Source organism: Dipodomys spectabilis, unplaced genomic scaffold (assembly GCF_019054845.1).
Source record: "Dipodomys spectabilis isolate Male_0828 unplaced genomic scaffold, ASM1905484v1 ptg000363l, whole genome shotgun sequence".
Taxonomy (NCBI): domain Eukaryota; kingdom Metazoa; phylum Chordata; class Mammalia; order Rodentia; family Heteromyidae; genus Dipodomys; species Dipodomys spectabilis.
Window position 1 is genome coordinate 5417466 of NW_024871040.1, and position 138473 is coordinate 5555938.

Genomic DNA, 138473 nt, shown 5'->3' on the forward strand with positions numbered 1-138473 from the left:
ATCGCTCATGTGAGGCCCTGAAGTGAGGGTCCTAACTGGGGAAATGGAACAAGGGTACAGCTGTGCCCAGGAGCTATGCAGTCAACTTGGTAGCAGACCCAGGGCACCCCAGGGCTCAGTGTCTTCATCTGTGAAATGAGCGAGTTGGACTAGAATAGGTAGAGACCTGGGCCTCTGTTTGCTCTCTGTGGTGCAGGTTCTGAGAGTAAAAATAGGGCAGAAAGGAAAAGTCTTGCCTTGAGTCCCATGAAGCCAGGTTGGGGCCATGTAGGGCAGAGCAGGGTTCTGAGCTTGGAAATGGGGACTTGGACAAAGCTGTCTCAGACTTGAGAGGGTGGGGCTTTAGGAGAGCTGAAAGGATGTGGCAAAGGCCAAGGCTGAGGAAGGACAGCCTGCTCCACAGCAGGCGCTCAGATCCAATGTGGTCCCAGCCCCCATCCGTGCTGAAATGAGTGGGACTTCAGCTGCAGCAAGTGCCAAGCACAGAGACAGAATAGGGTTATTTGCCCTTTTATTTCTGAGGACAGAGCCTGAGAGTTGCTGGAGAGACTTAGTGGGGCTGTGGTAAGCTAAGGAGTGTCTTGTTTGGTGGAACCTTTATGGAAGGAATCTACCACACAGCAGCAAGAGACCTTATCCTTCCAGATTCCCTTGAGCTTTGATTCTCCTTCCTGTTCCTAAACATCACCCCCTTCCATCCTCACTGCTCTTCTAGTCCAAGACTGAGCTGGGTTGAGGGGGAGATGTCTTGGGAGCTGAGCAGCAACAGATTTATAAACTATCAAGGGAGGGCACCAATGCAAGATGGAAAGGAAGAAAAGGGAAGGGAAGGTATGGAACCACATGGGAAAAATTCCTGTGGGCACTGGGCTGGGTGGTTCTGAAGTTGCCCATGACTTGTCATACTTGGTCTAGATACCTAAAATGTCCTGTCAGGTGTTCACCAGTGCCAGATAAGTAATCTGCAAAGTCACCAGGCATAGTTTAGGTTTTTGGCACTCGTTCCCAGGAAGGAGCCTATGTTGCCTACTCAGGGCCCTAAGCCTTTCCGGCAGCTTCTCTGTACCCACGAGGCATCCCTGTAACTACTCGATGACTCAAGAAAAGGTCTGTTTCTCACTTCCAGTCAGAATTAAAAGAGGTTTCTGGGCCCATGCAGCACCCGTCCTGCACTTCTTCCAAAGGGTCAATATTAAGGCTTTGACTTACTTAGTGAGGGCAAATTCTGACCAAAGGCAGCAGCCAGGCCCCTGTAATGTAGGTACTGAAGAAGCCCAGTAGTCCCTACCAGTCCCATACTCCCTAAAAAAGGAGCCTGAGTTTGAGGGATCCCTACTACACTGGACCTAGACAGTGATTTTGTTGACAATTCATTTTCCTAGCAGGGTGAACCAGACACCTGAAAAATTTTCAGAGCCACTTAACTATAAAATGTAACTACTATCTATGGCCCCTCAGCCTGGTGTACTGTCAGGGAACTGTTATGATGAGGATTTAGCCCTCTGAAAACAGAATGGACAAAGTATGACATAAATATAAATGGAGTATTATCCAGCCATAAAGAATCAAATTGTAGCTGGGCACTGGTGGCTCACGCCTGTAATCCTAGCTATGCAGGAGGCTGAGATCTGAGGATTGTGGTTCAGAGCCAGCCTGGGCAGGAAAGTCTGTGAGACTATCTCCAATAAACCACCAGAAAACAGGAAGTGGTGCTGTGGCTCAAGTGGTACAGCGCTAGCCTTGAGCTGAAGAGCTACTAAAAAAAAAAAAAAAAAATCAAATTGTGTCATATGCAGGAGAATGGATGGAAGAATATGTTAAGTAAAATAATCAAGACATAGGAAGACAAATATATTTCTCTCATATTTAAAAATAAACATGAAAGTAGGAAGCACAGTGAAAAATAAAATAGGATAAATATGACAAGTACGTAGTACACAGGCATGAAAATATCATAGTGAACCTCATTTTATGCACTCATTTTTTTAAATGTTAAAGAAACTGAAACATACTTCAGAACTTATATGGGTGCTGGGAACTGAACCCAGGGCCTTGACTATTCCAGGCAAACATGATCTGTACCTTTTTTTTTTTTTTTTTTTGGTTGTAGGGCTTAAATTTGGGAGACCTGGGTGCTGTCCCTGAGTTCTTTTTGCTAAAGGACAGAACTTTACTACTTTGAGCCACAACACCACTTCCGGTTTTCTGGAGATGAGTCTCAGACTTTCTTGCCCAGGCTGGCTTTGAACTACAATCTTCAGATCAGTCCCCTGAGTAGCTAGGATTACAGACATTAGTCACCAGTACCAGCTTTCTCGGTTGGTTTTTACTTACAGCGTGAGCCACCAATGATTGGCCTTTTTTGTGTGCATCTGTATCTGGGGCTTGAATTCAAGTCTTGGTCACTGTCCCTGAGCTTTTGTGTTCAAGGATTGTGGTGGACCTCTTGAACCACAGCTCCACTTCTGGCTTTTTGTGGCTAATTAGACATAAGCGTATCATAGACTTTCTGTCCAGGCTGTGTAGGCCACAATCCTCAGATCTCAGCCTCCTGAGGAGCTAAGATTACAGACATTAGTCAGTAGCACCCAGCTTTTCCCTTGCATTTTTTCTAGACAAAAAATGTTTGATATCAGGCTGGCTTCAAACTCCCGTGTCTTCCTTACAATTTCTTTTTTAAACTGTGAGAATACCATACAGAGGAGTTACAATTACATAGACAAGATAATGAACGAGTACATTTCTTTTTTTGGGTCCAGTCATGAGGCCTGAACTCTGGGCCTGGGCGCTGTCCCTCAGCTCTTCAGCTCAAGGCTAGCGCTCTACCAGTTGAGCCACAGGGCAACTTCTGGCTTTTTTCTTTTTGTTTATGTGGTGCTGAGGAATCGAACCCAGGGCCTCAGGCATGCAAGGTAAGCGCTCTACCACTGGGCCACCTTCCCAGCCCCCGAACAAGTACACTTCTTATCAAGCATTGTTGCCTCCTCTTTGTTTCTCCTTCCCATATTCCCCTCTCCCCCCACCTGATCCTCCCCCTTCCTTACAAATTTTTTTTCCTGCCTATCAAGGGGCCTGAACTTGGCCTGGGCGCTGTCCCTCAGCTCTTCAGCTCAAGGCTAGCGCCACTTCTGGCTTTTCTGCATATGTGGTACTGAGGAATCGAACCCAGGGCCTCATGCATGCAAGGCAAGCACTCTACCACTGAGCCACCCTCCTAGCCCCTTTCTTACAATTTTTTAAAGTTTTCTTGATTTGTGTGCAGTCTTGTGGCTCACACTCAGGGCCTGGGAGCTGTCACTGAGCTGCTTTTGCTCAAGGTTAACATTTTACCATTTGAACGACAGCTCCACTGCTGGTACTTTCTGGTGGTTTATTGTTAAAAGTCTAACAGACTTTCCTGTCCCGGATAACAAAACAGTGATCCCCAGATCTCGGCCTGAATAGGTAGGATTTCAAGCAAAGACCACTGGTGCCAGCCTTAAACTGTTCTTTTGGAATCAAAAGTTTCTTACTTTATCTGGATTGCTATTTTGGTTATTTTTTTTCTCATGTCGTTGCTATGTAGTCCAACAGTATTTGCTTACTGTTACATACAAAAAAGTGATAAATTACTATTTTCATATTGATCTATCAATGAAAGAAACTGAAGCATTGCCCTAAAAAAGATTCAGGAAAACGATCTCTCTCTCTCTCTTTATGCTATCCTTAGCCCATCTGAAACATGGAGAAAAAGTGAGTTCACGACTGGCTAATGGATCTACTCTCTAAGCCAAACAGTTTGATCCCAGTTCTTTCTTCTACCCACCTCAGAGCAATGAAGGGAACTGCCCTACAACAGACAACACGACTCTGGATACCCGCCAAGAGCACTGAACCTGTCCCTGAGGGCAGAGCCAAAAACGGGGTGGCTCAGATTCGTGTGATTCCAGGGTCTGTGGCTCCAGGCAGTAGACCAACCTCTCCAGGCCCAACACTGGGCGTCACCCAACCCTACCAGACCTGACACCCCTTCCAGGCCCGAGCTCCGCGGGGGTGGGGGTGGGGGTGGGTGTCAATGTCGCCGGCAGGCACCAATTCCTCCGCAAACCAAGGAAGCCAATACAGTTGTGGTCTCTAAACCATTTATTTCTCCTCACCCGGAAGGAGGAGGGTGAGCACTTAACACTGAGAGCTGCAGGGGCAGGGGTGAGGCTGTGCTAGCGAAATCAAGCTGGTGCTTCTCAGGCAAAGGTGGCACCATTCCAGCCCACGTTGGCCGCGTTCATGTCGTAGTAGTTGATGTAGATCCTAAGAGAGATGGGAGATGGGGCTCAGTCAACAACCTCACCATCTCGGAGAAGCGGCTCGCGGGCCGGTCCGCGTTCCCACCCGCGCCGCCTCCCCAACGCACCTGTCCGGGCTGATGCGCAGACGCTCGCCCAGCAGTCCGCAAAGCAGCTTGCTGTACGTGCGGTTCTGCGCGCCGCCGATCTTGCCGATGCTGTGCAAACTGCAGAGCGCGCAGGGCTCGCTGGAGCCGCCGAAGGCCATGAGCTGGTCCGGTACCACGTGCACGGCGATGTACTGCGGGGTGGGGGCAGGGGAGGAGGGTCTGAGCAGCCGGCCGGAGGGGCTCGGCTGCGCCCCAGGCATCCGCTTTCCGCCCTTGAGCCACCATCCTGCGCCCCCCGCCCCCACCCTCAGCCCAGCAGCCCCGGCTGACCATCTCTACGCGAACACACCCCGGCCAAGCACCCTCCCCGCAAACCTGCGCCGGCTTGCCCGTGGCCTGCGCCAGCTGCTGGGTGAGCTCGGAGAGGAGCCCGTCCGGCACCGAGGCGCGGGGCACGTTGGTGCTCACGATGAACATCGGCATGATGGCGGGAAGGGCAGCGGAACGGCGGTGAGAGCACTAGAAGACGCTCGCCACGCCGAAACCCGGGGACAGGAGCTACGTGACCCAGGCCCCGCACCGCCCCGAAAGCGACGCCGCCTCCCGTGACGCTGCCGCCGGCGGAGGCCCCGCCCCTCGCGCGCCGTCACCGCCGGCCGAAGCTCCTCCCCCCGTGCGCCTTCCTTGGCCGGCGTCTACGCGCTGCGTGCGTCTTTCAGGTCTGTGCTCCACGTGGCGCCCGCAAACGTACGGGTCCCCTCCTTGTCTTTGTTGGCCCTTTTTCTTGGGCGCGGATGGTTGACTCTTCTCTTTCTGTGCCTGGAATGAGGATGGCGGTTAATGGGGCAGATGGACCTTGCCCTCTGGGAGCTCGGCCTTTCAGCCACACTCACTGAGACCTTTTGTGTTCCTAGTCTTCAAGGGCTAAAGTTCTCCGCTTGCAGGCTCGTGTGAGGGGGAGCAGGGGGGGGGCACCCAAGAAGAGGGGCAGGGAACAGGGTGTGAAGCAGAGATACTGAGCCTTGCTCCTCCAACCCTCAGTATATTTGGGGTTTGTTATCCCACGCCCCTGCACCTCTGGGCAGCAAACTCAAGAAGGAAGTCAGATCCAGCAGGGATGCCCTCTCAGAGAGCCCTTGCCTTCCATATCCTTCCTCCACTAATGGTAAGCTCTAGCCTCCAGTAAACTGAGTACCAGCAGAATGGCTGGCTGGCTGCTGTTAGAACCAGGTTAAATTGGACAAGTAGAGTATTAATTAGACCCAGGAAAAATGAGATTTAACTGGGTAATCTGAGAAGCCCCAGTTTACCTGAGAAACATAAGTGCAGACCCTAGGAATAGAACAAACTAAGGCCTGGCCTTTACTGAAATTTGCAAAGTAAGTAAGAATAAAAGGGCCAAACTTGAAAGGCAGGATCTCCCTGTAGAGAAAAACTCCAGGATAGTCATTAAATGGAAAAATCCCAAAAGCCGGGTGCCGTGGCTCATGCTTGTAATCCTAGTTACTCAGGAGGCTGAGATCTGAGGATCACGGTTCAAAGCCAGCCCAGGCAGGAAAGGCCAGGAGACTCTTTATCTCCAATAAACCATTAGAAAACCGGAAGTGGTGCTGTGGGTCATGCTTCTTTGATGGGAAGATTTAGGATAAGGACAGTGATGTATGGCCTTGGTTATTGGAATGACTGGAATTATAATTGCCATTTTGTAATCACTAACTGCTAGCTCTGCTTCTGCAACTTGCTTCTTCTTTGCCGATGGGAAAACTACCACTGGCCACCTGTGAGTGCCCCCCCCCCCACCCAATCTTGCCTTTAAATACATAAACTAATTGACTTTATTGTTGTTCTTCACTGTCTTGGTATAGTGAGAGGAAGCCTCTGTGGCAGCAAAGACTCCTAGCCTAATTGACCTAATGTTGGGATGTCTTGTTGGGCAACTGAAGTACTGCCATGAAGACAGTGATGACATAGCAGGAAGAGAACCAAGTGGCAACCAGATTAGGATTCTGGCTATTCAGGGTAGAGTTAGAAGGAATCTTCAATGTCTGTCATCATAGGACAGGGGGGCAGGGCTATGTGGCACCTCTAATCTGAGTGGAATCAGGATTCTGCATATGCTGGAGATCTGTCTCTCAAGACCATGGATGGAGCATGCTGCATTTGGTCAAGTGTTTGGAATTTTCCAGGAAGGTCCTATCTTTGGGTCTCTGACAAGCACAGTTCAATTTTGATGGCATAGCCAACACTGGCCTTGGTGATAGCCTTGTGGTATAGCAAAGATACATGACTGAGACTCAGATGCCACCAGATCACCAGCCAGTCTCCAATCAGAAGACCCGTTTATGCAAAGAGAGTGTAAGTGTTGATTTCCTTCATCTGGGCCCTGGCATCCAAGACCTCTTAACTGCAGGTGTTCTGATGATGTTCCATATGATGTCTACAGCTGGAGTTGCTCCTTTGAGCTTCAGCAGCTCGCAGTGGCCACATCAGTGTCATCTGCTCCCTATGTCAAACCTAAGTGCATGACTTTCCTCCTAAGGCTGATTGCCTGCCAGTGGAATGTACTTCCCTCCACTTTCCCTTTGTCTTCTCTTTTTCCCTCCTTCCATTCTCTGCCACTCGGTCGAAATGCTCTGATAATCAGCTGTCCTTTCTCCCGTACAGTTGTGATTCCCCTGTGATGGGACACTCCTTCTGGAAGGGGTCTCTTTCTTGACCCCTGAACAACTGATTTGTCTCTGACCTGCTTTGCCCATTGTAATGTGAGCAGTGAGCTTGAGTAATTCCAGGCAGATGATTGCAGAGCCAGCAGCTGGTTGGCCTATTCTCTGTAATAGTTGGTACAAGTGACAAAATGGAGCTTCACCAGCAGGTATCATGCTGCCCCTATAAAGGAGCCCCTTAAAATTTCAGGTGGTTACCAGAGCATAGAGTGTCTTTCCCTAGCTACTTGTCATTTTCCCTTGCCCTCCTCAGCTCTTTCCAGTAGCAGTCACCTTCAACTTTCCAGAAGGGCATCTGAGCAGATGCTCCAATTCCTCAGACTTAGCTAACCACTCTGAGCCTGTTTACGCACCTGTAATTTGGACATGACAATAGTGTCATGGAGTTGGTTTGAGGACCAAGTGGCTAAGTGGTCCCCTGGATACTAGAGGCAATACTATCACATGTGCTGACCTAGTCCTTGCTAGCTTCCCCTTACCTTCCATGCCTGGGCTCCTGCATCTGGCTCTGTGGGTTGGTCCTGAGATGCAGTTGGCTCATACTTTCCCTCATCAGACTGACTCATCCTACAGACCTTGGTACCTTAGGAAAGTCCCAGTTCCATGTGAACCCAGCACCTGCCCTGTTCTCCAAGTCTGTTCCCCAAGTCTGTTCCCATACTTCTGTTTGTGAGTTAAAGCTTCATGTTCAGGTGGTAAGTGAAGACAGATCCATGAAATGTTGCTGTATGCCTATGCCCTGACCCAGTTACCTCCATAGTAGGTAGACGACCACCAAAGATGTCTACATCCTAATTCTGGAACCTGTGAATATGTTGCCTTACATGGCAAAAGGCATTTCACACATGTAATTTGGGATATCGACCTTAATATAGAGATTATCATGGAATATCTGGGTGGGTCTGAGCTAATCACTTGAGCTCTTAAAAGCAGAGAACATTCTCCAGCTAGAGTCAGGAAGGTATGGTAAAAGAAGCCAGAGAGATTCAAAATAGGACTAAATGAGCTTTTATTTGCTTTGAAGATGGAGATGGGGACATGTAAGGAACCAAGGGGACAGTGGAAGGAGGTATATTTCAATGGCAGGCAAGTGAGAGAGAGGAAAAACCATGTTTAGACACAGGGGGCAGGAGACACTAACTTGGCAGCTACTGAGATGGAGCCAGAGACCTCAGTCATACAACTGTAAGGAGCTGAAATCTATAGACAATGTGAACTTGGAAGCCAAGATTCCTCCATAGCTGACTTTCAGACACCTTGACTTCAGCCTTGTGAAACCTTAAGCAGAAGACCCATCCATATTGTACTGGACTCTTTAACACATGCAAATGGTGAGATAATAAATGTGTGTTGTTATGAGCAGCTAAAACTATGGTGAGTGGTTATGACTTGAAGAAAACATTTTTAGAACTCAACAATTATGTGCCTGTAATGGTCAAATGTATCAGGATGCCCTTTCATACTCACTGACAGCAGCATCCATGTTCTGTTTGATTGAAACCTTGACTTTTTCCTAAGTCTCTATGGCCATAGAGTTTGGCTGTGGTGAGTCCAGTGTCCTGGGTTTATGGACAAGTGTCTGTTTTGTCAATAGAAACATCATCATGCTCCCTTCTTCCTATTCCCTGCTTAGAATTAGACACAACCCTTGAATGTATAGTAGGTGTCAGGCCAGCAGGAGCTTCAAAAATGCAGGCCAAGGAAGGAGGAATAGAAACCTAAAGGGCCCCAGAGCTTGACCCAGGCCTTTCAGTTGCCTTTTAGTTATATGAGAATAGCAAGCCCTTCTCTTCGCATGGTACAGTCTTCTGGGACTTCTGTCAGGTGCAGACTCATTGCAACTCCTGGCTGGTAGAGAGGGCCTGCCCATGATCCACAGGTAAGGGATGATGGGCAGAGAAAATTAAAGAGGAACAAAACATAAACTGGATAAGGAGGAATTGCCCATGAGTGCCTTGGCAGATCCTGTGGGTGGATAGCTGGCCCTTTGGTTGACCATCTCCATGGGCTGTCAACACAATAGGGAGTCAAGGAGGAATAGATACAGCTGGGCCTGCCCAGCTTCCCTCCGAGAAGCCACCTGCTCTTCCCCTTACCATCTCTCCTAGAAGCTAGCTGGAGACCTATCTGGCTTCTCTGAAGTGCTCCCACCTTTCCAAAGGCATTCAAGACCTCCCAGCCGCCCCCCCCCCGCCCCCCCCCGCCCCCCCCCCCCCCCCCCCCCCCGTGTTCCTTGACAGGACTCTACCAGGTACTCCACAGGGAAAATCAGCTGCCCGATTTACTCGTCTTGTGCCCATTCTCAAGACATCATATATAAGAAAAGTCACAGAAAAGCTATTTTAAAAAACATCCCCATCACTCTTTAGTCATAGTGGAACAAGGCTTGCTATCCTCTGTGTCCCCTCCTGCCCTACACCATCTAGCTGAATTTGAAGATACAGGACTTTAAAAATGTCTGCCAGGAGACACACTGCAAAGGAAGGGCCTAGGCTGGGTGATAAGGAATGCCATCATTTGGATAAGTGTCTACTCAAGTTTGGTTGACAGAGCATGACACTGTTGAGAGGCAGTGCAACCTTTAGGAAAAAAAGCCCCGCAGAAGGAAGTTAAGTCATTAAGGGGAGGAGGGGCGTGTCCTTGAAAGGCTCTGGCCCCTCCTTTTCCCTCTTTCTTTGCCTCTTTGCCTCCCTGTAGTTTCCCAGTCATGCTTTTACGGGTTATTCTGCCTTTCCACAGGCCCCAAATGAACAGATCCACCTAAACAACCATGGACTGAAGCCTCTGAAATGTGACCAAAAATAAACCTGTCTTATAAGTTGTCTATCTTAGGTATTTTGCCACAGTAGTGGGAAGCTGATTATCACAGGGAGCCAGTATTCACTGCCAGCTTATCCCAGAAGGCACTGGGACATTGGCCAGAACAAAGTAATTGGGCTTAGTTGCTCAAACCTTAGAGCCTCAGTTTCTTCATCTAAAAAAGACACGGTGAGTCCTTTCCCATCTATGTGTCTGGAGATTAAATGACAGGATGACAAATACCAGTTCCTGGTATCAGTAGGTATCCAGAAAATGTTGAAATTGTTGTGTGGTAGCCAAGTATTCCAGATCAGATCATAAACTCACAGGATAGAAACTCTATGGGCATTGGGGTAGAATTGGAGACTGTGCATTCCTTCCTTTTCCCCATTTACACTCTCATCCCAGCAGCAGAGCCAAGACCTGTGTGTGTGTGTGTGTGTGTGTGTGTGTGTGTGTGTGTGTGTGTGTGTGTGTGTGTGTGTGTGTGTGTGTGTGTGTGTGTGTGTACTGGTATTGGGGCTTGAACTTAGGACCTTGTGAGATCCTTTAGCTTTTTTGGTCAAGGCTTGAGTTCTACCACATGAGTCACACCACTCTTCTGGCTTTTTGCTGTCTAATTCAAGATAACAGTCTCTCAGATTTGTATGCCTGGTCTGGCTTTGAAACTGGATTTTCAGATTTCAGACTCCTGAGTTGTTAGAATTATAGGCATGAACTCCCAGCTCCCAGCATAATTATCTATTGAAAATGAAAATGAGAGACTTTAATACTTATGTCACATTGTACACAAAAGTTTTAAGCCTGGCACTAGTGGCTCATGCCTATAATCCTAGCTACTCAAGAGGCTGAGATCTAAGGATTATGGTTCAAAGCCAGCCCAGGCAGGAAAGGCTGTGAGACTCTTAACTCCAATAAAGCACTCAGAAAACTGGAAGTGGTGCTGTGGCTCAAGTGGTAGAGCTGAAGGACAGCACCCAGGCCCAGAGCTCAGGCCCCATGACCGACAAAAAAAAAGTTTTGAAATTAATCATTAACATAAATGTAAAATTGAAAAGTCTCAAATATTTAGAAGTAAATCTTTAGACTATTAGAATAAAAAATGTCTTGGAGCATAAAAACGTGAACCATAAAACACAAAATTGACAAATTGAATTTTATAAAATTAAAATTTTCTTTTCATAAGCACTTAAGAAAATTTTAAAAGGCAAACTAAAACTGAAGGAACATACTTGTAATACCTGTACCAATAAAGTACTGGGACCCAAAATATAATTAAAATACTACTACAATTTTAAAATAGTAAGACAAGCCAATGAAAATAGAAGCAATGTATATATAAATGGACTTATTGAGTACATCAAAATATGTTCAACTCTATTAGTTCTCAAGAAAATACCGTTATAAAGGAATTTGATCATGAGATACAAGAAGCCACATTTTGAGAAGCTGATTTGGGAATCTTTATTAGAAAGCCAGTGAGTGTGGGTAGGCTCATATCCCAAAGACTTGCAGCCCCGAGTGCAGTTAATACTGTTAGGAAACTGAGCCATAAAGGTTTTAAAGAAAATGATTTCAACAGACCAGATCAACTCTAAGGGAGAGTTGAAGAGAGACGCCCAAGGTGTCCTGAGGATAGTCAGGAGATATGAGGCATGGTGTAATGGCAGCAGGGGTGGAAAAGCTTGCATAGGGTCATGGTTAGGGAGCAGGGTCCCAGGGAAAGAGTTTTGTGAGTTTCTGGTATGGGTCTGGCAGGTCTGGGAACCTATTAAGTCCCCTGCCCCACCTAGGAATTCAGGTGCCTATCACCTGTGGGTTTAGGAAAGTGCAATTTCACCCCTAGAGTTTTCAGAAAGTCCTGTTCATCTATTAAAATGCCAAGATGGCAGTGAGGACAAGATGGCATTACTTAGACCCAGTATCTATATTTCAAGACCACAATTAAGGCACAATAAAAAAAAAAAATCACACTCACTAGAATGGCTAAATTGAAAGGACCTAGTGTTGATAAGTATTTGGAATATCCAAAACTTTTTTCAAATATCCCAAACTGGGTGCTCCTGCTTTACCCAGATAAGAAGAACGGGAATACAAGATATCATTCTGGTTATTCCTCCAGTTATTCTTGGCCCTTGGTGGATGTTTACAGGAGCTGCAGTGAATTTCAGTAAGCAGAAAAAATTGGTCTTGAACTTTTGACAGCAAGAACAGTGGCCTAGGGTTCTGGGCCTTGGAGGTTAACTGGAGATAACTCTTACAGACTTGTCTGCTCAGCCTAGCTTCAGAACTTAATCCTCACATCTCAGCATCCTAAAGTACTAGGATTATATACATAAGGTACTGGCACTCAGCGCTTTTTTTTTCTTTTTTCCAACACATTGAGAGATAATTGCTAAGTTAGGTAATTTCTAGTGCCCAAACTGGTTAAAATTTTTTGATTTATTGTGCTTATCTCAGTGTCTTTTTCAAATTTACTGGCTTTTGAAACTAGAAAATATTGGTTCATTTTCATGTTCTAGTGTTTTATGCTGGTACTGGGTTTCTCACCACTTGGATAATAGTCTGGTTATCCAGGGAATGATACCATAGATCTAGTTGATTGTGGTTGACCAGATGTTGTTGATGTTACAGGTTTGTGCTACCATGGTTGGGGGATCCACTGCATCTCTACTACTGCCAAAGGTATCGCCAACCATTCCTGAAGCCTCTCTGTTGGTACTTCTTCTCTTCTTCATGTTAACAGCTCATCCACTTTGCTAATTGAAAGAAGCCAAGGCCATTCAAAGATAGTCTTAATTGAGATTTAATGTTGAAACTCCAGGAGGCAGCACAGGAAAGGCCTCCTACCTGTTCACAAAATGAGTTGAAAAGCCTGAATACAGAGCCAGAAAAGGATTGGACAAAAGTATCTGCACCAATCATAGCAGTCCCCTTATGCAAATGAAGGTTTGCGTTTGCACCAATTATTGCGCAATGTCACCTATAGGTCTTTTGCTAGGTCATCAGGTAAAGAAGTAGATGCTGTAGTGACAAAAATACAGTGCAAGCTATTGGCTGGGGCTAGTGCCTTCAGGAACTAGAGTCATGCTTTGACTGCTGATATGAAAGCAGTCTGGCTGCTTGGCTGGCAGACCTTCACTCAAGGCACCCTTGGCCCCACAAAAGAGTCTAACAGCTGTCAATCAGGGAGTTAAATTTCCCCTGTCCCCAACACATTTTAGCACAAAGGAAAATAAACTTTGAAAGAAGTGCTTACAAAGGCTTTCTGTACTATAATAGTGCTCTAAAAAGTTTCCAGTGTCCCAAGAGGCATGTTTTACTACCATCTGTTTCACTAGTGTGAATGCAAAATGCTACTGTATTTTAACTTATACAGGTAAATGTGTGTTTATTATTAAGCCCAATGATATTATTTACCTGAAAAGCTAGAGATTGAATGTTTTATCTGTCCCCCTCCCAATCCATATGTTGAAATCTAATTCCCATTAATGATACCATGATAAAAGCATTCTTTATCAGACTCAGATAAACATAGAGCCTGGAAGTCATGAGGTGGGGAGTACTTATGCTTATCTGAGCTGGGAAGGTGGCTCAGTGGCAGAGCGCTTGCCTTGCATGCCAGAGGCCCTGGGTTCGATTCCTCAGCACCACATAAGCAAAAAGAAAAAGCCGGAAGTGGTGCTATGGCTCAAGTGGTAGAGCGCTAGCCTTGAGCTGAAGAGCTGAGGGACAGCGCCCAGGCCCAGAGTTCAGGCTCCACGACTGGACCCCCCCCCCAAAAAAAACAAACAACAACAACAAAAAAAGAAATGTACTTGTTATCTTGCCCATGAAATTTTAACTCCTCTGTACAGTATTCTCACAATAAAAAAAAATTTTTAACAATTGAAAAAAAAAGTCTCACAGACTTTCCTGCCCAGGCTGGCTTTGAACAGAGATTCTCAGCTCTCAGCCTCCTAAGTAGCTAGGATTACAGGCATGAGCCACTGGCACCTGGCTATGATTATTTCTATTGGTTTTCTGTCAATTATTTATAAATGGGGACACCACGCAGTCCTACATCATGTCTCTCTATCTCCCACCAATTGCCAAGCACCCAGTACCACATCTGGACACAGTGAGTGCCCAATAAACACTTGCTAAAGGCGGGAGAAAATGAATGCAGGTAACAAAGGAAAAGGCAACCGGTTTGGGCTCCTGGCCACAGCTTCGCAGTTAGACCTTCGTGGACTGGATGACCTCTGGACCAGTCCACCTGGGGCTTCCAGTCTGGCGGGGCAAGTTAAGCCTTTGCAATTCCTTGGAGATCTCTAGGAAGGTTTTGCCTTTGGTCTCAGGGAGGAACAAGCCTGTGTAGATGGCCCCACAGATACAGACACAGACGAAAGGAACATAGACTAAGTGGGACAAGCCTTCCTGTGGGTTAAAAGAGAAACCAAGAGCTGGTGTGACCCACCTAGAGTCCTTGGTGTCAGGCCCAAGACAGGTTGATTGTGAGAAGGGACTTGTCCCCTTGGTTACCTAAGGTTCCCTCCCTCCCAACCTCCCTGGAGGGAAGCCTCCCTTGAGACCTCACACTGACCATATATGAAGCAGGGCCCCCATTTCAGGAAGAGGAGGACCTACCATGATGAATGGGAAAACTAGCCCAATCAGGAAGAGCATGGTCCACATAAGCGCCCCACAGATCGTATAGGCAGCAGGTCTGGCCTTCTGGTCAAACAGCTCTGTGGCCAGGATTCCTGTCACTCCAGCTATAAGGAGTAGGGACAAGGATTGCCAATTAGGGCTCTTGGCCTTACTTCTTCACCTGGCCCAAGTTAGGTCACCTGGGGCCCTTGAGTACCCTCCTCCAACTTCTGCTTCCCAGAAGGCTCAGGTGGGCTCCAGGGTCCCCAGATAACCTCATATTCACATCCACCCAGCATTCATCCAGATATCCATTATTCCTGCAGCCAGGCCCAGAGTGCCCTGGGTTTTACTCACCAGGACCAATGCCAAAACTGAGGATGAAGGCAAAGATGCAGGACATAGCCAGGTAGGGCATCCAGGCGAAGAAACGCTACACAGATGGGATAGGATTGAGGTTGAAACAGGCCTGGCTCAGCTATTCCCTCCCCTGACCCCCAGGTACCTGCAGGCACAGGGCAGCTGTGAAGATACTCCCCCAGCAGGTCATCAGGCAGTAGCCCGTCATCAGCAGCACCCGCCGTCCCACCCTCTCGATCACCACACACTGCAAGAGAAAGAAGCCACTCAGGAATGACCCACACACCAGGCCATGGATTGGGGTCAGTCAATGGAGAAGGGGCCTCCATGAGGAAGCTGGGGACCTAGGGATAGTTTGTTGCTTCAAGAGGTAACAATTTGGTTAACTTCTCAAATGACCTTGGTCAATCAGTTACTCAATTTCATGTAGTTATCACACTTCAAAATGGTAATGTGAGTATCCCCACCCCACAAAGAACAACTCCGTGGGTGCTTAATAGACGTTCAACAAATGACTCATATATATAGTTGGTGGTGGCGGTCATAGGGCTTGAACTTTGGGCCAGGGTGCTGTCCCTCAGCTCTTCAGCTCAAGGCTAGAGCTCTACCACAGTGCCACTTCCGGCTATTTCTGTTAATGTGGTGCTGAGGAATGGAACCCAGGGCCTCATGCATGTGAGGTAAGCACTCTACCACTGAGCCACCTTCCAAGCCCCAACTCATATTTCTTTTTCTTTTCTTTCTTTTTTTTTTTGTCGGTTGTGGGGCTTGAACTCTGGGCGTGTCCCTCAGCTCTTCAGCTCAAGGTGAGCGCCCTACTGCTTGAGCTACAACGCCACTTCCAGTTTTCTAGTGGTTTATTGGAGATAAGAGTCTCACAGACTTTCCTGCCTGGGCTGGCTTTGAACCGTGATCCTCAGATCTCAGCCTCCTGATTAGCTAGGATGACAGGCGTGAGCCACCAGTGTCCGGCCTGACTCATATTTTTAACAGCATGCACAGGGGTGGAAAATGGCCTACTGCAAAGGACTGCAATCCTAGGGGTATCCCCAACCTGAAGGTCCCTTTCCAGCAGGGCTGGCAGAGTGGGGCCCAGATTCATACTCACACTAATAAAAGCTGTGAGCAGCTCGCAGCTCCCAGTCCCGATGATGGTGTACTGGATCTTCTCCTCTGGTACTCCTGCCTCCCGGAACACAGAGGAGGCGTACGCATATACCTGATATTGGACCCAATGATGTACCAGTTCTGAGACACTGGTCTCTTCAATCATCCATGGCTCCCAGCTACTTCAGCCCAACAAGCCCAGGGTGTAAGGCAGGGCAAGGGTCTCACCGAATCGTTCCCACAAAGCTCCATAGCACTGCCCAGCACCACGAGGCTGGTCACCTGCCTCCGAAGGGTGGGATCCTGTAAAAGTTCCCATGGGCTCTGTGCATGATGGCCCTGGCAAGCGGCACGCTCCTTCTCCAGCTCCTCCAGCTCCCCTGTCACATCTCCTGTGCCCCGCAGCCGTTTCAGGGCTGAGATGGAGGAAAGGGGTGCTCCTCTTTAATTCTTCAAATAAATCCCTCACTCCCACTCTCCCCCTCTCTCCACATAGAAAATTCACATTTTTTTGTGTGTGTGTGCCAGTCCTGGGGCTTGAATTCAGGGCCCGGGCACTATCCCTGAGCTGCTTTTGCTCAAGGCTAGCACTCTACCACTGGAGCCACAGTGCCACTAATACCCTTTTCTGTTTATGTGGTACTGAGGAATGGAACCCAGGGCTTCATGTATGCTAGGCAAGCACTCTACCACTAAGCCACATTCTTAGCCCACATCATTTTTTTAGATAGTTCTATTAAAGCTAAATTTTTTTTGTATTCTGTGTCCCCAACTTTCTACAGACAGGAAGCAGGCTGTGAAATTTGCTTGATCACCAAAAGCATTTTCTAATACTCTTTTCAATAGGTGTTAAGGAAGATCTTAGAAAACCAAGCACAGAGGCACCCCCCACCCCCAGGGGGCAAAGCCCAGGCTTGCTTGGAACACTCTTTAGTTTCAAGTCAAGGGGATCTGGTAATGTGTTCCTAGGGACAGTATAGAATTGTTATAGATCAATGACTTGTCTCTATCTTTTCCTTTTTTGAAATCACACCATTAATTCTCATTACATTATCTCACTTTCATTATTCTATGCTAAGTTCAGGAAGGGGAAAGACCTGGATCTAGTATGGATCTAGTATGTACAGACTTGATGTGATATCAGGATTTCAAGACTGATGCCATGTCTGGAAACACAGTTTTCACAGGTAGAGACATCCATAACATAATGGTGAAGAAGACATTCTTTAACATAACATAATAGTGAAGAAGACACTCCTCAGCTCTGGCCCTCAACCCTTCCTCAGTCTACACCTCCTGCCATGGGAGATGTACCATAAATATTTTCCAACCTCTTGGCTTTGGATTTGTCAGCACGGTTCCCTTTGGTCAGTTGGACATGAGGTTTAGAAAAAGGTTTAGAAAATCCTTGTGTCTCTGAGTTTGCTTTCTTAGGTGTCTCTCGTCACTACACTAACTAACATTCCTAAGTTAATCCATTGGAACTATGAGCAAGAGGATTCATGGGTAGAACTGAACTGTTATACAGTCCAGACCAGTCTTGATTAGCCATAATTCCTGACACATGAGCCAGCTCAGCTGAGAGCAGAATTGTGCAAGCAGACCAATCAATGAGTGAAATATGTGGTAAATGATTGCGATTTTAAGCCAAAGACTTTTTTTCTAATTGTTCTTTGGTTATCCTCATTGTAGCCATGTTAACTGGTAAGACAATCATCATCCACTTGGTACTGAGCACGAGAGGCTTCCAGTGGTCTTTCACCCTGAGTATACTTGTGGCTCCTTCTCTGTTACCATCCTGGGTTCCCTGGATGAAAGTGGTTAGGCCCATTCATCCTACTACACTAAAATTCAGGACATCTCCTTGATAAAGAGTTTTGAAAGCCAGGGTGCCGTTGGCTCAGGCCTGTAATCCTAGCTACTCAAGAGGCTGAGATCTGAGGATTGTGGTTCGAAGCCAGCCTGGGCAGGAAAGTCTGTGAGACTCTTATCTTCAATTAACCACCAGAAACCACAAGTGGCACTGTGACTCAAGTGGTAGAGAGCTCACCTTGAGCTGAAGAGCTGAGGGACAGCGCTCAGGCTCAGAGCTCAAACCCCACAACTGACCAGAAAAAAAAGTTTTTATTTTTATTATTTATTTCCATTTTTTGATTGAAAAGGTGATGAGCTGGGTGGTTATTGTTTCCTAGGTAAGACAATAAGTACATTTGTTTTTAATCATTACCCCATCCTTCTTTATCTCCCACTTATCCCTCCCTATCCCCTAAAAAAGGGTTTTGAAGGTATGTTATGCACTGATGGTGAAGCTGAAGCATAAAGAGAAAGACAGCTTTTCTCTAATAAAACCCAAGAAATGAACCTATTCTAGTGAGATGCTTCCCTGGATCAAGGGTGGTCTGGGATCCAGCAAGACTTACCTGCCAGACAGGCATCAGTGTCTCCACAGTCAATGAGGAGGTACCGTGGGCTCTCAGGGAGCAGGGGTAGAGTGGTGAGCTGCAATACCCCAGGTACCAGGCAACTGGCTAGCAGCCAAGGCCAGACCTCTAGGCTGCCCAGGAACTCCCTGGGGAGTCAGAAAACAACATGGAGATTATCTGTGACAGATAATCTCTGTCACAGCTCTGCTCACCTTCTCCCTTCTCCCTCACTTGTCCGCTAACCTGCTTGCAGGGTATTGCCTTGCCCGTTGCCTCTGCCTACTAGCTGTGAATGTGGACATCTTCTAATGTCTCTTCCACCCAACTTAGGAACGAGTGGAGGGCAATGCCCTTGCCTCACCGCAAACCTAGCAACTCTTCTCCCAAGAGTCTAGGTTCTGCCCTCTTCCCTCCCCCTGTCCCACCCCACCTGGGATAACTATTACATACTCCCCTTTCAAAGTCAAAATCTTCTCTGTCAAGACCCACTCTCTAGTCCCTGCTCTAGAGAGGATGAAGTGTGGTTGACCAACGTCCTTTTCTTATGTGTGTGTATCAGAAACGTGGATATGTTCAGATCTTCACTGCCTTTTGTGCAAAGAAGCACAAGGATTCACCAAGTCTTGGTAGGTAGGGGAGAAATTTGAGTGAAGAATGGTTGTTATTGGTTTCCCTGAAACCACTCACTGCAAAGAAGAAGAGCTTACCTGAGTCCAACCACCTGCCCCATCACGATGCCCAGGGCTGTGAAGATGGCTGAGGTCATGGCCACTGCTCCTCGAAGCTCCTTGGGTGCACTTTCCCCCAGGTACATGGGCTGAATATTCATGCTCACACCTGAACACATGCATAGCAAGGATTTCTCAGCTACCAGGAGGGAGGCACACATGCTCACTGTCTTTCCAGACTCACTCAGCATTGCCCAGAGCTTTACAACACTTGGTGTTAAGGCCATTCATTAGGCCTTCTAGGATCGAAGTCTATCCCCAGATCAGCTTCTACCCTGCTCCCTTATCCCAGCCCCACAGGCTCATGGGATCTTCCTAGGTGTGAAAGTTTCTACAATACTTTTAACATTGAATATCCCCAGAAGTCCATGTGCTATTGAGAGATACTGTGGATTTTTTTTTTTTTTTTGCCAGTCCTAGAGTTTAAGCCCTGAACCTGGGCACTGGTCTCTGAGTTTCTTTTGCTCAGAGATAAGCACCCACCACTTTTGGTTCTTTCTGAATAGTTTATTGAAGATCAAAGTCTCATGGACTTTCCGTGAGACAGGCTGGCTTCAAACCACAGTCCTCAGATCTCAGCCTCTTTAGTAACTAGGACTACAGGAGTGAGCCACCAGTGCCTCGCTAGTGGGCTGTTCTTGATGACTCATTTCCAATGGATAGAAGGTAGACAAGCTACTGGTGTACAAAGCCTACAAACTAAGGGTATAAAAAGACAGACCTCCTCCTTCCTCTGTTTCTTTCCCTCACCTTCTCCTTCTCTATTTTAGAGAAAGCTAGCTGCCATAAAGCCCCATGGAAACCCAACTGAGAAACCTGAGGCTTAATAGTATGCTAGGAGCTCTTGGAAGAAATTCTCTCTCAGATGATGGCAGCCATACCTGCATAGTGTGAGCACACCCTCATGATAGACCTCAAGCCAGAGCCACCTGATTAACATATTCTTGGGCCTTTGTGAAATGTAGGTTGTTTTAAGGCTCCGAATGGGAGGGTTGTATTAAGCTAGGCAATTAATATAGACTGTGGAAACGGCAAAGACTCAAGACATTACTTGATAATTTATAAAAATATTCACCTAAAAGCAAGTGAATGTATTCAAAAATTCTCTTCCCTCACAAAATGAACCTCAGAAACAGGGAGCCCCTAACATATTCCTTTATACATTGGCTGCCAGGAAATTCATGCTTAGAGTGTTGCTCAAACATATGACTTGCTGTTAGTCTGGGGACTTTTCCCTTCATTTGTGTGTGTACACACTGGGGCTTGAACTCAGGACGATAGCACTGTGCCTTTAACTTATTTACTCAAGGCTGGCACTTTAACCACTTGAGCTACAGCTTTACTTCCAGCTTTTTGGTGGTTAGTTGAAAACAAGAATCTCACACTTTCCTCCCTGCCTGGTTTCAAACAATCCTCAGATCTCAGTATCCTTAGTAGCTAGGGGGATTACAAGCATAAGTCTCTGGTACCTGGCTTCCCTCATTCTTGCATTTTTTTCATCTTTCTGTATCTTCTGTAAATGTCTATAGTTATATGAATCTTTTAAGATATGCCATATTTAATTGCTTTATAAAACAGATGGGCATGAGTGAATGTGTTAATGAATAAAGAGTGGGGGGGGGAGGAAGCAAGGGAAAAAAGGGATGTAACAATGAAATTAGAACAGAGAGGCATGATGTACCTGCATTGACTCCCATGAGCAGTCTTCCCAGCATGATCATCTCACAGGAGCGTGCTTTGCGGCTGAAGCCGAACATGATGGCTGCAGCCACCACAAAGCTGTTATTCACTAAGAGGGACTTCTTCCTTAGGGGAAGTGAACACAGATAAGAAAGGATGAGGGGCCATATCCTCCAGGCATAGTGGGCTGTGTGTGTGTGTGTGTGTGTGTGTGTGTGTGTGTGTGTGTGTGTGCACGTGCACGCGTGCTTGCGCGCACGCACATGCAGGAGTGTACATGCGGGGCACCCATGCAGGAGAGCTCATGTGTGCTTCAACTGTTTTAAGGGAAGCAAGCTAATGAATCAAAGTGACCACTGGGTGGTATACCCACACTCACTTGTATATCTTGGGTATATACTCCCATTCTTCTCCCCAGAATACCCACAAATTACTTTCTGCCTGCATACTAGCATGAAATTAAAGGATTTTTTTTCTTGCTTGCTTTTATCCTTCAAATGAACCATTGTTCATATACCAAACTTCTCTGGAAAACGAAACTAACATATAATTTCTCAAACTCAAAACCTACAGAATGTAGACACATGGGAAGCCAAGTGCAGTTCCCTCATTATATACAGACACTTGTCAGAACCTTCAAGAAGGCTAAGTGCGCCAGTGTCTTAGCCAATGGACAAGGAGGGGACATGAGATATGTTGCCTGCACTACCATGGTGAAATACCAGCTCCTGATAGTTCAGAAGTGCTCTAATCTGGTCACCAAAAAGAGCTTTTTGTATTGAGAGAAAAACAAACTGTTCTGCCCAAAGTCATCACGACACCAGCAAAGGGATACAAGCAAAACTTAGGTCTCCCAGAGGCAGGCACCCATGGCTTATGCTTGTAATCCTAGCTTCTCAGGAGGCCAAGATCTGAGGATTGTGGCTCAAAGTCAGCCTGGGCAGGAAAGTTCATGAAACCCTTATCTCTGATTAATCACCAAAAAGCCAGAAGTAGAATTTTGGCTCAAGAGGTAGAGTGTTAGTCTTGAACAAAAAAGCTCAGGGACAACATCTAGGCCCTGAGTTCAACCCCCAGAACCAGCACACCACACACACACACACACACACACACACACACACACACACGCGTGTGCGCGCGCACACACACACACACACACACACACACACACAGAATCCAGTCTCGGGTATTTTCTTTTTATTTTTTTATTTTTTTTTTGGGTCCGGACATGGGGCCTGAACTCTGGGCCTGGGCGCTGTCCCTCAGCTCTTCAGCTCAAGGCTAGCGCTCTACCACTTGAGCCACAGCGCCACTCCGGCTTTTTTCTTTTTGCTTATGTGGTGCTGAGGAATCGAACCCAGGGCCTCAGGCATGCAAGGCAAGCACTCTACCACTGAGCCATCTTCCCAGCCCCTCGGGTATTTTCTTATAGCAGCATAAAAACTGAAAAATATAAGTATATACTATACTGGGCATAGTAACCTGGCACATTTATCAGGAAATTTGAAAAAATGGTTGCTCTGAATGGAATGCAAGAGATATTCACTAATAGTTTCAAGCCAAGTTCAAAGAAGTAGGCCTCTTGACTCAGATCTAAGAGATTGTTATGATTTGAATGTGAACTGTCTCCTGCAAGCCTATGTGTTAAGTCCTTGATATCCAACTAGAAGCACAAATTTGGAAAGTTGTAGGAACTTTAGGAGTGGAGCCTAGCTTGAGAAAGTGGGAGCATGCATTTGGGGGCTATATCCTGAGAACATTTTCTCTCTTTCTCTCTCCTTCTCTCCTTTTCTGGCCCTGGCCACTAAGATGTGAGTTCTCTCTGTTCTACCACATTCTTCTCACCATGATGGACTAAAACCTTGGAAATCATGAGCCAAATAAATCCTTAAGTTGCTTGTGTCAGGTGTTTTGCCACTGTGGGGAATAAACAGCAGATCATGGACATTTAGGTGGCTTTGTTCTTGTAATGAGCTGGGTATGACTTGACACTCCTCTGCTGGGATTGAGTGTGCCTGGCTGAACACCAGCCCTGAATAGAAACTGAAGTTTCCCATGAGTAGATTACTTAATCAGTAAGGTTCAAAAAGAGATTGAATACAGATTTTTTTTTGTCAGTTGTGAGGCCTGAACTCTGGGCCTGGGCACTGTTCCTCAGCTCTTCAGCTCAAAGCTAGTGCTCTACCATTTGAGCCACAGCATCACTTCCAGCTTTTTCTGCTTATGTGATGCGGAGGAATTGTACCCAGGGCCTCATGCATGCAAGGCAAGCACTCTACAACTGAGCCATCTTCCCAGCCCCTGAATACAGAGTTTTATACATATGTACGTGTGTATGTGTGCATGCATGCGTGCATTTGCATGTGTGTGTGTGTGTGTGTTTTCACATGCCAGTACTGGGGCTTGAACTCAAGTCCTCATGCTCTCACTTAACTTTTTTGCTCAAGACTGGAAATCCACCACTTGAGCCACAACTCCAATTCTGGCTTTTTGTAGGTTAATTGGAGACAAGAGTTTCTCATCTGCCTTGGCTGGCTTCAAACTTCAGTCCTCAGATCTCAGCCTCCTGAATAGCTAGAATTACAGGTATGAGTCACTAGCACCTGGCTAAAGACAGAATTTTGCGCATGGAATTTTGTCCATTTTCAAAGGGTTTAGTTAGACCAAATCTTAGACAAAGTAAGATTTGAAGACTAGTTCCAAAGAAGTTGATGGGGCTGGGAAGTTGGCTCAGTGGTAGAGTGCTTGTCTTGCATGCATGAGGCCCTGGGTTTGATTTCTCAGCACCACATAAGCAGAAAACAGCTGGACATGGTGCTGTGGCTCAAGTGATAGGGTGCTAGCCTTGAGCTGAAGAGCTGAGGGACAGGGCCCAGGCCCAGAGTTCAGGCACCATGACGGACAAAAAACAAAAACAAAAACAAAAACAAAAACCAAAGAAGTTGATGGATCACTTAGAATTGGCCCAGAACCTGAAAATAGATATATCTATGTTTCTGCTTACTGGAGCCCCTTGATCACTGCAGAAAATCCTCCTCATTGACAAGATGATCTTCTCTGTGGACAGGTCATGGTATTCAGCTATCTTTCTTAGCCAAGCAAGTTTGCTCAGTTGGTTTATAAAGAAGCCAAAATAAGCCAGGAGCCAGTGGCTCACTCCTATAATCGTAACTACTCATGAATCTGAGATCTGAGGATTTCCATTTGAAGCCAGCTCAGGTAGAAAAATCTGTGAGATTCTTCTCTCCAATTAATCAGTTGCTAGGATACAGACATGATATTGTAGACAGAAAAGATATTGGAGACTGAATGTAGCTAAAGCCGAGTATGCTGAAGTCATCTTCCTCCCTAGGAACCCTGTCTACAGAAAACTCAGAGCTGGGCTGGGAAGGTGGCTCAGTGGTAGAGCGCTTGCATCTTGCATGCATGAGGCCCTGGGTTCGATTCCTCAGCCCCACATAAGCAAAAAGAACAAAGCCGGAAGTGGCGCTGTGGCTCAAGTGGTAGAGCGCTAGCCTTGAGCTGAAGAGCTGAGGGACAGTGCCCAGGCCCAGAGTTCAGGCCCTATGACCCGACTATAAAAAAAAAAAGAAAAGAAAAGAAAACTCAGAGCTTTCTTGGTTCATGTCCTTCTCAGGGCTTTAAGAACTTCCCTGGGTACATTATCCAAAAGGAAATGTTCTCTTTGCCTGACTTATGTAACTGTAACCCATCTGTTTTTATCATTTTCAAATAAAAATAAAAATACAAGCCGGGTGCCAGTGGCTCACGGCTGTAATCCTAGCTACTCAGGAGGCTGAGATCTGAGGATCATGGTTCAAAGCCAGCCCAGGCAGGAAAGTCCATGAGATTCATATCTCCAATAAACCATTAGGAAACCATAAGTGGTGCTGTGGCTCAAGGGGTAGAGCACTCACCTTGAGCTGAAGAGCACAGGGATAGTACCCAAGCCCAGAGTTCAAGCCCTAGGACCAAAAAAAAAAAAAAAAAGAACTTCTTTAAATTGTGTGCCTAATATCCTTTCCATTATTATGATTTTTTTTTTTTTTTGTCAGTCATGGGGCTTGAATTCAGGGGCCAGGGCACTGTCCCTGAGCTCTTCTGTTCAAGGGTAGTGCTCTACCACTTTGACTCACAGCGCCATTTCCAGTTTTCTGGTGGTTAATTGGAGATAAGAATCTCACAGACTGTCCTGCCCAGGCTGGCTCTGAATGGCAAACCTCAGATCTCAACCTCCTGAGTAGCTAGGATTACAGGCATGAGCCAATAGTGTCGGGCATCGTTATGATTTTTTTTTTTTTTTTTTTGTCGGTCGTGGGGCTTGAACTCTGGGCCTGGGCGCTGTCCCTCAGCTCTTCAGCTCAAAGCGAGCGCTCTACCACTTGAGCTACAGTGCCACTTCCGGTTTTCTGGTGGTTTATTGGAGATAGGAGTCTCACGGTCTCTCCTGCCCAGGCTGGCTTTGAACCGCGATCCTCAGATCTCAGCCTCCTGAGTAGCTAGGATTACAGGCGTGAGCCACCAGCGCCCGGCCATCGTTATGATTTTTATGTTAGTAAGAGTTTCTCTTGTTTTCAACCCAAGATCCACATCAGATTCATGGAGAAAAAGTGAGACCCAGAAAGAGAAAACTTGCTTAAGGTCAAATATCACTGGTGGGCAGACATAGACCTAAAAAGCAGAAGTTCTATATCATTACAGACCTCTTTCTTCTACCAAATGTTCTTGAAAATATGACTCTTGGTAGATGAGTGGATCCCCAAAATAGGGGTGAGTCAATAGGACATATTCCCTTTACAAAATAGAATTTTACACAGCCATTAGAAAGAATAAAATAATGTCATTTACAGGGAAATGATTGGAATTAACCAAATCAAGTGAGGTAAGCCAAGATCAGAGAGACAAATGGCGCATGTTCTTTCTGACATGCAGAAGTTAGATCTAAAATGCACTGGGGATATGACAAATCATACAGTATTCCACATGTTCACATATAGCAAGACCAAAAGAGATTACTCTTAGGAAAGAATCACAGGGCTGGGAAGGTGGCTTAGTGGTAGAGCGCTTGCCTTGCATGCATGAGGCCCTGGGTTCGATTCCTCAGCACCACATAAGCAAAAAAGAAAAAAGCCGGAAGTGGTGCTGTGGCTCAAGTGGTAGAACGCTAGCCTTGAGCTGAAGAGCTGAGGGACAGCGCTCAGGCCCAGATTCAGGCCCCACGACTGGACCCAAAAAAAAAAAAAGAATCACAAAAGTGAAATGCCTAAGCACCTCTTCATATTTATATGAAATAATATATATATATATATATTTAAATGAGCTACAAGATATGGAAAAAAGACTAGTTTTTAGTTTTTGATGTATCTGTCTTCTTTACCTTATATATGGTGTATTAACATGTATATCTTCAGGGTGGAGGGCACAGAACTCAAGGGAAAAAAGGGTGAAAACATGCACCCTGGAGCTCACTGGACATTGATGAAAATGAACTATGCAACTCATAGTGGAGACAGGAGGGAGACTGGGAGAGAGCAAGGGAAAAGATGGCACTGTACAAAAGGAAATTTACTCATTACTTGACTCATATAATTGTAATCCTTCTGTACATCACCACTATAATAAAAAGTGAATTTTAAAAAATTAAAATAGGACTAGGGGTGAGTCAATAGGACAGTTGAGGAATTGATATGGACCTGAAGTTTGCTGGGTACCTCCTTCTCCTATATTCCTTAGCTTGCCGACTGAAGGCCCACATCAAAGGGCATTCAGGGGGCACACAGGCAGTGCTTACCTTCCTAGTCTGATGGCCATGAGTCCTGCAAGCAGTGCTCCGAAGAGGCCCCCCAGAGGGTATAGAGACACGATCAGAGACCATACAAGTAGAATCAGGTGGTCAGGCTGTGGTTTGCCACTTCTTGCTTGCCAGGTTTCATTGATGAATTCCTGAATGTACTATGGATAGAGAGGCCAGTTAACTCTCCTGGGGATGGGAAAGGGGAATAGTGTTGTGTAAGAGGAATGGTACTGGACAAGATAGGCCTTCTTCTCACAGATGGGGAAGTGTGGTAAGACTGCGACACCCCCAAATCTGTACTGCTATTATGGACTGAAGTTCTTAGAAGTAAAGAGCTGTAGTAAAGATCCTTCAGACTAGCCGGGCGCTGGAGGCTCACGCCTGTAATCCTAGCTACTCAGGAGGCTGAGATCTGAGGATTGCGGTTCAAAGCCAGCCCGGGCAGGAGAGACCGTGAGACTCCTATCTCCAATAAACCACCAGAAAACCGAAAGTGGCGCTATAGCTCAAGTGGTAGAGCGCTTGCCTTGAGCTGAAGAGTTGAGGGACAACGCCCAGGCCCAGAGTTCAAGCCCCACGACCGACTAAAAAAAAAAAAAAAAAAGATCCTTCAGACTACTTAACATTGGCTAACTGCAACATCCTTATTATGGAGGGATGGAATTTTCTAGGCCAATTGCCCAAATTATCTTAGGCTATCCTTAGCCTCTTTGAAGGGCCATTTATTGTCGTCTCTACATCTGATCTAACGTCCTTTTGGTTGCCATAAAACAATTGGGATGCATCAGTAATCCTGATATATCTCAAGCCTCCACTAATTTGAAAGGTAAGAATGCCATAAAGATAACATCTACATCCAATAGGTTTTCTTGATTTGCCATAGCTCGCCTATCTGATGACCCCCATCATATTCTTTTCTGTGACTATAAAAATTTGTGTAACTTTTTTTTGTAAAACACGTCATTAGGTACTCATTATTATGCTCATTGTGAAAGACTGGGGATTAGGCTCTGACAGGTAAATGACTTGCCCATGGCCTTAGGGACAGGGCCAGGCTCCATGGAGTTCCACCTTTCAGAGCTACTATTTCAGTTCCATGAATGAAAATAGTTTGGAAAGACTTTGCACAGGAAAGCCCTTAAAGAAGAATTGCCAGTTTTGGGCCTTCCAAAAGGATGTGGCTAGTGGGCAGTGGAGAGTTCAATGTTGGACTAGCTCTCTTCTGTCTTAACCAGCTCAGGGTGAATCTGGTGATGATTGCCCTTTTGCCCAATGAGTGGAGAAAAGGCTGGATTAGAAGCAAAAGAGCCATAGCTCTGTTCTGGGGCCTGATTCCTATAGTTCTTCCCACTTATACTGTATGGAGCCCCTCATGGTTCCTAGCAATGTGGTCAAACAGCCTTCTAATGTAAGCAATTTAGAGGTGAACTTCTTTCACTGGGAGGGACTGAAAGATTCATCTTTCCCACAGAAACTAGGTAAACATGGAATGGGCCAGCCCAGTGTCAGGTACCAAGAACTCAAAAAAACGATTCAGACACAAAGCAGGAAAAATGACATAGGAACAAAATGGCCAATACTTCCTCTCACTGGAAAAAGGATTGGAAAAACAACTGTGTTTCTCTGTGTTTTGGGGGATGAAATCTAAGTTGTTTTGTTTTTTAGGATAAAAAGATGAAGGCAGGGAGGTGGGGGTGAGGGAAGATGGGAAGGGATGGAAGGGGAAACAAAGGAGGAGGCAACAATGCTTGATAAGAAATGTACTCATTATCTTGCCCATGTAATTGTAACCCCTCTGTATGGTATTTTCACAAGAAAAAAAAGAAAGAAAAAAAAAAGATGAAGGCTGAGACAGAGGGAGAATCTGGTCCCAAAAAAGTCTTAGACTTCAGGTGGATGAGTCTGTTTTTATTCCTTTGGGCATCAAGGAGAAACACAGAATGTTTCTGGGCAAGAGAATGCCTTAGCAAAACTGAAGTATCAAAAAAGAAAAAAGGCTGGCTGAGTGTTGGTGTCTTATGCCTGTAAATCAAGACACAGATTTGAGGATCTTGGTTCCAAGCCCCAGCCCAGGAAGACAAATCTTGAAATTCTTATCTCCAATTAACCAGGGCAGCGGGCAGCTGTGAATGGAGGTGTGGCTCAAGTAGTAGAGTGCCAGGCTTGATTGTGTAGATTACATAGAAATCTCCCTTGAGTGGAAAAAAATTAAGTATAAGAACACAAGGCCCTGAGTTCAAGCCCTAGTACCAACGCACATGTGCATGAGCACTCATGCCTACACCCCATTCTCAAAGGATCAAGCGTGCCACTCTATGACTTAGTAGAAGGTGGAGTCATATAAGATCAGGGATGCAGCAAGACACAGGATGCAGAGCTCTGTGGAAGCATCCAGAGTCTTGTAGAGCATGCCAGTGGGAGCACTACTAAGTATATACTGAGCTGAAGCCCCACAGTGGGAAGCTACCAACTCCCCTCCAGGACCCACTCAGATAGTGAGAGTGGGCACAGAAGGTACATACCAAGGTTGGGGCATTGATGATGGAGAGATTGTAGCCAAACTGAAAAGTTCCACCGATGCCAGCTGCACAGATGGTCAGGAGCAGCACCCTGCTCTGAATCTGAGGAGACAGATGAGGACTCAAGGTGACCAATAACACCCTCCACCTCCCTCTCTGGGCAAGATCTACCAATCACAGTATCACAACAGTGTCTGTACCAGGCAACAGTGTCTCCACTTTATACACAAGTCACCAAGGTCCCATAGCAGACAGACAGCAAGGGAATGAAAATCTTCTGCTCTGAATCAGGACGGTCTCTATCCTAGCTTCCCCCTTCCCCTGCCACCATTTTCCTGAAACAGAGAAATTCCTGACCCTCTTCACTGGGCTGCACATGGGTGTGTCTGTTGTAGTTCAGGAGAACAATCTTCTGAGCTGGAAATCCAGTGGAGTAAAGTTCTGATTCTGGTAGCACAGGAGCCCCCAAGTCCCAGCGACTTTTGCCAGGGAAACATTCTTGGCCAACATTTCTGAGCTGAGCTTCCTCTCACCTCTCCTCCCACCAGCCTCCCACCAGCCTGGTCTGCAATGAGGCTAAGGAAAGGGACTACAAGTTCCTGGGTGCCAGAGGCTCACGCCTGTAATCTTAGATACTCAGGAAGCTGAGAAATGAGCATTGTACTTTGAAGCCACCCTAGGCAGGCGAGTCTGTGAGACTCTTATGACCAATAAACTACAAAAAGCTAGATGTGGAGAGGTGAGTCAAGTGGTAGTGGCAGGCTTAAGCAAAAAAGCTAGGAAAGAGTAAGAGACCCTTCGTTCAAGTTCCAGTACTAGCAAAGAAAGAAAGAGGACAGAAAGAAAGGAAGGAAAGAAAGATAGGCAGGCGAGTCTGTGAGACTCTTATGACCAATAAACTACAAAAAGCTAGATGTGGAGAGGTGAGTCAAGTGGTAGTGGCAGGCTTAAGCAAAAAAGCTAGGAAAGAGTAAGAGACCCTTCGTTCAAGTTCCAGTACTAGCAAAGAAAGAAAGAGGACAGAAAGAAAGGAAGGAAAGAAAGATAGAAAAAAAGGAGAGGAAAGGAAAGGTGTTAGTGAATAAGCTTCCTTTCCATTGCTAGTACACCCCTTCCCTCTCCACAGCTTAGCATGCTCCCTTCCTAGGCAACACTAGGCTCATGTAGTAAAGGCAGTAAATAATCAGCCTCCAACTCCCTTTACCTTGGGATGGCACTTCTCTGGGGCAGCTACCACCATATAAGGCAACAAGAGCCCCTTTGAGTGACCTTCAGGTCTGGGCAGCTACAGGACCCCTTCTCTACTATTTGGACAGCAGCCATAAATCCTAGTCTGCCATGATGAAGCCCCTGGGCCTCATGTCCACGCCTGGGTCTCTACCTCTTAGCCCCTCCTAAACCTCCTAGGTTAAATAGGTCACCTCAGACAATAGCCTGTGCTTCTTTCACTTCTCCCTTGTGAGAAGGGGTCTTGCCGGCCCCTTCCCTGGCAATAAACCTTTCTTTGTTCTCTGTAACTAGCGCTCTGTGTGGTCTTCTGGCAAAATCTAATAATCTATCAAAAGGGGAAAGGAAAGGAAAGGAAAAAGAAAGGAAAGAAAGGAGAAATGAAAGGAAAGGAAAGGAAGGAAAGGAGAAAGGAAAGGAAAAGGAAAAGAAAGGGAAAGCAATGGAAAGGGAAAAGAAAGGAAGGAAAGGAGAAAAGAAAGGAAAGGAAAAAGGAAAGGGAAGAGAGGGGCATCTCTTACTTCCCCATGTGCAGATACTTGGAGGGCATGTTGAGCAGTGAACAGGCAGCCACAGATGGTGGGGGTACCTGGCACCCTGGGGCAGTTCTGCTCTAACTCCCCCATACTCTCAGAATCACATCCTTGCCTGGACTTGGAGACAATAATGCCTATCTCTGGGCAGACTATGAAGGATATTTGCTACAACAAAAGACAGCTTTGCATGTTAGGGCAAATCCCCTTAGAGATAGGGAGAAGAATTCCCAAGGCACTCAATCAAGAATACTCATAGATCTGACATTCTATCCCATTTAGTTGTTTCTTTTTAATGTTTTTATTGTTATTGTAAAGGTGATGCACAGAGGGGTTACAGTTACATAAGTCAGGTAAAGAGTAGTTTCTTTTTTTGACAATGTCACACCTTCTCTTGCTCTCTCTCAGTTTTTCCCTCTCATCCCTATAGTTTTTTTCAAGGATTCACAATATTAAATTACAATATGACATGTTCAGAGCTGGAGGTAGAGCTCAGTAGTGAAGCTCTTACCTAATGTACATTAGGAGTTCTTGCTTTAATGTGTGTTTGTGCGCAAGTGTGCACACACACACACAGAGCTATGCTCATCATGGTGGGTTTCTGTTTTATTGTATAGGTGGTGTGATAGGCCATATTACAGCTCCAACAGTGCCCCATGGAGATGAGAGTTCCCCTAAGACAGCAGAAGTATGGAAAGCCCACATGGCAGGAGATACCAATAGGTCTCCAAGGCTGCAGGAAATTATTTAGTTCAATGAGAGTTTGCATGCAGATCACCTAGAACTACACCCAATGAAGGTAAGTATTCATGCCAGCCCTGAGTTCAAGCCCCAGTATGACACAAAAACTAATAAGTAGGTAGATAGCTAAGCAGTCAAATATTTCCTATGATGGTGATAATTCAGTGTACAAATATTACTGCCCCCTATGATAGGCAATACATCTACTGCTCTCGGTGCTTTGGCTTTCACAGTGAGCAAGGGACAAAACCTGTGACCTTAGGGTACTTTCTTTTTTCTTACTATTGACAGAACACAGGCTATGGCAAAATGAGCAAGCTGATGTTAGGAAGACATAAAATGGGACAGGGGGAGAGGGAGTTTGGACTGAGTAATGTTTTAAATTGGGTGACCAGGAAATAGGAAGATGATATTTGCATAAAGACTTGAAGGAGGTTTAAGAATGTGCCATACATCTATCTGATGGAAGCTAGTCTGATTGGAGAGAACCCACAGATGTGGGCAGCATGAGTATTCTGTTTGCTCCCATTACTTGAGTGAGACAGGATCCAAGTCTGAGCTGGAAAAGGAGCAGTGCGGGTAAGATGCTGTCACAAGAAGGAGTGAGCAGTAAGGAACAGAGTGCTCAGACAGCTGCTGTTTGGGACTTGTGTATCCTCCTAGAGGACCTAAGGGGCCTGTGAGAAACACGGGGTGATGCTGGACTGGGATGTCCCTGGCTGGGCAACCTTATTGGCCCACAGGCCATTGCTGGGCAGGAATATTTGCTTACAATTTTCTGAGCCATTGTACATACAAACACAGATAGTTGTGTAGCTAGGTGCAGGTGGCTCTCAGGAGACTGAGATCTGAGGACCATGGTTTGAAACCAGCTTTGGCAGGAGAGTCTGTGAGATTCATCTCCAATTTATCAGCAAAATGCCCGAAGTGGAGCTGTGAGTCAGGTGGTAGAGCGCCAGCCTTCAGTGAAAAGCTAAGGTAAGGGATAGAACCCAGGCCTGGAGTTCAAGCCTACAGTACCCTCTTCCCCCCTACACGATAGTTTTGCACACTGGACACCATTGTTAAGGCTTCAAGCATGGCTGCAACCCGTATAGTTTACGCGGGCCCACAATTTGTCATCGGAAGGCCTGGGCCGTATAAACTTTGAATTCTAGAACTTTCCAACTGGCAGGAGGGCCTCTTTCCTGGAAGAGAGACCTGCAGGGCCGCACCGACTCTTAGCTTCCTCTGGCCAACAACAGACAAGGTGAAGGAAAGCAACCCAAGTGGGTGAGGGCACCTAGTAACGTGCAGCACAGGCAGAGCCGGCATTGGGGAGGTGCACACAGTAGAAGCAGTGGCCGGCACGCAAGCGCAGTGGTTACGGAGGCGGTCTGGAAGCGCTGAGGGCTAGCGCGACGCTTAGCGGTGGCCTTGGCGACCCAGGCGCAAGCGCATAAGAAAAGCTAGACAGCCGGGCTAGCCCGAGGCGCGTGCGCAATCGCAACGCGAGCCATTTCCCCTGGGTCACCTGAGTCCTTGGCCTTACTGGTAACTCATCTTCCATGCCGCCGCCGTGTCCGCAGAGCTGAGGCTGAAAAGCCCCCTCACTCCTTACTCCTGCCGGCTGAGCTCAGAGCACATCTCTGCAGACCGGAGGGAGCTCCCGGGTGAGCGAGGTTAACCCCACTGAGAGGCCCCGCACGCCACGCGTGGGCGCGCCCCTGAGGCCCAGCCGGACCTTCCGACCCCTGGGATCCCAGAAGGGGTCCCCGCGGGCTCCTGCCCTGCGCCAGCCCGGACCCCACCGGGCGCCCCTGCCCCTCGTGCCCGCAGAGGGCCGAGCCCTGGGTCCCGCGTCCCCATCCTTCCCCCAAAGAGGGGCAGCATTTGGAGGGACTGCAGACTAACTCACCAGGCTCTGGAGCGTTCTCATCAGTAGGCCCGGTGACTAGACGGACTGTAATAGAACCCAGTGGCCGCCGGGCCGCCAGGCAGGCGCGCCCACCAGGGCCGAACCACGCAGCGTCATGGGCGGGGTTACTGTTGTGGTTTTTTTTTTTTTTTAATCCTTCAGGACTTCTCAGGCCCCGCGTGAAACCTGGAGGGAGACTGAACAAAGGTTACCGTGCCTTTGTGACAGAAGAAACCGAATTGATGGCGACCTTTCAAGTCACCTGATCAAAGAACGATACAGCAGAATAGGCCTGCAAGTCTTTATTGCCTCAGATTTGGTTTCTGTTCGATTTTTTTTGCTGTTCAGAACTTTTAATACTTAATACCAATACCATACTTATTAGCTAATTAATGAATTTTGTGCCGGTCCTGGGGGCGTAAACCCAGGGCCTGGTCACTCTCCCTGAGCTATTTGTTCTCAAGGCTGGCACCCTACCATTTTTACTACAGCTCCACTTTTTTGTTTTTTGGCGATTAATTGGAGATGAGAGTCTCATGGACTTTCCTGTGCATGCTGGCTTTGAACCTCCATTCTCAGAGCTCAGCCTCGAGTAGCTAGGATTACAGGAGTGAGCCACCAGTGCCTAGCATAATTTATTTTTAATTAATTTGTTTTCTTATTTTGGCAGTAGGGAGTGCTAGGTAAATAAATGCTCTCTCACTCGACTACAGACATAATCCTTCCTTCCCCCCCAAAAAACACCATGCATTTTAAAGAAAAACAAACAGCAAACAGAACAATAGCACTTGTCATTTGTCATAAATGGATATTTTATTACATGCCTTTTCTGCATCTTTTTCTTTTTTCCAGTACTGGGACTTGAACTCATAACCTAGCTTTTTGCTGAAGGCTTTCTGCTACCCACTTGATCTACAGCTTTTTGATAGTTAATCAGAAATGAGTCTCCTGGGAAGTGGCGCTGTAGCTCAAGTGGTAGAGCACTCGCTTTGAGCTGCAGAGCTGAGGGACAGCGCCCAGGCCCAGAGTTCAAGCCCCACGACCAACAAAAAAAAAAAAAAGAAATGAGTCTCCTGTACTTTCCTGCCTAAGCTATTTTCACATCCGATCTCAGCCTCCTAAGAAGTTAGAGTTACAGGTGTGAGCCACTGATCTACAGCTTTCTTCTGCATTTCTTTTTTTTTTTTTTTTGTCGGTCGTGGGGCATGAACTTTGGGCCTGAATGCTGTCCCTCAGCTCTTCAGCTCAAGGCTAGCGCTCTACCATTTGAGCTACAGTGCTACTTCCGGCTTCTTCTGTTTTTGTGGTGCTGAGGAATCGAACCCAGTGCCTCATGCATGCAAGGCAAGCACTCTACCACTGAGCCACCTTCCCATCCCTTTTCTGCATATCTTAAGATGACTTATGAGTGTTTTAATTAGATTTTGAGATCAATTGTATTAGTAGACTTTCTCACTGTAAATATCCTTAAATTCTTGGGACACATACAGCTTGTCCATGATATTGCTATTGTGGCTATCAATACATTCTTGGGTTTGGCTGTGTATATTTCATTTAGAAAGTTTGTTTGTTTGTTTTTCTTTCAAGACAGCCATTGCCATTTCTTCCCTTAATAAGGGGGCATGATGGACTAATAAATTGTACTAGGACAACTGATGTGGGCAACTAAACAACTAACTCACTCCATCCACAGAAATTATTCTAGGTCTACACAAACTTAATGTGATATGCAAACAAATATTTTAGAAAAAAAAGATTATTTTTGCAACTTAAGTATAAGAATAAAACATATAGTTTTCCTTTGTAGACTTGGCCTCATTAAAATTAAAAATCTGGGGCTGGAAATGTGGCTTAGTGGTTGTGTGTTTGCTTAGTATTCATGAAGCCCTAGGTACGATTCCTCATTATCACATAAATAGAAAGAGCCAGAAGTGGCACTGTGGCTCAAGTGGTTGAGTGCTAGCCTTGAGCAAAAGAAGCTCAGGGATAGTGCCCAGGCCCTGAATTCAAACCTTAGGACTGGCAAATAAGTAAATAAAAAGTAAGCTGGACACCGGTGGCTCACGCCTGTAATCCTAGCTATTCAGGAGGCTGAGATCTGAGGATCCTGGTTCAAAGCCAGCCCAGGTAGGAAAGTCTGTTAGACTCTCATCTCCAATAAACTACCAGAATACCAGAAGTGGCGCTGTGGCTCAAGTGGTAGAGCACTAGCCTTGAGCTGAAGAACTGAGGGACAGCGGCTAGGCCCAGAGTTCAAGCCCTATGACCGACCAAAAAAAAAAAATTAAATTAAAAATCTGTCAAAAGACATAAGAAAAATGAAACTAAAAGCTACTAAGGAACAGAAGTATATGACAAAAAAGGTATTAGTGTTTAGAATTAGTATTAGAACACATAAAGAATTCCTAAGCTGGACATGTGATTTGAGTGATAAAGTGCCTGCCTCACTAGTGCAAGCTTGAGTTAAAACCCCAGTGCCACCCCAAACAGTAAATTTGTAAGACAAACAGAACAGAAACAACACCTACATGTCAATCAATTCCTGCATAGTGGTAATCGCCTGTAATTCCAGCACTCAGGAGGCTAAGACAGGAGTATCACAACTTTGAAGCCAGTCTGGGCTACATAGCCACAGCTAAGTCTCAGAAACAAGAAATAATTCCTAAGTATTAGAAAAAAAAAAAAAGAAAATGGAGATAGGGAATTTATAGATGATGAAACAGAATTTGATGGGAAAAAATAATGAAATATGTTGCTATGGCTTGGATATAGTTTATTGCCCTAAGGTTAGTGTGTTAGAAGCTTGATTCTAAGTGTGGTAGCAGGGAAATAGTAGAATCTTTAAGATATGGTTTCTACCCAGTTAGATGTGGCTCATGCCTGTAATCCTAACTACTCAGGAGGCCGAGACCTGGAGCATCTTGTTTCAAAGCCAGCCTGGGCAGAAAAGTCCTCAAGACTCCATCTCCAATTAACTCCCCAAAAGCTAACTTGGGTTCCCTAAAAAAAAAAACCCATCACCTTTAAAAGCCATACAGGTATATAGTATACTGTAGTCTACTTAGAAAGTAGAAATCAGGAGGATCATGGTTCCAAGTTAGCCTGGGTGAAAAGTGAGATCTCATTTCAAACAGTAAGTTGGGTATAAAGATATAATGTGCCTGTGATTTCCCTGCTACACAGAAAGCAGGAGGCAGTAGATAGCTCTGGCCAAAAAAAAAAAAAAAAAAAAAGCTGGCTCACCAGTGGCTCATACCTGTACTACTAGCTACTCAAGATGCTAAAATGTGAGAATCTTGGTTTCAAGTCATCCCAGATAGGAAAGGCCCTGAGACTCGTATCTCCAATTAAATAGCAAAAACCTAGAAATGGAGCTGTGATCCAAGTGGTAGAGTACCAGCCATGAGTGAAAAAGCTAAGAGACAATGCCCAGGCCCTGACTTCAAGTCCCTCCCCCCAAAAAGGCTGAGGGTATACTCAAGTAGTAAAGTAAGTAACCCTAGTTTTTGTTTTGATTTTTAATTAAAAGGAAAGAAAATGGAGAAATAAATTATAGTATATTTTATTTATTTATTTGTCAGTCATGGAACTTGAACTCAGGGCCTGGGCACTGTCTTCTAAGCTTTTGTGCTCAAGGCTAGCACTCTACTACTTTGAGCCACAGTCCCACTTCTGATTTTTAGGTTGTTGGAGATAAGAGAGAGTCTCATGGCTTTTTCCTGCCTGGGCTGGCTTCGAACCACAATTTTCAGATATTAGTTTCCTGAGTAGCTAGGATTACAGGCTTTAGCCACTTGCCCCCAGCTTTATAGTATATTATAGTATGTAGTATATAATAGAACACCTCCTTCGGGACTAGACAAGAGGAAGTATATCAACATGGGTGGCTTCTTGGATCTCTCTGAAATACCTAAGCCCATCTTACCTTTCTAGAGTCAGAGCTTTACTTTGGGCATGACTAGTCCCCAACCAAGAAAAGAAGCTAGTTCTTTTGGTTGGTTTTTTATTTTGTTTTGTTGGTCATGAGGCCTGAACTCTGGGCCTGGGCGCTGTCCCTCAGCTCTTCAGCTCAAGGCTAATGCTCTACCACTTGAGCCATAGCTCCACTTCTGGCTTTTTCTGCTTATGTAGTGCTGAGGAATCGAACCCAGGGCCTCATGCCTGCAAGGCAAGCACTATACCACTGAGCACCTTCCCAGCCCAAGAAGCTGGTTTTGTCCTGGCAAATATGAACTAGGAGTTTAACTTAGAATGAAGTGCAAGTCATAGCGGTATTTGCAGCAGCCTGGTCTTCACATTTGCCCCTGTGAGACTCCAGGTGCTGATGTCTAGTCCTTTCAACAAGCATAGGTAAGTACTATTCCTCTTACAGAGGACACCTCTGAGACTTTGGAAGGTCAAGCATGTGAACTATGACCTGCCTGAAAACGGAAGCTGATTTTCAGATGGCCAAATCTGGCCTGTCCAACCCTCCATCATTGGGGGGCAGTGGGATGGCCTCACACCAGCTAACGAGTGTACCAAGACTCCAACTTTTTGCTTCCTACATCTGATCCTTGCCCTGTTTCCTAGGTGAGCTGTGAACAGCTGCTAGCCAGCTGCTCACAATCCTTTCTACATTGTAGGGCCCTTTCTCTGCAGATGGGGAAATAGCCCCAGAGTAGGCAGGGACCTGCCCCTAGGGTGGTTTGAGATTTTGTTCTTGGGCTGTGGGAAAAAGCTTACATTAAAAACAGTCCATCCAGAGTCAGGCACTGGTGACTCACACATGTAATCCTGGCTACTCTCAAGAAGCTGAAATCCAGAGGATCCAGTGGAAAAGTCCTCCAGACTCCATCTCCAAAATAACCAGTGAAAAGCTAGGCTGGAGGCATAGCTCAAGTGGTAGATTGCCAGCTAAATTTAAGCAAACCAAGTGAGTATGAAGCTCTGACTTCAAGCAATTGTACAGGCAAAGAAAAAAAAAGTCAGTGCAGTAAAACTGATTGGCAATAGTGACACTCACCTGGCCCACATCCCACTGGGAGCCCACTTGCACCTCCTCAGGAGCTCACCAGGATCTAGAGGCTCCTGCCTTCTATGAGGGGTGTCCTGGGATGGGGTGAATCTTGGCGATGTCGCCTGGCAGAATCATGGGGACTGACCCCTTTAGGCCCTGGGAGCTCCGCTTGTCTTTGTGACAGCCTACTTGGATTTCTCTGGCACCGCAGAGACTTGCTCCAGTCACCAGGGGGCGACAGAGTCTGAACTCTGCAAGACTCAGCCTGCTGAGCTCCACAGTCTCCAGAAGACAAAAGAGGCCAGAGCTGTGTGCACCAGGTGGAGTGGCATTGCTTAGTGTGTGTGTGTGGGGGGGGGGGGGCAGGGAAAGGGGGGGGTCTTGTTCTCCCTGCCCCTCAGCCTTCAGGAGCCCAAGTCCTTGTCATGAACTGCCCTCCCCTAGCTGCCATATGTGCCAGGTGATTGTAAGACCTGAGCCATAGCTAAAAGTCCTGGCATCCAGTCCTACCCTGCCTCTGCCTGGCCACGTGCCTCCTCTTCTTGCTACATGTAGGGTGAGACAGAATCTGGGCAGCTACCTTACTTATGAAGTCAGGGCTCAGGCTGGACCCCAAGACCCATGGACCATCCTCCAAGTTTCAGCTAGTGGGTGAGGGGTGAGTGGTCTTCACAGCAGATTAGGGGGCAGAGTGGTTACCTAGCATCTCATCACTTGTGCTAAGCAGCTCCTGCCTCAGTTTCCTCAGCTGATATTGGACTCTTGCTGTGGTATGGAGGAAGTGCTACAGAATGGTGTCCCTATGTTCAAGGGTAGTCAGAACTCTGTCCCCCTGCAGCCTTCCCTAACCCTCTTAGTCTGTCTTCTGAGGGTCCTAGTAGAGACCAGGAATTCAGGTCACCCTGAATTCAGGTAGCAGGCCACTAGGGAAGGCGGAGGGCATCTTAATTACTGCAGGCCAGTTACAGGCCTGGCCACAGCCTACATCCATTGGTCTCATAATTTTGGTAGAGACTTCCTTTCTCCCAGCCTCTGTTTGCCTATCTATAAAATGGGACATTTTTAACAGGCCCACAGTGCAGATGCTCCTATGGGTACCGGACACATGTGCCTCATACTCCTACGTGTGCCAGAAGGCAGACACTGGGTCCTGTCTTGATCCCTTGCACTTGTCCCACACAGTTGGACATGGGGGACAGGGGACTGAAGGCTAGCTGGACATCCCAAGTTAGGTGGGAGCTGAGGATGCTCAGGGTAAAGCCTGGAGGAGCTCCTGTAAACTCTGCTCTAAATCCTGCTTTACTGTCCTCCCCAGAGCTGGCGTTCATTCACTCAGGTTCTGGGTCTCATTTTCAACTTAATGGTTTAAAAAAACAAAGAAAACAAACCCAACCCTACAACCCATCGAGATGGTGTCTCCTGACCATCCTTTGATATTTGAGGACTGAAATATGGGGTTGATGGTGGAGGGGAGATTTGAAACTATCTTAATTAGAAGGAAAGAATGTCCTCCCCTTTGTGGTGGGCTGTTCTAAAAATACAGTTGTGCCCACATCTGGAGGGAAGAGTTGGGGCTCAGGGAATGAGGAGGGTGGTTAGGCCAACAGTCTGTTTGAAGAAGCTGACGCCTGCATTCCTGGGGGTGGGGGTCGTCTCCTCTCAGCAAGGTCCAATGGAGGGGCAGGGTGGGGGGGGGGGAGAGGGGAGCCAAAGTAGCCAGTCCCTTGTGACTGAGCCACCTGCTGCAGGTTTGAGGTGTAGAAGTCAATCTCTCTCTAGCCCTGGCCACTATGCAAGCCCTCCCAACACCCCCAGCCTCGATTTCCACTGTTTTATACATATAAGGGCCAACCTAGTTCGTACATATTGGTTCTTTTTTATTATTATTTTAAAGTATTTGTACAAAAGAGTTGCCATTAAAGCAGTTTATGAATACAATGTATCTTGATCAGTGTCACCTTTCATACATACTAATTTTTTTTTCTTTTTGTCGGTTGTGGGGCTTGAACTCTGGGCCTGGGTGCTGTCCCTCAGCAGTTCAGCTCAAGGCAAGTGCTCTACCACTTAAGCCACAGCACCACTTCTGGTTTTCTGATGGTTTATTGGAGATAAGAGTCTCATGGACTTCCTTGTCTGGGCTGGGTTGTATCGCAATCCTCAGATCTCAGCTTCCTTAGTAGCTAGGATTATAAGTGTGAGCCACTGGTGCCCAGCATACCTACTAGTTCTTTACCTGCCCTGCCACCAGCTGATTGAGGTTTAGTGGGTCTTTTTATGACACAGACTGTGTCCAGGAAGGGGATTTTTAAATTTTTATTTTATGTATTTTCTGTTTGGGAGTGTTTTGTCAGCTTCTCCATAAGATTTCACAGGCTAGAAGTATGGCTCAAATGGTAGAACACCAACTTAGCAGGCACAAGGCCCTGAGTTCAAACTCTAGTACTGCATAAACCAATAAAATTTAGCTGGTGCTAGTAGTTCACACCTATAATCCTAGCTACTCGGGAAGTTAATATCTGAGAGTCTCCATTTGAAGCCATCCTGGGCAGAGAAATACAGGAGACTTATCTCCAATTAACCAGCAAAAAACTAAAAGTGGGGCTGTGGCTCAAGTGGTAGAGTACCAGCTTTGAATGAAAATAACTCAAGGCCCTGAACTCAAACTCCATTCAGGCACATACACAAAAGATTTTAACTGGACATTCGTGCCTCACACCTGTAATCCTAGCTACGATAGAGGATCTCAGTTTTAACCAGGCTAGGAAGAAAAGTCCAGAAGACTCTATCTCCAATTAGCCAGTAAAAAGTGGAGCTGGAATGTGGCTCAAGTGGTATAGCACCAGTCTAGCAAGCAAGCTCAATGAGTATGAGTCTCTGGGTTCAAACCCTGGTACTGGCACTAAATATGTAAGCAAATAAAATATTTACTTTGGCATTTAATCTTGCATGTATAATACTGATTTCCTTTTTTCCTTTTTTTTCTTCCTCTCCCTCTTCCCTTCACCCTCCTTTCCTCTTCTCTCTCTCTCCACCCACTTTTTTTCTGTGCAGATTTCACTCTGATGCCTAAACTGGCCTTGCTCTCAATCCTGCAGCCTTAGCCTTTTGAGTGCTAGGGGACTATAGGCCTTTGACACCATGCCTGGTGCTTTTCTTTTTCTTTCTTTCAATATGTGGTCATCACCAGGTGCTGGTGACTCATGCCTGTAATCCTATCTACTCAGGAGCTGAAATCTGAGGATTGTGGTTCAAAACTAGCCTGGGCAGGACAGTCTGTGAGACTTTTAATCTCCAGTTAACCACCAGAAAACTAGAAGTGGAGCTGTGACTCAAAGTGGTAGAGCACTAGCCTTGAGCAAAAGAGCTCAGGGACAGTGCCCAAGTGCTGAGTAAAAGATGTCATGTTGCCTAGGCCAGTCCCAGACTATTGGGTGCAAGTCATCTTCCTCCCTTAGCCTCTTGAATAGGTGCACTGAACAGCTGGAACTGTAAGTGTGCATCACTGTGCCTGGCCTTTTTTTTTTTTCCTGTAACAGAATGAACATACATAGTTACTTATCCCAGTACCCTGGCTGGAGAGAAGGAGGAAGAGAGAAGCACCTGGCTGCTGGAGGGGAGGAATCAGTGGGCACAGGCTAAGGCAGAGTTGGGGAACACCCTAGGCCACTCCTTCCACCTGCCAGAGGCCACTGGTCTGTTCTGGGCAGTAGCTGAGAGCTAGCCCTGCTTGATGATCGGGCCATGAGGCAGCATGTGGGACAAATGTAGAATAGTGTGACACAAGCTCCACACCGAGGATCATTCAGCCTGTCCCTGTGGGCTCCTCATGTGCACCCCTGGTGTGCAGGGCCTGAAGTCTGTCAGCAGCAAATCTCTAGCTCCGTTCTGGGGGAGCTCCAATCCTTTGACTGACACAACCAGGCAGGTAATCCGCTTCTCCCAAAATAGCCTGCAGCCATAAGCCCCAAATAGCTGGGGGAATGGGAGCCCCCTTCCCCTCTCTGCTCCTGTAGCTCTGGGGGCAGGCAGAGGGGCTTTGACATTCCAGCAAGGACCACAACAGGAAGTGCAAATTACTGGCAATTGCTGAGGACCAATAACTGCAGGATACTGGGCAGTGTAGGTCAGTAGTCCATCACATCCAGCTGTAGTGGGTCAGATACACCCAGACAGAAACAACTAAGGAACTGCATGGAAGCCCAGAAATTACAGTAGTTGGCTGGTGACCACCCCCCACTCTTCCCCCAAGGCATGAGCAGGTGATGACTTCTTTCTCCTAAACCCCAGTGTGTGGGCTGCATGGTTACAAAGCCAGGAATAGCACCCTACTGTCTTGGTACCTCAAAGAAGTCACTGCAGCTCTCTGAGCTTCTGCGGCTGTAAAGTGACTTGGGTGAAGCCTTGGAGCAGTCTGGCTCTGGGTCACTGAGCAGCTATTATCTCCTGCACTCTTGTCTCGCCCTTGAGCCCTGGGCATGCCCTGTCCTCTTCCAGCTCTGCCTCACTCAGTGGCCCAGCCTGTGGCTCTTTGTCCATCAATTGGTCTCCTCCCAGAGACCCTTTACCCTCTCTGTGAACAATACCAGGGCTCTTCAGATGGACTCGTCCAATCTGTCTGTGTCACAGAGACACAGCAGGCTGGCAGTGGCCAGGGACCACTGTCAGCCTCCAGGCTAAAAATCCAGCCTGGAGTCCAGGTCTCTGTTTCAGCATCTGCCTGGTTACCAAGCCCCAGCCTTAGCTGTCCCACAATGACATGGGGCCCAGAGCTGCCATGGAAGGTGTGTGGAAGGCCGCAGAGAGGCAGGAGCTAGGAGGCCGGAGGGAGCTTCTCCAATGAGGCCACGTCCACATAGCCTTCTGTGTCTTCAGCCATGTCTGCCCAAGGGAGGCTCCTTGTCCCCAGGTAGAACAGACCAGGAGTCTGGGAATCATCCAGTCCTCCTGCTTTGACCCCTGCTTGCCTAGTGCTCACACCTATAAACTGAGCTATTCAGGAGGCTGAGATCTGAAGATGACGGTTCGAAGCCAGCCTGGGCAGGAAAGTCCCTGTAAGACTCTTATGTCCAATTAACCACCCCAAAACTGGAAGAGGTACAGCAGCTCAAGTGGTAGAGCACTAGCCTTGAGCACAAAGAGGCTCAGGGACATTGCTTAGGCCCTGAGTTCAAGCCCTACACGGACAAAAGAAAAAAGTCTGTGGTTTCCATCATCTTGGCCTGTCAGCTTTCCCTCAGTGATTTCAACTGAAGACCTCAACCTTATTAGCTAATACTTGAGCCACAACACCTCAATCCCTTTTGTTTTAGTCATTTTTCAGATAGGGTCTCACATTTTTACTGAAGGCTAGCCTTAGACTGTGATTCCCCCTATCCATGTTTCCCTAGAGCTGGAGTTATAGAGATGAACCACCATACCTGGCTTAATACGTTGAGATAGGTGTTGCTAACTTTTTGCCCAGGCTGGGCTCAAACTGTCCTCTAGATCTTTGACTCTTGAATAGCTGAGATTACAGGCCTGCCTTACCAGCCATGGCCCTTTATAGGTTCCTTCATGCCCAGCAGGCACCCACTCAGACATCAGAGGCCCTGATCCCAGCCTTGTTGCACAATGCTGCAGCCAAGGTGAAGGCTACTCTCCTCTGCTTAGATGACTGTTTCTACTCTTGTCCTTGTCTTTTTCCCAGGAGCTGCTGTTTGAGCGCAACTCCATACCATGCTTAAAACCCTTCTATTGCTCCTCTACTGGCCTTGAGAATGAAACCCAATCTGACACAGCTCTGCTAGGTCCCTCTCCCCCTCCACATGGCACGCCCCCTCCTCCTTCTTGCCCTGCTTTCTCTCATCTTCTTGTCCCCCAAGTCACCTCAGGGCCTAGACTGTTTCAGACTGTTCTGCATAGACTGTTCCCTATGACCCATTTTCTGCCTCACACTTTACCCTTCCACCCAGAGACCAGCTCACTCCTGGAAAGTATAGATTTACCAGCCAGGCTCAGAGGAGCCAGACTCAGGTAACTCTCTCTGTGGTTAAGGCCTGACACAACCCACCTGCATGATTTGTTGGTCTTATACTCTGGCTATTAGCAGCAGCTGCTGGGTAGTTTCCGGATTTAGTGCTAAAAATACCTCATAGGCCAGACAGGAAGGGCCCATGGGGACACAGCTGCTCCTGGGAGGGGCTGGCTCGAGCCTCAGTGAAGGCACACCCAGCACAGAAGGGGTTTTGTGTGTTGGAAGGTGTGGGCCTCATGCTCTCAGCCCTTAGGAAAGGGTCCTTGATGGACAAATGAGTGCCCAGGGCCAGCAAAAGGCATCCTGGGTTGTCAAGAGCTCTAACACACACACACACACACACACACACCTCATTTCTCATTCTTCATTTGACATTCTTCATGGACAGCCTTTGGATTGAAATAAATTAAGAAATTAAGTGCTCAAGGTCCTAATGGAAGTCTCTTTGGAGTTGATCCAGGAGGACTTCCTAGAGTAGGAAGTCTTTCTACCACCTACTCTTACTCTTTAAACAGAATATCTAGACTAGCTGACTATGGTATCATATACTTGTAGTCCCAGCAACTCAAGAGGCTGAGATTGGAGAGAATCACTAGGATCTAGGTTTGTTGTTGTTGTTGTTGGTCTTGGGGCTTAAACTCAGGGCCTGGGCATTGTTCTTAAGCTTTATTTCTTTTTTTTGGGGGGGGGGTCTGGTTGTGGGGCCTGAACTCTGGGCCTGGGCGCTGTCCCTCAGCTCTTCAGCTCAAGGCTAGCTCTCTACCACTTGAGCCACAGTGCCACTTCTGGCTTTTTTCTTTTTGCTTATGTGGTGCTGAGGAATGGAACCCAGGGCCTCAGGCATGCAAGGCAAGCGCTCTAACACTGAGCCACCTTCCCAGCCCCTTAAGCTTTATTTCTTAAGACTAGAGGTTTACCACTTGAGCCATAGTTCTACTTGTGGCTTTTGGGTGGTTAATTGGGGATAAAGTTATCAGGAACTTTCCTGCCTGGGCTGGCTTTGAACCATGAACTTCAGATCTCAGCCTCCTGAGTAGCTAGGATTATAGACATGAGCCACCAGCAGCCAGCTGAACCTAGAAGTGTGAGGTTAGTTTAAGCAACATAGTGAGATTTAATCTCAAGAGATGAACAAAACAACAGCAAACCCTAGGCTGCTAGTAAGAAAATGAATGAATGGTGCAGAGAACTAGGGAACCCCAGAGGAGAGGTTCTGAATCCAGGCACTGGTGGCTCACATTTATAATCCTAACTACTCAGGAGGCTGAGCTCTGAGGATTGCAGATAAAAAATAACCTGGGCAGGAAAGTTTCTAAAACTTTATCTCCAAAAGCTGGAAGTGGAGCTGTGGCTCAACTGGTATAGCACCAGACTTGAACAAAAATGCTAAGGGATATACCCAGGCCCTGAGTTCAAGTCTGAAGGAGCATTGAGTACTATGTGGAGCTGGCAGGGACACAAAGGTGACCCCAGGCTTCTGGATGGTCACAGAAGACTGCAAGGACCTGCCACAGGGAGGAAGGCAGAATGGTGGGCATGCACACCCTGCCTATGGGCACCAAGAGGTACTGAACAGGAGATCTAGGCTCCTCTGGGATGGGGGGGGGGGGGTCTGCACATCTGGACATTCTGCCCTTCTTTGCTTGTAGCTGCAGGGCAGGAAAGTGGGATGAGGAGCAGAGCTCATTGCCATTTTGCCAAAAACCCCAAGCCCTCCTCCTGTCTGCAGCCCTCAGAACAGATGTGGCACCCAGATGACAGCACCCAGCACTACCTGCATCTCTACCCCCGCCCCAACCCCAACTCCAGCTCCAGCTCCAGAACTTGGGAGTGCCCAGAGCTTGTCTCCACAAATAACTCTCACACGGACCTGGTGTCTTCAGAATGGCCTGTCCTGCATCTGACAGAACAGGACTAGGGATGGAGGCCTGTGCCAGGCCCTGCTCTTCCTTGCACTCAGGCTTAGTTTGCCCATCTAAAGTTATCCCAGAATGGAGCATTTGTAGGCGATCCCAGCTGCAGCTCCCTCAGAGGTCCTGCCTGGCTTTCCTCCAGACAGGCCAGCCGTGCCCCTCCACTCCCACCAGCTGTGGGCTCCCAGCATCCCAGGAATGTGCGTCTCAGTCCTCCAATCCAGGCGCCCACCTTATCAGAGCCTCCAATCACAGGGGAGACAGACAGTCCTGCAGACAATGACAACCCCTCCTGTTAGCCTTGGCCTGACCCTGAGTGCAGGGTAGCCAGTGTCTCACTAAGTGCCTGTCCAAGGAATACCTCCCCTTCCCAACCCACATAAAACCCAGCCTCTCTCCTTCCACAGGCTCCCGCCGACGCCCACCCTGGCGTCAGAGGTCCTGCATCTCCGCCTTGCTGTATACTGCTGCTATGCTGGTGGAAGCTGCCCCGTCTGGCCTGCCTAAAACATGACCTTGGCCTGCTTTGCTAAAACAAAACAAAACCAAGGCCATCTAAGGAGGCCCTCTCAGACTCAGGCTACAAGTGCTATTGGATCTCCTGGAGAATGTCACCAACAGGAAGACCATTGGTACTCACCTCTTCTCCAATGCCACACTCAAATTTTTCCAAGTGAATGTCACATAGATGCTTCATTTGAGCCAGTGGCTCACCTGTGTAATCCTAGCTACTCAAGAGGTTGAGATCTGAGGATTGAGATTTGAAGTCAACCTAGACAGGCAAATCCATGAGACTTTTTATCTCTAATTAAACAGCAAAGAGTTGGAAGTGGAGGTGTGGCTCAAACAGTAGAGCACCAGTCTTGAGCAAAAAAGCCAACTAAGAACATGAGGCCCTGAGTTCAAGTCCCAGTACCAACACACACACACACACACACACACACACACACACACACACACACACACACACATCAGTGAGGCCCAGAATAAAACTTCCATTAATTGTTCTTCATCTCCCACTGCTTTGGGTCAGATCTTGGAGTCACCCTTGACTTCTCCCTCATGGTCATATTCAGTGTGTATGCAAATTTACCTCCTCTGCTCCTCCTCTTGCAGCTGCATTCTGTTCACAAATTCCCTACTGACCTCTGAACAGATGAATTACACTATGTAATACAATATACATAATGTAAATTTTAGCTTAACCATACTAAGGCATACAGTTCAGTAGTTTTATATATATATATATATATATATATATATACATACATACAGTAGCTTTAAATACACACACACACACACACACACACACACACACACACACACACACATTTTTGTGCGACCATCACCAACATCCATTTCCAGGTTTCCATTTTCCCAAACAGAAATTCCTCACACTGAAAGAACTTTTCCCTTTCATATAAGTGGAATCGTATTTTTCTTTTTTGTTTTAGTGTGGTACTGGGGCTTAAACTCAGGGCCTGAGAATTTGTGCTCAAGGCTCTACCATTTGAGCAAAGCTCACTTCTAAATTTTTTTGGTGCTTAATTGGAAATAAGAGTCTTATGGGCTTTCCTATCTGGCCTGGCTTCAAACCATGATCCTCTGATCTCAGCCTCCTGAGTAGCTAGGATTACAGACATGAGCCTCCAGTGCTCAGCTATATTTGTGTTTTTGTGCCTAATTTCACTTAATATAATGACTTCAAGTTCATCCCTGCTGGAGCATGTGTCAGAATTTCATTTCTTCAGGGTTGAGTAATATTCCACTGTATGGATATACCACACCTTGACGTTCATCTGCCAAAGGGTACTTCAGTTACTTCTACCTTTCATCTATTGTTATACTGTCATGAGCATGGGTGTATGTCACTGCTCTCTCTTCTTTTCTTTTTCTTTTGCCTAGTCCTGGGGCTTGATTTCAGGATCTGAGCGCTGTCCCTGAGCTTCTTTTGCTCAAGGGTAGCACTCTACCACTTGAGCCACAGTGCCACTTCTGGCCTTTTCTGTGTATGTGGTACTGAGGAATGGAACCCAGGGCTTCATACATGCTAGGCAAGCACTCTACCACTAAGCCACATTCCCAGCCACTGCTCTCTTTTCTTCTGGATATATACTCAGAAAAACTGCTGGGACATACGATATGTATCATATGTCATATATTTATATCATATATATATATAATAGTAATTATTTTTTGCAGGTACTTGGGTTTGAACTCAGTGCTTCGCCCACCCTCTGCTTGCTGGCTAGGCAGATGCTCTACCACTTGAGCTACACCGCCAGCCCTGGTAATTGTATTTTTACTTTTTGAAAAGTGGTCATACTATTTTGTGGCTATACCATTTTATATTTCCACCAATAGTACAGAAAGAAGATTCCGGGTCTTGATCTGGAACTAGTTATTTTGGGAACCCTGGAAGTGGTAGCTGGCATGCGAGAAGCATGTTCACTCCCCAAAAGTGAAGGACCGCGGGGTGCGAGTGAAGAGGGCCCTGTTTATTTTTTTTATTTTTACTTTTTGGGTCTGGTCATGGGGCCTGAACTCTGGGCCTGTCCCTCAGCTAAGTCCTTAGCTCAAGACTAGCGCTCTACCACTTGAGCCACAGCGCCACTTCCAGCTTCTTTGTTTGCTTACGTGGTGCTGAGGAATCGAACCCAGGGCCTCAGGCATGCAAGGCAAGTGCTCTACCACTGAGCCACCTTCCCAGCCCAAGAGGGCCCTGTTTAGATGCTCTCCAAATCCTTGGCTATGGAGTATATGTGCACTTAGCTTGGCTGCTGGAGTTGCTTGTGGCTGTGCCTGGGCTGGGGCCTCAGGGTGCGCTTTGGGATGCACCCACACTCCCAACAAGTGAGCCTGATGCAGACACCAGAACTGAAGCAAGCATCATGGGAGAGAGTGGAGAGTACAAAATGATTTTTGTGGTTTGACTTAAAGATGAGAGAAGGGAAAGTTGCTGCCTAGTGCTCTCATGCTGCTGTTTCTGCCTACAAGCAAATGCAAAGGAAAAACCCTCAAGTGCTCAAACTGTATTCCCTCAAAGTGGGAATACAGTGGCCAGCCCAAAGTGGTAGTCAAAGCCCCTGATGAAGAAACCCTGATTGAATTGCTGACCCATGCAAAAATGCTGGGACTGACTGTAAGTTTAATCCAAGATGCTGGACATACTCAAATTGAACCAGACTCTCAAACTGTCCTGGGAATTGGGCCAGGCCCAGCAGATCTAATTGACAAAGTTACTGGCCACCTGAAACTTTACTAGATGGGTTTTTGAGTGATGATAATCCTTTCAGTGTTTGAAACCTGTCAAATTATAATAATAAAACTGGATTTCTTCATTCCCCTTCCCCCTCCCCCCCAAAAAAAGATTCCATGTGGGCGCCGATGGCTCACGCCTGTATCCATAGCTACTCAGGAGGCTGAGATCTGAGGATCTCAGTTCAAAGCCAGCCCGAGCAGGAAAGTCCATGAGACTCTTCAGTAACCCACCAAAAAACCGATGTGGCACTATGGCTCAAGTGATGGAGCACTAGCCTTGAGCTGAAGAGCTGAGGGACCAGAGTTCAAACTCCACGACCACGACCACCACCACCACCACGAACAACAAAAAGATTCCGATCTGCAGCCGCGGACTCAAGAGTCCCACCTTTCCCTTTTCCGGGTCACCCGTACTTGACTCAGGGTTTCATTCCCGGGCGGGCGTGATCCTAGCCCCGCCCTCGTAATGGTTTCGTGGGTCTTTGCGATTGGCCTCTCTCTAGTATGCCGCGAAGAGACCAATTGCTCATTGGCTACTCCTTCTCCCGCGCTGCTCCCGCAGCCACAACAATCGCCATGTGCTTTTACCGTGGGGCTTGCTCATTGGCTAGCCGAGTCGACTGGCCCTCCCTCACCCCCTGTCACCCCGTACTTCTCTTTTCCTCTTTCTATTGGCTTGCAGGGACCAAGGGCCCATCCTTCAACCAGACGCTCGGTGGCTCTGGTGCGGATTGGTCAAAATTGAAAGTAAGGCGGGGGTTAAAGGAGGGCTTCAGAGAGCCGCTGGGGATCTGGCCGAGCATGCTGGAATAGGTTCAATGGCGTGGCAGGGGATGGCAGCCGAATTTCTGCAGGTGCCAGCGGTGACCCGGGCCTACACCGCGGCCTGTGTCCTCACCACAGCCGCTGTGGTGAGCGGGGTGCGGGGGATTGGGGAGGGGGACGTTGGGTCGCTGTGGTTACAACCCTGGGTGGTAATGAGAGGGATTAGGGAGGGCTGCCAGGGTCACAGCATGGATCCAGGAACGGACCCTGATGTGTCCTTGGTTCCACAGCAGCTGGAGATCCTCAGCCCCTTCCAGCTGTACTTCAACCCGCACCTTGTGTTCCAGAAGTTCCAGGTGAGACTTGTCCTGCCCCTGACACCTGTTCGTTAGACATCAGCATCTCACCTTACTCCCACCCACCACCTCTTTGCAGGTCTGGAGGCTCTTCACCAACTTCCTCTTCTTCGGACCCATGGGATTCAGTTTCTTCTTCAACATGCTCTTCGTGTATCCTGAGCTTCAGGGAGAGAGGAGGGGAAGAGAGAAGAAAGAACAGAGAGAGAGAAGGGAGAAAGAGGAGAGAGGAGAGAAAGAGAAGGGGGAGAGAGGAGAGAAAGAGAAGGGAGAAAGGAGAGAGCCAGAGTGTAGGAGCATGCTGGCCAGGTTGGGATTGGGGAAACAAGAGGCCCAACTGGGCTGCCACTTCCTATACCAACACCGCAGGTTCCGCTACTGTCGCATGCTGGAGGAGGGGTCTTTCCGTGGCCGCACAGCTGACTTTGTCTTCATGTTTCTCTTTGGTGGTGTCCTTATGATTGTATCCTTCTTGCAGCCTAATAACCTCAAACCAGGGCACCTGGCGCTGGGTCCAGACATAAGGGCTCAGGTCTAGGAGAGACAGACTCTTCATTCCATTTTAGGACAGTATTGAGCAGCTATGTATTGAACATACAGGGTGATGAACATAACCAGGTGAGGTACCGGGGTCACTGACCCCTGAATACACATAGCCTGGAGAACCCCAGGCAGGTACAGAAAATGACTGGGGCATGGAATGAGGTAGACAGGTATACAGGGCAGATTTGGAACCTGAAGTCCACGGACAAGTGGAGGGCTCACCTTGGTGGGCCATGGACAAGAGCTATGAGGGCAAGGTAACCAGGATTCCAGGGGCTTAGTAAGTCAGAGGACCTGGACGTGGCTGTGCATTGCACCATAGGACACCTTAACTTGGGTCCAGCTGCTAGGACTCCTGGGCAGCTTGTTTTTCCTAGGCCAAGCCCTCATGGCCATGCTGGTCTATGTGTGGAGCCGACGCAGCCCTCAAGTGAGGGTCAATTTCTTTGGCCTCCTCACCTTCCAGGCACCATTCCTGCCCTGGGCAATCCTGGGTATCTCACTGCTGCTAGGCAACTCAATCCTTGTGGATCTGCTTGGTGAGCCTTCCTGTCCTTCCCACCTACCTACCCATGGCCTGCCCCTCCTCTCAGCACATGCTGCTGGTTCCCTTGATCCCTCTCTCCCCAAGCTAGATCTGTCATCCACCTCCAGATGCCCTTCCAGCCAAATAAGCTTAATACACCCTCAAATAAGCCTGTTGGCACACAAGATTTGCACCTTCAGGGTTGACCTGTAGATGTCTGAGTGGGTCCTAGCTGGGGTGCTCTGTGTCTGTTCTGTGATCTCTGCTCCCACGATGTTCAAAAACCCTCCCCCCCCCCCCAAGTCTTGCCCCCTCTGCACTCTTTAAGCCTGACCTTCAGGGCAGTCCCACCCTGGGCTGGCAGTCTATGCAGGACACTGGGGTATGCATGCTTGGAGCTTGGGGCTCCTCTGGTTGTGGAGGGTAGCCTCTGGCTGCCTCTGGCTTTCATAGGGATTGCTGTGGGTCACATCTACTACTTCCTGGAAGATGTCTTCCCCAACCAGCCTGGAGGCAAGAGGCTGTTGCTGACCCCCCACTTCCTGTGAGTACTGAAGAGATGACAGGCTCCCTTCTCTCTTGGATGGTTCCCCGCCCCATAGGGAGCTTGTGCTGGCCTTAGCTCAGTGTGGGGCCTTCCCACAGGAAGTTGCTTCTGGACACCCCTGAGGAGGACCCCAACTACCTGCCCCTTCCTGAGGAGCGTCCAGGAACCCATTTGCCACCGCCGCAGCAGTGAGCATACCCAAGCCGGCTTAATGTTTCTGGCAGACCTCTCTCCTTCCCCTTCCTCTTCCCTGCAGCAGAACAATCCATCAAAGGAGGTTGAATCCATGTAAAGGCCTACACACCTAAATAAACCATTACCTGAAGCCTCTGGGCCCAAGGCAGTAGCTTTCCCATCTGGGCCTGCCACACCCTCCCATGTCCTTCTACACCTACCTCCTCTGCCTTACTGAAGGCAGTAGGACAGGAGGCTCAGAGATGATCTGCCACAGATGTTCAGCAAGCTGAGCTCACTAGATGGACTTACCCTGCCAGTGCCTTGATAGAGCACTGAGCCTCTGCTCTCTGTCAGTCAATGAGAGGGTTAGCGAAACCTCAGTGGTTGGGGCCAGCCCACTCAATAGGGGCCCTGTCTGTACAGTGCCTTTGGGCTGATGTCCACCTAGCCTCTTCTCATCAATAGCCTCAAAAAGTGGATCACTGCCTCATTTTCCAGCTGGAAACCTGGAGGGCCCATGGGAGCTGCGGCAGAAGGGGACCAGGTCCTCTTTGCTCAGGCTAGAATCTCAAGAAGTTGCCTGTACCTGGTTGAGGCAGAGACTTCTGGAAGGTCTGTCTCTGCCTTTCAGCTGAGGCCCTGGGTGAGCCTTCTCCAATCTCACAGCTCCATTTTCTTTTCAGAGGCATCAGAAGGGGCCAGCTTTCCTTAAGGGGCCAGGCCTACACTGCTATGTCTGTGTGTTAAATGCTCAGCAGCATAGGGATTTCCCCTAGCAACCCATGTCATTTTCATGGCTTTTAAAAAAAAGTTTGCTGTGAGTTTGACCTCTTTCTGTAGTGAAACCTGGGCTTTTGTGTGGGCTGGTGGTTCTTAAAGGGCTAGAAGTGAGCAGGGTCTAGGAAGGACCTTTCCAGCCTAACTGTCAAGGAGGGGTGAGGATGGCCAGTATTTCTTCCATCCCACCAACAGTGACAGCTTCACTGCCTTGTTCCTCACAGACCAAGCCACAGTGGAGCCCCCTCATTTCCAAGACCAGCTGGACCTGGGATCTTCCCTTTTGTTTAAAATCTACCAGTAAAACTTGGCTGTCCCCTTGTTGTGAGCCTCTGGTGAGTGCCACTGACAGGTAGGGGCCAACTGCAAACTCACTCACTGTGGTTTCCAACCTGAGGGTCAAGCAGTCTACGTCCTGTCAACGTAGAGCCCCAGTTCCTTTTGAGACCCACCTCTGCCCGTGTGGGTCAGACCTGAAGTCAGGTTTACAGGGTAACTGCCACAACCTTCGGGGAGGGGTGTGGGGGAACATCCTGTGACCATCAGCTCTACCTTGGCCCCAGACCACTGTCCTCAGTAAGCATAGATGTACACCTAGTTGACCAAGCAGTGCTTGGCTCAGTGAACAGACCGCGCATGTCACCGTCATAGAGCCAAAATCCATTCTTTAGAGTGGGCACATTCCACATTACAGATTAGGGCGAGAGAATAAGCTCATCAGAAGCACAACCTGGAAGGGTCCAGTAGGAGACTCCTTTCCTTGTCCACACTGCCAACATCTATAAGCCAGCATTGGACTGGGTGTGACATTCCTGCATTCCCTAACAGGTCTGGGAGGGTGGGAAGGATGAGCTGGTTCTGGTTTTGTGTGCAGCTGGAGCAAGGTCCTTTAGCCAGCATCCAGGCTAGTGACATACAGGCATGCCTCCATAGGACCAAACCCTCTGCAAGGGACTCTAGAGTAACAAGGCCTCTGATTAATGGCAGCCCATCTGGGTACAGCACAACAAGGCCACCTAGGAACAGGGAAGAGCCTACAGATCCTCCCTAAGGCCAAACAAAGGGATGAGGGCTAGGCTGTCACTGAAAGGTAGGTAGGTGCCTGCCTTGAGCCTCAGCCGTACTTTTTTCCTCTCTGCAAGGACTTGCTGAGCACAGGTGGCCACTGGGACGCTGGAAGGCCCAAGGCAGTGATTGGGTTTTGCCCCAGGGGCTATACAAGGTGCTGGGGTGGCTGAGAGGGGAGAATTCTTCGCCTGGGAATTTGAGGCAGAGGGATGATGCTTGTTGTGACACTGTCCTGACCTCAGGCCCTGCTCCTGGCTCTTTTTGTGTGTGCCAGTACAAGGGCTTGAACTCAGGGTTTGAGCACAGTCCCTTAACATTTTTGTTCAAGGCTGGTGCTCTACCACTAGGGCTCTGCTTTTGGCTTTTTTTGGTCGGTTGTGGGGCTTGAACTCTGGGCTTGAGAGCTGTTCCTGCACTCTTCAGCTCAAGGAGAGTGCTCTACCGCTTGAGCCACAGTGCCACTTCCAGTTTTCTAGTGGTTTTTATTGGAGATAAGAGTCTCACAGACTTTCCTGCCTGGGATGGCTTTGAACCGCGGTCCTCAGATCTCAGCCTCCTGAGTAGCTAGGATTACAGGCATGAGCCACCGGTGCCCAGCTTTTTTTTTTTTTTGGTGGTGATTAATTGGAGTCTCAGGAACTTTCCTTCCCATATTGGCTTTGAGCTGTGATTCTCACTCAGCTTCCTGAGTAGAAAGGATTATAGGCATGAGCCATGAGTGCCCAGTGTCATTTTTATGCTATCACATTGAAGAAATTAAATATAACCTGTTGTCTTTTATTTAAAAAGCGTAGCTAGCCCTGCCTGGGGCTCCTATACAAAAACAAAACAACCCAAAAAAAGAGGCTTCTCTTTTGACTTGAGACAGTAAAGGGAGAGTTTGGGTAGGCGGGGACAGGACTGGGGCTCAGCAAATGGAATGTGTGCCAGGGAAGGACAATCTGAAGGCCCCCACCAATGCTCCCAGAGCCACCCCGTTCCTCAGGATGGCAACAGGCTGCCCCTTGCTTTTCTCCTTGCCAGAAGTTGAAGGAAAGCTGGTCCAGTCTTCTGAGATCTCTGTGGGAGCTGAGCTTCAATGAGCTGGTCACCACGCTGGGGCAGTATTGGCAAGACGCCTCATCCGCCTGGAAGATGGGAGCAGACTGTCAACCGGGGCCAGTCCCAGCACAGGGTAGCCCCCTTTCCATAGGGCTGTCTAGAGCAGCCAGGTCTGAGGCACCCCTGACACCAGAAGGGACTGACTAGCTATTTCTTGGCCTTGCTAGTCTGCTCTGTAGGCCCTGCTCATCTCTCTAGGAACTTTCAACCCTACCATGGTTGTGGCAGAGGGACCAGATGAAGCCTGACCACCTAGGAGCTACCTCTGGCAACACAGGCTCTTTCCAGAGACTACAGATCATTGAGGAAAGGAAATGGCTCTGGTCCTATTTGGGAAAATGAATGCCCGTGAGCAGAAGAGCCAGGACACAGGGATAGGGTACCTGGTATTCCTGTCCTGGTCTCGAATTTTCTTCTCCATCTCAGCATCTGTCAGGGTCTCCAGCAGTGGGCACCACTGGTCTGCATCGCCTGTGTTCCGGATGGCAATTTCTACTGTGGGTAGGGGGTTCTCACTAGGGGAGGGGAGGAGAGGCAGTTAAGATGAACAAAGCAGTTCACAGAGCAGCAGGTGCAACACCCCCCCCCCCCCCCCCCCCGCCAAAACCATGGTTTCCCTACTGTTCCCCAGCAGATGGCTGAGGCCTAGTGAGAAGGCTCAGGCCTTTCCTCACTTCCTCCTTGCCTCCATTCCATGGGGCCCAACACGGCCACAGCCAATTCCCATGCTCTAGCTCCTCAGAGCAGCTCTGCTGACAAGTAGCTGGGGAATGCTCCTGTCATTGCTCCAGGGAGCTGGCCTTGCAGTGACAATGCTGCCCTGTGACCCTGAGGGCCTGCCTTCCAAACTAGTTCTCAATAGGCCTTTTGTCTGCCATGGCTGGGTCTGTCTGGGAGACCAGGGAAAGGCCACTGTGGTGATGGTTCCCTTGATAGAACCATGGCTGTCCTGGAGTGTGGCTGGGAGGCAGAAGCCTATCTGTTCCCCTGTACAGAGCCAGAATCCACTGAGGAAGAGGCTAACCTAGGACAAGGGAATAGGAGGAGCCTTGATGCTGCTTACTGAGGGCCTTGGAATGGTCTGTTCCAGAATGTTCAATGTACCTGCCCCAAAGCCTATGTCTTGGGGCTCATGCCATGCCTCACAGAAGCCAGTCTATTTGCTCAGAGACAGAGAGCTGGCTGGCCATTGAACCAGATGGATCAGGAAACCATATCCCAGGACCATATTTGATCCCATGGCCCCTTAGAGTGCAAATCTGCTCTGAGGGACCATATGTAATTGGCTCTGGACAAGTGGACACACGGTAGGAGTAGGTCAGCATGGACAAAGGCTACAGGTCACAGGGGTGGGCATGAAAGAGTGCTGGGGGAGAAGGGCATAGCTGAGCCAAGACTTTCTGGACCTTGGTTTACACGTTAGCAACAAGAAGGAGGTGCCGTGTATGTTAGACCAAACCGCTAGGCTGGCACAAAGTGTCCGAGCACAGTCCTCATGATTATGCTCTCCTCCCTAATTGTCCCCACTCTGGCCCTTCCATGGTCCTCTAGCTGGGTGTCCTCCCATTGTCTCTTGAGGCTCAGTCCCCCAGAAGGTTACTCTGCTCTATTGTAGTCCTACAGATGTCTACCCACTCCGACAGCTCCAAGAAGAATGAGGGGAAAGTCAGGGAGGGTTCAGGGTGGTGAACACAGGATAAAAGAGGACAGGTCCTTGATTGGACTGCTTTCGGTCTGGAAAATGTGGACAATATTTACTGTTGGAGGATTATTACTATTAGAGCAGCCAACGTTCATACACTGATGGTGCTTCATTGGGGCCAGGCACTTTCCCCCACAGCCTCCCTCAAGGCTGGACTGCTGAGCTGCAGAGAAGCATGCCCCCAGGTCTGACCCTAGACTCCCAGCTACACGGTTAGTACATAATCCACATAGGCAGCTGAGGCCCTGTCCTGGCCCAGAAGGGTTGGGCTGGGAGCAGCTCTCCTTGTCCTGGGGTCCTAGGGACTTTCTCTGTGTTCCCTGGCACAAACAGGCTTGAGCCATCTGATGAAGTTTGGCTCGCAGCATTTACACCCACAGGTCATTGAGGCCCGGAAGCTCCAGCTTATGATTCACAGTCATTGACTGGGCAGCCCCCTCTCCTCACCACAGTCCCCAGGGGCTGATCCCTCCTCAGCAGCTTGCTTTGGCAATCCAGGAACAGCTTAACTCCCAAACATCATTCCTCACTTCCAGGCTGCCTTCCTCAGGAGGGCAGATGTTAAAGGCGCCAAGCCCACGCCAAGGGAAGCAAAACATGTTTTCTTCTGAATTTAAACAAGAAGCAGCTAGCAGGCCCCGAGGCTCCTTTGTTTACCTCCCCTTGACTCTGGGAAGATTCCACTCCAGTCGGCTTGTTCTAAAATAAGAACTGCTTAAGCCAACCATGTAAGGATGGGCCTGGAGCCAGTACTAGCCTGCCTTAGAGGTTTGAGGGGGGACGGGGGGACAACACGCAGGCATACATGCTGGCCTGAGTTCCACTAGGTCTGGAGGCCAGTCTACTCCCACTCCTCCAAGGAGATTCTGATTTGCAGGCTTTGAAGCAGCCAGGGACCTCAGACATTGCTACCACCACAAGGGGGAGATGGACACTCAGGCAGGAGGGGTGTCTCAGGTGATTGCTGGAGCTAGGAATGATGCTTAGAAAATGTCTTCAGGCTTATTTACATCATGATCTCGCTTTCAAGGCCTCATGTGATGTAACAGGCACCTTGAGAAAGCATCATCCCACTCTATAAATGATAGAACAGAGACCTGGAGGCTGAACAACCTGCCCGTGCCACTCAATCAGGAAGGGGCAACTAAATTCCACATCCTCATTTTTGCAACATCTCCCAGGAGGAACTGATTTTTTTTAAAATAAGTTTTTTATTGTGAAAATACTGTACAGAGGGGTTACAGTTACATGAGCAAGGTAATGAGTGCATTTCTTATCCAGCATTGTTGCCTCCTCTTGTTTTTCCCCTACCATCCCTTCCCTCTCATTGTTGCAATGGGTCCACCTGTATCCCTATTTAAACAATTTGTTTTTTCCCTTCCCCTCCCCAAATTATACCAACATCAAATACGGTGAAAGCAGGGGTTATACCGTGGGGGAGGGACATACACAGCAACAAATCACATGGTACCTTATAAATAGGGTAGCAAGCAAGAAAAACCCACTCGTTGAACTGATTTTTGACAGGTGTTAAATCATTCAATGAAGAAATGGCAACAAGCTTTTCAATATGGTGCCAGCACAACATGACTCTGGATTAGGCAATGGTTCCTTAGATAGGACTCAAAAAACTGATGGACTAATCAAAATAACTTCTGTTCTGCAAAGGCCATGATCAAAGTGAAAAGCAACCCACAGAATAGCAAAACAAACCTATTGGGGGTTGTATTTAGAATATGTAAAGAGCCGGGCGCTGGTGGCTCACGCCTGTAATCCTAGCTACGCAGGAGGCTGAGATCTGAGGATCGCAGTTCAAAGCCAGCCCGGGCAGGAGAGACCGTGAGACTCCTATCTCCAATAAACCACCAGAAAACCGGAAGTGGCGCTGTAGCTCAAGTGGTAGAGCACTCGCCTTGAGCTGAAGAGCTGAGGGACAGCGCCCAGGCCCAGAGTTCAAGCCCCACGACCGACCAAAAAAAAAAAAAAAAAAGAATATGTAAAGAACTTTTCTTTTTTAGGTCTGAGACTGGGACTTGAACTTGGTATCTGATGCTGTTGCTTACTGGCTAGCACTCAGCCAACTGAGCCACACTTCAAACCCCGAAGAGCTAGTTGTTTTTTTTTTTTTTTTTTTCTTCTTTTTTTTTTTTTAAGAACTCTTTCAACTCAGTAATAAAATAATTCAATTAAACAGGCATGGGACTTAACCCATTTCTCCAAAGATACACAGAAAAATATGTTCAATTATCATTAGTCATCAGGAAAACAGAACTCCAAGCTACAATTACTTTGCTAGGATTCTAGGCTACAACTGAAAAAAATTGCCAAGAGCAGGGTGTGGTATACGTGCCTGTAATCCCAGCACTTGGGAAGCTGAGGTAGCAGGATCCACAGTTCCAGGCCAGGAAGTAAAGCTGTGGCTCAGGTAGTAGAGCACTAGCATTGAGAAAAAGAAGCTCAAGGATAGCACCCATGACCTGAGTTTAAGCCCCAGGACCAGCACAAATTTTTTTTAAAGGGGTTGGAAGGCATGGTTCAGTTGGTACAGTGCTTGCCAATGAGCTGTAGCGTCAGGTACCAAGTTTGAGGTAGCGTCAGGTACCAAGTTTGAGTCCTTGTCTCAGACCTAAACAAAAAAAGGGTGTTCCAGGTCAATCTGAGACTCTCAGAAAAGGAAAGGAAAGGAGCCGGGTGCTGGTGGCTCATACATGTAATCCTAGCTACTCAAGAGGCGGAGATTTGATGATCACGGTTCAAAGCCAGCCCAGGCAGGAAAGTGCATGAGACTCTTATCTCCAGTTAACCACCAGAACACTGGAAGTGGCGCTGTGGCTCAAGCAGTAGAGTGCTAGCCTTGAGCTGAAGAGCTGAGGGACAGCGCCCAGGACCAGAGTTCAAGCCCCACAATGGACAAAAAAGAAAAAAAAAGGGGGGGGGGGAATAAAGGAAAGAAGACAAGAAAAAAATTAGTAAGAATTTGGAAATGGTGGAACCACTTTGAAAACCAAGTTGGCTATTCTTCTAAACAGAGTTATCATGATCTGGCAATTCTATTCCCAGGTATATAACCAAGAGAATTGAAAACAGGTGTTCAAACAAAAACTTAAGACACAAACGCTCTTAGGTTTATTCACAATAGCCAAAAAGTGGAAACAGCCCTAAAGTCCAGTTACCAATGAAGAAACAAGTGTTTTATCCAAGCAACAGAATACTACTCAACCCTAGAAAGAATGCAGTTCTGATCTCTGCTACAACATGCATGACCCTTGAAAACATGCTAGGAAGTTAGTCATAAAGGCCATGGAATATGGCTTCATTTATTATGTGCTCAGAATTGGCAAGTCTATTGGTGGAAAGTAGTCTAGGGTTGGGAGATTTGTGGGAAAGGGGAGTGAAAGTTAAGGGGTATGGAATTTCCTTTTGGAGTATCCTAAATGGCAATGGCTGCACAGCTCTGTGAATACACTAAATACTAGTGACTTGGGCACTTTAAATGAAGCAGGGGCAGCTGGTGACGTAGTTCAACAGGAGAGTATTTGCCTAGTATGCACAAAGGGCCTAGGCTGGATTCCCAGCACTACAAAATATAATAAATGAGTAAGTAGTATGGTCTGTGAACTATTCGTCAGTAAGGCTGTTATAAACAAGCTGTGACATTAAGTCAGACTGGTGGGCAGATCTTTAGGTATACTGTCCACAACCCAACCAGTCCATAAGGACTCCTCCTCCAACGTAATTCCTAGGCCTGCACCAGCCGAGGGACATTGTCTTTGTCTCTCCCATCAGTCTGACTTACCTTCAACCTAGGATCCTGGCAGGGACAAATGCTGAGGAGCTCCCCAGGCAAGACAGAACTGCCCAGCCTCAGGCAGTGCCTGCCCTACCATTGCCCTTCAGATCCCAGCCAGCTCCTACAATGCCCAACTTCACCCTAAGGGCAATACCAATCCCCGCTACCTCTCCTCTGGTGTGTCAGGGGTCACAGAGCAGTGGTGCCATGTGTCCCTAAGAGACGGTGCTGTATTCTCTATTCCCTGGTCTAGGGCACAAGGGTGACCCAGAGAAAGTGCCAGTACCTTTGCTAGGTACAATTTTCAGAGGGGCCCGTGTACCTAGCCCAGCCCCACCCCAGCAAGGCTCTTTCCACATTGTGACTTCTTGTCACAGGCCCTTTGTCCCCATTCAGTTGGCTCTAAGATGTCTGAATGCCACTTTGGTCCAGTTGTCCTCTAGGAGCCTAGAGTAACAAGATTGTCACATGCCTGTTTTTCTCTCAAACTTCCTGTTAGACTTGTCTGTCTGACTTCCCTGTGGATACAACAATGCCTCAGGTACTGGGCTCCAACTGGAAAAAGACTGGCATGATTACAGGGCATTCAGAGCACTTCCAAGTGTGGGGATTGAGGCTAGAATGTAATTTTGGGTGGCACTAGGATTTGAACTTAGGGCCTTGTGCTATGGGGGACCTATGTCCCCAATATGTGTGTGGTGTGTGTGTGTGTGTGTGTGTGTGTGTGTATGTGCATGCGTGTGCATGTGTACACACCAGTCCTGGGTTTGAATTCAAAGCCTGGATGCTGTCCTTGAGTTTCTGTGCTCAAGGCACTAGCGTTGTACCACTTAAGTCGTACCTCTACCTCTGGCTTTTGGTGTTTATTAGAGTTACAAGTCTCCTGGACTTTCCTGCCTGGAGCTTGGCTTCAAACCATGGTTCTCAGATCTCAGTCTCCTGAGTAGCTAAGACGACAAGTGTGCGCCACAGATGCTTGGCTGAGGTCTTGTTTTTTGAATTGGCCAGCCTAGACCATGATCCTTCTACTTACATTTCCCATTGAGAGGTATGCTACCATGCTCAACCTTTTATTGGTTGAGAAGGGGTCTTGATAACTTTTCCTCCTAGCTGTCCTCAAACTATAATGCTCCTGATCTACACGACCCAAGCCGCTAGGATTACAAGTGTGAGCCACTTTTCCCTGTCAGAACTCTAAGGAGTCACATGGTTGGGCAGTTGTCATGCACAGTGCATGGCAGAGAAAGCAGGTCAGGACTCTGAGTCAGCCTCTTCTTCTCTTATGGAGGAACTACCAGGCCTTCAGGACAAACAGTGGTTTCCTTAAAAAAATCTTATGCAAGTGGCACTGTGGTTTAAAGTGGTAGAGTGCTAGCCTTGAGTGAAAGAGCTCAGGAACAGTGCCCAGGCCTTGAGTTCAAGTCCCATCTCTCATTCTAGTCTGTGAGGGGTGGGGTGGGACTGTGGGAAGAATTAGGGTCAGAAACACAAGTTCTGGTCCCTTACCTTGCCACAGTGGGCCACAGTTTTGTTCCCTAAACTGTAAAGTCCGGGAGGGAGCCAGCCTCCGGCCTAAAGTCCCTGAGCTGTCATTGCTGGATCTCCTTATATGGCGAGTATAATGGCTGACCAAATGGCAATGGCCCACATCATAGACTGGACAGACATAAGTTTGCCTTTCTAATGCCAAAGAAAGTTCTTGGGACCCCAACAGGTCCCCAGGCCACCCACTGTGAAGGGCACGTGTGTTTGTTCAAGTCTTTGGCAGAGTAGCCTAGCCTTTATTCCCAAGGACTTGAAAGCTGCACGCTGGCAGTGGAGACAGTGGCCAAGGTCTGTGCCACTTCCAGCCCAAACATGGAATTCAGTAAGTGGTCACTAAGCAGGGGAATATTGCTCAGAGTGCCGGTGACCAAAGGAAAGCAGCTGCCACATGAAGGTCAACAGCTTAGTGTCTATAGTTATTGGGAGCAACAAGCTACCACCTACTGCCTGTAAGTCTGAAAAATGGGTTCCCTTTGGACTAACATCTACGAGAGAGTGCTCGGTGTCAAGGCCACTGGCAAAGCCAGTACGATGCCGCTGCTTCTGGGGACCAAGGTCAACCTAGACTGTCTCTCAAGCCTGTTGGCCTTAGCTCCATATAGGAGTACACACACACCTCGGCTATACCCATGGGCAAGACAGACACTAGGACTTGGAAGCAGAACCATCAGCCAGCAGGACTGCCAGAGGGGTCACAGCAGGTGACTCATGAGCACAGCAAGTATTGGGGCCCAGGGGTGCAACTATTTCCCAGGCTAGGGGCCTTGTACCCTGTGGCTGTGCTTCATTTTCTCTTGCTCAGATTTACAGGAAGTGCCAAGAAAACTGTCTCTTGGGATGTCTGGGAAAGCCAGCGGAGACATAAACCTACTAACAAGCTCTTTGAACTGCCACAAAGACCTTTGTCTTTGCTCCTCCTAAACACTGTAGACTGTCCGTCTGGAGTACAACGTAAATGATGACAGTCTGCGGGCACAATCCTTCCCAATATCCTGCTCTTGGTACAGGAATACTTGGTGGCATTCCATCTCTGCAAATCATCCCAACCAGAAAGACAAGCAGAGGAATGTATCAGAAACTACAGGGCTTCCTATTCTTGCAGCTTGATGAGGTGGCTAAGTTCAGAGTCATCTCAGAGTGCCCCAGAACAGAAAGTTCTTTTGTTCGTGTTTTCTTTTCAAGGGGAAAGGCTGTTCTAGGAGATTCTGTTCATACTTCATGTACTCAGCTGCAGGTAGGTCAGTGTGACCTGATCTTTTCCTCAGTATCCAGTATGGCAGTCTCACACTGTGGTCACCAAATGTTCTCTGAATACAGGTACCCAAGCTGGGGTACTCTTGTTTAAAACAGATAAAGAGCCAAGCATGGGTGGGCTCACCCATGTAATCCTAGCTACTCTGGAGGCTGAGATCTGAAGATAATAGTTCAAAACCAACCTGAGCAAAAAGTTAGGAGACTCTGATATCCAGTTATCCAACAAAAAGCTGGAAGTAGAGCTTAAAGAGACAATCCCCAGGCCCTAAGTTCAAGCCCTACTATCTACTGCAACAAACAAACAAAAAATAAAACAGAGGGAGAATCTAGGTGTGGAGGAGGAAAGGCTAGGCCAAGAGTACAGACAAAGGACAGAATATATGCAGTCTGGGGAAGCGCTGCTGTGTGGAGGAAGGATGGGAGGGCCTTAGGGTGGCCCTGGGAAGACTGAGGACTTGGGGACAATGAAGGCAAGATTTCACTGTCAGAATACTGAGTCTGCTAGGATCATACTCAGTGCTCTCAATGTGCCACTTCTTTAGCTGCAATACTTCCTGTGACAGGAGAGCCCTGCTGACAAGAGCCCAGAGCCAATGAACAGGTCACAGCCTGGTTACCATGAAGCCCAAGAATTGCAAAAAGATCACAGCTCCCACAGACAGAAGTCTCTTCCCAGAGGAGGCTGGTAGAGGAACAAGGAAGGAAGAGGTGTAGACGCGTGTGCCATCCTACCTGAAAGCATAGGTCTTCTGATGCCAGCTCAGCTGTCCCCGGATGCTGTAAGCGATGGTGGTGACAAACTCCCCGCCCAGCCCCAGCTCTGAGCACAGCTTCAGGGCAAACTTCTCCGGTGAGTTCTCTTTCTCCGACATGTCCCACTCAAACTGGTCCACCAGGGAGATGTTTCCCACGTGGATATTCAGCTGCAGCAAGAGCCAAGACACTCAGATGAGAAAGGACAAGGCCACCCCGGCACAGCCAGGCTGCCAGACTGGGGACAACCCAGTCTACGGCTGTAGATGCTAAGCACAACTCAGGAGTTAGAATTGGGACGGCTGCCCGTCCTTCCAGGTGCCATCCCCAAAACATGACCGGCTTTGTAAACCTCCTAGTGTTGCCACAGGGGCTCCAGGGACACCTGAGTACACCTTACCTCTATCCCCATCTTCCTCGTTTCCCCATACTGACCAGTGACTCTTTCTTACCCTTTGATCGAGGCAATTAGCCTTAATGTTACTGTGTTCACCAGACAGGATTCAGCTCAAGTGTTCCTTGTCAGAGACTGTTCCTGAGACTATCTTAAGCCATCACCATGTCCTTGCTTCGTGTGTGGTGTGTGTGGTGTGTGTGGTGTGTGTGTGTGTGTGTGTGTGTGTGTGTGTGTGTGTGTGTGTGTGTGTGTGTGTGTGTGTGTGTGTGTGTGTGTTGGTTTGAACTTAGGGCTCCGGTACTGTCTTTTATATTCAAGCATGGCATTCTACCGCTTGAGCTACCTCTGTTTTTTTTGCTAGTTAAAGAATCTTATGGCTGGGTGCCCGGTGGCTCACGCCTATAATCCTAGCTACTCAGGAGGCTGAGATCTGAGGATGGAGGTTCAAAGCTACTCGGGCAGGAAAGTGAGTGAGACTCTTATCTACTATTAACCACCAGAAAACCGAAAGTGGCATTGTGGCTCAAGTGGTAGAGCATTGGCCTTGAGCAGAAGAGCTGAAGGACAGCTCCCACGCCCAGAGTTCAAGTCCCACAACTGACCAAAAAAAAAAAAAAATAAATAAATCTTATGGCTGGCTGCTGGTGGCTCATGCCTGTAATCCTAGCTACTCAGGAGGCTGAGATCTGAGAATCTTAGTTCAAAATCAGCCCTGGCAGGAAAGTCCATGACACTCTTATCTCCAATTAACCACCAGAAAATCGGAAATGGCGCTATGGCTCAAGTGGTAGAGTGCTTGTCCCTGAAGAGCTCAGGGACAGCGCCCAGGCTCAGCATTCAAGCCCCATAACCGACAAAAACAAAAACAAAACAAAACAAATATAAAACCAAACCAAACCAAACAAAAAGAATCTTAGGGTCTTTCCTACCCAGGCTGGCTTTGAATGCAATCCTCAGATTTCAACCTCGTGAACAGATAGGATTACAGGCATGGTCTACCAGTGCCTAGCTCCTTGTTTTATAGAATTGGCATCTCTCAGTGATCTCAGCAGACAGCTCACTGAGCTCCTGCCCGTCATGAAACGACACCAACAGTCCCTGCTGTGCCTGTGTGTTTCCTCCGCACGTCTGAAGCTTCCCACTGCAGTGTGGGCTGGGCCCTTTCCTCACCATTGTCAAGAGCTGGGCCTGATGGGCAGACCACAGTGTACATGCGTGGTGACACTTTAGTCCCTTGGTTTTATGAGGACCAGAGGTGGGCAGGACATAGGGAAGTGGCCACTGCTCTGAGAGCAGTGAGCAGATCTGGGGACCAGCCCTGGCCTAGCCAGAGACTTCTACCTCCCTTCAGAGACTCGAGAGTCTCAACTCCTGACCCAGTGTCTTGTCTTTGCATCACTTTATACTGGCTAGAGAGTTCTTCCCTTCACACATGGGCCTTTTCTCAGCACTGGCTCAGAGGAAGACTTAGTTCCTGAGATCTCCCCAACCTACCATCCCCTTTTGATTACCTCTTTTCTTCATAGCACTTAGAACTCTGAGACCATGTTAGTTATTTGTCTTGTTTTCTACTGCTCTGTCATCCCCTGAGAACCAGGAATCCCCTAAATGGGCGCCAGGACATTTATATGGTTATCAACAGAACCTCATCACAGTGCTGGCAAACAGAGGAAGGAAGCAGAGGTGCACAGTCCGCAGCATCCCACATAGGGCATCTAGCTGGGAGTGTGGCTGTAGCAAGCCCCCCGGAGGCCTTTTCTGTCTCAACACTGCACCCACATCTGTGAGACTCTTTATTTTTTTCTGTTTTCTTTTTTCTTTTTCTTTTTTTTTTGGGTCCGGTCGTGGGGCCTGAACTCTAGGCCTGGGCGCTGTCCCTCAGCTCTTCAGCTCAAGGCTAGCACTCTACCACTTAAGCCACACAGTGCCACTTCCGGATTTTTTCTTTTTTCTTATGTGGTGCTGAGGAATCGAACCCAGGGCCTCAGGCATGCAAGGCAAGCACTCTACCACTGAGCCACCTTCCCAGCCCATCTGTGAGACTCTTATCTCTTATGAACTACTCAGAAGAAGCAGGAAGTGGCGCTGTTGCTAGAGAGCTGTGTAGAGAGCTAGCCTTGAGCAAAAAGCAGCTCAGGGATAGTGTCCAGACTGGGTTCAAGCCCCAGGACTGGCCAAAACAAAACAAAAAAAACAAACAAAAAAACCCCAGGGAGGTAGAGGAGAGACTAACACTGGAATTGCCAATCTAAAGCTGAGCACTGATAGCTCAGGCCTAGCTAGCTACTTGGGAAGCTGAGAATGCAAGCGAGCAGTTCAAGGCCAACCTGACTAGAAAGTCTGAGAGGCGCTTTCTCAACTCATTGCTGGGCACAGTGGTATACACCTGTCATCCTAAGCTACATTGGGGGCTGAATTGGGAGCATAATGGTTCCAGGCTTAGCCTGGCAGCAAAGTCCATGAGACTCCATCTCTAATGGAGAGAAGCTGAACATAGAAGCATATACTTATGATTCCAGCAATGACAGGAAGTCTAAAGTGGCCAGGCTGCATGGAAAGCAAGGTGCTATCTCAGAAATAACCAGCAAAAAAACAGAGCTAGAAGCTGGTGCCTTGCTTCTGTAATCCTAGCTACTCAGGAAGCTGAGATCTGAGGACTGTGGTTCAAAGCCAGCCAGGGCAGGAAAGCCCATGAGACTCTTATCTCCAGTTAACCACCAGAAAACCAGAAGTGGTGCGAAGTCTCAAGTGGTAGAGCGTTTGCCTTGAGGTGAAGTGCTGAAGAGTTCAAGGCCCACAACCGACAATAGTGAGATACTATCGCAAAAACAATCAAGGTCTGAGTAAGTCATTCAGTAGTACAGCACTTGCCTAGCATGCATTAGGGTCTAATCCCATAACCTCAACACAAAACAAAACTGAATTGTCTAGACCAGCTGCCATACCTGATATTATACACTTGTTGAGGCAGACATATGAGTTTGAGTCCTCAAACTTTGATACTTCGTTTTTTTGTGTTTTTTTGTTTTGTTTTTTGTTTTGGTCCGGTCCTGGGGCCTGAACTCTGGGCCTGGGCGCTGTCCCTCAGCTCTTCAGCTCAAGGCTAGCGCTCTACCACTTGAGCCACAGCGCCACTTCTGGCTTTTTTCTTTTTGCTTATGTGGTGCTGAGGAATCGAACCCAGGGCCTCATGCATGCAAGGCAAGCGCTCTACCACTGAGCCACCTTCCCAGCCCCAAACGTTGATACTTTGACCTAATGGGAAGACAGATACTAACAAGTAAGCACATGGTGTGGGACAGACTTAAGTGCTTCAGGGTGAAGCAAAGTAGTAAGGAAGGCCTCCTAGGGAGGTATCTTTTTAGGAAGAAGTCAATCACCTAGATTTAGGCATATGGCTCCCTAGAGGAGAGGATCATGGGCAAGTGACAGACTCAGCAATATAAAGAGTTGATGTGGTAAGGCTGGGTGCAGGGGAGCTCACAGAGACTAGGGTGGGCCAAGATGCCCCAAGCAAGTGGGCAGCAAGTAGTGGGGCCAGTTGCCCTAGTAAAGGTAGCCAGGCCTGGGCTTTAGTCCCAGCAATGCCAAAGGGATCTGAAAAGGTCACTCAGCACTGTTTTCTGCAAGGGACACTCCACTGTGTTCAGGATCAAGACAAAGAAGAACATCCTCAGACAACACTTAGCTCTGCCAAGTGCCACGTGTGGGAAAATTTAAGTGTGAACATCAGTTCCTCGGCTACAAGGTGGGTCACCTCTGGCTTGATTGAACACCGCACTGTCCCATGCAGCACAGATTTCCCTGAGTCAGCTGTATTTGTCCTGTACCCAGTCTCCCAAGAGCCTACCAGCCAATGCCACCCCACAGGAGAGGATTACAGATACATGAGAATTACTGGGAACCCTATACTTAAGGGAAGAGCAGATGGTAGCCCATGAAAGATTTGCAGCTGTTATATAATTTCCTGTGTGACTAACTCATGAGCCCAGCTAAGCCAAAAAAACAAACAAATCTCAAAACAAAACAAAAACCCTACTCAGGAGGCTGGGATCTGAGGATTGTGGTTTGAAGCCATCTGGGACAGGAAAAGTCTGTGAGGCTCTTATTTCTAACTAACCACCAAATAGCCTGAAGTGGAACTATGACTCAAGTGGTAGAGCACCAGCCTTGCTTTGAAAAAAGAAGTTAATGGACAATGCCCAGGCCTGAGTTCAAGCCCCAACACCAGCTCAAACAAATAAAAACCTGGTGCTCAATTCTGAGAAAATGTTAGGAAGCTGGCTGGATATGCACTGTCAGAATTACAAAGCCAGTATACAAGACAGATAGCTCTGCCCAACCTCATAGCTATGCAGAGCTAATTTTATATCCTAACCACAATTACCAAAGATCATAAAGCAAATACCATAAAGCTCACACGGCTGTCCTCTAGAGCTGTGTTTGAGGGTACAAAGCAACACATGCCACAGCTCCTCTTCCTACTCCTCTCTCATGATATCCCTTTCCTTCACACCCTTTCCATGTTAGCTGGTCATGGTTTAAATCTGACATGGTTTAAAGAAAACAAATTCATATTTGTTTCCTAAGTGTTAATTAGCAAGAGAACAGAATCAGGTACCCCAAATCTCCAGAGAAATAAAAGCCTTAGATCTGGTGATTTCATGGATGAATTCTAACAAACATTTAAAAATAACTTCTCAAATTCTCCCAAAAAAAGCAGAAGAGAACAAAATCAGCCCAATACTTTAGGAAAGTAAAAACACACACTAAAATCTTTTATGAACACCAACTCAAAAAACCTAAACAAGTTCTAAACAAAGCTGGACAAGAGTGGCTCATGCCTGTAATCCTGCCTACGCAGGAGACTGAAATCAGAGTTCAAAGGCAACCTCAAAGCTTTGAGACTTATCTCCAATTAACCAGCAAAAAATACGTATGGCAGAGCAGTAAACTTGAGGAAGAAAGGAAGGCCCAGAGAGTTCAAGTCTTGGTATCAGCACGAAAAGGAAAAAAAAAAAAAAAAGAATAAAATACACAAGTGAAAAAAACTATACTTATTCAACATTGCTGAAAGAAATGACTAGAGAAAGAGCTCACATCCATGGACTAGAAGTCTAGAATGGACATAACAGTGTTAAAATATCAATATACCCAAAGCAGTTTACAGATAGATTCTTATCAAAATTCCACTACATTTCCCAGTGAATTCTGTCATGGACCTAAAGATAGGCTTCTGCTAAGACCTCACTATCCCTGAGCACCACAATAATATATTTCTCTCCCGCCATCTACCTTGATGATGACACGCTGGTCGGATTGGTCCTCTAGAATGCTGTCTGTAGGGTAGGACTCAATCTGCTGTCTGATGGCAGAGGCAATGGCAGGTACAAATGTCAAGGGGTTCAGATCCAGGTCATCACAGAGAATTTCTGAAAACATCTCAGGGGTCATCAGCTTCTCTGAAATCAGGAAAGAAGCATCACCACATTGCAGAGCCTCATTCATTAGGATCAGTCCCTTCCACCTCTGCCAGACCTCCCCTACAGGCATACGTGGACCGCTTTCAGATGTTGGGGATGGAGGAGAAAGCAAATGACAAAGCATCCTTCTCTGCTAGCCCTTATCCCCAGGACCTAGTCCCCTCATGTTGAGGGAGCCTTTTAACAATCTCCTAACCAGGATCTAGGGCATTTCTACCAGGGCCATCCTACTTCCTTTCCACTCTCACCTCCTCATTAATCTAGAACCCATTTCAAGGATGTTATATAGCTCCTTGATGTGGCTCGCAATCCTAGCTCTTGTGGGAGACAGAGATGGAGGATTACAGTTTGCTACTAACCTAGGCAGAAATTTTGTGAGCTGGGGGCCAATGGCTCACCATCTGTAATCTTAGCTACTCAGGAGGCTGAGATCTGAGGACTGAAGTTCAAAGCCAGTCCAGGCAGGAAAGTCTGTGAGATGCTATCTCCAGTTAACCACCAAAATGTCAGAAGTAGAGCTGTGGCTCATGTGGTAAAATACCAGACTTGGGCAAAGAAGCTATGCTATGGTGCCCAAGCTTTGAGTTCAAGCCCAGTACTGGCATGTGTGTGCACGCATGCACGCGCACACACACATGTATGTACGCATGCACACGTGCACGTGCAAAGGAAATTGGTGAAATTTCATCTGTATCAATGTCTGAAGGGAGTACAAATGGAGAGTATCACACAGTTCAGGCCCAATCCACACAAAGCAAAACCCTATCCGAAACCTAACAATACAAACAAAGAGACTTACCTTAATCACTAAAATACTGGAAGTGGCACTGTGGCTCAAGTGGTAGCGCACTAGCCTTGGACAAATATCACAGGGACAGTACCCAGACTCTGAGTTCAAGCCCCAGGACTGGCACAAGAAACCAAAACCAAAAACACCCCCACAATGTTATATAAATAGAATTATATGGCATGTATACTTCTGAAAATTTCCTTTCTTCATTCAATAAAATTCTCTAGCCATCCAGGCTGTCCCTGCCTTTTTATTACACACAGAATTTCACACTATGGAGAAATCACATTCTATTTAACTATTTACCCAGTGAAGGATATCTACGAGGTTTCCAGTTTCTGATTACAAATAAAAATGCTATGAACATTTGTGTTTAGATTTAGTGAAAACTCAGCGCCTCGCACTTGCAGGCAGGTACTCAAATATTTGAGTCACAAAATCACTTTTATTTTTTAGTGTTTTAGCCCTGACTGACCTCAAATTGAGATCCTCCTATCTCTCCTTCCTAAGTAGCAAGAGAGTCCTCTTTTCTCTGAGCCACATGCCCAAGAATGCAACTGCTGGGTCATATGGTAGCTGCATGCTTAGTGTTTAAAAGAAACTGACATTGTTTTCCAGAGCAGCTGAGACATTTACATTACATTAGCACTGTGTGAGTGACCCAATTCTTCCACAATCTCACAAATATCTGTTCTCACTACTTTTTGTTTTGTTTTGGAAACAGGGTCTCAACTATAACCCAAGCTGCTCATAATCCCATAATTCTCCTGACACAATCTCATCAGCACTGGGATCATATGCTACTACTTTTTATTGGCATGCTTTTTATTATAGGTCAAATTAGCATTTCTTTAATGGCTAATAATGTAGAACATCTTTTCTATTTTTACTTGCCATATGTGTGTCTATTTCAGGGTGTCTTCTTGTCTATTTGTTCTAATTGGATTCACTTTTTTAATGCTGAGTTTTAAAAGTTCCTTATGTTCTAGACTGTAATTCTTTATCAGGTATATGGTTCCCAACTTATTTTTGCTTATTCTGAAGCTTGTCTTTTAAAAAGGAACTTCTGGAGGGAAGGGGTAACATTGTCCAAAAAGAAATGTAACCTAACTTATTTAGCTGTAACCCTCTGCACATCACCTTTATAATAACAATTAAAATATTTAAGAAAATTAAAAAAAAGAACTTCTGAAGGCAAGGCTTTGATGAATTCCAATGTTCAATATTTCCTATTATAGATAGTGCTATTAGTGTATAAAAGTTTTTTTCTCTAGTGTTCAATACCCCAAATTTCCTATGTTTTCCCCCCACAGATATATAGTTTTGTGTTTTACATTTAAATCTTACATTTCTTTCTTTTTTTGTGGGTGGTGAGGGGGGCGGTTCCCTGGGGCTTGAACACAGGGCCTGGGCGCTGTTCCTAAGCTTTTTTGCTCAAGGATAGAGCTCTACTACTTGAGCCACAAATCCACTTCTGGTTTTTATTGCTAGTTAATTGTAGACAACAGTCTTACAAGCTGATGGTGGTTCACACCTGAAATCTCAAAGTCAGTCCAGTCAAGACAGTCTGTGAGACTCCTACCACCAATAAACACTCAGAAGAAGGCAGAAGTGGCACTAGTCTTGAGCAAAAAGAAGCTCAGGGACAGTGCCCATGCCCTGAATTCAAGCCCCATGACCAATATAAAAAAAAAAAAAGAGTCTGCCTTGGCTATCTTTGACCTGAGATCCTTAGATCTCAGTTCAAATCCTGGTCTCTTTTGAGTAGCCAGGATTATAAACGTTAGCCACTGGCACCGGGCTTATATTTAATTCATTTTTACTTTATTCTTACATAACATGTAAGGTTTAAGTCAAAGTTCACTTACTTATTTATCTATGGGTATTCAACTGCTCCAGCATCACTTTGTTCAAAGGGATTATCTTTGCTGGGCTTGGGGAAACATGCCTGTAATCCTACTCCTTGAGAAGCCTAGGCAGGGGATTGGTAGTTACAGGCCCAAGCTACACAATGACCCTGTCTAGAAACAAACAACAACAACAACAACAAAAGGCTTTCTTCCATTGAATTGAATTTGGCTCAAACCTATAACACTGACTCATTCCTGTAATCCTAGCTGAAACTGAGACTGAGACCTGGAGATCATGATCTTAAATTAGCCCAGGAAGAAGAGTCTGTGAGACTCCATCTTTAATTAGCCAGCAAAAAGCTGGACTGCAGGCATGGCTAAGCATGCCAGCCATGAGCAAGCTGAGTTGGAGTACAAGGCCTTGAGTTCAAGACCTGGCACTAGTACACACACACACACACACACACACACACACATCAATTGCAGTAATATTGCTTTTAATGGGGGGGGGGGGGGTCCATGGAGCTTGAACTCTGGGCCTGGGCACTGTCCCTGAGCTCTGTAACTCAATGCTTGTGCTCTACCACTTTGAGCCACAGCGCCACTTCCAGTGTTCTGGTGGTTAATTGGAGATGTAGCTCATGGACTTTCCTGTCTGGACTGGCTTTGAACCACAATTCTCAGATATCAGCCTCCTAAGTAGCTAGGATGAGCACCGGCACCCAGCTAGATGGGTTTTTTTCTTTTCATTAAAAAAAATTTTTTTTCTATAGAAGCTCTTGATTTCTAATCTATCTTCAGCAATATATAACTACAAAATAGTTATATAGCAATTCAGATTCAAAATTCCTAGCAGTATTTTGCTATTGTGGAAGGTAATTATAGAAACCTATTATTTATAATCACACAGGAAACAGGTGGATGAAAGACATTCCAACGGGAAAATAAGAGAACTGTGTTTCACCTCTAGACTCGGTCATGGTCACCTGGCTACCATGGTTACCTCATGGATTTCAGATCCTAACTGCTGGGCTTGGCTTCTTGGATTTCTAACTCTGAGCATTTAGTAGCTATTCTTCCTCAGAACTATTTATTTCACAAATAACTGTTTCAAAAAATACAAAAAAGCAAAGGGAGGAATATTTTATCTCTGGACAGAATAGTATTGATATGCTGGTATGGAATAGTTCAGGATTTCCTATGCATGTTTATACTTAATTTGTGTGTGTGTGTGTGTGTGTGTGTGTGTGTGAGACTTAATGTGTGTGTGTGTACTGGTCCTAGGGCTTGCATTCAGTCTGGGCACTGTTCCTGAGCTTTTCTTTCTCAAGGTTAGTGTTCTACAACTTGAGATGCAGTTCCAATCCTGGAATCTTGGTTTTTTGTCTGGAGTCTCACAAACTTTCCTGCCCGGCTGGCTTTAAATTGCTACCCTGAGATCTCTGCCTCTGGAGTAGCTAGGATTACAGGCGTGAGCCACAGGCACCCAGCATATTTTCTCCTTTTATCCAGTTTTTTTCCCTAACCACTTTTTAATTTAAATTAGTCTTCTGTTCCAAGTGTTCTTATGGCACTTACCTTACATTCCTTCTAAATAGGGTGAGGGTACAAGTAAGTACTAGCAACATTCTATGAATGGTTGCAGGAAATGTTACCAAGAATCCTTAAATAAATTGGGTCCTAATGATCAATACAAGTTTGGAGTTGCTTTTTTTGCTTTTTGTACCAGTACAAAAAAAAAAAAAAAGCTCAGCATTGTCGCTGAGCTTTTGCACTTAAGGCTGGGACTCTACCACTTGGAAGTTCCACTTCCAGCTTTTTAGTTATTAACTAGAGATAAAAGAGTTTCATGGGTTTTCTTGCCCAGGCTGGCTGTGAACTATGATACTCAGATCTCAATCTCCTGAGTAGCTAAGATTATAGGTGTGAGCTGTGGGGACCTAGTTCAGTTCAAGTTCTACTCAGTGAATATGGGCTATAGCAAATTGAAAAAAGTAGAGACTTCTAAATGAAATGTTTCAATATTAAGCTTCTTAGAATGAATCTGTCTATATAAGTGTCTACTTAATCAGGAAATATTTCTCCTCCATAAACATGAAATAATGTTTTTATTGTTTTTTGAGCCAGTACGAGGGCTGGAACTCAGGGCCTGAGTGATGTACAGCCCTTATTTTTTACTTTTTTTTTTTTTTTGCTCAAGGTTAGTGTTTTACCACTTGAACCATAGTTTTGCTTCCAGCTTTTCTGGTTATTAACTGAAGATAACAGGGTCTGGTTTTGAACCACAATCCTCATATCTCAGCCTCCAGAGTAACTAGGATCACAAGTATGAATTACGGATACCCCCCCAAAAAATCATGTTTTATTGAAACTGATGATGCTGATTAACAACAGACCTCTGAAACTTGTATCTATTTAGTGCTGAAAAATTCACATTGATCTTTATAACCAAGTTATCAGAAATAAACTACCAGCATAGCAAGGCAATCAAACAAATAAACCAAAAGAGGGTCCCTTACTGCAAGGGGCTAAAACTAAAGGTGGAGTGATGAATTAACAAGTAGCTACGATACAGGCCAAGTAAGCAAAGATAGCAGATGATGTACAGTACCAATGATGGCCTGGTAGTTACGACTTCCCTATCCCAGTACTAGGTGTCATCAATGAAATGGACCTAACATATCTACCCTCAATACAACCTCCCAGCACCTCTTGCCTAGAACCTCCTCTCTCACCCATATATCACTCATGAGTCCTGGAAAACAGGCACTTGGCTCTTTGGGCTGAATAGAGGCCCTTGGACATGGGCTTGACACACCAGGTATCTGGAGACGACCAAAGAAAGTAGCCTAATCCTTCTGTAAAGCTCAAGGCAGCTATACATCAATAACTGCTCACTCTCTTTAGGAAATCCCCTTTGGAAGAAAAATGCTGTAGGTAAGGATGTTAGCTGACATTTAGCTGTTAACAGCAGGGAGTTTCAACAAAGTAAGGCAGCTCAACTAACAGAAATTCCGCACCAATTATGAAAGAAACAAGAGACTTACCATTAAGGAAAAACCCTCAAATTACTAGCACTATAATTATGCTAATGTTTACACATGAAGTGACTAGAAAAGGTAAAACTGAAATCATTCGCAGTGAGATTCTGGCAGTTTTAAACTAATATCCATTTTATTTTTTATTGTTATTATAAAAGTGAAGTGCAGAGGAATTACAGTTACATAAGTCAGGTAATGAGTACATTTCTTTTTGGACAGTGTCACCCCTTCCCTCGCTCTTTCCCAGTTCTTCCCTCAACTTCTATCCATTTTAAAGTGATATTCACACTGTGCATGATGGTACATAACTATAATCCCAGTACTCCAGTAGCTGAGGCAGAAAGATTTCAAGTTCATGACCAACCTAGGCAACCTAGGTGCAGTATCAATAAATGAAGCAAAAAATAACAAAAACCCAAAAAGCAAAGCAAAGTTGAACTACCCCTCAAAAATACCCACTTCTTTTTGTCTGCATGTAAGTATGAGCATCAAGTCAGATAGAAGGTTGGGATATAACTGTTTAATATGAATAAGACTATGGGTTCTATTCTTAGTTTTGCAAGAAAAAAAAGTCCAATAACTACAGGGCTTGCCATTTAAACAGGAGGCCATGATTAGGGATATATCTGAATCCACAGAAATCAGGATGAGCCATTAATCATCTATGTTGTCAAACTCATCTGCATTAAACTTGGTAAAGCCCCACTTGTTTGAGATGTAGATCTGGTGGCCAGCAAATCTGACCTTGGACCTGTGCATGCTATCAGTCATTTGTTCTTTATTCTGCAGCTTAGTGTGGATAGGTATGATTACCTGACCAACATCCCTAGCCACTGTACCCTGGTGTTGCCCAAAGGCACCTCCCAACATGTATGGAGCCCAGATGACAATCAGAGACATGAGTACTTGCTGGAAAACTGTCTCCAGGATTCCTTTGGGCCATCCATAAAAGCCACAGGCTGTGAACACTACTGAGAATGCTGCTGGTTAACAAACATTCTACACTGAGTCATCATGAATAAAGAACTTTCTTGCCGGGTGCTGGTGGCTCATGCCTAAAATCCTAGCTACTCAGGAGGCTGAGTTCATAGTCCAAAGCTAGCTGAGGCAGGAAAGTCTGTGAGACTCTTATCTCTAATAAACCAGTCAGAAAACTGGAAGTAGTGCTGTGACTTAAGTGGTAGAGCTTGAGCTGAAGAGCTGAGGGACAGGACCTAGGCCCAGAGTTCAAGCCCCATGACTGGTGGGGGGGTGGGGAGGAGGGGGCGCACACAGGTGCATGGGAAGAACTTTCTTGAAAGCTGGGGCTGCCTGTAATCCTAGCTATTAAAGAGGCTGAGATCTGAGAACTACAGTTTGAATCCAGCCTGGGCAGGGCAGTCTATGAGATTCTTATCTTTAATTAACTAGCAAAAAACTGGAAGTGGAATTGTAGCTTAAATGTTAAGCATGCCAGCCTTCAGTGAAAAAACTAAAAGACAATACCTCAATTTTTTTTTTTTTTTTGGTCATGGTGTTTGAACTCTGGGCCTGGGCACTGTCCTTCAGCTCTTCAGCTCAAGGCTAGCGCTCTACCACATGAGCCACAGCGCCACTTCTGGCTTCTTCTGCTTGTGTGGTGCTGAGGAAATGAACCCAGGGCCTCATGCATGCAAGGCAAGCACTCTACCACTGAGCCACCTTCCCAGTCCCCCAACTTTAAAAAAAATTTTTTAACACTATATTTTATTTAAACCTGCATATTCACAATGTTAAAATTTCAACATAATGCCCTGAATTTAAGACCTCATACCAACACGAAACAAATGAAAAACCAAAATCCCAAACAAAACCCAAAAGAACTTGCTAATCTTTCTTAGCATAAGCTAAGAGACTTACATTGAGATCACAGAAGCCCAAAAAGAGCTGGCATCTGGCTAGGGGTTAAAGAGAGAGGATGCCTGAAAAAGAAGAGGTGAGCGGACAAAAGAGTAACAGCACACATGCAGCTCGTGAGGAAACATGAGCAGCCGAGGCTGGAAAGGAGTTATGGTGAAAGGGTCTGAGCAGCATCCTTGTCATCTTCGCCACTGGTACTACAGGGACTTGCCATGCCAGACCCCTTGAGCCACCAAGCCACTCCATGGAAGACAGCACCTGAAGCACTACAGGGGATTTTTGGTTCTGCCTTTTTCTTTTCTTTTCTCTTTTTTGAGATATCTCAATATTTAACCCAGACTGGCCTTGAACTTTCAGTCCTCTTGCTTCAGCCTCCTATGGGCTGGGGATGACACACATGTTCTACCATTGCCAACTGCTGCCATAGCTCAGATGTAGTTTGTGTTGCCAAAAATCCATGTTGAGTCTTAGTCCCTAATAAGCAGGGTTGGGAGATGGGGCCAGGAGAGGTGATTGAGTCATGGGGGCAACATCCTTGTGGGTAGAAAAATGCTCTGCTTTGGTGAATGAATTCTCTTACTCCTGTGGAGTTATCATAAGAGAAGGTTGTCACAAGGCAAGTTCATCCTTCATTTGGTTTCTCACAGTAGTTGAGGTAATAAAAAGCCCTTACCCGTTAAAAAGATGCTGTCACCTGCTCTTGGACTTCCTGGCCTTTGGAATCACAAACCACAATAAACCTCTTTTCTTTATTCATTACTTTGTCTGAGGTACTCTATTATACCAGAATAAGGACTAAGACACATGCTCATCCTGAAAGGAGCAGAGAACAGTGGCAGAACCAGAATGAACCCAGAGTCTACAGCTTTAAGAACCATGGCATAATGCTCTTTATGCCAAGTCCAGGATACCTGACAGGCAGCTGGTAGGAAAAGGGACATATGTACACATAAGATACAATGGAGACCAACTGTCCACATACCATTCATATTCCAGGTGAAGGCATCCCTTAGCTTCTGCCCATCGATTTCCATGTCTAGCCGGATGGGCACCAGCACCTCAGGCTGGGATGCATTCTCATGGATCACAGCTGGGTCATGGTCATCAAAGCTGAAATGAAATGGCAGCATCTGTCAGCCCATCCACTGTGCCTATAACCCTAAGGACGTGAGTTCTCAGCTTCTGGCTGCATTGTAGGTCCATTGTAAATGTGGCTGAGGAGCTAAAGGGGGCAGTAGCACTCAGGACTTATGTTTTCCAGGTTAGCATTCAATCACTGAGTCACACACCAGTTTTTTTCTTTTGCTTTGCAGTGTTTTTATCTCTTTCCTTTTTTTTTTTTTGAGATAGTCTTGCTTCCTGCCTAGGTACGTGATGTTTGGACCATGCTCTTCTTATTTTAGGCTTTCCCTCAAATTTGGGATGGCAGGCATGCATCACCACACCCTATTACTTTCTCTTGAGATGGAATCTCAAACTTTTTTGTCCAGAGTGGCCTGGAACCACAAGCCCTTTCATCTTCACCTCTCACACAGCTAGGATGACAAGCATATACCACCACACCTAGATGTTGGTTGAGAAAGGGTCTCATCTGTATGCTCAGGATGGTCTCAAACTGTGATCTTCCTAGTACTGGTAAGAGACACCAGTACAGGATTGAAAGGATACTTTCTTTTTTTGGGGTCAGTAATGGGGCTTGAACTTGGGGCCTGGGTGCTGTTCCTGAGCAATTTTGTTCAAGGCTAGTACCCTCCCTCTCTAAGCCATAGGTCCACTTTGGGTTCCTGATGGTTAATTGGAGATAAGAGTCTCAGGAACATTCCTAACCCAGTTGGTTTTGAACAGTGATCCTCAGATTTCAGCCTCCTTGAGTAGCTAGTATTACAGGTATGAGCTACCAGTGGCTGGGTATGGATGGACACTTCTTAGTGGCACCAGTCACCTAATAGTGAGGTAGAACAGAAAAGGCCAGCAGAAGTCCCAAGGCTGTAATAGGGATAAGTAGGGCATAAATAACAAGTGCCAGTCTGTCTACAGCAAATGGTGCAACAGAGCACGATTTCCAGTTTCATGGGCACAAGAAGGGCCAGGAAACTACAGACTTGGACAGTAAAGGAAAACTTAGGCTCCAATGGGACATTTAAAGCCCAAAGAAGGGGTTTTCTCAGGAGCTGTGGACAAGAAGAGCATTTTCAGAAGACAAAATACTCAAGCAAAAGTTGAGACACAGAATGGAACTGTGGAGCAGCAACAATCCCCTGAAGGCAGAGAGCAGATCACCCTGTGGAGAGGTCCTGAGGCTTCCAAAAAGGTAGCAGATATATCCAAGGGCCAGTAGTTCTTCAGCTCAGGCTGCAGTATCTGACTCTTTCCTGTGGCAACCTCATGAGTCTGAGGAAAGGAGTAATGTATTTTCAGAGGACAAAGAGGAAAGAGATGGGATGGGCAGGCTGAGTCTGAGGGGAAGTCAGGAGACCAGGGGAAAGCAAGGGCATCTGTAGAATGTGGAGAAGGCTGAGAAATTACTCTCAGAGAGCATGGAAAAGATGGAGAGATGCACTGGAGTGCTCTGGGACTCCAAGATGGGAAAGTAGAGGGAGTGCTGGAGATAGGAGTGGCCATTCTAAGGGTGGAGGTTTTAGTGACACTCAAGAGATGAGAGGAAAAGGGAGGAAGGGAGAGAACGAAGCAAGGGAAGAAGGATGGAGGGGAAAGAGAGGGAAGGGAAAAAAAAGAGACTGAGAGAGAGGGGGGGAGGGAGGGAGAAAGAAGGCAGAAGGAAGGAGCGAGGGAAGGTGGAAGGGAAAAGGGAAGGGAGGGAGGGTGAAAAATGGGATAAGCCTTGCAAATACTGCTTGAAATGAACTTAAGCAGAGGGAAGGTAGACCTCTGGGCAAGTCAGCAGCAGGAGGTGATGTTCATGAAAAATGTTCAGTGAAGAAGTCCCAAAGAGAGCCCCAGCCTCAGCTCCAGGGAGTCTAGAGGATTCTTAGAGCAATAACAAGATCTGCCTAAGCAAAGGGCCCAGGCTGGCTGCAAAACCGAGAACACAGCAGGAAGGTGAACAAGGGCTGCTGCAAACACTCAGTGAGACCTGACTACCACTTGACCCAATGGCCAAGAGTGGCCTAATCCAGAGACTTGGAGGGCTGGGCAAGTAGGGAATCTGCTGAGACTAGCCATAGTATGAGGAAAAAGGAAGGAATTGAAATGAGTTCCAGGTTTTAGGCCTGAGTAAGGGGAGGGATGGAGAAATCTACAGGTGGTACGTGGCTGAGGTTTGGGAAGTGTGCGTATGTGGGGGAAAGTGTGGGCCTCAAAGAAAAATGTGAGATAAGAGCTTGAAAAATGTTGCCCAAAAGACAACTATGCCCTCATTCCCCAAACCTGTGACCATCTCCTCATGTGGCTCAAAAAACACACTGTGCAGATGTGACTAAGTGAATGATGCTGGGAGAGGTTATTCAGCTGGCCCTAAACTAGGTCAGTGTCGTTCCAAAGACAGAGACACAGGGAACCTTCACATACAGTGTCGCAGCCATGTGTCACAGAGGCAGACGCTGGAGTGACGTGGCCATAAGCCAGTGCGTGAGGAAGGCACCAAAACTGCAAGAGGATCAGGACCAAGATTTTCCTCTGGAGCCTTGAGAGGAATAGAGTTCTGCCCACACCTTGATTCAGGTCCAGTTAAGCAGCTCTCAGACTCCTAGCACCAGAACTGTGAAAGAATAAATCTAGGCTTCTGTAAGAGGCAGTAAGTTTTGGTATACTAGTCATCTTTTACATTCCCACCACCCCACCAGTTTGTAGTGACTTGTTCGAGTAGCCACTAAGAAGTGACCCAGCAGAAGTCCCATTAAGAACTTGAAACCTCCCAGATTGGCTATGGCTAGCTGAAGCAATAGAGGGTGGAGAAAAGGCCTCTCAGGACTGGGTCCCCACAAGCTCCACTGGGGTACGAGAGAAGTGAGGAGAAGAATGTGAGAAACCAAAGCGGAGACAGCCATCAGTACAACAGGCAAAGCAGTGCAAGGCTTTCCTGAGTGTGCCTCTGGGAAAAGAAAAAAGGGAAGAATGGAGGTACGATGGAGGCAGAATCTACCCAGAGGCCAAGTGAGGTAACACTCACCACAGGGGAAAGGTTCTCTTCTTGTCCCGGCCCATCCGGTTCCTGTTGATAGTAGTGGAACACGGCACAGCATCCAGATGATGGGAGCTGTTAGGCAGCGTCGGCACCCACTGGCTGTTCCTTTTGGCTTTCTGTTCCCTGGGGAGACATTAGAAACATACCCCATCAAATGAAGGAGTTCAATTCCATCCAGTAGGATTTGTGGATGTCTGCTTCAACCCTGCTGAGCTCCAAGCTGCTATGGAAGATATCTGTGCATGCCTGAGTCTGTAGAGCACTGTTTCCCGTGCCTCACAGCACCTAGAAGTACCTGGACAAGGGGAATGGTGAGGAGGGTGCTAGACAAGGCCCAAACCATGAGTTGGCCACTAACCTATAACCATGGTACACTGCTAGGCATGGCTCACATAGAAGTGTATCCTTAATGAAAGGAAGGGACATGAGAGAGGCTTCCTAGAGGGGTGGAAACTAGAAAGGAGCCTTATACAGAGTCAGGGTTCACTGGGTATCTAGGCAAGGCACAGGAATAGTAGGGAGAAGAGTGCCATGAATACTCCAAGGAGGGGTGAAGAGCAAGAAAGAGCATTTCCTACTCACAGGGTCTCCCAGGCTCTATGAAAATCTGACTTTATCTAGCAGGTGGTTGGAAGCTTCCAGAGAAAAGAGATGTGATCAGACTGATGATTTTTGTTTGAGACAGGGTCTCCTTATATTGCCCTAGTTGGCCCTGAACTTATGAGCTCAAGTGATTTTCCCATCTTGGCCTTCAAAGTAGCTGGGACTACAAATATGAACTACCACACCCAAAAGACTGTGATTTTTAGGTGTGTCAACCATTCTAAGATGGACTAGGCAAGGTTTCTGGCATCTGACCACCCACAGGTGCAGAGGTAAGAAAATGGACTGGCAAATATCTTCCAGAAAATGTCACCCCAAGTAATTTAAATAACCTCTGTCCCATAATGGTCTTTTCTCCAAATTTTAGGCTGCTTTTCTCAAAGCTATTTTTACACTGAAGTTTCACTGCTGAGTTAGACAGATGAGACCAGTCAGGCTCCCACAGTGCTTTGTGGCTTTTTCTTAACTGTAAGCTACAAAGAAAGCAGTACTTACGTATTGTTCATCTTTATTTTTATTTATTTCTTTGTGCCCACTACAGGGCTTGAATCCTGGGCCTCATGGTCTCCCTTGCTTTTTTGCTCAAGGCTGATGTTATAACACATGAACCATATCTGTTTCTGGCTTTTTGCTGGTTAGTTGGAGATGAGTCGCTAGAATTTGTTTGTCCCCGATGGGCTTTGAACGTAGATTTTCAGATCTCAGCCTCCTGAGCAGCTAAGATTATAGGCATAAGGCACCAGCACCTGGCACATCTTTATCCCCACAAGCCAGGTACTGGCTCATACTTATAATCCTAGCTACTCAGGAGGATGAGATCTGAGGATCATGATTCAAAGCCAGCCTGGGTAAGAAGTCTGGGAGACTCTTAACTCCAATTAACCAGCAATAAGCTGGAAGTACAGCCATGGCTCAAGTGATAGAGCACTTGCCATAAGTGAAAAGGCCCTGAGTTTAAGCCCCAGTACCAGTGAACACCCATATTCCCCACTATCTGCACAAATTGCTCCTACAATAACTGTCTATATGGTTAGAACAAGCGTTTGACAGTACCCTTAAGAAGGGACTTGGGGATGCAGCATGAGGGCCTTACTCCTATCCATGAATGGGGTGGGGAGAGGGGAGAGGTGGTAACCAAAACCTGTCTGGGCCTGTGCCCTTTACCTCTTTTTCTTTTTTGGGGGAGGTAGGCTAAAAAAGGAGTGTCCCTGGTCATGCTGTCCCAGCTTTTAAGGTCCTGTGAAAATTAGTTCTACCTTCCATTTATGTTTCAGGACTCAAGTATAAGATGAAGGCTGATAAAAGATCAGAGTAAGACAGCAATACAGAAGATTTGCCATAGTCCTGGTCAAACTGAGCACCATGAATCCCTCCCTATCTCTACCCATATTCTGGTTAGAATTTCAGACTTGAGCACTGAAGGTGTCAGTGCCCCAGCTTTTGAAACAAAAAAAGGTAAAGGCACTAGTAGCCTATGTCTATAACACTAGCTTCTCAGGAGGCTAAGATCTGAGAATCTTGGTTCAAAGTCAGCCAAGCAGTGAAATATCTGAAACTCCAATTAGCTAGCAAAAAATATACAGAACTGGAGCTATGGCTCAAGTGGTAGAGCATCAGCCTTGAGCAAAAAAGCTAAGGGACAGGACCCAAGCCCTAAGTTCAAGTCCCAGTACTAGCACCAAATTAAGTAGCAAATTCCTGAGCCCCAATCCCATCCCCATCTCTAGTGAAGGGACCAGCAATATGAATTTTTTTTGACTCTTCCATTAAAAGTTCCAGTGTAGCCAGGCTGTGATCACTTCTATTTTGCTAGATAGGTATCTTCCTAGCTCCTGAGCTGAGCTCCTACCTCTTACCCTCAATTTGACCTTATCTCTGTCATTTCTATGTCCAGCCCCTCATCTGGTAGCCAGCTCAAGAAGACCATGCTAGTTGTCACAGACCACAGACAATAAATATAAATCACAGACTGAGACATATACAGAACACAAACATCTAAGTCACAACATCAAATCCAGCTCACACTACAAGCTCTTTCCAAGAATCCCAAAAGGTATATCCAGCCTGTGCTCAAACAATCCAGTGATTGGGTGAGGAGGCTAACTGGCCCATTTACAGATTGACTAAGCCAGCCAAAGATGCTTCCCTTGAACCACTCTGAACTCCGTTGTCCTGACCTCCAGGGTAACAAGACTGTACTCTCTCAGCTGATCTTCATATGACATGATCATTAAAAAATTGTTTACCACCCTATAAAAGGCTCTCAGCTGACACACGCCAACTTAAAAGTGCCGTCCATATGTATACAATTTCCTTCTGTGACTTCCCGGGCAAGTCTAGCCATCTTTATGTTCTCACCACATCCCTTGGGAGAGTAAGAATCTGCCGAGCACACGTCTACAACACTGGCTAGGCTGGATGCATGCCACCTTACTTGATGAAGAATTAGAAAAATGATTTGACAGCAAAGTTGAGAGAAAACCTGGAAAACATCACTTTGAATAATAATCCCCACCTCTTAGTGCTCCCTAGCTTATGTTTATGGGAATGTATTTTTTTTCTGTTTTTGACACAAGGTCTCATTATTTATCCAACACTGTCCATGAACTCAAAATTCTTCTGCCTCAACCTCCCAAGTGCTGGGATTACAAAAATGTAACCAATGCCTGGTTTTATTTATGCAGTAATGGGGTTTGAACTCAGGGCCTCAAACTCTTGTTTGGCTTTTTTGCAAGGCTGGCACTCTATCACTTGAGCCATATCTCAGCTTTTTGCAGTTTAATTGGAGATAAGCCCCAGCTGGCTTGGAACCATGATCCTCAAATCTCAGCCTCCTGAGTAGCTTAGGATCACAGGTATAAGCCACAGGCAACAAACAGGTTCTAAGCTTAGTTTTTTTGTTTTTTTTTTGGTCGGTCATGGGGCTTGAACTCTGGACCTGGGCACTGTCCCTCAGCTCTTCAGCTCAAGGCGAGCACTCTACTACTTGAGCTACAGCGCCACTTCTGGTTTTCTGGTGGTTTATTGGAGATAGGAGTCTTACGGTCTCTCCTGCCAGGGCTGGCTTTGAACTGCGATCCTCAGATCTCAGCCTCCTGAGTAGCAAGGATTACAGGCGTGAGCCACCAGCGCCCAGCTAAGCTTAATTTTAGAAATGTATTTTTTCTTGAGGGCTCAAAGAGTAAGGTAGATAGGCATGTCTTTTGTTTTTTTTTTGGGGGGGGGTAGTCCAGTCGTGGGGCCTGAACTCTGGGCCTGGGCACTGTCCCTCAGCTCTTCAGCTCAAGGCTAGCGCTCTACCACTTGAGCCACAGCGCCACTTCCGGCTTTTTTCTTATGTGGTGCTGAGGAATCGAACCCAGGGCCTCGAGCATGCAAGGCAAGTGCTCTACCACTGAGCCACCTTCCCAGCCCCATAGGCATGTCTTATATTCTACATGCTACATTCACATGAGCCATGGCTCAGATGCTGCAGTCTACCTGATGCTGACATGAAAGGTCACATCTTAGTCCATTTAAGTGTCTGTATCTTCTAACACTTGACTTTTCCTTAACAGTAGACATTCAACAGCTCCATATTCCCTTTCAGTATTATTCACAACCCTCTAAAGAACATCTATGTATATATAATCGTTTTTACTTATTTTGTGTTTTCAAATTATTTCTTTGAGAAAAATTCCCAGGGGTGAAATTAATGGGTCAGCAATTGTTTGGTATTCGAATATTTTACAAAAAGATCACTTCTATGTACAGAGTCATCTCTAGCAGACAAGTGTGCCAGTTTTATTACAGCATCCTTACTTCCTTATGTGGATAGGTTTTTGGTTTTCTTCCTTTAACCATGATGTTTTTCTTTTTTCCCCATCCCTGAGCTTTTATGCTCTACTACTGGAACTACAACTTCATTTCAGGCTTTTTGGGTAGTTAATAGGAGGTAAGAGTCTCATAGTCTTTCCTGCCCCAGCTGTCTTCAAACTGCAAACCTCAGCTCTCAGCCTCCTGAGTAGCCAGGATTACAGGTGTGAGCCACCAGTTCCTGGATGAATTTTTTAAATTATACAAGGAACTGGGGTGTAGCTTAGTGGTCTAGCACAATAACATGCATGAAGCCCTGAGCTCAATCTTCAGTATCCCAAAAGTAAAACCAAATAAAATGAGATTATATGTAAGAAATATCCTTCCTTATTATATTTCTGGGAGTAGATCATCTACTTTTTTACACATTGAGGACTGAAAAAATAGCATGTGCTCATAAAGCCCTGGATTCAATTCCCAGCTCCACTTAAAACAAAAGGAATGAAAAAAACCTGTTGAAAAATCCAAGTATTTTTTGTTGGGCACCAGCCTATAATCCTAGCTATTCAGAAGGCTGAGATCTGAGGATCGTTGTTGAAAGCTAGCCCAGGCAATAAAGTCTGTAAGACTCTTATCTCCAACAAACCACTAGAAAACTGGAAGTGATGCTATAGCTCAAGTGGTAGAGAGCTAGCCTTGAGTTTCTGAAAAAGCTCAGGGACAACACTTAGGCCCTCAGTTCAAGCTCCACAACTGATCAGAGGGAAAAAAAAAAAAGAAAAGAAAGAAATAGCCAAATTTTTCTTACAAATCTGAATGCATAGCAGTGTAAATACAAAATAAGTAAAACCATTATATGTACAGAGATGTTCTTGGAGGGTTGTGAATAATAATAAAAGAGAATATGGAGCTATTGAGTGTCTACTTTCAAGAAAAGGTCAGGTGTTAGAAGGTGTAGACACTTCAATGGACTAAGATGTGACCCTTATAGTTCCAGCTTAGAGTGAAAAGGTTAAGGGATAGGACCAAGACCTAAATTGTGTGCGCACACACATGCGCACACATACATACATACACACACACAACATCTAGATGACTAGACTCTAGATTACAACACAGTAAATTTCCATTGATTTGCCATTTTGATGTTATAAGTACTCTTTTAAAGGTACTAAGTTTTTTTCTATGTTTAAATCTACTGCTTGTTTCGTTTTTTCAGTTCATCTGAGGTCACTCATTTTTCTGACAAAGGGCACTTTCAAAGCATTCCTAACTGCTCTCCAGATCCAATTCAACACTTGGCCTCTGTTTATTTCTTAGGGATTCTAAAGATATAGAAGGAACTTAGAAACCTGGCTAAGACAATTGTAAGCACTGTGAGTAAAGTGTTGGAAGGTATTTCAGTTCAACTTCACTTCAACCTGTGTTTGAATATGAGAAAAATCCCCATGAGTGTCCCAGAAGAACCCAGGTCCAGGAATTCATTACCTGAGGTAGGTAGGGGGCTCTGTACTGATGGATACAGCCTTATACTTCTCATCATTACCATCCAGAATCTCCTCCACCTCCGAGGCTTTCAACAGAGTCACGCTGGTGGCAAGGGTGGTATACCCATGATCTGTAAGCAGAGAGAGACTGCTGTGGTCACTCTGCTGATGACAGGAGCAAACAGCAGCCAGCCAATTGGATATAGCACACTGAAGTTCTCAGGCAAAGTGTCAAACTTACTGTTGCTGAATGTTAGCCTCTTCCAAAAGGGCAATCTGCCTTTTGTTTTGTTTATCTGTGTGCCAGTACTAGAGCTAGAACTTAGGGCCTGGGCACTGTCTCTGAGTTGCTCTCAAAGCTAGCATTTTTCCACGTGAGCCACACCTCCACTTCCAACTTTTTTCTGGTTAATTGGAGATCTCATTGCCTTTCCTGTCTGGGCTGTTTTCGAATGGTAATCCTCAGATCTCAGCCTCCTGAATAGCTAGGATTGTGTGGGTCACCAGTGCTAGACTCACCCCCTCCCCCCGGCAAAAAAGGCAATCTTGATCAAGGGGTTTATTTGTATTGGGTAAAATTTATCCCTTTGGATTGATTTGACTAATTGGCCTGTGAGCACTGGCTCAGGGGCAGATGAAGTGCTAAAGACATCTGCAGTATCAGAGGCTGTCAGGAAGACTCCAGAATAACACCCCAGTGGGAAGAGGTCTGATACCACCACAATCCACGACATGAAGCAAGGTGGGGAAATGGAATGGGAAATAGAATGAAAGATGGAAGAATGCTTTTCTTTTAAAACAAGAGCCTAGAGCGCTTTTCACCAAACAGAAGTTTCTGTCCCCAAGCCAATGTGGAGATGTTGTCTGGAAAGCAGGACAGATTTTAAGCTAGCTCTTTCCTAGCTCTTCTAGGAAACCTTGATCAAGAGCCGTTACTTGTCTGTAGGCCAAGCTTGTTTTTTCTTCCTTCCCAGAAGAATCACTCAGTACAAGGTAGAAGCACCACCAAGACTCCACAGGGACTTGGGTAGGGGGCAGGTAAAGCTAGGGAGCCACTGTACTAGTGACTGGTGTTCTATGAGCAGTGAGGGGAGCACAAAGGAAACTGATATAGGCCAGTGAGTAGAAATGTAATAAAGGCAGATTAAAACAGCTCTGGCTCCTGCATTAAAAGAATATCCTACTTTGCTCATGATGGACAAAACCACAGTAGCACCTACAGTCACAACTCAACAGGACAGACTATAAAGCACTATACACATACATGCACACACCCACCTATACACATGAACACACCCACATAGGCCCAGGGCAGCTTTCTCTAAGGCATCATTGCCAAGGGGGAAGCAGTTTTGCCACTTGCCAAATGGTATGTTGCATCTATACTCAAATGTCCTGGTGGACATGTCTCCCGATGGCTCCCTCAGAATGTCTAAAGAGCAACTTCGCCCTGCACAGAGCTGCCATGGCCAAAGCACACTAGCTTCACTCATGTTAGGCAGCTCACCTAGCAAGCCCCAGGCACATGATAAACCATGGTGGGTGGGGCTGCCTGCACCGGAGCTTAGCATACTGGATGCAGGATGAAGAGCTATGGATGGATGGGCTCTGGGAGACAAGCAGTGAAAGTCCCAGAGGGGAATGGTGGGGCTGGGGCCACCACCCACCCCCAGGGCTACATGGAGAATGACTATGGTGACACGCCCACAGCAAATGGCAGAGCATCACAGCATTCCTAAAACGTTTTGAGACCAACATGTCTTCACGGCACCTGCTAGCCCCAGCCTTGACCCCTCCTCACACACCCACTGGCCCCATCAGGAATATCTGATAGTGCACCACCAATGGCTCGCTAAGCCACACTCTCACCTGAGCCAGACGTGCACTGGCAGGTCCTGCCCCTGGGATGCTCCTGGCTAACTAAGGCCAAAGCTGCAGTGAAGACACTGGAGTGAAAACGTTTTATCTTCATGACATAAGCGAGTGGTTTTGAAACAGGTTTACAAACCCTCGTGAAGACGCACCCTTAGTGTTAGGTTTTGTTTTTTTACCATGTGACGATGCAACTATTTTCTTCCTCTCTTCCACAGTGGCTAGTCGCCTCCACAGTGAAGGGTATCTCTTGTACAGAGAACCTCGGAACATACGGAGGTAGTTTCCCACCTATGAGTAAAGCAAGAAGGCTCATTATGAGAGTCATATCTGCACGTGCAAGGGGAGGGTCCTGGTGAGCAGAAGATCTGCTGGATCAGTGTCTGATAAACAGGTCTTCGGGTGGCCCCCTGGCGCCAGGCTTTCAGCAGCAATAAAACACATTCTTGCTGACATCAAGGGTTCAAAAACAGTGCACATCTGGCCTGCATCTGTCCACCCTGACAAAAGAACCACGTTCCAAAAGGCCTGACCAGATGTCTGAAGAGCTTAGCAAGATTCCCCCAGAGCTGAGCAAGAAGCTCATGATGATTTTGATTTTTGGATTAAGGATCTTTGGCACTTTCCAGAAATGCAAGGCTTCTTTGACCTTCTTTTATCTTAAGAAGCAGACTTTGATATTTTTACGATGTAATAAACACCAAAAAGGTCTTCTAATTTTAGACAGATGTAAGATAATTCTCCCCATGTCCCGTGCTGCTTTGTTTAGTAACAAAACTCAAATTGGGGATACCAAAGGAATTTTCCAAAGAGTCTAAAAAGCACTTATTGGTAATCACCAGACAGCCTTATAAATCATTACTTCCCCAAACAATAGCTTCAGTTGGTTTGTACCAAATAAAGAGTTATGACTTTCTCCATAAAAATGAAGTTCGTACTAAGGTTCTTATAAAGACACCCCATGGACTCATTGATTTTTCAGAAATGACCACACTTCAGAGTCAAACTGTGGGGGACACCAGCAGATGGGGTGCCAGGTGCTGGCTCCCTCTGTGACCTGGAATCACTTCGTTTTTCTGGGTCATATAGTCAGTGACTCTGAACTTCACCATTCAAAGGATCAATTCTATTATTTTTCTATTTTACATAGCTAGCACATCATATTGGTTACATACAAGTATGTTTCTTCATTTTTCATTGAGGAACAATTTCTATGCTCAACAACCACAGCTGCTGAATACCATAAGAGAAGAATCATCTGCCATACAGACAGTCAAAATCCCTCACTGCTTTGTGGCTTTGTGAGTCATTATCATCCAATGTAAAAGTAATTTTCTTTATTTTTCTTGCCATTGACTGTTGGTACTGAGCCTAAAATAAGGCCTGGGCAATGTCCCTGAGCTTTTTTGCTTAAAGCTGACACTCTACCACTTGAACTACATCTCTACTTTTTTGTAGCTTTTTGCTAGTTAATTGGAGATGAGTCTCACAGACTTTCTTGTCCTGGATAGCTTTAAATGGAGATCCTCAGATATTAGCCTCCTGAGTTGCTAAGATTACAGGTGTGCGCCACTTTGTGCCTGGATAGTTTTTTGTTTTTAAAGAAACTGACAAACCTGATCTTTATGACTACCTTGAAGATTCTGCAGGGCTCATGAAACCTTGACTCCTCCCAAGGGCTGAGGCTTATCTACCTGGCTTTTCCTGAACCAGCCTTTACCCTCTCCCATTTAGGTTTCCTGAATGTAAAATGAAAATGTTGGACTCTGACATTTCTTAGGGTACTAAAACCTCTGTGACTCTGGCTTGCTACGTTGAACTGCTTAAAGATGGTAGAACTGAAGGGACTGGGAAGGTGGCTCAGTGGTAGAGAGCTTGCCTTGCATGCTTGAGGCCCTGGGTTCAATTCCTCAGCACTACATAAGCAAAAGAAAAAAGCCGGAAGTGGCGCTGTGGCTCAGGTGGTAGAGCGCTAGCCTTGAGCTGAAGAGCTGAGGAACAGTGCCCAGGCCCAGAGTTCAGGCCCCATGACTGGACCCCCCCCCAAAAAAAAAAAAGATGGTAGAACTGTGATGCATACTCATAGCAACAGCAGAGGGCCTCCCAAGGCAGCTTCATGTATGCTAAACTGTATGTTGCTAAAGCTGGCTCACCTGTCTGAATATAGTATCTATTCTCCAAGGGGAAAGAGGCCAAGGGCCAGCCATCCACATCCAAGATTGCCACAGGAACAACTGGGTAGAAATAGTGCAAAGACTTTGAGCCTTTCCTTAAACTTGTGATTATTAAGCCAGATCTCTGCATCTTAGGATGATTGTCATCATTCAACAGGAGGGTCAAAAGTGAAAGAGCAGAAAGAAAAGACTTTAGTTCACTTTCTAAAACCTAAAATGTGTTTGGGGGAAGGTATTGAGGTATCACAGAGTCTACGTATCTCACTTTACACATGGGAAAATGAAACAAACTGGGATAGCTCAGGGGTAGAGCATGTGCATAGCATATGCAAGGCCCCTGGGCTGAGTTCCAGCACTAAAAAGAAAGCGAGGGGTGGGGGAAACAGAGCAGGGTAGTAACTAAGCCTCCTGAAGTTCTTCCCACCTAACCACAAGCTGTTTCTCAATTACTCCACCAAACAAAGAAAAGTTTTCTTTTCAGAAATACCACTCAGTCAGAACCAAGGCCAAACAGATTATTTTTTCACTCAGCAGATCAGGTAAAGGTTTCTTTAAGATACAACTAGCTACGTATCAAGGTTCTGTAACTCAACTGCCTTTTGCATTTGGCATTTAAGCAGATGCCTACTGGCCAGCAAGGACTATGTACAGGAATGGGCTGTATTCAGCACCGCATTATTAGAACAAGAGCATTTAAGTGACAATCTGATCAGCTTATTGCATTTTGTCTTTTCTTTTCTTTTTTTTTTTTTTGGGGGGGGGGGGGGGTCCAGTCATGGGGCCTGAACTCTGGGCCTGGGCGCTGTCCCTCAGCTCTTAAGCTCAAGGCTAGTGCCCTACCACTTGAGCCACAGTGTCACTTCCGGCTTTTTTCTTTTTTCTTATGTGGAGCTGAGGAATCGAACCCAGGGCCTCAGGCATGCAAGGCAAGCGCTCTACCACTGAGCCACCTTCCCAGCCCCTCTTCTTTAATTAAAAAATGGTGAAAATTAAAACATTAAAGTTTTGATCTAGCAGGGTGCCAATGGCTTAGATTTGTAATTCTAGCTACTCAGGGAGCTGAGATCTAAGGATTTTGGTTTGAAGTCAGTCTGGGCAAGAAACTAAGACTCTTACCTCCAATAAACCGCCAAAAAGCCAGAAGGGGAGATGTAGCTCAAGTAGTAGGGCTCCAAACTTGATCAAAAAAACTAAGTTAAGTCGGACACTGGTGGCTTACACCTGTAATCCTAGCTACTCAGAAGGCTTAGATCTGAGGATTGAAGTTCGAAGCCAGCCTGGGCAGAAAAGTCCTAGTAAGCTATTATCTTGAATAAACTACTCAAAAAAGCTGGAAGTGGTGCTGTGGCTCAAGTGGTAGGGTCAGTGCCCAAGCCCTGAGTTCAAGCCCCAAAACTGGCAAAAAGCAAACAAACAACAACAAAAACCTAAATTAGGACATGAGGCCTTGAGATTAAATCCCAGTTCTGGCACAAGGAAAGAACGAAAGAAGAAAGAGAGAGAGAGAAAGAAAAGAAAAAACAAAGTTCAATGGTGGTCTCTTAATAACACGAGGCTTCATTCATTACACTATGTTCAATTGTTTAAAAAAATTAGACAAGCCGGGCGCTGGTGGCTCACGCCTGTAATCCTAGCTACTCAGGAGGCTGAGATCTGAGGATCGCGGTTCAAAGCCAGCCCGGGCAGGAGACACGGTGAGACTCCTATCTCCAATAAACCGCCAGAAAACTGGAAGTGGCGCTGTAGCTCAAGTGGTAGAGCGTTCGCCTTGAGCTGAAGAGCTGAGGGACAGCGCCCAGGCCCAGAGTTCAAGCCCCACGACTGACAAAAAAAAAAAAAAAAATTAGACAAGTGCCAATGGCTCACATCTGTAAACCTAACTACTCAGGAGGCTGAAATATGGAGGAGGAAGATTCAACACTATTTTAGGGGAAAAAGTTCCCTAGACTTCACCTCCAAAATAGCTAACAAAAAGCAGGGCTAGTGGTGTAGCTCACGTGGTAGAGAGCCAGCCTAGTAGGTAAGCATGGAGCCTTGAGTACCTAAATCTAATACTGCCAAAATAATAATTTGAATGAAATGTTGCAGTATAAACACTGTTGAGAGGAGAGGTAATCTTTGGCATTCTGAAATGGCTTTAGCTCTACAGAGCTGGTATTTAATTTTACCTGATTATTTTATTGACATTTGCACATCTGAATTTTATACCCATAGTTGTGTGTGGATTGGAAGTAGAGCTTGGACAGGGCCTGGGTTCTGTCCCTCAGCTTTTTCACCCAAGGCTGGCACACTACCAACTGGGTCATAAGTCCACTTGTAGTTTTTCGGTGGCGAACTGAAGAAGGCTCATGGACTTTCCTGCTTAGGCTGGCTTCAAATTGTGATGCTCAGATCTCAACTTCCTGAGGAGTTAGGGTTACAGGCACAACCCACAGCTCCTGGCTTTACCCACAGGGGTTTGTGTGTGTGTGTGTGTGTGTGTGTGTGTCTGTGTGTGTGTGTGTGTCTGTGTGTGTGTGTGTCTGTGTCTGTGTGTGTGTTTTAAAAGAAATATGAACTAGTAGGGGGCTACTGTTGGACTAAACAAGGACTAGTTTGAGTGGATCTGTAAAAATTTAATACACTCAGTACAAATGCCTCATTGAGGGGCCAGATGTAGGGTTTTCCTGAAGTCAGTCAGCCAGCAGACTCAATAACTTCCAGTAAACAAAGGTCAGAACACTACTTCTACCACCCGTCTCAAAGGCAAGGAATACAAAGAGGAGGGAACTTTCCTAAGCTGAAGGCTTACAACCAAGATTTCAGGACCCTGAATGGAGCAAAGGGGTAAAGGGTGCACATGAGATTTCCACCATCTCTAAAATTTTCGAGGGCAGTAGTTAGTAGTGCATCTCCACTCCCAAGCACCGCCACAAGAGCTAACCGAACACTCCCATTCTTTGCATCCGGGTGGAGTTAGACCAACTCAACGAGAGACCAGTAGCACGCCAGGCCCTGGTATCCCCGTCACCGAGAAATGCACTGAACTCAGACCTTCCAGGTAGGGTCGAGCTCGGCCACGCCCATCTGGCCACGCCCCCAGCCCCGAGCACGCACGCGCCCGCCCGCCGCCGCCGCCGCCCTGGCGATGAATGGGGACGCGCGCTCCCGGCGCACAGACCCGCCCTGGGGCTCCCGCGGGGCCGGGCCCGGGAGGGCGAGAACGCGCCGCGGGGCTACCTCGGAGCCGATCATGTAGAATTCGCCGTCGTCCTCCAGCTGGAACTTCACGGGCTTCTGCCCGAAGGTCTTGCTCAGTGCCATCATCATCATTGTGGCGGCGGAGGCGGGCGGCCGGATCCGAACTGCTGAGGGATTTAAGAAGGCTGGGGCGGGGCTGAGGCGCGCCGGAGTGAGGGAACCGAGGTCAAGAGACGAAGGGCGGGCCGGGCCGGAGCTCGCGCCACCACCGGGATCTTCAGCTGCCGCCGCAAACGACGACCAGGCCGTCCAGACTGCGCATGCGCGGATGTTGACGCTAACGCGCGCGCCTCTGCCGCCGCCCAAACAAAAGGCCCGCACGTTCCCGTGGGTCCCTTAAAGGAACCACGACCAATTTCTCTTCCACCAGAAGCTGTTGCTTCAATCTGATGCCCGGGAAAGCTTCTCACGGACAGAAATAGCCACTGCGGACTGGACTCAGGCGGTGGTTTTCTCAGTCTCACAGCCAGAACTGGCATTCTGCCCAAGGTTGAAGAAAGGAAGTGTGGCCTCAGGCCTGGCGGGGGTCAGAGCTACATTTGGGACCCTGAGAGCTTTGAGCATGTTTGTGACCCGAAATTGACATCCCATTTTCTCCACCCCTCAAAGCAGTGCAGTTGAACAGATAAGAATACTTCTAGGAAAAAAAAAAAATCCCAGTTCCGGGCCAATAGCTGTTCCTGAGGCTGTGGGCAGCATGTTAACACTGAATGAGGGTAGCTTGGGCAAAGACTTTGGTATTTAGTAATATTCAAAGGCCAGGTAGTATTTGGCGTGGCTAGTGCATCAGAGGAGTGCTAGAGAGGAGGGACTCCTTTTCCTTTTCTTCCTTAGCTTTGCATTTTGTGTCTGCAACAAGCGTAGCCCTGCCCTGTGGCTCTGTCCCATCCCACCTGTGGATCTGAGGTGGGGAGGAGGGCCCAACACTAAGGAAAATGTCCAACCAATCCAGCATCTGTTGATGATTTTCTTTTTTCTTTTCTTTTTTTTTTTTTTTTTGGGTCCGGTCGTGGGGCCTGAACTCTGGGCCTGGGCGCTGTCCCTCAGCTCTTCAGCTCAAGGCTAGCACTCTACCATTTGAGCCACAGCGCCACTTCCGGCTTTTTTCTTTTTTCTTATGTTGGTGCTGAGAGTCGAACCCAGGGCCTCATACATGCAAGGCAAGCACTCTACCACTGAGCCACCTTCCCAGCCCCTGTTGATGATTTTCTAAGGTTCAACAATTGCTATTACGAAAAAGATATGAGGACCTAGAAGACAGTGCAAGTTGATGCTAGATGATCGTGAAGAACAGCAGTAACCATGAATTTTGTTCTGTGTTTTCATAGCAGTGGAAAGTGAAGTATTTTAAGATAGGAGATAGGGCATGGCATGACCAAATGAAACTGCCACCACTTTGTTAGATGTTCCTCCAGATATGATAGAAAATGAAAAGAAGGAGCCCTAAGTATTTGGAAAGTGAACTTTGACCCTGGCTTCCATGTTAGGCTTGGGCTAACAGGAACCAGGCCTCCTCATCCTTGCTGCAGTTACAAGAGACACCAGGCAGGCACTTAGAAAACAATCATATTTAATGACAGTCCTCAGGGTTGTTTGTATTTTTTTAAAAAAAAATCTTTGTACACTGTACACACATTTACATGGCTTTGGAAGACACCAGTGCTAGGATAAGGGCTTCAGGAGGCCCAGGCCCAGGACAGGATTGAGGTATGTTGGGGCCTCTGAAGGTAAGGGTTTCTATGTTGAAACAGAGCCTTCCCTAGCTGGTTGTAGGCCTTTTGGCATACATCCTGAGAAATAGATCTCTAGGATCACCAGCTAGAAGAGAGCCAGATCTAAACATCTACCCATATCTGACTTCTCAGGAAAGGGCCTTGCTTGGTTAGAGCAGAAGGCCAAGGTATACCTTACATACAAGCTCCAACACTAATACTCTGCAGGAACCGTACAGCAGGAATAGAGAGAAGATCAGATGCTGTAGTTCACCCATCTCTGAGGGCCAGAGATGGAGGCCTTGAGAAGCTAGGTTTGACCATGACCTACAAAGGTATGGCAAAGCCAGACTGACACCTCCTTCACACTTCAGTAACTCCAAAGCTTCCCTGTCTGGTCTGAGACACTTGCCAGCAGGAGACCACGACCTGCGTGGCCCTCCCCACAGTTGTCATGGTGGTTACCCCCCCCCCCAGCCCACCCCAACTGAGGAAACACAGGCTCTGACTCATATCTGGTGTCCAGAGCCATAAAGATGGCTGTGGGTCAGTTATCCTGAGGGCATTCAAGCCACAGTCAGCGGAACGTGTTGGCAGGCTCAGCACAGCCAAAGAAGTCAGGGCCCACAAGGCGAGGGAAGCCCTCCAGAGCCTTCACCTTCACGGGGTCAAACTTCCAGTACAGGCGGCCACGCAGGAAGTAGGCATAGCCTGAAAAGAGAAGAAGATAAGACCTGGGCAAGTAGACACTGGGTTCTGTACCTGCCTGGCTGGCTGTGGCCAGGGACAGGCATGGGGGGAGGGTTGGATGGGAAGGCCTTGACTTCCCACTGCTGAAGCTCCAAGGTTGCCCTTCCAAAACCTCCTTTCCTTCCTAGGAGCCCTTCCAGGGTCTCGTCCTGTACCAGGGTCTAGTCTAGAGGTATCTAGAGCCTTAGCTCAATTCCTACCTCTCAGGAAAGCATGTTCTGTTCCCTCATCAACTTCCTCATCACTCTACTTTCAATCTCACCAACCATACCACAAAGACTTCCTAGAGTGCCAAAGCTCCAAGCTACTTCCAGATTGCGCTCCCAGAGAGTACCACATGGAAGGATACAAAAAGAGGATACTGGCAGGCAAGGCAGTCCTGAGCTTTGAGTTCCAGCCTGGCTGGTTGCTCAGTGGTTAGGAACAGGGACTGTCTAATGGGAATCTGGGCTCGATCACTGTTTACCTATGTTGCCCTAGTAAGGCATCTCATAGCCTGAGCCTCTGTTTGTCTCTCTAGAAACTGAGTTTATAAGAGATGTTATGTCAGAAGGCTACTTTGAGGTATAAGTACATTAGTGTTGTGGCTAAAGCATTGGCGACCCTTGTTATGCCGCGGTTATTTTCTCATTGCGTATGGTTGAGGGACCTGGACAAGCCCTTGTGCTTCTCTGGCCCTGTCTTTTCATCTGCAACATGGGGATAGTACTGGCATCCACTCCTGTGAGGAAAAGCTGGGCCTCCTGACGTATATATGAATGCGTCCAATTATTACACTACCCTCTGCCAGCCACCGCTCAGCCCCACACACCGTCAGCATCCTGGAAGGCAGCGTCAATCTCAGAGGGTACCCCTCGCCAGTCAGTCGCCCGGCGAGGCACAGGACTGTCCACACGCCGAGTGCTGGGATGGAAACGCCAATAGTCCCCACCTCGGAAAAAGTAGACCTTGTTCTTCTCAGCACCCCAGACTAAGGCAGCGTGGACTGGGGACCACACCAGGCCTAGCCCAGAGAGGGGTGCAGGGCCTAGGACTGGCTTCTCACCATCATATACCCAGTACTGGGAACCTGTGGAAGAGAGGAAGTTACAAGGAACTGCTAAGCCACCATGCCACACTCAGTCAAAATGGACCTCCTTCACCACTTCCAGGGACTCTTCTCAGCCTCAGTTTACTTAACTATAAACACTGTGTCTGACAGTGCTTGCTTACCTGGCCTATTTAGGTCATCTGGGATAAGCTATAAGGAAGGCTCTATAAAATAATACATGGGAAGATGATTCTAATTTATAGAAGGCCACCTGGGTTCCTGGTCTGGGCATCACAAATACCTGCTGCCCACTCCTTGGGCCCTGAGCCCTGCCATAGCAGGTCCCTGGATGTTTTGGAACCCATATGCAAGTTTCCCATGGTCCACCTTTGTGTATGGTCTTGGCATCTGAAATGCTGCTTTGGCAGTTGAGAGTTGAAAGTATAATCTCCAGGGTCTTCAGACCTGAATCAAATCCCACTTTTCCCCTTTCTAAGAGCCATCCTCCAGTGAGTCATTTCATCACCTGTGAGCCTGAGACCTCAGCTCTAAAACTTCTAAAACTCCATCCCATGGGGTAGCTTTGGGATTTAAATGTACCAACGTACAGCCCTACTATGCCATATCTTTAGTGCTGTGATCTCAAGAACTGCCTCCTCTGGGAGATTCCCAGCTGTGCCTTGGAAAGCCACCCTCTCACTGTCCTTTGTGTCCCTTGAGAGGAGCTTGTCTATCTCAACCCTTAGCTGTGGTATTCTTGGCTCAAGGAAGTCCTCAGCTGACCTCCAACTCCTACTTACCTTGGAAGAACCAGATGTGGCCTTGGGCATCTTCGAAGGCTGCATCGACAGGGTTGGGCAGTCCTTGCCAGTGGCGAGAGGCCAGCGCTGGGTACCCAGGCTGTAGCCGGCCACCACGGAGTCTCCACACAAAGCCTGCCTTGAAGAAGAAGAGCTCACCTCGGATGGTGGAGACTGCATCAAAGGAGACCTCACAGGCATCTGGTGGATTTTCCGGCTAGAGTGAGAGAGAAAGCTCACACTGGAGCCAACAAGACCAGCAGGGGTCTGGCATCTCCTGTTTTCTCACCGTCTCCAGCCTCACCTCCAATGGTGCAATCTCATTGGTGTCTACTCCATTCTGGGGACCCAGAGCTGCAGCCTGGGAGGTGGTAGCCTCGTGGGGCCTGCCATATAGATGCTGGATACCTCTGCGGTCATCTGGGCTGAGGCTCAGTGGGTAACGGAAGGTATAAAAAGGAGACATCAGGGCCTTAGCTGCTGTTGTATGTTGAAGCCCTAGCACGTGGCCAAATTCATGAGCTGCCACCTGTAGCAGGTCTGTGCCTGAAAAAGGGAAGTAAATAGGTCAGTCATCCTCTATTTTCTGCCATTAGCTCCAGAACTTAAGCTCAGGTCCTTAGTAGGTCCTCAGACACTCTTTGAGTGATCTCCAGTTGCCCCATCTGGAAAATGTGTATTGAGCCCATACCTTGATTGTCTCCTATAGTCCAGGTTTCATCATAGTCAAAGTGGACATCCCCTTCTCGGTGGGTCTTGGGGAAGAAGGCATGGGCGAGGATGCCCCCAGGCCCATCAAATGGAAGGTTGTCCCCATGCCAGTACCTGTGGATGGATTGGGAGGGGCAGGTAGAGTCAGAGGCTGCTGGCAGTAGAATTTGTTCCTGGAGGGGTTCCTAGGTCATAGGTTCACCTGGTGAAGTCGATCATGATGTCAGCATGACCCTCATGCACCTCAGTGAAGGTGAGTGGTGTCACTTCGCTCCACACCTGTAAGGCCTCTGCCACCGTCTGTCGCACCTGCTCTTGTACCAGTTGCCATGGGAACCGGAGGATCCTGGGGGGAGTTGGAGGAGACTAGGCCTGGGGCATGGAAGCCCCTGGTGACTGAGGAGGCAAGAGTTGCTCCTAGATGCCCAATGACTGCATGCATGTGAAAACCACATGTGCTCTGCGTCTCGACTACAATGAACTAGTCTCCCGGCACATGAGTGTGTCTTTGCATATATTTAGATGCCCAGAGGTGTCTGCATTTGGTAGAAAGAACACAGTGACCACACTGCTCATTATGGGGAGACCATGGCCCCTTGAGCCTTGTCCATGGTTCCTAGTTCTTCATCCAGAAAATTCCTAAGGTTTCCATAGTCTTAGCTCCAAAGCTATGTTTGTCATACTAGACCATTCTCTCTGAAGCTATAATATCTCAGCTTCCTTGTTACCTGCCCAGGAGCCTTCCAGAACAACCAGTGAGGAGCCTGACATCACCAATCCCCACTCACCATAGCCTGCACAAGGCTCATGTTATGATGGTAGATTTGAACAAGCCACCTCCCTGAAAGGACAGGGCTATGTCTTAGCTTCATCCACATGTAGTTCTAGACTTGGCCCTAACAGGTCCCCAGTAAAGCAGGCCTAGGTGACTCCTAGTGATGACAGAGGTCCTGCCCCAGCACTGCAGTAGGGTATCAATCTCTCTTTAAGCTAGCATTTCAGGGTGTTGGTTCATGGATGGCTGGGGCCAAGTGGGCACACATGTAGGTGTAGCCCTAATGTGTCTCAGGAAGCAGGTATGAAGGCACAACAAGCTGTCCTATGGACCCATGGTCATGGTCCCCTGGCCTTTGGCGCCTACCTGTAGGTGAGGTCCGTCTTTTCCCAGCGCCCTCCAGACAGCACAAAACGCTTTTGTCTGTTGCGGGCATTTAGCCCATCGGGTGGGTCAGGTACACCACATCGTGGAAGTCTAAGCCCACCAGCAGGCTGGGGAACTTCTTGGGCAGCAGAGGCAGGCAGAGCTGCATGTTGAGGCTGTGTTCTCTTCCTCACAGATTGGTGGTGGTGGGTGTCCTGGGCAAGCAAGAGGCATCCAGGTGAGCCCTCAGGTCCTGATGGACCACAGTTAGAGCTATGACACTTCAGCAGGTGCAACCCAGATCCACAGTGTCACTGGGAAAAGTGAGGGCTTAAAGGGCAAGGGCAACACAGCAGGGTCCTTTGATCTTGGACTAATTCTGGATTCTTGACATCTTGTTCTAAGGCACCAAGTTTCTTCCTCCTCTCTTGCTTCTTCTCCTCTCTGGGCTGTGTGACACAACCTCACCCCCACCCAGCTGATCAGCAAGGATTGAGTGAAAATGCACAGATTTGGAGAGCATAATCTATGAGCCCCAAACTATACTCTTCAAACCCACACAGTATATAATCCCAGAGTTTCCAAGGAAACATCAAGCCTTCTGCTCCCTCAAAGGCCCTTCCATAGCCATTTCTATCTTTATTTCATTCTATGTCCACTGAGCTCAGACATACCTAGTCCCTAGGTATATGAACCGGCTTGGCCCTTTCTCTTTTCCCCACATGCCTCCATGCCCCTCCCCCAGCATGGAGAAACTACAGCATGGCCTTGGCTTGCTCACCTGATAAATGAGGGCAATACTCTCCTACAATAGTGTTGATCTGGGGATGAAATGAAATGATACATAAAAGTGTGTACTTAGCATAGGTCCAAGTACCCTTCCAATAATCTACAACTCCATCCACCTATGGTCAGACTTCTAGCAAAGATGTTTTGCTCACATCCTGCCAAAGCCAATCTGTGATTTTTCTTGCAGGGAGATTCAGGGCATTCCTGCCAGACTCTGCCACAACTCGAAGACCACCGATGGCAGTTCTCACCTGAGCTGCATCCTCCCATCTTCTTTCTTTAAGTCCTCAGAGTGGAACTCACAGTTCTTATGCAGGAGAAAAGTGGAAATGCAGGGACGGACATATAAAAGCCCTGTGATATTACCCAACAAGAGTCTGGTGGGGGCAGGTGAGTACTCTAGCACACCAGATCAAAGGAAAGGGCCTGTTTCAGGACACTGTACTAAAGCCTGGGTAGGAGGAAAGAGATGGTGCCAGCTGGATGATGATGGCTCATGCCTGTAATCTTAGCTAGTCAGAAGGCTGAGATCTGAGGATCACAGTTTGAAGCCAGCCCAGGCAAAAAAGTCAGTGAGACTCTTATCTCTAATAAACTACTGAGAAAAAGCCTGAAGTGAGACTGTGGCTCAAGTGGTAGAGCACTAGCCTTGAGCAAAAGAAGCTCAGGGATGGCACCCAGGCCCTGAGTTCAAGCCCCAGAACTGCCCCCCTCCCTCCAAAAATAAGAGAGCTGGAACCATGCTGTTTGCTAAGATACTTGAGGCACCTGTATGGTCTGGGCCTGTCTGATCTGGGTGGCTACAGTCTCCCCACAGCCATATTTGGGGCAGGCACCCAGCCATTCTGGCTCCACACTCAGCCTCAGCCTCTGGCACCTCTCCCAGTCTCCAAGCACCCCAGAGTTGTAATCAGGCTCCCAGTCCTCCAAGCTCTGGATTCCTGATCTAAGGACACTCTTTTGTGAAGGAGCCTTCTGAACCACTAAGGGGACTTGAAACTACTGGGAGTATCGTGCCCTAGACCAGTTTCCTCCTGGTTTCTGAGCTTGACACCAACTCTGAACCTCACTAGCTTGCAGATTTTAGACAATTCTGGGCTTACTGTTAATATACTTATCACTATGGCGCATTAGAACCCTGTTTTCATCCTCCACCCACATGTGCCTTCAGCCAGTTCCATTGTCATCATCCCTCACATGGGGAAATGGAACACCTTGTTCAGGTAACAGCTGTCAAGGAGCAAAGTATCCATGCTCACAGCTCACCCCCTGGATACTGTGTCTATTCTGCTCTTCAAAGACACTCATCTGTCCCCTGGAGGGCCCAGGCTAGCCTCATCTTGATTGCAGAAGAGAATGAAGGGGAAATTGTTAAGTAGCTGCAACTTCCAAGACACTTTGAATTAAGGCTCAGTGAAACTCCATCACTCCTCAATAAAGTGAGAGGATAACATCTACTCTAAGGGTCACATTTAGGATGTGAATACCAGGACTGTGTGACTTGCCACAGGGGCTTGCCACCCCACCTCCCAAAGGAGAAACAGATTTCTTCCCCCTAACCCTGGGGACCCTCTCAGGAAAGTACGGAGTTGTGTCATCCCTGGAGAGCCCCAAACAGCCCAGAGCCCCATCTGCCAGCTCTGATTATGCCAGAAATCTCTTTTCTCTGCTGCCCAGCAAGGCCTGGGAACAAATAAAGGGAAGGCAATGGATCTACATGTCTTAGATCCACTATAGCCCCTTCCTCCCCTTCCTTTATGAGTCAGAACCAAAATTTAAGTGGTTTTTCTTTGTCTTTTTTCTCTTTCTTTCTTTCTTCCTTTCTCTCTCTCTCTCTTCTTCCTTCCTTCCCTCCCTCCTTCCCTCCTTCCTTCCCTCCTCCTCCTCCTTCTTTTTCTTTTTGCCAGCACTGAGGACTGAACTAGGGTCTGGGCCCTGTTCTTTAGCTTTTTCACTCAAGGCTGGCACGCTTATCATTTGAGCAACAATTCCATTTCCTGGTTTTCCTGTTTTTGTGTGATGGTTAATTGAAGATAAATCTCCTGGATTCACCTGCCTGGACTGGTTTGAACTGTGATCTTTAGATCTCACCCTCCTGAGTAGGAAGGCTAGCTATTCTGAAAAGCTTAGGGTATGAAAGCCTATTTCTATGTCATGGTGATTGATCCTGGGCAAGTCACTGTCTTCTTACAGCCTAAACTTCTCTATGTGTCAAATGAGGATTGTGCCAGAACAAAGAGTTGTCATTGTTCTATAATGGCTCCTGTAGCATCTGGCACAAAGAAGGGCTCTTCTCTGCACCCGCTTCTCCTGTAGATCTTCCTCTCCCACACTTGGGAATCTCTTCTCCCCAAATTCTTGGTCCTCTCAGGACAATTAGGATCCAATGAGGTAGAGTAGTGGCACAGAGCACCCCTAATCTCACCTATAGCCCTGAGAAGCTTAGGATACAGCCATCACCCTATATCCCAAAGGATGAAACAACTCAGTGAGGTCAAAGACTTTACCCAGGATCACACAGCAAGTCAGGTAAGAGCTAGGCCTGGATTTGGGGCTCAAGCCTCCCCCTCCAAAGCTCTCCTTCATGCCTACTCTCCCACTCTTGGATTATCTCCAAAACCCACATTCCTGAGAAGCATTTCTGTTTCTAGTGCATTCCCTCCCCTGGGCCAGTAGCCTTTCTTGGTTTACCCAGCGGAGGGGCCTGTCTCACTCTGCCCTACCCTCTTCTGGTCCAGCAGCCACCATCCCACAGCCTCAGACACACTCAAAAATGTCTTGGCTAACCTAGTTTTCTGGCATAGCTCAGAGGCTTATCATCTTCCAATTCAGATAATGGGAAGTACCAGGTAAAGAGAAAATAAGGGAGGACCTCAGTCTAGGAAACCTCAGGGTAAGGCCAGGCTGGTTCAGTGCAATTCTTGGGCCCCAGTTTGCTTTTGGTGTAACGGAAATAATGAATCATAGTTACACTTTCTAATGTCAGTAGGGAGCAATCTTGAGAGCAAGATACATTGTTAGGCTGTGAGGAAGAAACTGGAACATCCCCACACTATTCTATACCCGGATCATGCTCATCTGAGGCTTAGAGAACTCAGGTACACTGCCCAAGTCACACAACCAGTAGCTACAAGGTCTGTCTATAATCTTTCTCTCTCCACTCTTCCCTACTGGCTAGTGGGAGAGGAGTGGGAAGTCAGCTTTGTCCCATTGGGCTTTTAACTCCTGAGAACTGGAAACTGGGATGGATAAATATTTAGAGTTCTTCTGGTCCTGCTGACAGCAATTTTGGGGATAAACACATTGGAGGAAACTCCAAATGCTCCTTGTGTGTCTCAGAGTGCAGCTCAGACCCATTCCAGGCTAGCCTCCAGCCCTAGCATTTAGCCCTAAATAGAGAGGCAGCTACAGGTGACCTCCCCTCCAGTGTATATAATATCACCTCATTTAGCTTCTCCCATCGCTCAGCTGTAGTCACTGTTGCCAAAGCCCATCCTATCCCCTCAACGTGTAGCAAGTGGGTAAGGTTCTGGGGAGGGAGCTTGGTTTCAGACCCAGACAGATCTTTCCAATTTCTGAACCCATGGGCTTAACTGCTGCCCAAGTTCTCAGAGATTGGGGGAGGTGCACTGGATTGAGGCATCCTCATTCACTCTACTCCACTTTTCCCATCTCTTTCTACACTCACATTGCTGGACAAAGCTGGCATGCACAGAGCCAGTGTATCTGGACAGAGGGACCAGTCCTAGGACCCGTCACATTGTCTTCCCCCATCACGTCTGAATTGTTTAGGCCATTCAGCTGTGAGGCTGAAGGGACCAGGTCTTGGGGGACCCTGTAGATCGGTTGTGTCCTGCCCCTGCCCCTAGCCATCCTGTGACTGATGCCTTAAAGTCCAGCCTGAAGGGACAGTGAAGCTATTGGACACAAAGGTGCCATACACAGCACCCCCCCTTCCATTACAGTCCCTTCTCTCCTCAATCTGTTTCTTCTCTTTACTTGAACCTTCTCCTTCCCCTCATCCATTTTCAGTACTGACCCTCCCCCCACGTGATGATCACACACAATGTCACCATCGTACTCCAGCTCTCCCGGGTGTCAGTGTGCCACAGCTGCCTTCCTCGGGTGCCAGCGGCAGCATCTCCTCCAGGTTCACATTCCAGCATCCCTTCCTGTCCAACTCACTGTCCACCTCATCGCATACCTGGAGGTGCGCTCCCTGGAGGCCACACCACAGGAGGCTGACCCTTGCCTAGGACCCGCTTCGCTTTGTTTCTCTGCTACTTCTCCCAACCCACACAACCCAGGCATCTGGGGCTGTGGAGCGAGAAGCCGGGGTGTGAGTCAGGCGCGGGGTGGCGCGCCCCACCGGGCGGACAGCGATTGCTGCGCAGGCGCCACCTGCACTCCGCCCGGGACGGGACACCCGCAGGGGAACCAAAAGGCCTTTAGCATACCTGCTGCGCCAGGATACCAGGGGCGCCCCCAAAGGGTTCAGTTTGGCCCGTGTGCCCGGCCCTCCCCTGGAGGAGGAGCGAAAAGCCGGCGGCGAGCACTCACCGGTGGCCGGGCTCGGGCCAGCAGCGGCGGCAGCAGCGCGAGCAGCAGCAGCAGCAGCAGGAGGAGGGCGCGCGGGGCCGCGCTGCGGAACCCGGCGGCCCGAGCCATCCGCCCGGGGGCTGCTGGGCCTGCTGGGCCGCGCCCGGCCACCGCCCCTTATAGCCTTTGCTCCGCCCCCGGCCCGGCCCGGGCACGCCCCCTTCCCCCCCCCCCCCCCCGCCGCCTTTTGTTCTAAACTCTCCCGGCCGGCGACCGTCGCCCCGGCCGGGGTGGGGGAGGTGGCCCTGGAGGGGCTGGGCTCACTGAGTTCGGAGGGGAGTCTGAGAGAGAGGAGTCGGGTTTCACTCCGATCGATTCCTACCCCCCACTTTTGGAAGGCTAATTGTCCCACGGAGTCTCCGTGAGGGCCTGACCTCCGACCTTCGGTGACAGGTGGTTCTGAGACCCAGGAAGACGTCCCCCCACCTCTCCCGGGACTCCCCAGCCCAACCGGATGGAAGATGCCACAATAGCTCTTGTGAGGAAAGTTTGTCCCGGGGAACACTGAGGCATATGACAGGCTAACCAGCCTCTCACCTTGCCACGAACTGGGCACAATCTATAGATGGAGAAACTGAAGATCTGAGATGGGCCAGATTTGCCCTTACTAACGCAAGCGGAAGTGTTAGAAGACCCTCCAGCTGGTCCAGCAGGGGGTAGGGAGAGCGATAGAAAGGTGTCAGTTGGGGACTAGAGCCCCTGGCTGCTCCCAGATCAGGGCCTCCCTCCTGACTTCCAGGGCCTGCTTGGGGGTGGGGTGGGGGGGCAGAGAAGAGAGAATCAGAGGGAGTGATATCCACAATGATGGAAGGGGTTCTCCAATCTCACCCCCAGGACCCCAGACAATCTGCCCCCTCTCTGGCACCCTCAAGAGCAAAGATTGAGGTAGCGGCTCCCTCCCGTTTTGACAGGGATCCTAGCAGCTGCCAGGTAAGGCTACCAGCAGCCTGGGCAAAGAAAGAGAAGCTGAGAATCTCCCTCCCTCCCTCCCTCCCCCCCTCTCCAGCCTCCCCCCCAGCTTCTCCAGGAAGACTCAACAGAGACCCCTGCAGGGCGAGGAGGAGCAAGACAGCAGTCAGTTTTTTTTTTAATTTTTTTTTTTATTGTGACAATACTGTACAGAGGAGTTACAATTACATGGGCAAGATAATGAGTTCATTTCTTTTTTTGGGGGGGGGGTCCGGTCATGGGGCCTGAACTCTGGGCCTGGGTGCTGTCCCTCAGCTCTTCAGCTCAAGGCTAGCGCTCTACCACTTGAGCCACAGCACCACTTCAGGCTTTTTTCTTTTTGCTTATGTGGTGCTGAGGAATGGAACCCAGGGCCTCAGGCATGCAAGGCAAGCGCTCTACCACTGAGCCACCTTCCCAGCCCATGAGTTCATTTCTTATCAAGCATTGTAGCCTCCTCCTTTGTTTCCCCTTCCCATCCAGCAGTCAGTTTTATACCTTATCTATCAACAGTTCTTTTCTTTAAAATGTCTTCCCCCATTCCCACCCTCCCAAGGTGGGGCTTGAACTCTGGACCTGGGTGTTTTTCCCTTAGCTTTTTCACTCAAGGTTGGTGTTCTACCATTTGAGTCACAGCTCCACTTCTGGCCTTTTGGTACTTAATTGGAGATAAATGTCTCACAAATTTTCCTACTCTAGCTGGCTTTGACCCTCAACGATCAGATCTCAGCCTCCTGAGTAGATATGATTACAAACACGAGCCATCTATGCTTAGATCAAATGCCTCATTTTTAAAAGACTGGTATCAGTGTCTGCCTCAGCCTCCTCTAAGCAATACTAAAGCAAGAGTTTGGTGAGAAATTCATGTTTTCTGATACAGATGAAAACAGCATTTTTAAAAATGAAGCATTCGTTTGTATGAGTACCTTAAAATATCTTGAGTGCATCCAGTGGTGCATAACAATCCTTTAGGGGAAACCTACAAGCCATAAGCCATCTAGAATGGTCTTTAGGGAGAGGGTGCCATCACTACCAGCCAACAGTGCACTTGGTAGGATAGCTGATCACAGTCAGATTCTTACAAGAGGAATACTCTGATAAGCCTGGAAGGGAAGCTCATTTGGCCAATGGGAACCAGGTGATCAGCGACTTTATGGGCATGGGAAGGCTGGAGCAAGCCTGGCACATCATTGAAGAGGGAATGGCTTATTTTGCACAGAGTAGTTGAAAAGAATAAATGCAAGAGCACAAGAGTGGACATGACTTTCATGCATAGTGGTACAGAATACCTGTATAGTGTATTGGATCCTGCAGGTATCCTGTTCCCCTTCTCTCATTCACTCATAGAGGAACTGACTTCTGCTTTTGACTTGGTGATCAAAGCCCCACTCTTGGAGTCTCTTGCTTTTGATGATTTTCCAGTGCCAGGCAGCCACCTCCCCAAGGTGGGGGGAAGAAGTCAGGGTCTCTTCCAGTTCTTAGTAGGGGTCATAATATGATCACATCATAGACAGGGATTGGTGGCTCACACCTGTAATCCTAGCTACACAGGAGGCTGAGAAATGATGACAATTCAAAGCCAACCTGGCCAGGAAAGTCTGTGAGACTCTATCTGTAAGGTCCGCTCCTGGATGGCGAGCAGACTCCACCCTCCTCGCAGCAAAGTCCCCACCCAGTAACACTTTCTACAAATTAACTACTGAAAAAGCTGGAAGTGGAGCTGTGGCTCAAATGATAAGAGTGCTAACCTTGATCAAAAAAGCTAAGGGACAGCTCCCTAGACCTGAATTCAAGACACAGTACCAGAATAGTAAAAAATTAATAATGTGATCTGTCACAGTAACCCAGTAAACACCATAAAAACTGAGTTATTTCCTGAAGGGTCAGGAAGCATTCTAAATTCCTTCCTCTGGCCTCACCTTAGTCTGGAAGGTGCTGAAATCTTAAGTCCTTAGGATTTACATCGGTGTGTGGTTTGATTTTAGTTTGAGCAAGCAGCTCTAGACACTCCGGCCACACAGCTGGCGGAATGGGCACATTGCTTGAATGTCGCAAAACAAAACACTGTCAGCGTCCAGCGTTGCATCCGTGGGATCAGGAGCCCAGGGAAGCAGGCCAGATCGAACCCAGGAAGTACAATGGAATCAAGGTCCCGCAGATGGAGATCTTAGAGTAGGCACTGCTGGAGGTACTGAGCACGCAGAAAATCAAAGCGGGGTTCCTATGCCCTCTAGTGGCCATTCTAGGCCGTCGCACATCTTCCCGGGCTGGAGGCCACCCGCTGGTCGTCAACCACTGTCTAGTGAGACGCCTTCCTCACTGGAGGACCCGCTACCGCCGCTCCCACAGCTTCACTGACATTGCCGACATAAACCTTTGGCGGCTTGTGACCTTGGCCGGTGTCCGCAGGACCCTCCCACCCGGAGCCCGGAGCAGTGAGAGTGCCCCGGGCCACCCTGTTCCACCGGAACCGCGGGGCGATCGGCTCCCACAGGGGCGTGTCCACGAGGCCCCGCCCAACCCCGTCCCCTCGGCCACGGGGGCGTGTCCACGAGGCCCCTCCCAACCCCGCCCCCTCGGCCACAGGGGCGTGTCCACGAGGCCCCTCCCAACCCCGCCCCCTCGGCCACAGGGGCGTGTCCACGAGGCCCCTCCCAACCCCGCCCCCTCGGCCACAGGGGCGTGTCCACGAGGCCCCTCCCAACCCCGCCCCCTCGGCCACAGGGGCGTGTCCACGAGGCCCCTCCCAACCCCGCCCCCTTGGCCACAGGGGCGTGTCCACGAGGCCCCTCCCAACCCCGCCCCCTCGGCCGCAGTGACAAGTGCCCCGGCTTCCAGTCCCGGTGACACAGCCGCCGCCAGCCACCGTCTCTGTCTCCTACCGACTTTGGCTCCACCGCCACCACCATGCCTCGGGGCAGCCGCAGCTCGGCCGCTCGGCCAGCCAGGTGTGAGGGGCCCCGAGTCCCGGGAGGAAGGGGGAGAGAGAAACGTGGGCCTCGCATCCCGCGAGGGCATCCGGAGGGTGACCTTGAGTTCGATCGCGCCATCTTGGCGGGGGGAGGGCGCCGCGCAGCCATCGCGTGTCCCGGACGGTGCGCTCCCCCTTGCTGGGGACGAGCAGGGGTCGTTGCCAGGACCTGCAGACCCGACAGGTCCTTGGCTTGGGATCTGGCCAGAATTAATCTTGCTTCCTCCCCCGCTTCGCCATTCCCTACCTCTGCAGCCGTCTGGCCACAACTTCTGCCCATCCTCCCGCGCACCCACCACCCTCCGCTGCCGCTCCCGCTCCGGTTCCATCGGGCCAGCCGGGCCTCATGGCACAGATGGCGTCCACAGCCGCTGGGGTAGCCGTGGGATCGGCAGTGGGACACGTCGTGGGCAGCGCTCTTACTGGAGCCTTCAGTGGAGGAAGCTCTGAACCTGCCCAGCCTGCCGCCCAGCAGGTGAGCAGCAGGGCCCAGGAGAAACGGTTCACTCAGGGAGGGGTGTCTCTGGCAGGCTGCCCTTGTTCCTCCTTGAAAGGTAAACTCTCTGGGCTCCCAGTGACTTAACACCAACCAGCCCTTTAAAGATAAGGAACAGCTTGGCTCAGGTGGGCTTAAAAACTTGCCCAAGGACACCTAACACGAAGTGGAGGCAGGATGTAGAATTTCCCAAGCTCTTGTTTTCCTCATTCAGGCCCAATATTGTAGCTCCTGTGTCCAAGGATGAAGGTCAGTTCATAACCAACAGCTCCTGTTCCCTGATGACCTATCTCCTCCCACTGAAGCTCAATTTGTCTTGAGCCAAATCCAATTTCAGTTTAGCATCTGGGTAAAGGGTCATGAAGATCACTACGGCTGAGCCAGGATGGTGCTAGAATCTTGGGGGTGGGGCTTGTACTCAGAGTGTGCAGGGCTTTTCTAGAATTTTCTCTTCCTTCTTCACAAGCCCCTCCCTCCTTTTTCTCCTCCCTCTCTCCCTTCCTTTCTTCTTTTTTTCTTTCCTTTCTTTTGCTTGAATGCAGGGCCTGGGTACTGTCTCTTAGCTTTTTAATCTTAGGCTAGCACTCTTCTGGCTTTTTGGTGGTTAATTGGAGATAAGAGTCTAATGGACTACCTGGTCCGGCTTTAAACCTGGGTCCTCATATCCCAGCCTCCTAAGTAGATAGGAGTAAAGGCATAAGCCACTAGCATCCAGCAACAAAAACAGTTTTGAAGCATCAGGAAACCCTGGCTATACCATCTTAATGGATTTTAAAAGGCTGCTGCTACTGGCTCATCTCCATGGGTAGAACAGCTATGGTTAGGCAGGCACAAGCTGGCACTGGTCAGCCAACCTACCTGGGACCCTGGGGACACTGGGCTGGGAATTTGTAGAGAGGCAGGTAGCCTCCTGCTTTGAAACTCACTTCTGGGTACCAACCTTGAGTGACCCTGCTGTCTCTTGTATTGTCCATCCTAGGCCCCTGCTCGTGCTGCCCCTCAACCCCTACAAATGGGGCCCTGCTCCTATGAGATCAAGCAGTTCCTGGACTGCTCGACCACTCAGAGTGACTTGTCCCTGTGTGAGGGCTTCAGTGAGGCCTTGAAGCAGTGCAAGTACAACCATGGTGAGCAATTGGATTCCAACCCTGGTAGGGACTGGGAGGGGCAAACCTTCTTGCATCTGCAGGCTGATCACCAATGTATGCTCCCTCTTCTTCCTGCTTCCCCACAGGTCTGAGCTCACTGCCCTGAAGAGTCCTGGGCCATAGCCCTGCTCTCCCCCATCCCCTCACCGACAGCCGGACTATGACGGTAGATTGTAGCTGGGACTAGGAATAAGGAAGATGTTTCTCACCCCATGTATAATACCAAAAAAAAAATGTGCAATTAAAAAGTTTATTTTCGATCACAACCTGCTATATGCCCTCTTCCTGGCCTGTCTGCCTGGAATACACTGCCTGTTGAGGGGTGGTCAGTGGGAAGAGATGCAGGTCTCATTGTTGTATGCTATTTTAAACACGCATGTTGGGTGGTGAGAGAAGAGCCCTGGTTTCATCTGTACTATAGCCAAGGATACTTTGGGCAGCTCAAAGTAGAATGATAATTAGCCAGATGCTGGTAGCTCATGCCTGTAATCCTAGCTACTCAGGAGGCTGAGACTTGAGGATCACCGTTGGTAGCCAGCCTGAACAGGAAAGTCAATGAGACTCTTAACTCCAATTAACCACCAGAAAACCGGAAGTGGGCTGTGGCTTAAAGTGGTAGAGTGCTAGCCTTGAGCAAAAATGCTCAGGGACAGTGCACCCAAACTCTGAGTTCAAGCCCCATGAATGACAAAAAAAAAAAAAAGAAAGTGATGAGGCTTTAGACTGTAGGTCACAATCTCAGGACACTGTTGTCTTTGCCCACAGGGAGACCTGCCCCCTTCACCCTTCTGTTTCTGCCTGGGTCCCTTTCTCTGTTCCTACATTTTAAGGGTTTCCCCAAGAGTCCCACATTCTGTCCTTGCCCCTCTAGCTGATGCAACTTCTCAGTAATTTCTAGGTTCTGAAAGAGGAGTTCTGCTGGGCTGCTGTTGGTTTGCAGCTGATCACATGAGGCAGAGGTTATAGTTAGCTTCCTTAGATCTAAGTCCAGCTTGGCCACTTGGCTATGATATGTCAGGTCACAAGGCCTGTTGGGACAGAAGAATAGGCTCTTCAAACCTAGTACAGGCTGTTTCATCACATATATTCACCGAGTTCGTTTAGCAGAACACTGACTCTGTACCACACTCTGTTCCTAAGCACTGAAAGCATTCCTGCTCGAAAGGTGCTTATATTCCAGCTAGGTAGTAGAACATCTGGATACAACATACAGATGTTGTGTGGGTTTAGTATTGAGGGTTTGCCTCAGCATGCCTTGTGTCTAGCCCTCAGGAAGTGATCCCATTTTGGGGTGTTTCTTATTGTTCATACCTTTTCTGTACCTGGCTCCACCTAGCGGGTCCTGGATGGTATGGAGCCTACTCTTCCGGACCTTGAAGGGGGGTCTTGCTCCTGGAGGCCATTCCTAGTGCCCAGGCGTCTCCTTCGCCTGTTGCTCATGGCAGAGAGACCTGACAGCCGGCGCAGTTCCTCTGGAAGACCCAGGATATCCTGCTGGTGGGAGCTGGGAAAACCCAGTAATTCCTGCTGGCATGTCCCCTTTCCTAACTCAACGCTAACACTCACCTACCAACTCTGGACTCTGGTCATCTAGGTTTTCCAACAGGGACTCATAGCAGTTGGGGGCTCCATTCTCTCCCTCTGTGGAATATAGAGAAAAGGACAAAGGACTCCCTGTCACTCTGAATATGAATGCTGGAGGGTTGGGGGGGCTAGGCGGGGTACTGGATCCCAGGTCAGGTAGGGGAGGGGGCAGGGCCTTGAATGGTCTGACCTGACATGACTCTTACATTCCATCATAGCTATAAAGGAGAGTGTTGGGTTCCACTTACTGATGACGCGCACCAGGACATAGGTCCTTCGCTCCTGCAGCAGGGAACTGCCCATAGAGGGTGTGGGAGAGGCCTCCAGGCCCTTATCCAGGCTTACTAGATGCCCATCCTCAGCCAAGAGGGCGATGGCCACTGGGAGGACATGGAGATTGGTTGAGCAAAGCTGGCACTCCTGCCTGGGGACCCACAGCCCCTCTTCCCCGGACGTTTCCCTGACCCCTCACCATCTGAGGTGATCTGCCCCTTCTGCTTCAGGTGAGCAGTGAGGGTTACAAGGCTGCACCAGGGATTCACCAGCATCCAGCAGCCTGCTGTGAGGAAGGGGCAGAAGTGAGTATGTGGGATCCCTGCATGTCTATCCCCTCTCCAGAGCTGCAAATAGGACTAAGGAGCTAGGTCTGGGTAATGGGCACAATAGTCCAGACAATTGCTGTCTACCTGTGTTGGAGACTTACTCCTGCCTAGAGATGGGATTGGACCTATCAGACAGGATCCCTAGTATTGGCTACGCCTAGTTAACCCCGCCCCCCTGCGCATTAGGACGGCCCCTGGCGCTGACCACGCCTCTCCGGAGGGGCCCTCCTCCAAGCGCTGCAGGCCCGCCCCCTCCACCTTCCAGAAAGGGGCGGGAGGGGAGGGTGGGGGGGATAAGCAACTACAGCTTCAGACGCAATCTGAAGCAATCTGAAGCTTGCGTCGTGCAAAACTGGGCGGCACGGTGGCAGGTACTTGTCCGGTGGAACCCGCGTCAATGATCCATACCAGACAAAGCTTGGGCGTTCGCTTTGCCTCCTCCCTAAGCCCCCTTCCCCAAACCTCCATTCCTCTCCCTCTTCCCCGCACCGCTCCATCCTTCCTCCAGCTCCCCGGAGACTTGCCTCTGAGGCTGCTCCCCCATTCCCACGGCTCCCTCCCCCACTCACCTCCAAACTTGACGGTGATAAACATGGCTTACAGCGGGGAAGAAGACAGACCCGGAGGCTTTGATATCCTGACTCCTGCCACAGATTTGAGTTCGACTGCGGAGTGGGACCCGATCGCCGAGGTGTGTGCTGGTGAGGGTGGAGGGAGGGGTGTGCCCAGACTCCAGCTGAAGCACCTGCTCAGACCGAGGCCTCTGGAGCCCCTCGTCCTGCCGCCTCTGGCTGGGTCAGAACAGCACCCCCATCCTCCCAGCTGGTCTCCAAGGCAGTGAGAGCCGCCAGTCTCGACAGGAAATGCCTTACCCCCTGTATCCTGGAAACGACCTTGATGGGGCGGACTCCTAAGGCGGGGCTCCGCGCAGCCCGCAGTGGGAATCCAGACCCGGGTTCCAGAGGCTCGGGATGATTGCTGCGGAGACAAGCCCTCCAGGGAAGAACAGTCCTCATCCAGTGCCTTTTTCCTGCCTCCCGGATTTCTAGCTATCCTTGTTTCTTTTTGGCCATGGCTTGAGTTTAGCGTTAGCACAGCGCCTCTCCAGTTTTCTGGTGATTAACTGGAGAGGAGTCTCTCGGACTTTCCTGCCTAGGCTGGCTTTGAGCCCCAATCCTCAGCTCTCAGCCTCCTGAAAATAGCTAGGATTATAGACATTAGCCACCAGCGCCAGGCTTGCCCTTGTTTCTTTTCCCCCTTGTTACTTGAATGTATTGAGGTATATTTAAAAATAGTAAAATGAGGTATATTTAAAAATAGTAAAATTTACTTTTTCTCTTCTTCTGTCGGTCGTGGGGCTTGAACTCAGGGCCTGGGTGCTGTCCTTGAGCTCATCAGCTGAAGGCTAGTGTTCTACCACGTGAGCCACAGCACCACTTCTGGTTTTCTAGTGGTTTATTGGAGATAAGAGTCTCAGGGACTTTCCTGCTGGGCTGGCTTTGAACCATGATCTTCAGATCTCAGCCTCCTGAGTAGCTGGGATTACAGGTGTGTGCCACCAGCGCCAGCAAAATTTACTCTTTTCTATGATTGCTCTGTGTGTGTGTGTGTGTGTGTGTGTGTACTGGATAAGTCCTCTACAATTTGAACTATGGCTCCCATTTCCACCCTTTTTGTAATTTTTTTTTGGAGGGGGTCATGGGTCTTGAACTCAGGGCCTGTGTGTGTCCCTGAGTTTTTTGCTCAGGACTTGTGCTCTATCACATTGAACCACAGCTCCACCTCTGGGTTTTTGGTGGTTATGAGAGGTAAGAGTCTCACAGACTTTCCTACCTGGGCTGGCTTTGAACCCTGATCCTCAGATCTCAGCCTCCTGAATAGCTAGGATTACAAGCGTGACATACCAGCACTTGGCTATTTTTTTTTTTTCCCAAGACAGGATCTTACTAACTTGCTAAGATTAAATTCAAATTCAAGGTCCTCCTGCCTTGGTTTCCCAAGTGAGTAGCTGGGATTACAGGCATGCACCACCATATCCAGTGTATTCAAATATTAGCAGATCTCATAAAACCAGTATAGCTTCAAACCAACTGTCATCTCCCAAGTCGCATTGTACTACTTTGAGGTTGTAAAAGTTGTCAAGTTTTTAAGCCCTAATCTCTTCCCCTTCCTCCAATAACTGAAGCTGGGAAATGAGAGGAGGGAATCTCCTGCATGTATATAGAAGAGTTATTCACAAAAGGCTCTGCCAGAACCACAACCTTACACAAAGGCCACTGAAACCTTACACAGAAATACTTCCTTCTACAAGGGCGTCTGCCCAACAACTGTGTGTTTAATCTTGGACTGAGGCCACCCTTGTTACTGATCCTAGTAGCCAAGGATTATTGTTTCAAACTACCATATGTAACTCATTTTACCTTTAAAAACCTCCTCTTGGCCAGGTACAGTGGCACACGACTATAATTCCAACTACTTGAGAGGCAAAGATAGAGAGTATCACCATTTAAGGTCAGCTGGGCAAAAAATTGAGACTAACTCAAGCAACATGTTTGGCATGGAGGTTTGTGTTTGTAGTTCCAGCTACATGGGAGGCATAGGTAGGAATATTGCCTTCCATAACTGACACTGGGCAAACATTCAAGACCTTATCCACAAAGTAACTAAAGCTAAAACGCTAGGGAAATGGCTTAAATGGTAGAGCAGGTATAAGACCTTGAGTTCAAAACCAAGTATCACCACCAACAACTTTCTCTTCCATAATGGGCACTGGTGGCTCACACCTATAATCCTAGATACTCAGGAGGCTGAGATCTGAAGATTGAATTTTGAAGCCAACCTTTGCAGGAAAGTCTGTGAGACTCTTATCTCCAATTATCAGCAAAAAGCCAGAATTGGAGTTGTGGTTCAAAGTGGTAGAGCACTAGCCTTGAGCAAAACCGCTCAGAGACAGCATCCAGGCCCTGAGTTCAAGACCCTTGGTTGAAGCCAGCTTGGGCAGGAAAGTCTATGAAATTCTTATTTCTAATTAACTATCAATAGAAGCCAGAAGTGGAGCTATGGCTCAAGTGCTAGAACATTAACCTTGAGCAAAAAAGCTTACGCACAGTTTTCAGGCCCTCAGTTCCAGGACTGACCAAAAAGCAAAACTTCCTCTTCTTGAATAACTTACAGTTTACAGTAGCATAGACACTCCTATTGCAATATTATTTTATTCCTAAATAAACTTAATCTTTAGACATCTCTATTATTTAGTCCACCCTGGCATCCACTGTTCCGTTTTTTTTTTCTTTGTTGTTATTTGTTCTTTTGTTGGAACTTTCTGCATCTAGCTTCTTTCATTCAGTGTGATGCAGCCAAGGTCATCCAGGTGGTTCTAAGTCAGTACTTCTTTCCTTTTCCTCCCAGTTCCATTGTCTGTTGGTTAATCTACTCACCTGTTGTCTTTTTGGCTTGTTTCTAGTTTGGGGAAAGTATGAACAAAGCTAATATAAACATTTTCCTTCAGGTTCTTGGGTGAGCAGAGATTTTCATTTCTCTGGCCTAGTAAATACCATAAGAGGGACTACTGGCTCATTGGCTGAATGTAGGTTTAACTTCAAAAGACACTGTGAACATGTTTTCCAGTGAGGCCCAACTACTTCGCATTGTTCTACTTTTGTCTTATCTCTGGCCTTCACAGATCCAAAGCAATCTAGCAATCCACAAACATTTGTGGATTACCAGCTCTTCTGCTTCCATTTTTCTCTCTTTTCTTCCTTCTTTTTTTTTTTTCCTCTGTTGGGTATCAAACCCAGGACATGATGCATGCTAAGTATGGAGGTAAATGTGTATGTGGGCCATACTCAGAGGGATGAAAAGTATGTGTGTTAGGCCACTCTGTTGAGTTTCCCTTCTGTGGAGATGGAGTCTCTGGGGCTTTTCTAGACTGGCTGGTCTCAAATCTCAATCTTCTCATTATCAGCCGTTTAAGTAGTTTAGGATGATAGGCATGAGCCCTGACATCTAGCTGGGTCTCCTTTCTTTCTGTCTCTACGGTCTTTTATTTAACCTGGTTTTCTTCTTCCTGTATTATTCCTTTAATTGATTTTTTTTCTATTTCTATCTAATTCATTCTTTCTCTTTTTATTTTCCCCTACTATCTTCCCTCTATCTTTCTTCTTCTGTCTCCTGCCCTTCCCCTCCCCTACCACCCTTCACCAAACCCTTCCTGAGTGCTGAGAGGATTATCTCCATGATTTCGCTGTCCTGTCCTCTGTGGACAGATTTCTGGACAGCAAGATATGATGGGTAGACCTTCCAGGCAGCTCACCGTTGGTTCATTCTGTCACTGAATTAGCACTTTTTTTCTTGAATGGCTTCAGTGTTCTCACCTATAAAGGGACTGAACCCCATGATCTAGCCAGGTTGCTAAAGTTTAAAAGTCTTAACACTTTTTGGTTGGTACTGTTGTTTTGAGACAGCATTTCACTTTGTCGCTCATTCTGGCCTCAAACTCATGATCCTCTTGTCTGACTTCTGAGTGCTAGAATAAGTAATCTCATGCCTAACATAAATATAATAATATTTAGAAAGTTATCTCTAGGGCTGGAGGTGCTAAAGTGGTGGAATAGTGCCTGCCTAACAAGTTCAAACCCCAGTAGTGCCTTAGGTTGTAGTGCTGATCAGCACTGTGTGTTTCCTGCAGATCGTAGCTCAGGAAGCACTAAGGGTGGAGAGTTCAATGCCAGAGTCTAGAGCCAGACTTCAGAAGAAAAGGTCATTCCAGGCCTGGGTTTACAGCTGTGTTAGTGGCTCCTCTTCAGTGCCACCACAGAGAAGGGAGCCTTTAATTCTGAGTGTCATGGGAATCCTTAATGAGATGTCAGGAATGGAGTGAGGTACCCAGGGGGCTTTATAACTGAAAGGATCCATCACATCCATACCAGGGGACCACACAGAGGCAGGCAGGCACAGGAGAAAGATTATTACAAGGTTTATTAGAGGAGCCATATTTCCCCTGGAGAGGGAGCACATAGCATCCTCCACTGTCTAGGTAGCAGCAGGATCTGGAGGGTAGAAAGGGAGGGGCTAGCTGTATGGAGGGAACTCCAGAGCTGAGCTTTTGCTCAGGTCTGGGTAGAGCTGAGGACCAAAGGTGGGCATAATGCTTACAATAACTGCCCCCAAGATTACTCTGGAGGCTTCAGTTAAAGAGAGCTCATGTTGTTGTTTGAGAGTAGCAAGTGTGTGTTGTTTTGAGAGTAGTAGTAGTAGTATGTGTGTGTGTGTGTGAGAGAGAGAGAGAAATAGAGAGAGAGAGCACACATGCATGCTACTGGGACTTAAATTCAGGGCCTTGACACTCTTCCTTAGCTTTTTTGCTCAAGGCTGGTGATCTACCACTTGAGCCATAGCTCTATTTCCAGCTTTTTGGTGGTTAATTGGAGACAAGCATCTCAGGAATTTTCCTGCCTGACCTGGCTTTGAACCTTAATTCTCAGATCTCAGTCTCTTGCATAGCTAGGATTACAGGCATGAGCCACAGGTGCCCAGTTTCAGCTCACAGTTTTAATTGTTATTTATAGACTCAGCAATAGTGAGGCCGAGATCTGAGGAGACCACTGAACTTGCTGAGAGTTTATTACTTACAGCTTCTATGAAGAGGAGGTGCCTATATCATAGGGCCACACAGGGACTCACTAGGGTTGGTCAAGAGACAGGAAGAGGAAGAACTGTGGTTTCTGCAGGAAAGGATGAGCAGGTAGGGTAGTTTAATTTATGTTCCTTGAGAGATGAACATACTAGGTTCAGTGTGAGACTTATAATAGAGGGAGTTGGGGGTATGGGCTCAGGATTGGTTGGTTTGCACTTGAAAAACACACAGCAATTTGCTGTCTGCACAAACTGGATAACCTTGAGAGGGTATAAGGTCAGTAAGGCCCCAAACACTGGAATAAAAAATTTTTTTAAAAAGCCAGGCTCCGGTGGCTCAGGCCTGTAATCCTAGCTACTCAGGAGGCTGAGATCTGAGGATCGCGGTTCAAAGCCAGCCCAGGCAGGAAAGTCCGTGAGACTCTTATGTCCAATAAACCACTAGAAAACTGGAAGTGGTGCTGTGGCTCAAGTGGTAGAGCGCTCGCCTTGAGCTGAAGAACGCAAGAACAGCGCCCAGGCCCAGAGTTCAAGCCCCACAACTGACAAAAAAAAAAAAAATAACAAAATTAACTTTAAACTGCATGCCAGTGGTGCATACCTATAATGCTAGCTACCCAGGAGGCTGAGACCCAAGGATCTTGGTTCAAAGCCAGCCTGGGCAGAAAACTCTGTGATACTCTTATTGCCAATTAAGCACCCAAAAGTCAGAAGTGAAGTTGTGGCTCAAGTCATAGAGCACTAGCCTTGAGTGAAAAAGCTAAGGGACAGTGCCCAGGCCCTGAGTTCAAATCCTAGAATTGGCACAAAAGAAAAAAAATGATATGCTTAATGTGTTGGCTTTCTTTCTATTATAGTAACAATCAACTTAAAAGGAGGAAAGGTTTATTTTGACTTACAGTTTTGGAGGCTTTAGTCCATGCTTAAATAGCCACATTGCTTTGGAGTCTGTGGCAAAGCAGTACAGTATGGTAGGAGTATGTAGTAAAAAATGAAATTTCTTACTTCATGGTGGTCAGGGAACCAAGAGTGAGTTTGGAAAGGGGTAAATTTTATCCCCTTCAAGGGCAAGTCCCTAGTGACCTATGATCTCCCAGTAGCTCCACCTCTTAAAGGCTCTACCATCTTTCCCAATTGTTCCATAAGCTGTTAATACAACAGTCTCTGAGGGACATTCTAGATCCTAATTAGAGCGAAGCTGTTAATACATCAGTCTCTGAGTGACATTCTAGATCCTAACTAGAGCACTTAATAAATGCAGTGTGTTCAGCACTGAGCCAACACAGACTATCTTTGTATCTCTACTACCCTCCAGCTCCCAACATGTTCATCTTTATTTCCCAGATGGGAAAACTGAGACACTTCAAGGGGAAATAACTTATTTGAAGTCATACAGCAAGTAACATGTCTGAAAACTTGGGTGTGAATCCCAAGGTTGGAAAGCACCACAGCTGTCCTCTTTGTGGCAGATGAAAGAGATTAACAGTGTTAAGGATGCTGAGGATGTGAAGTCTCTAGAATTTTTACCCTGCTGGTGAAAGTGAAGCTAGTGAAAATGAACCCTGCTAAGTGAAAAGTATACACTTCCTACCAGTCCTAGATATCTCTCCAAAAAGAGAGGCAGAGAGAGGAAAGGAAAGAGAGGAGAGGAAAGTGCATGTGCGAGACCGAAAGAGAACAGGTACATCTCTTTTGGTTGATAGGAATGGCTGCAGCAATTTTATTGGGTGTGGCCAAAGAGCAGAAACCCCTAGATGTTTAATAGCAGGACAATGGCTATACTAATTGTGATGCATTCACAGAATAAATTACATATAGCTAAGAGGTTGATAGCCATACACACACACACACACACACACACACACACACACACACACACACACACACACACAAATGACTCAATATTGGATAAAACATGTCAACATGCACATACACACAGAGACAAAACATACACTGTCATTCCATTTAGAGTAGAGTGTCTAAAGCAGGCATAATTAATCCGATAGATGGTGTCATTGGTTCATACTTACAATTCTAGCTACTCAAGACATTGAGAGCTGGAGGATCAAAATTCAAAGCCAGCCTAGGCAGAAAAATGTACAAGACTCCACCTCCAAAATAGCCATCAAAAACCTTGTCTGGGGGCTGGGAAGGTGGCTCAGTGGTAGAGCGCTTGCCTTGCATGCTCGAGGCCCTGGGTTCGATTCCTCAGCACCACATAAGAAAAAAGAAAAAAGCCGGAAGTGGTGCTGTGGCTCTAGTGGTAGAGTGCTAGCCTTGAGCTGAAGAGCTGAGGGACAGCGCCCAGGCCCAGAGTTCAGGCCCCATGACCAGACCAAAAAAAAAAGCTTGTCTGGAAGCTTGGAGCAACTGTCTGTTAGAGCACCAACTGTAAGCAAGATATTCTAAAGCTTGAGGCTAGATGAGTTTAAGCCCTCCCTGATCCTGGGGTGAGGGTAAGTTATAAAGTTCCAGTGATACCTCCATTAGGAGTTGTTAGTTTTCTGTTACCATAACGAACTCCTAAAGGCATTCAACATTTTTTTTTCTTTGTTTCAGTTGTGGGGCTTGAACTCAGGGCCTGGGAGCTGCCCCTGAGCTTTTCTGCACAAGGATAGTGTTCTACCACTTTGAGCCACAGCTACACTTCTGGTTTTCTGGTGGTTAATTGGAGACAAGTGTCTCACAGACTTTCCTGCCCAGGCTGGCTTTGAACTGCAATCTTTAGATCTCAAGTTTCCTGAGGAGCTAGGATTACAGGCGACTGAGCCACCAGCACCAGGCAAGGTACTCAATTTATAAAGAGGAAAGATTGTTTCATTTCACTGTGTGGGAGGCTGGTCTTGTTGCTACTGGGTATGTGGCAAGTCAGTATATCATGGCGGAGAGTGTGAAGTGGAACAAAGCCACTTCATAGTGGGCCAGGAAGAAAAAGAGAGAAGGAACTGGGGTCCCACTATATCCTTTAAGAGCATACTCCCACTGGCCTGAAGACCTTCCAGTAGACCACACCTCCCCATAATGCCAAGCTGAGGACCAATTCTTTAACTTGAGGTCTAGATGAGTGAACAGTGTTGCCTGCACAGCTGTATGAGGGCTGTCCTCTGCAGAAATGGAAATGCTCTAAATCTTGATTTAATGGAAGTTGTAGGAGTGATATTTTTGGGTGTCTTATACATATAATATATATGCATAATATATATTATAAAATTATATAATTAAGGTTTATGTACTTTCTTGTATGCTAGTTATACCTCAGTATAAAAGCAGATTTTTGAGGCTGGAGATGGAAGCATTTGCCTAGCTTATTTGAGGCCCTGAACTGATGCCCAGTGTAAGAAGCAGCAGAAGCAGAAGAGAAGGAGGAGGAAGAAGAGGAAGAAGAAAGGAGGAAGAGGAAGATTCCAACCTTCTGTTATAACTGCACAAGTGGGCTTTCAGGCTTCTCATCTCCCACGGCCCATGTGTCAGGACCTTGATATTTGGGGAGAGAGGGCCTGGGTTGGCTCCAGTTACACCCTTTCCTTCTCAGTCACGGGTTTGATTTGCATGCTCTGTTGTGGTCTAGCAGCCTCCCCAGCCCGGTGTCCTTCAGTACTAGGAGCATAGCCCAATAAACTCCCTGCCTGTTTCTCTCCTCTGGCCATGGCCTGCACCCAGAACCTGTTTCTCCTTTTGATGGGAGCCTTTCTGGCAGGTGAGCCCTCCCTTGGCCTGTCTCACTTGGGGGTAGGTTGTGGTGGTTAGCACTGGCCTGAAAAGGCTCTGGCAGGGAAGCATATCAATAGGGACAGTGGGGAGTATCTGACAGAGGTCCTGAGATAGAGAGGAGACTTGAGCCCAGGCAGCTTTGCCCCTGACCTGGGACAAGTCACGTTCTTGTATGAGCTGTGGTTTCTTCAGGGGTTGACAGTCAGGTCCCTATTTTCCTTTGGGCGCTCTCTGGGGCCCCTGAGGAGATTAGACCCGATCATCTTTCACAGGGGAAGCTGGTATTGGCTGCTCCTTACCCCTAAAGGGCCAGGCCACCAAGGTAACCTAACCTGGAGCAAGTCCCCAGCAGCCAGTGGCCTGAGGCTGAAAAGATGGATAATGCAGCTAGGAGGTTCTTGGAGAGGGATGGCTCATCTGTACCTGGAGTTTGAAATAGCTTTCAGAGTGAGCGGAGTGGGTAGCCAAGAAACCCAAAAAATGCCAGTCTCATGCTTGAATATTAATTTCCTAATTGAATGTTGATTTTATTTTTTTTTTTGGTGCTGGTACTGGGGCTGGAGCTTGGGGGCTGGGGGCTGTTTCTGAGCGTTTTTGCTCCAGTCTAGCACTCTCTCACTTGAGCTACAGCTTCACTTCCAGCTTTTTGTGATTAATTGGAGATAAAGAGTCTTATGAATTTTCCTGTCTGGACTGGCTTTGAACCGAGATCCTCAAATCTTATGCTCCTAATTAGCCAGGACTACACACACAAGCAACTTGCCCCCCCCAGCTTTGAATGTGAATTCTTAAGACTGTGGAACAGAGACTTAGGGGGTTACTAACTGCAAAGTCCTCATTGGTAGAGGGAAATGAAGGTACAGAGAGGGTACTCCAAGTTACATGGAACCATATCTCCCATGCCCAGTACAGACCCAATCTCATGGCAGTGGGCTCTAGAAGTAGTAGCCGCCTTGGAGTCAGAGCAGAGAGGTAGGCAGGAAGTCTGCTGGGTTGTGCTCCAGGTATTTAGGGGGACAGGGCTGGGGAGGCTGCTATACCCCAACCATTTCTAGGCATGGGCAGGAGAAAAGGGGACCAGGCCAGGTCTAAGTAGATCTATTTCTCTCAGTCTTACAGCCAGTCCTAGCCCAGCCGGATGCACTGCTGGTCTTCCCAGGCCAAGTGGCCCAACTCTCCTGCACACTCAGCCCCCAGCATACCACCATTTTGGACTATGGTGTGTCCTGGTACCAGCAGCGGCCAGGCAGTGCCCCCCGCCTCCTTCTCTACTACCATTCAGAGGAGGACCACTATCGGCCTGCTGACATTCCTGATCGATTCTGGGCTGTCAAGGATACAGTCCACAATGCTTGCATCCTGACCATCAGCCCTGTGCAGCCTGAGGATGATGCGGATTACTTCTGCTCTGTTCATTATGGTCTTGATCTCTAGGGATGGGATATGGGATGAATTTCTCTTTTCTGCCCTTGACTTTGGATCCCTCTCTTTCTCAGTCTTGCTTCCTTCCTTCCTTTGTAAAATGGATTAATCACATACAGCATGTCAACAACAGTCATTATGGGGGCCATGTGATCCTGGCTGAAAAGTAATTGGTTGGTCTGGGAGTGTGGGTGTGTGTGAATTGTGGGGTTTGTTGCTGAACAGGAAGCACCTGAGATCCCTGGGGAAGTGGCCCTGCTTTGCCCTTATTCCCCAAGGGCTGGGTCTGGTGGCTTGTCTTTCCAATGACCCGAAGTGCTGGGAGGAAGCAGCTCTAGACACCTTCAGCTCACATGATCTGATTGTGGTTATTATAATGCTCATGGGTCTGGGTGGCTGGTCCCCAAGGAGCTCAGGTTGCTGGCTTTGAGAGGGGCAGCCCTTGCTTCTTCCCTGGAGTCTTTGTACAAGATACTTGATGGGGAAGAAAGGCAGTTGTATGTGGGTGGTGTGGAGTATGGAAGGGTCTCTGAGGCACTTGAGAGCCAAGGCGGAAGGTAAGTTATGCAGATGGCTGGTGCAGCATCGCTGGACGGGTGTGTTCTTACTGGTCTCCTGGAGAGGCTTTCCTGTTGGCTGTGTAGTTAGATGTGAGCTACCCTGGATCAATAGAAGGCCTCTGGCTTGAAAGGGCAAATCTTGCCATCAAAAGTAGAGCTGAGTGTCTGGTATAGAGGTTTGTGTAGTTTCAAAAACATCCCTTGGGGGTGGGGTGGGGGGGAGGGTATAGATCAGTGGTAGACTATTTGTCCTAGTGTGTATGAGGCCCTAGGTTCTATCCCCAGAAAAATAACCCAAACCCAAATGCGCAACACATCCATCATTCTTCCTGGTGCCTCTAAGAGGGGTCTCATCTATGGAGCAGCGTTGGGCTGCTCAAGGGTAGGAAGAGGGTTCTGCCTACACTTAGCCATCTCTTGGGTCTTCACCCTTTCACCTCCCACTCCGGGACCAGGGCTACCTTTCAAAGCCGACTGAATGCAAACAGGACCCCCGGCCTGTGCGGGTACACAGCTCTGGGGAACTTCCAACTCCAGCTCCCAGGTAGTCTGGTGCCCAGCAGCGCCAGGTGCCAGACTCTAGACTGCTCTTTCCCAGCCTGAGTTTCCTCCTCTGCGCGCCAGGAAACGCTAGCCCAGGTGTGTTGTCCCCCATGGCTAGCAAACGCTTTAGGGACGACCGGAGGCTCTGGGCCACCGACAGTTGTTAGGCCGGGGAATAGCAAGACCACCGAGACACCTGGACCTCCGCGAGGCCTAGAGCGGTTCTGGAAGCCCGCGGGTTGGGGGCGGGGCTCCAAGGGCTTGGGCCGCAGGGGGTTCCGCGCCAGCCTCTGCCAGGCGGGGCCGCTTCGGCCGCGGGGTGCGGTTACGCAGGTGAGGCCCCGCTCCGCCTGCCTGCGGCCCGCCCCAGGTGAGTGACCCCCGTGTCCACCGGGAAGACCCGAATCCTGCCTGATCACTTCCTTCGATTGGCTCTGGGCGCCAATGTGCCCAATCCGTGCGAAGCCGGTCCCGGGAACCGCGTCGTCTCACCCGCAGCGTGTGCGGGTTGGACACCCGCCGGCCCCTGGCTGGGAAATCCTGACTGCACTGAGTATTTTTCCGGGGTCCCAGGCACTGGGGACCACCTGAAGGATGGGGCGAACGATGCAGGAGGTGTTGGGGGAAGGCACAGAGTGGTGGGAAGCAAAGGGTCCCAGACCTTTGAATGTATATAGTCAGGAGACATTTAACACATTGTTGGGGACAGATAAAGTAGTGGCAACTTTTTATCTAGAGCAGCGAGTTCTGGGTGTAGAGGCTACATAGTGGGAATAGGAAAATTACCAAAAAGGGAACCTTGGAAAACAGAATTTAACAGGTTAAATGGAGAAAGAATTGCAACCCATCAAGAAGGAGGAATCAGAGGGTTGGAAAATTTGGGGGGGGGGGGGGAAACCTTTCAGAAACCCAGGAAATTGCTACTGCCTGTAATCCTAGCCATTCAGGAGGCTGAGATATGAGGATCTCTGTTCCAAGCTAGACCTGGCAGGAAAGTCTCTGAGACTCATCTCCACTAAATTGCCAAAAGCTGAAAATAAGAGTTGTAGCTCAAGTGGTAGAGTGCTAGTATTGAGCAAAAGAAGCTCAAGGATAGCTCCCAGTTCAAGCCCTGGTACACACATGTACACACACACACACATACACATCCAAGGGAATAAAAGAAAGTGGGGATGGAGGATTGAGGCCAACTCAAAGCTTTCAGAGTTAGTGAAAGAGTGGATTCACTTTGCTAAATCTTTTAATTTTCAAAAGGAAACAAGAAAGCCAGGCGCTACTGGTTCTGGTAATACTCAGGAGGCTGAAATCTGAGGATGGACTTTTGAATCCAGCCTAGGCAGGAAAGTGTGAAACATCTCCAAAAAGTCAGAAGTGGGATTGTGGTTCAAGTGGTAGAGCAAAAAGCTAAAGACAACACCTGGCACCTGAGATTAAGCCCCAGTTAAATCCAGAAAGACAGAGAGACTGAGGAAAAGACAGAGGGAGGAAGGAAGGGAGGGAGGAAGGGAAAGAGGGGGGGGGTGAGGGGAAATCTACTTGATTTTAAGGAAACTGGGGAAGCTTAACTCTTGAAGAGCCAAGCAAAATGTGTCTGTGTGGCAGGATTCCTAAGCTGCCAATTTGCAACTTTTGACAAGTTGGATTTGAGAAGGTAGCCTTGGTGAACAATGCCAGATAGGGTGGGAAAGTGAGCCTTGGAAGAGAGAGATTTGGAAATAAGGCCATTGGATGCTGATGCTGAGTTCTGAAGTCCCAGTTGATGGAACCCAAAATCTGTCCTGGTGCCATGCATAGTTGGCAGCATTTGCCACCTTAGGAGGAACTGGCAGGAAAGGTTGGGAGCTAGAAACCCAGGGCAAGTAGGTGAAGAATGTAATGCTAGCCAGACAGTTAAAGGGGTGCCCATAGTTACACTCACTATGGAAAGTAAAGTTCTATGTCAGATAGAGAAAGAATGGAACTTGAAGAAGAAAACCTGGGTGAAATGGGACATGGGGGATATAGGGGGAGGCTACTGGGTTTGATGACCTCAGAGACTGTGCTGCTGAAGGAGGGGGTGGGGTAACAGGAGTGGAAAAGATTTTTTTTTCTCCCATTGCTGGGGATTGACTTGACCCCAGGGCCTTCTGCATGCTAGACAAACACTACCCTTGAGCTGGCCTCAGCCTAATCAAAGAGGGTATTTGACTTGTGTGCTTTTCCATCCATGGCTTTTCTACTGGCTGAAACATTAAAAAGGTCACTTCCAAATTGCAGCAAGTTCCATTATGTCTATTCTGAGTCATTTAGTATGATGTTTTTTAGTTTGTTTATGAGCCTTTTTCTCTAAGCCTAAGTAATTGATAGCATAATACCTTCATGTAAAACTGTGAGAATTAAATGAGGTATGTTTATGGAATTTCTAGTACTCCCTAGCATATAGTAGGTGCTCAGTAGTAAGTGCTATTATCACATCCTTTAACAAAAATTTTTTTTTCCCTTGTGTCTGTTCTGGGTTGGAACTCAGAGCCTGAGTACAGCTCCTGAGCTTTTTTTTTTTTTTTCCCAAAACTTAAAGATAGTGCTGTACCACTTGAGCCACAGCTCTACCTCCAGCTTTTTAATGGTTAATTGGAGATAAGTCTGATGGATTTTCCTGCCTGAGCTGGCTTTGAACTTGATCCTCAGATCTCAGTCTCCTGAGTAGCTAACAACTTCTTGTTTATTCAGCTCCATTTCTCAGTGAGACTCTGAGAGGCTCTCTGAAGTAGAGTGGAGGGCAGAATGAAGTGTTCCAACCTCCTTCCTTTATTCCCTCTAAAATGCCCTGTCCATTGGACCAGATCTGCTTTCTGTCTGTTTTACTTATTTACATTTTCTAGACAGTTATTTTAATAATAATAATAATAACAATAATAATAATAAAAAAGATGTGTTGGGTGCTGGTGGCTCTCATCTGTAATCCTAGCTAACTGGGAGACGGATATCTGAGGATCATGGTTCAAAACCAGCCCAGGAAGAAGAGTCCCTGTGAGTCTTTTATCTCTTATTAACTACTCGAAAACTAGAAATGGAGCTGTGTATCAAAGTAGTAAGCACTAGCCTTGAGTGATAGAGCTCAGGGACAGTGCTCAGGCCCTGAGTTAGGCCCCATGACCAAAAAAAAAAAAAAAAGACGTATGACAGTCAGTTGTAGCACAAAAATAAATGGCTTTTCTTCTCTTGGGTCATTTATTCTCCAGTGTAGTGTGCTGGGATTGTGTTGTGTTGGATCCTGGGAATTCCTATTAGTACCTAATGCTTGTCCTTAGGGAGATGTCCCTAAGCAAAGAGTCTTGTAAATGTGTGACAGACTGTATCCAGCCTCTCAGCTCTCAGGGAAAAAGGGGTGGGTGGGGGAATATATCTGAGATAGTCCAGAGTCTTAGGGTTCAGAGAAAGGGAAAGATTTGGATTGAATGTGGAAGGACCACCTAGTGGCAATCTGAGAACAGGACAAGGACTTTTTAGGAGAAGGTAAAAGCAGTGCAAATGAATTGGTGAGTAGGTTGGAAAAGTGAGAGCTAGAGACAGGGCTGAAAGTGCCAGAAAGGAAGGACCTTGTGAAGTAGTGTGATTACCAAGAGATCCTGAGAAGAAACGTGATGCAGATCAGGCTTATGTTTTGGATACTTGCTTCTAGTGTCCATATAGAGTGAGGACCAGAGAAGCAGTTGGTTAGGAAGCAAGTATTGAACACGTTCTGGGGTGTCACTCTGAGACCTGAGCTGCTTGCTTCGTGACAGTGAGGACAGAGGGCAGAGATCCCTTCCTGGCATGAGGCCTCAGGAACTGGTGAGGCCAGGCTGGTAGGATAAAAACTAGAGAGGGTGTAGGATTTTGTCTGGCAGTGGTGCTGTTAACCTAAGGTAGGAGGAATATGTCCTCTATCTTTCCTAACAAAAGCCACCCACAGCATCATTGTCATCTAATGGCAGAAGCCTTTTCCCCCTATTCCGCAATGGCTTTACTTCTTGTTTTTACTCCTCCTTGTAAACCAGTCTAGACACCATGATGTGACCCTTGGTTGTGCCTTTCTTCCTTGTAGTTGCTTTAGGTAAGTGAAACTTGCCTCTAATTCATCCTCTCAGGGAAAGGTTGTGTCTTACCATCATTTGGTCTTTTCTACTATAGACTTATCATGGAAAAGTATGGCCCAAAGAAGAGTGTTTTACAGATATCTGATTATTGACAGCGATACCAGATTCACAACGGAGGTTCCCCCAGCAAGCAAATTTGATAACACCTTTATATTTGAGAACAAGTTAGAGATTCATCAAGAACTTTTCCCAGGTGAGGATCTAGGGAATTCTTTTCTTCATGAAGGAGGCTTGGAGCAAATGGCTGTCATCTACAAGGAGATTCCTCTTGGAGAGCAAGATGTGGAATGGGAGGATTTTGGGGGGAATTTCCACCTGTGCTTAAGCCCCATTTCATCAGAGGATTACCCTTGGAGGCAGATCTCAAGGTGAGGATCCACTTGTCCAAACTTTACTTCAGAAATCCAACTCCAGTGTCTCTCGGATAATCCACAGTGGAGAAGAGGAAGCAGGCAGGGTAAGTCACGACTCAATGCACCTCACAGAAGCCTGCATCCCACTAAGCCCTATGCTAGTAATGAGTGCGGAAAGGCCTTCAGCCAGAGCTCCCACCTTCTCTGACACTTGGTCATCCACACTGGGGAGAAGCCCTACCAATGCCAAGAGTGTGGGAAAGCCTTTTGCCAGATCTCAGCCCTCACCCAACACCAGAAAATCCACACAGGGAAGAGGCCCTATGAGTGTAGGGAATGTGGGAAGGATTTCAGCTGGAGCTCTAGTCTCCGAAAACATGAGAGAATTCATACCGGAGAGAGATCTTCTCAGTGTAAGGAATGTGGGAAAGCTTTCATCCAGAGTTCAGGCCTTAGCCAGCATCGGAAAATCCACATCCTTAAGAAACCTCATGAATGCGACCTCTGTGAGAAAGCCTTCTGTCACAGATCCTACCTCATCCGGCACCAGTGGATTCACACAGGGAAGAAACCTTACAAGTGTGAAGAACATGGGAAGGCATTCAGCCAGAGCTCCAACCTCATCGAATATTGGAAGACCCACACTGGTGAGAAACCCTACAAATGTCATAAGTGTGAGAAGGCCTTTAGCCAGAGTTCCTCACTCATCGAGCACCAGTGGATCCACACTGGGGAAAAGCCCTATGAGTGTTGTCACTGTGGCAAGACCTTTTGCCACAGCTCTGCACGGATTCAGCACCAGAGGATCCATCCTGGCAAGAAGCCGTACACCTGTGAGTGTGGCAAAGCCTTCAGACACAGGTTGGCTCTCATTGAGCATTATAAAACCTATTCCAGAGAGAAGCCCTATGGATGTAATCTGTGTGGCAAGTCTTTCCAAGGAAGCTTACACCTTAGCCGCCATCAGAAAATCCATGCTAGTGGAAATCTGGAGAAGGGGAATATCCATCATCACTTGGAAGCCTTTACATAGCTTTGCCTCTCTGACCCTACCTGTCTCCCTGAGAACAAAGGCCCATGAGGCCCTTCTGGACGTCCCCACTGGCAGGAAGGCATCTTGTTAAGCTTGCCACACTCAGCAAGTTTCTCACACGAAAGGAATGGTGGGACTACTGGGAGGCAAGCCACGCACACAGAGCTGGCTTCAGTCCTCTCATTCTCATATTTGACTCCCAAGCCTATGAGATTTCATTTTACCCTCTCTTCCACTCTTCTCAGAGTCCAAAGGAAGTATAAACATTGAGGAAAAGAGTTGAGTTAGTCTCAAGAAAATGCCAGATGAGGGGCTGGGAAGGTGGCTTGCCTTGCATGCCTGAGGCCCTGGGTTCGATTCCTCAGCACCACATAAGCAAAAAGAAAAAAGCCGCAAGTGGCGCTGTGGCTCAAGTGGTAGAGCGCTAGCCTTGAGCTGAAGAACTGAGGGACAGCGCCTAGGCCCAGAGTTCAGGCCCCATGACTGGACCCAAAAAAAAAAAAAAATACCAGATGAAATCAGGCCTAAGCCTGGAACTTTCCAACAAGGCAAAATCAGTGCAGCTGGAGCTGGTTGCAGAAAATGGATTCAAAAGTAGATGTGGGGGCTGGGAAAGTGGCTCTGTGGTAGAGTGCTTGCCTTACATGCATGAGGCCCTGGATTCGATTCCTTAGCATCACATACACACAAAAAGCCGGAAGTGGGCGCTGTGCCTTAAGTGGAAGAGCACTAGCCTTGAGCTGAATAGCTGAGGAACAGCGCCCAGGCCCAGAGTTCAGGCCCCATGACTGACAAAAAAAAAAAGTAGATGTGGTAGAGGGGGAAAAAGAGAATCTCTGCATGGTCAGGGACCAAGGACAAGCAGAACAATTTAACAGAGCAGAGAAAGTCTGGAGGATTGCTTTGAAGATGAAGGGTGAGGGTAGGGGATCCCAGAGCAGGGTGAGACCCAGAGCGGGTCTTACCCTCTCCTTGGAAGGGGGGTGGATTCTAGCAAATGCTATGTCACAAGAGAACAGATAATTTTGGTACTTATGGTGGCCACAAGATGTTTGACACCTGGCTGTGACTCAGCAAGGGCACTGGTGTAGCTAACATCAATTCCTCCCTGAAACCCAGTGCTCCCAAGATTACGATGTGCCTTGGATGCTAGCAGAGCACTTTCCAGTCTGATGATTCTACAGGCTCCCCCAACCCCAGCTCAACAATGCAGGGGTGTGGGCAGCTGATGATTTGGAAGGGCTGTGATTCAATCTGAAGGTCTGGGGTTAAATCCTGATGCTGCTTCCTCCTATTATATGACCTTGAACAAGTCCTGTAACTTCCCAAGGCTCGGTTTCCTTGTTGAGGATGGCACCTGACCTTAAAGGATTGGTGGCTCCCATTCAGAATATATCCATTCTCAAAAGTGCTTTGGCAACAGCAATCATGAGTGATGGCTGAGAATGGAGACCCTGAATGAGCCCCATCCCATATTCCCTTGCAGATAAAAAAAAAAAAAAGGACTATATATGCTTCCTTCTGGACCTCATCCTGAGACTGCTGCCAGGATGTTTTGTCCAGGCTCTTGTATTCTTTCTGTTTTCTGGCCAATGAGTTTACCTGAAGATTTAAAAAATACTATTACCTGTGTTTCAACTGGACCAATTGTCTGGCATCCCTTGGGGTAGGTGGGCCCCAATAGCGGTATGTTTGCAAAGGTTTCTGAGTGATTATAAGGTACATGGTGGCTAGGCCTGTTTTGGGCTTTCAGGCAGCATCAGCAGCCTGATCACTCTTATCAGATCACTCTTACCAGAGCAGAGCTTGAAGCTGTTCTCAGTCTTCAGTTCCCAGGGTCTCAGGTATGGGCTTAGGTAATAAGTTGAGTCAAATAATTTCTCTTCTCTGTTCTAGGAATTAAACCCAAGGCTTTATGTATAGACAAGTGTTCTACTGTGGAGCTGCTTTAATGTAGCTCCATCCCTCTCCCCCAATTCACAAAGTGAATGGATGGAATGACATGAATTCATCATGATGTTGGTTATTTAGCTGTTCAGAAGCTCAGTGCAGCAGTTATGGTAGTTATACATAGTTTTGATGAATAAACATGGGAGAGCTATTTTTGTTCCTTAGTAATTGGGGCTTGGTAGGCCAGAGAGTTTGAACATTGAATGATGTGGATGCTAAGTTGGAAAGATCACATTGGGAGTCCTGATCATTTCCAGCAACCTCATGTCACCTAGAAACAGTTGCATTGTGAAGGTCCAGAGCCTCGTAGGTAGTACTGGACACTGTCTGCATTTAGCCAAAGTCTTTGGCTAAAGACTTTGTGAGGAGTAAAGAAAGAAGGAAAGGATGCTGGGATAGAGTTAGAACAGCAAGTGGCATCAGGCAGGGGCCTCCTCAAAGTCCCATTCTACCTTAGCCTTGGCCTGTCCTTATCCAGTGAGCGTTTGTTACCTACCTACGGTCTATCTGTGGCTGCCTTTCCTACGTACTCCAGCCAAACTGTTTTTGGTGCCAGTCTGTGGAATTTAACTCAGGGCCCAGGTACTGTCCCTTAGCTTCTTCACTCAAGGCTATTTGAGCCCCACACCTCCACTTCTGGCTTTTTGCTGGTTAATTGGAGATAAGAGGGTCTCTTGGATTTGTTTGCCCAGCTTAGTTTTGAATCTCAGATTCTCATATTTCAGCCTGAGTAGCTAGGATTATAGGCTTGAACCACCAGTAGCTGGGATTGCATACATATATCACCAAGCCTATCAAAAAAATTTATATGGTGGTCTTGGGGTTTGTACTCAGGGCCTGTATTGCTAGGCAGGCACTCTATCACTTGAGCCATGCCCTCAGCCTTCTTTTGCTTTTGTTCATTTTTGAATAGGGCCTTCTTTTTTTTCCAGGGCTATTGTAGACCTTAGTCCATCTCATTATGCTTTTCACAGAGCTGGGAGGACAGTTGTATACCACCACACCTATCTTTCTAATTGGTTGAGATTTTATGAACTTTTTGCCAGACCTGGCTGTGAACTGTGTGACTTTCTACATGTAAGCCTCCTGAGTAGCTTAGTGTTAGCAGGCATGAGCCATTGTGTCCAGTTCCAAATTGATTTTTTTTTTTGTGCCAGTTCTAGGGCTTGAACTCAGGGCCTGGGCATTACCTCTGACCTTTTGTGCTCAAGGCTAGTGCTCTATCATTTGAGCCACAGTACTACTTCCAGCTTTTTGGTGTTTAATTGGAGATAAAGAGTTTCATTGACTTTCCTTCCCAGGCTGGCTTTGAACCATCATAGTCAGACCTCAGCCTCCTGAGTAGTTAGTGCTGTTTTCCAAATAGATTCTTTTTTTTTTTTTTTTAGAATTTTTTTTTTTTTTTTATTGTAAAGCTACTATACAGAGGGTTACAGTTACATGAGTGAGGTTATGAGTACACTTCCTCTTGAACATTGTTACCCCCTCCATTGTTTTCCCCCTACCATCCCCTCCCTCCCTCCCTTCCCCGAGGTTCTTTTTTTTTTTTTTTTTTTGATTGTGATTAAATGATTACATAATTTCAAAGTCACAAGTTCATTCTAACTTCCCTGGAGCAAATTGTCTACCACAGTCTGTAATATATAACAGTGTTCACATGTTATATACCATATTTGTGATCAGCAGCATGAGGATATTTAGTAGTGGTTCAACCAGATGAGCGGGAGTTCTTTGTTTCTTAAGTCCTGTTAGTTTTGTCGTATCACCTAACCTTTTGGATTTAGCATCCACTTATGAGGGAGACCATGTACCATTTGTCTCTTCGTTCTTGGCTAACCTCGCTCAACATGATTCCTTCTAGCTCCATCCATTTCCCTGCAAATGCCATTATTTTGTCATTTCTAATGGCTGCATAATATTCCATTGTGTATAGATACCACAATTTTTGGATCCATTCATCTGTGGTGGGGCACCTAGGTTGTTTCCATATCCTAGCTATTGCGAACAGTGCTGCAATAAACATGGAGGTGCACGTGTCCTTGTATATTGGTTCCTGTTGTTCAGGGTAGATGCCTAGAAGTGGTATGACTGGGTCGTAAGGGAGGTCAATCTTTAGCTTTCTAAGGACCCTCCAGACTGCTTTCCAAAGTGGTTGTATAAGTGTACATTCCCACCAGCAGTGTAATAGGGTTCCTCTTTCTCCACATCCCCTCCAGCATTTGTCGTTGGCTGATTTGTGGATGTGGGACATTCTGACTGGGGTAAGGTGGTATCTCAGGGTTGTCTTTATTTGCATTTCCTTCACCACCAGGGATGATGAACATTTCCTCATGTGTTTCTTTGCCATTTTTATTTCTTCATTTGAGAAGTCCCTCTTTAGTTCCCTTGCCCATTTAGTAATTGGTTTGTTAGGTTTGGGAGGGATTAGTTTCTTGAGTTCCCTGTATATACAGGATGTTAACCCCTTGTCTGATATATTGCTGGTAAATATTTTTTCCCAATTAGTTGGTTGTCTTTCTAGCTTAGTTGCGATAGATTTAGCTGTGCAGAAGCTTTTTATTTTAAGGTAGTCCCATTTGTCGAGTCTCTCTCCAACTTGTTGTGACCCTGGGACTCTGTTCAGGAAGTTCCTTCCTGTGCCTATTAGTTCAAGTGTCTCTCCTACTCTGTCCTGCAGTAGTTTCAGAGATTCAGGTTTAATGTTAAGGTCTTTAATCCATTTTGAGTTGATGTTGGTGCATGGTGATAGGCTGGGGTCCACTTTTAGTTTTCTGCATGTGGCTGCCCAGTTTTCCCAGCACCAGCGGTTGAAGAGGCTGTGTTTCTTCCATTGTATGTCTTTGGCTCCTTTGTCGAATATCAGCTGGCTGTAGGCCTGTGGATTTATATCTGGATCTTCTATTCTGTTCCATTGGTCTTCGGGTCTGTTTTTGTGCCAGTACCATGCTGTCTTTGTGATTATAGCTCTGTAGTAGAGTTTGAAGTTCGGCATGGATAGCCCTCCCATATTGTCTTTATCCCCTAGAATTGTTTTGGCTATTCTAGGTCTTTTGTTGTTCCATATAAATTTTTGGACTGTTTTCTGTATTTCAGTGATGTACGTCATTGGGATTTTAATAGGAATTGCATTGAATTTGTATATTAGTTTTGGAAGTATCACCATCTTTACTATATTAAGTCGGCCTATCCAGGAGCATGGGAGGTCTTTCCATTTCCTAGTGTCTTCTGCAATTTCTTTCTTTAACTTTTTATAGTTCTCATTAAATAGTTCTTTTACATCTTTGGTTAGGTTAATTCCTAAATATTTTATTTTTTGGGAGGTTATTGTGAATGGGGTTGCTCCCTTTATTTCCCTCTCTTCCTGTGCGTTATCAGTGTATAGGAAGGCAACTGATTTTTGTGGGTTTATTTTGTATCCTGCTATTTTGCCGAAGTGACTTATGATTTCTAAAAGTTTGGGGATGGAGTTTTTGGGATCGTGGAGGTATAGTATCATGTCGTCTGCAAAAAGGGATAGTTTCACTTCTTCTTTCCCTATGCGGATCCCTTTAATGTCTTTTTCTTGCCTTATTGCCCTGGCTAAGGGTTCTAGGACTATGTTGAAGAGGAGTGGAGACAGTGGACATCCTTGCCTTGTTCCTGTTTTTAGGAGGATTGGTTGTAGCTTTTCCCCATTAAGTATAATATTGGCTATTGGTCTGTCATAAATGGCTTTTATTGTTTTTAGAAATGTTCCTTCTATTCCTATTTTCTCCAGAGCTTTTAGCATGAATGAATGTTGAATTTTATCAAAGGCCTTTTCTGCATCTGTGGCGATAATCATGTGATTCTTGACCTTGGCTCTGTTGATATGCTGGATTACATTTATTGACTTACGTATGTTAAACCATCCCTGTGTCTCTGGGATGAAGCCTACCTGATCATAGTGTATTATTTTTTTTATGTGTTTCTGGATTCTGTTAGCTAGAATCTTGTTAAGGATCTTTGCATCTGTGTTCATCAAGGAGATTGGCCTGTAATTCTCCTTTTTGGTTGGGTCTTTGCCTGGTTTGGGGATGAGTGTGATATTGGCTTCGTAGAATGAGTTTGGGATAGCTCCCTCCTTCTCTGTTTCTCTGAAGAGCTTGAGGAGTATGGGTATTAGTTCTTCTTTAAAGGTCTTATAGAATTCTGCTGTGAATCCATCTGGTCCTGGGCTTTTTTTTGTTGGAAGACTTTTGATAGCTTCCTGTATCTCATTATAGGATATTGGCTTATTTAATTGGTTAACTTCTTCTTTGCTCAGTTTGGGTAACTTGTATTTCTCTAAAAATGCATCCATTTCCGCCAGATTTTCTTCCTTTAGAGAGTATAGCTTTTGAAAGTAGTCTGTTAGAATTGTTTGGATATCTTGGGTACGTGTTGTGATGTTTCCCGTGGCATCCCTAATCCTATTAATATGGGTTTCCTCTCTTCTTTTTTTAATTAATCTTGCCAACGGGCCATCAAT

The 138473-nt window shown here is 47.3% G+C and overlaps 9 protein-coding genes and 1 pseudogene across 17 annotated transcripts; 5 read left to right on the plus strand and 5 right to left on the minus strand.

The window, feature by feature from the left end:
• Nucleotides 1-4104: 4104 nt before the first annotated feature.
• Mif (macrophage migration inhibitory factor) lies at nt 4105-4972 on the minus strand. The gene is made up of 3 exons (XM_042666258.1): nt 4748-4972; nt 4391-4563; nt 4105-4287 (listed from the first exon to the last, which is right to left on the minus strand). The coding sequence occupies exons 1-3, from the start codon at nt 4853-4855 to the stop codon at nt 4221-4223; spliced, it is 348 nt and encodes a 115-aa protein (XP_042522192.1). The 5' UTR covers nt 4856-4972; the 3' UTR covers nt 4105-4220.
• An 8871-nt stretch (nt 4973-13843) lies between these two features.
• Nucleotides 13844-33624, minus strand: Slc2a11 (solute carrier family 2 member 11). 4 transcript variants are annotated; one of them, XM_042666264.1, is made up of 12 exons: nt 33536-33624; nt 29141-29239; nt 26616-26776; nt 20826-20950; nt 19124-19253; nt 18414-18562; nt 16222-16409; nt 15995-16105; nt 15032-15133; nt 14884-14959; nt 14524-14651; nt 13845-14313 (listed from the first exon to the last, which is right to left on the minus strand). In XM_042666264.1, exons 1-12 carry the CDS (start codon nt 33554-33556, stop codon nt 14113-14115), a joined length of 1491 nt encoding a protein of 496 aa, XP_042522198.1. In that variant the 5' UTR covers nt 33557-33624; the 3' UTR covers nt 13845-14112. The 4 variants fall into 4 exon arrangements, with proteins under 4 accessions (XP_042522200.1, XP_042522198.1, XP_042522197.1 ...); XM_042666263.1 differs by lacking the exon at nt 33536-33624 and adding an exon at nt 33152-33284; XM_042666265.1 differs by lacking the exon at nt 33536-33624 and adding an exon at nt 33152-33284 and having other exon boundaries at nt 14147-14313; nt 14520-14651.
• A 15235-nt stretch (nt 33625-48859) lies between these two features.
• Nucleotides 48860-49793, plus strand: LOC122095861 (annotated as a pseudogene).
• A 627-nt stretch (nt 49794-50420) lies between these two features.
• On the plus strand, nt 50421-52783 carry Derl3 (derlin 3). 4 transcript variants are annotated; one of them, XM_042666162.1, is made up of 7 exons: nt 50421-50632; nt 50777-50842; nt 50922-50995; nt 51212-51305; nt 51729-51924; nt 52365-52455; nt 52561-52783. In XM_042666162.1, the coding sequence occupies exons 1-7, from the start codon at nt 50540-50542 to the stop codon at nt 52748-52750; spliced, it is 804 nt and encodes a 267-aa protein (XP_042522096.1). In that variant the 5' UTR covers nt 50421-50539; the 3' UTR covers nt 52751-52783. The 4 variants fall into 4 exon arrangements, with proteins under 4 accessions (XP_042522096.1, XP_042522093.1, XP_042522095.1 ...); XM_042666159.1 differs by having other exon boundaries at nt 50423-50632; nt 50780-50842; XM_042666161.1 differs by having other exon boundaries at nt 50428-50632; nt 50780-50842; nt 52557-52783.
• A 2453-nt stretch (nt 52784-55236) lies between these two features.
• On the minus strand, nt 55237-95631 carry Smarcb1 (SWI/SNF related, matrix associated, actin dependent regulator of chromatin, subfamily b, member 1). 3 transcript variants are annotated; one of them, XM_042666158.1, is made up of 9 exons: nt 95359-95631; nt 90145-90256; nt 88095-88224; nt 82194-82331; nt 79047-79174; nt 70318-70484; nt 64605-64795; nt 55965-56096; nt 55237-55607 (listed from the first exon to the last, which is right to left on the minus strand). In XM_042666158.1, the coding sequence occupies exons 1-9, from the start codon at nt 95449-95451 to the stop codon at nt 55568-55570; spliced, it is 1131 nt and encodes a 376-aa protein (XP_042522092.1). In that variant the 5' UTR covers nt 95452-95631; the 3' UTR covers nt 55237-55567. The 3 variants fall into 3 exon arrangements, with proteins under 3 accessions (XP_042522092.1, XP_042522091.1, XP_042522090.1); XM_042666157.1 differs by having other exon boundaries at nt 55237-55611; nt 55969-56096; nt 90118-90256; XM_042666156.1 differs by having other exon boundaries at nt 90118-90256.
• A 1356-nt stretch (nt 95632-96987) lies between these two features.
• Nucleotides 96988-106991, minus strand: Mmp11 (matrix metallopeptidase 11). The gene is made up of 8 exons (XM_042666155.1): nt 106873-106991; nt 101524-101738; nt 100585-100728; nt 100363-100496; nt 99976-100217; nt 99672-99888; nt 98653-98910; nt 96988-97802 (listed from the first exon to the last, which is right to left on the minus strand). Exons 1-8 carry the CDS (start codon nt 106978-106980, stop codon nt 97669-97671), a joined length of 1452 nt encoding a protein of 483 aa, XP_042522089.1. The 5' UTR covers nt 106981-106991; the 3' UTR covers nt 96988-97668.
• Nucleotides 106992-110679: 3688 nt separating this feature from the next.
• Nucleotides 110680-112740, plus strand: Chchd10 (coiled-coil-helix-coiled-coil-helix domain containing 10). Its single transcript, XM_042666226.1, has 4 exons — nt 110680-110807; nt 111086-111305; nt 112306-112453; nt 112561-112740. Exons 1-4 carry the CDS (start codon nt 110767-110769, stop codon nt 112578-112580), a joined length of 429 nt encoding a protein of 142 aa, XP_042522160.1. The 5' UTR covers nt 110680-110766; the 3' UTR covers nt 112581-112740.
• Nucleotides 112741-113157: 417 nt separating this feature from the next.
• Nucleotides 113158-115751, minus strand: CUNH22orf15 (chromosome unknown C22orf15 homolog). The gene is made up of 6 exons (XM_042666317.1): nt 115230-115751; nt 114531-114617; nt 114307-114438; nt 114041-114115; nt 113786-113946; nt 113158-113502 (listed from the first exon to the last, which is right to left on the minus strand). The coding sequence occupies exons 1-5, from the start codon at nt 115252-115254 to the stop codon at nt 113807-113809; spliced, it is 459 nt and encodes a 152-aa protein (XP_042522251.1). The 5' UTR covers nt 115255-115751; the 3' UTR covers nt 113158-113502; nt 113786-113806.
• Nucleotides 115752-123877: 8126 nt separating this feature from the next.
• Vpreb3 (V-set pre-B cell surrogate light chain 3) lies at nt 123878-125541 on the plus strand. Its single transcript, XM_042666312.1, has 2 exons — nt 123878-123991; nt 125117-125541. The coding sequence occupies exons 1-2, from the start codon at nt 123940-123942 to the stop codon at nt 125437-125439; spliced, it is 375 nt and encodes a 124-aa protein (XP_042522246.1). The 5' UTR covers nt 123878-123939; the 3' UTR covers nt 125440-125541.
• A 5149-nt stretch (nt 125542-130690) lies between these two features.
• On the plus strand, nt 130691-132327 carry Znf70 (zinc finger protein 70). The gene is given in 3 exon segments (XM_042666315.1): nt 130691-130980; nt 130982-131091; nt 131094-132327. Coding segments are annotated over 3 exon segments (1332 nt in total). The 5' UTR covers nt 130691-130699; the 3' UTR covers nt 132035-132327.
• The last annotated feature ends 6146 nt before the right edge of the window (nt 132328-138473 follow it).

Bases quoted from the DNA above. Each gene is read 5' to 3' on its own strand.
- Mmp11 (XM_042666155.1), bottom strand. From the start codon at position 106,980: ATGGCTCGGGCCGCCGGGTTCCGCAGCGCGGCCCCGCGCGCCCTCCTC. The intron at 101,739-106,872 runs GTGAGTGCTCGC...TTGCTTGCCCAG, and splicing joins TGGCCCGAGCCCGGCCACCG to GACACCCACCACCACCAATC. The intron at 99,889-99,975 runs GTGAGGCTGGAG...CTCTCACTCTAG, and splicing joins ATGAGATTGCACCATTGGAG to CCGGAAAATCCACCAGATGC.
- Chchd10 (XM_042666226.1), top strand. From the start codon at position 110,767: ATGCCTCGGGGCAGCCGCAGCTCGGCCGCTCGGCCAGCCAG. The intron at 111,306-112,305 runs GTGAGCAGCAGG...TGTCCATCCTAG, and splicing joins CCCAGCCTGCCGCCCAGCAG to GCCCCTGCTCGTGCTGCCCC. The intron at 112,454-112,560 runs GTGAGCAATTGG...GCTTCCCCACAG, and splicing joins GCAGTGCAAGTACAACCATG to GTCTGAGCTCACTGCCCTGA.
- Mif (XM_042666258.1), bottom strand. From the start codon at position 4,855: ATGCCGATGTTCATCGTGAGCACCAACGTGCCCCGCGCCTCGGTGCCG. The intron at 4,564-4,747 runs GTTTGCGGGGAG...CCCACCCCGCAG, and splicing joins CCACGGGCAAGCCGGCGCAG to TACATCGCCGTGCACGTGGT. The intron at 4,288-4,390 runs GTGCGTTGGGGA...CATCTCTCTTAG, and splicing joins CTGCGCATCAGCCCGGACAG to GATCTACATCAACTACTACG.
- CUNH22orf15 (XM_042666317.1), bottom strand. From the start codon at position 115,254: ATGTTTATCACCGTCAAGTTTGGAG. The intron at 114,116-114,306 runs GTAAGTGGAACC...TATATTCCACAG, and splicing joins TGTCCTGGTGCGCGTCATCA to AGGGAGAGAATGGAGCCCCC. The intron at 113,947-114,040 runs GTGAGTGTTAGC...TGGGTCTTCCAG, and splicing joins CCAGAGTCCAGAGTTGGTAG to AGGAACTGCGCCGGCTGTCA.
- Smarcb1 (XM_042666157.1), bottom strand. From the start codon at position 95,451: ATGATGATGATGGCACTGAGCAAGACCTTCGGGCAGAAGCCCGTGAAG. The intron at 88,225-90,117 runs GTGCGTCTTCAC...CTCTGCTTACAG, and splicing joins AACAAAACCTAACACTAAGG to ATCATGGGTATACCACCCTT. The intron at 70,485-79,046 runs GTATGTGGACAG...TCCTGATTTCAG, and splicing joins CTTCACCTGGAATATGAATG to AGAAGCTGATGACCCCTGAG.
- Slc2a11 (XM_042666263.1), bottom strand. From the start codon at position 33,187: ATGGAAGATGAGTTACCAGTAAGGCCAAGGACTCAG. The intron at 29,240-33,151 runs GTGACCCAGGGG...CTGTCTCCTCAG, and splicing joins CAGTAAGGCCAAGGACTCAG to ATTCAGAGCAGGGTGCTGCT. The intron at 16,410-18,413 runs GTAAGTCTTGCT...CCTCCATCTCAG, and splicing joins CACTGATGCCTGTCTGGCAG to CCCTGAAACGGCTGCGGGGC.
- Vpreb3 (XM_042666312.1), top strand. From the start codon at position 123,940: ATGGCCTGCACCCAGAACCTGTTTCTCCTTTTGATGGGAGCCTTTCTG. The intron at 123,992-125,116 runs GTGAGCCCTCCC...TATTTCTCTCAG, and splicing joins GATGGGAGCCTTTCTGGCAG to TCTTACAGCCAGTCCTAGCC.
- Derl3 (XM_042666162.1), top strand. From the start codon at position 50,540: ATGGCGTGGCAGGGGATGGCAGCCGAATTTCTGCAGGTGCCAGCGGTG. The intron at 51,925-52,364 runs GTGAGCCTTCCT...TGGCTTTCATAG, and splicing joins AATCCTTGTGGATCTGCTTG to GGATTGCTGTGGGTCACATC. The intron at 52,456-52,560 runs GTGAGTACTGAA...TCCCACAGGAAG, and splicing joins TTGCTGACCCCCCACTTCCT to TTGCTTCTGGACACCCCTGA.